The 128,667-nt window shown below is 41.2% G+C and overlaps 1 protein-coding gene and 1 long non-coding RNA gene across 4 annotated transcripts in view; one reads left to right on the forward strand and one right to left on the reverse strand.

Annotated features, from left to right (window-relative positions):
• Positions 1-18,304: 18,304 nt before the first annotated feature.
• Positions 18,305-92,764, forward strand: LOC116481764 (uncharacterized). 2 transcript variants are annotated; one of them, XR_009209682.1, is made up of 4 exons: positions 18,305-18,407; positions 90,743-90,949; positions 91,603-91,688; positions 92,533-92,764. It is a non-coding gene; the product is annotated as an uncharacterized LOC116481764 (long non-coding RNA). The 2 variants fall into 2 exon arrangements; XR_009209681.1 differs by lacking the exon at positions 18,305-18,407 and adding an exon at positions 75,312-75,488.
• Positions 92,765-121,069: 28,305 nt separating this feature from the next.
• Positions 121,070-128,667, reverse strand: part of LOC116482010 (neuronal acetylcholine receptor subunit alpha-7) — a 143,181-nt gene continuing 135,583 nt past the window's right edge. The window contains exon 10 of one of the 2 annotated variants that reach the window (XM_032175132.2): positions 121,070-126,121. In XM_032175132.2, the coding sequence (XP_032031023.1) occupies positions 125,603-126,121 (519 nt within the window). In that variant the 3' untranslated portion in view covers positions 121,070-125,602. The remainder of the gene's footprint in view (positions 126,122-128,667) is intronic. The other variant, XM_032175133.2, reaches the window with a different exon arrangement.

Genomic DNA, 128,667 nt, shown 5'->3' on the forward strand with positions numbered 1-128,667 from the left:
TCCTTCCTTCCTTCCTTCCTTCCTTCCTTCCTTCCTTCCTTCCTTCCTTCCTTCCTTCCTTCAGACAAGGTCTCACTCTGTCATTCAGGCTGGAGTGCAGTAGCATGATCATAGCTCACTGCAGCCTTGAACTCCTGGATTCAAGTGATCTTTCTGCTTCAGCACCCTCCAAGTAGCTGGGACCACAGGCTATATCACCATACCTGACTAATTTTTTAAAATTTTTTTTTTTTTTTTGGAGAGACAGGGGGTCTCCCTATGTTGCCCAAGCTGGTCTCAAACTCTTGGGCTCAAATGAACCTTCCTCCTTGGCCTCCCAAAGTGTTGGATTGCAGGTGTGAGCCACTGTGCCTCGTTCAGTATTTGTCTTTCTGTGCTTAGCTTATTTTGTAAAGAAGTCAATATTAAATATTAAAAGTTATTATAAAGATATATTAGCAAGACAGTATGGTAGGGACATAAATATAAACACACATACCAACAGAACATGACAAAAGAACAAAACCAGCCGCATGCATACTCGATGGAGACAAAGGTAACACTGCAGAATGGTGAAGGAATAACAGTCATTTTAATGACAGTGTTGACTTAATTGAGTATTCATGTTCAAAAAAGAAATTTGAGCCTCATTTTGCATCTCATAGACGCACACTATAACTTCCTTGTGGAATTTAAATCTAAATGCAATAAGTGAGCAATAAAAATATTAGAATGTATTCTAGCAGATTATATTAGTGATCTTGGTGTAGGAACAGATTTTTTAAAACACTGTATAGGAAGCTTTAAACATAAATAAGATTGATAAGTTAGACTACACTAAAATATTGAACATATCTTCAATGAAATACAATGTTTAAATAATGAAAATATAAATCACAGAGTAGGAGAGAATATTTTAAGCATGGCAGCAAAAGTCCTATGCCTAGATGATATAAAGTGCTTCTACAAGTCGGTAAGAAAAAGACTCAATTAAAACATTGGGAAAACATTTGGACAGGCACTTCATAATAAAAGGGTATTCAAATGATCGATGCTCACATTAAAAGTGGTTCAACATAGTTAATCATCAGGAAACTGCAAAATATAGCAACCAAGAGATAACACTGTATACTCATCAAGAGGCCTACATTTTTTATTTTATTTGCTTACATTTTTACTTTAGATTCAGGGGGTACATATACAGATTTGTTACAAGGGTATATTGCATGGCGCTGAGGTTTGGGCTTCTACTGATCCCGTCACCCATGTAGTGAACATACTGCATGATAGGAAGTTTTTAGCCCTTCTCCCCTCCTTTTCCTCTTTGGAGTCCCCAGTGTCTATCGCTCCCATCTTTATGCTCACATATACCCACAATTTAGCTCCCACTTATAAAAGAACATGTGACATTTGGTTTTCTGTTGATGCATTAATTTGCTTAGGATGGTGGCCTCCAACTGCATCCATGTTGCTACAAGGGATTTTATTTCATTCTTTTCTATGGCTGCATAGTATTCCGTGGTCTATAGGTACCACATTTTCTTTATCCAATCCAGAGTTGATGGGCATCTGGATTAATTCCATGTCGTTGCTATTATGAATAGCACTGCAATGAACATATAAGCTCATGTGTCTTTTCGGTAGAATGGCTTATTTTCCTTTGGGCATACACCCAGTGATAAAATTACTGGATCAAAAGGTACCTCAAATCTTAGTTCTTTGAGAAATCTCCAAACTGCTCTCCATAGTAGCTGGAGTAATTTACATTCCCATCAACAATGTATAAAATTTCCCTTTTCTTTACAACCTCACAAACATCTGTTATTTTTTGACTTTTAATATTGGCCATTCTGACTGATGTGAGATGATATCTCATTGTGGTTTTGATTTGCATTTCTCTAATGATTAATGATGAACTTTTTTTTTCATCTGTTTGTTGGCCACTTGTGTGTCTTTGGAGAAGTATCTGTTCACATCATTTCCCCACTTTTTAATGGGGTTGTTTTTTGCTTGTTGATTTGTTTAAGTTGCTTATAGATGCTGCTTTGTTGGATGTACAGTTTGCAAATATTTTCTTTCATTCTGTAGGTTGTCTGTTTACTCTGTTGATGGTTTCTTTTGTTGTGCAAAATCTCTTTAGTTTAATTAAATCCTACTCGCCAATTTTTGTTTCTGTAACAATTGCTTTCAGGGACTTGGCCAAAAATTCTTTGCCAAGGCCATGCTAAAGAAGGGTATTTTCTATGTTTTATTCTAGCATTTTTATAGTTTCAGGTCTTACAATTAAGTCTTTAATCTCCCTGAGTTAAGTTTTGTATATGGGCTAAGTGTCCAGTTTCATTCTTCTGCATATTGTTAGGCAGTTTTCCCTGCACCATTTGTTGAATATGGAGTCTTTTCTCCATTACTTGTTTCTGCTGACTTTGTCAAAGATCAGTTGGTTGTAAGTGTGTGGCCTTATTTCTGGGTTCTCTATTCTGTCTCATTGGTCTTTGTGTCTCTTTTTGTACCAGTACCATGCTGTTTTGGTTACTGTAGCCTTGTGGTATAGTTTAAAGACTTTACCTAAAAACTCCTAGATCTGGTAAATGACTTCAGTAAAGCTTCAGGATACAAAACCAACATACAAAAATCAATAGCATTTCTATATACCAATAGTTTTTAAGCTGAGAGCCAAATCAAGAGTGAAATCCCATTCAAAATAGCACCCCCCCCAAAAAATTAAAATACTTAGGAATACATCTAACCAAGGAGGTGAAAAATCTCTACAAGGAGAACTACAGAACACTACTCAAAGAAATCATAGATGACACAAACCAATGGAAAAACATTCCATGCTGGTGTGTTGAAAGAATAAATATTGTTAAAATGTCCATACTATAGATTCAGCATTATTTCTATCAAATTACCAATGTAATTTTTCACAGAATTAGAAAAACCATTCTAATATTCATATGGAACCCAAAAAGAGCCAAAGTCATCCTAAGCAAAAATAACAAAACCAGAGGCATCACATTACTTAACTTCATGATGGCTAAAATTTAAAGATTGTTAGAAACATATTACTGGTGTAGGTATAAATTATTACCATTAATTTGGAAAACTATTGACAGTATGTCAGTTTTGAACAAAATCATACCCTATGAGCTAGCAACTCCACTTTTGGGTACACACCCAGAACATGATTATCAAAAGGCATCCAATTTTTATTTCATAAGCACCTAAGGATGTGAGTCAAAATGCAAATCTGCTACACAAAATTAGTAGCCAGAGGGTTCTTGGTGAGTCTGGAAGCAAGGCAGAGCATTGTTTTTTATTACTCAGCTGTCATGGCCCAGTTGCCTTTGGAGGGTGAGGGCCAGCTGGCCAGTAGCTCAGATGGAGCAGGTATGAGGGGGTAAGAGCAGTGGTCCATCTGTCACTGGAGAAGCCTAGTCACCTGGGCAGAATATCTTGAACCTAGGATAAGTTCGTCCATGGTAGACCAACTCTGTGATGGAGTTATGAGATGGAGAAAGAGAGTCTGGCACCATGCAACAGGATTTCCCCCAAAGCTCAGCACTCTGAGGAGCACATCAGCATCAGGAATGTCTGCCAGAAGCCAGTGGCTGTGGAGGAGGGGCAGTAGCCACTGAGCCTAGGTTCAGAGCTTCAACCCCCTTCAGTCCTCTTGACTGGCAAGAGAACAGCAGACTCTATTAGAGAGGAATTACAATTCCAAGCAAGAATTTAGGCCACATCTTTTTTTTTTCTTTTTATTGTACTCTAAGTTTTAGAGTACATGTGCACAATGTGCAGGTTTGTTACATATATATACATGTGCCATGTTGGTGTGGTGCACCCATTAACTCATCATTTAACATTAAGTACATCTCCTAATGCTGTCCCTCCCCACTTCCCCCACCCCACAACAGGCCCTGGTGTGTGATGTTCCCCTTCCTGTGTCCAAGTGTTCTCATTGTTCAATTCCCACCTATGAGTGAGAACATGTGGTATTTGGTTTTTTGTCCTTGTGATAGTTTGCAGAGAATGATGGTTTCCAGCTTCATCCATGTCCCTACAAAGGACATGAACTCATCATTTTTTATGGCTGCATAGTATTCCATGGTGTATATGTGCCACATTTTCTTAATCCAGTCTATCATTGTTGGAAATTTGGGTTGGTTCCAAGTCTTTGCTTTGTGAATAGTGCTGCAATAAACATGCGTGTGCACGTGTTTTTATAGCAGCATGATTTATAATCCTTTGGGTATATACCCAGTAATGGGATGGCTGGGTCAAATGGTATTTCTAGTTCTAGATCCCTGAGGAATCGCCACACTGACTTCCACAATGGTTGAACTAGTTTACAGTCCCACCAACAGTGTAAAAGTGTTCCTATTTCTCCACATCCTCTCCAGCACCTGTTGTTTCCTGACTTTTTAATGATCACCATTCTAACTGCTGTGAGATGGTATCTCATTGTAGGCCACATCTTTCAGAATGAGACCACTGAGTTGAGGTCCACTTAGCAGGGACAGTGGCTTCAGGCTGTGGTTGACTGTTTAATCACACCCTGTTGTTCACTCTCTTCACCATTGTATGCAAAGTACAGCATCTCTGACAAGCAAGGAACACTGGCTTGCCCCACAGTGGCTGGCTGGGGTTGATGAAATGAGCAGCGAAGTAGCGGTGTGCCCAGTCCAAGCAGAGATTACCTCTAGCAGGAGCATGGCATTCTCCAAGAAAAGGCATCTCCTTTAGCCTGGACCTTGGAGCAAAAGCAACCCATGGATCAGACCAATAGACAACATGCAGCCCTCATCTAACCCAAGTAGAATATAGCTGTTGGTATAAGCCACCGAGATTTTGAGGTTATCCCCACAGGAAAACAAACTAGCATAACACTGAATTGCTGAGTGAGTGGGTGGTTAATTAATAGCTCTCTTTCCCAACTAGAGCTTCCCTGAAAGTCCAAGGAGGCCTGGAGCATGCAGGGAGAGGGCAAGCAGCCACGGAGAGAAAGAGGGGAGGTACAAGTGACCTGGATGCAACACGGCCTGGCCCAGGAGGAACTGGATACTCTTAAGGGATATTTCACACAAGTCATGTGAATCTGGAAGACTACCCCAGATCCATATAGGTATATAGGACAAGGCCAGACTACTCTCTATCCCCAACATGTCTGTCACCTGGAGAGTACTAATAAATACTACCAATTCTTACTACCCAATTCCTGTTTTAATCAGTTGTCAGATACAATTTAGTATATTGCCGTGGATTTTTATATTGGTAATATTTTCCTAAGGTGGCTTGCCCATTATCCCAGCCCCATTTGTTGAATAGGATGTCCTTTCCCCACTTTGTGTTTTTGTTTGCTTTGTTGAAGATCAGTTGGCTATAAGTATTTGGCTTTATTTCTAGGTTCTCTATTCTGTTCCATTGGTCTATATGCCTGTTTTTATACCAGTACCATGCTGTTTTGGTGACTATGGCCTTAGAGTATATCAGTTGATGCCTCCAGATTTGTTCTTTTTGCTTAGTCTTGCTTTGGCCACGTGGGCTCTTTTTTGGTTCCATATGAATTTTAGGATTGTTTTTTCTAGTTCTGTGAAGAACGATGGTATGTTTTGATGGGAATTGCATTGAATTTGTAGATTGCTTTTGGCAATATGGTCATTTTCACAGTATTGATGCTACCCATCCATGAGCGTGGGATGTGTTTTCATTTGTTTGTGTCATCTATGATTTCTTTCAGCAGTGTTTTGTAGTTTTTCTTGTAGAGGTCTTTTACCTCCTTGGTTAGGTATATTCGTAAGTTTTGTTTTGTTTTCAGCTATTTTAAAAGGGGATGAATTCTTGATTTGATTCTCAGCTTGGTTGCTGTTGGTGTATAGTAGAGCTACCGATTTGTGTACAATAAATTTGTATCCTAAAACTTTGCTCAATTCATTTATCAGTTCTAGGAGCTTTTTGGAGAAGTCTTTAGGGTTTTCTAGGTATATAATCATACCATCAGCAAACAGCAACAGTTTGACTTCCTCTTTAGCGATTTTGATGCCCTTTATTTCCTTCTCTTGTCTGATTACTTTGGCTAGGACTTCCAGTACTATGGTGAATAGAAGTGGTGACAGTGGGCATCCTTGTCTTGTTCCAGTTCCCAGGAGGAATGCTTTCAGCTTGTCCCCCTTCAGTATTATGTCGGCTGTGGGTTTGTTGTAGGTGGCTTTTGTTACCTTATGTCCCTTCTATGCTGATTTTGCTGAGGGTTTTAATCATTAAGGGATGCTTAATGTCAAATGTTTTTTCTGCATCTATCGAGATAATCATGTAATTTTTGTTTTTAATCCTGTTTATGTGGTGTATTGCATTTACTGACTTGCATAGTGTTAGTGGCTCTTTCTGCATACTTGAGAATATCTAGTTTTATGCCTCCTTTGAATCTGGGTAGGTTACTTAACCATGATGACAGTTCATTTCATTATTATATTTTATTTTAAAAATGTATTTTTTAAATTTTAAAATATTTAATTGACAAAGATTGAATATTTTTGGTGTGCAACATGATGATTTGACATATGTATGCATTGTGTAATGATTACCAAAATCAAATTAATTAACACATCCATCACCACCCATGCTGTATATGAGATCCCCAGAACTGATTCATCTTGTAACTGAAAGCTTGTATCCTTTGTCCAGCCTCTCACCCAGTTTCCCGTCTTCCCCACCCTTGGCATCACCATTTTACTCTCTGCTTCTATGAGTCTGACACTTTTATTTATTTATTTTTGAGATGGAGTTTCGCTCTTGTTGCCCAGGCTGGAGTGCAATGGCACAATCTGAGCTCACTGCAATCTCTGCCTCCTGGGTTCAAGTGATTCTCCTGCCTCAACCTCCCGAGTAGCTGGGATTACAGGCATGGCATGCGCCACCACACCCAGCTAATTTTGTAATTTTAGTAGGGATGGGGTTTCACCATGTTGGTCAGGCTCCTTTTGAACTCCTGACCTCAGGTGATCCACCCACCTCGGCCTCCCAAAGTGCTGGGATTACAGGTGTGAGCCACCATGCCCGGCCCAGTTTGACACTTTTAGATTCCACACATAAGTGAGATCATGCAGTATTTGTCTGTGTCTTTCTATGCTTATTTTATGGAACATGTCCTCCAGGTTCATCTGTGTTGTTGCAAATGGCAGGATTTCCTTCTTTTTATGGCTGAGTAATAGTCCACTTTATACTTCAAATTCTTCCTATCTTTCAGAACCAGATCCAATGCCATGTCTTCCACAAAGCCTTCTTTGATCCTGAAGTTTGGCAGAGGAAGTTCTCCCCCGCTGTGAGGTTCAATTATATTGATTTCCTCCTGGCCATAGGACCCTTTGTAATAGGGATTTATGCAGGAGGTAGATAAGGTTTCTCATGCAGCTTGTCAGCTGGTATCATAGAGTGTTTTCTGTAGTTATTATTCTATAACTATTTATTTATGTTTTATAAGTCCTATGAAATAATCACTCTTAAAGGAAAATTCTCTCAGCCTTGTTCCCAAATTCTGTTTGATCACAAAGACACTATTGCTTTCTAGGCCTTGCTTTCATGAAACTGAACCTAAATAGTGTACCTTTTTTAGATATCTCCAGGGTTTATCTTTAACTATTTTTGCTCAAGTAAAAGTGAATAGCAAAAATGGAGTATTTTAAACCTGAAAAAATAAAAAAAAAAGAAAGGAAGTGAGGTGGCTTGACTTCCTCCTAAGTTTATAGTAAGTATATTTTCTCATGGGAAGGAAAAAACACACTGATGATTAGAAACACTTTGCTTTTTGTTCAGCCACAATCTAGCTATTTCCCACAATAATCCACTGTTACCAGAATAGGGAAGCATCTGTATACATGGAGAGAAATGGAACCTAAATATTCCTGGAAACCTCAAGTCACACATTCCACGAGTTGCCTCATATCAAGAAACAGAATTTGTTCAAACATTTCAGTACTTCACCAGATTGAGTTTGCAAACAAAAACATTTTGGAATTGTGGCAAAGGGAGTGGCTGTCATGGCAGAGGTGAGCCCAGGCATGTGGATAGTATTCAGATGATAGTTTCCTCCAGAAATCATTACCACGGGGCACACAACCTTATAGTCGGAAAGGACCTGATGAATCATCCCATAGATTATCCTAAAATTTAAAGATTTTCTCCAGAATGAACCTAGTAGAGAAGACTATTCTAAGAGGCAGCTTATTTCATTCTGAAAACATTTTTGTTGTTTATTTCTTTTTTTTTTTTTTTTTGAGATGGAGTCTTGCTCTGTCCCCCAGGCTGGAGTGCAGTGGCACAATCTCGGCTCACTGCAAGCTCTGCCTCCTGGGTTCCCTCCATTCTCCTGCCTCAGCATCCCGAGTAGCTGGGACTACAGGCGCCCGCCACCACGCCCGGCTAATTTTTTGTATTTTTAGTAGAGACGGGGTTTCACCGTGTTAGCCAGAATGGTCTCGATCTCCTGACCTGGTGATCCACCTGCCTTGGCCTCCCAAAGTGCTGGGATTACAGGTGTCAGCCACCGCGCCCGGCCTGTTTATCTTTATTTCTTATAACTTGTTTTAATCATCCTGTTTGGGACTCGTAGCTCTGACATTTGGTGATATTCAGAACACAGGGATTACTTATTCACAGGCTGTGACTTCACATAGTGGAAAACCTTTATTATTTATGACTCTTGGGATAAATATTCCAGGTTTCTACACATAAGACGGTTTTCATGTTTTCTGCCATCTGTATTATATCCTCTTTGTCAATATCATCCTTAAAATGAGCTGCCCTGCTCCCAGCAAAATGACTCATCTAGCAATGCTTATATGAGATTCCTGAATGCGTTACTATGACAGGGTCACATCTCAATTTCATTTTTCTCTTTATAAAAGGAATTTATAATCTTTCCCAGACTATAAATTGTCAATCAACAGAACTAATAAAAATTATTTTAAAAGTATGTATATAAGTAACTGCTACAAGCATTTTCAACAATGATGAACATGAGAAAAGCTATCCTATTCTCTGGAGTTAAATATTTATTTTGAAATATTAACATATTTCTAATTTTTCAAATCCATTGATAATATATCATTACGTATATTTTGATGGGAAATTTTTCAATAGATATAAATGTATTTAGAATGTAAAAATGAATTCAGAATGGAATAATAATTCTACTTATAGTAATATTCACAGAGAAAGTAGAACTATTGCCACCTTTTAGTTGGGTGGTAGATTTCAATTGTTCTCATTGTTTTGGCAGCCTTGTCACCAGATTCCTTATGTGAGGTTTTATTTGTCTAAATCTCATTCCTTCCTCACATGAGTCATCACCAAACCAGGAATCTTTTGTACCTTGCAAGTGACTTTCTGTAATACGGGCTATCACACTTTTTCCTAATAAATTTTATTTCATTTTTCTGTAGCTCCTCATTCTTATCTGTCAATGTCATTTTACAAGTCTTGAAGCTGTCTTCTACAGCAGAGCTGCAAATCTGTTTCCACTTGAGCTTCTGATAAACATAAAACAATATATGCTGATGACCCAACATTCAGAATCACCTTTCAATTTGACACAGACCTGGTAGTAATACTCTTTAGAGATCTAGTGTAGTATCTCTAAACCCAGGAAATCAACTGGGTTGATCTCTAACCCCAGGCAAATTCTCTTTTATCCAGGAAAGTAACATCTATCAAGATACAGACACAGTGTCAAGTATGTGGCTGAAGTAGAGCTGTATGCCACACTCTGGTCTAAAGGGCAATAACAGTTTTTTTTTTTTTTTTTTTTTTTTTCCCATTAGAACGGACTTACTCCTGGTAAACCTGGAGCTGTAAAGCTGATATGTAGGAATCGTTTAACAAAGTGTACCCATTAGTATTATTGTTATCAGTTTGTATTAATCAATGCACTATCCTCTAAATCCTCCCAAATTCATTGTTTAAAAACTAGATAAGGGGTTGGGTTAAGATAATAAGTTCTTATTTTCTGAAACGAGAAAACTAGTTAAGGTTAACTTCAGTTTGGTCATCTGGTACCACAGAAAAATCTAACACCACAGAGACACTGGGTCATATGCAGAGATTTATTCTTAATATTTCCTAACTGAAAAACAGCTCATTAGCACATCTGGCGACCTTGGAGCTGTCCTAGGTACAAGGGTGGGGTGACAGAGAAAAGCTTAATGTAGACTCTCTACTCTCAAATGACTCATTCTGGTGAATAGACACTAATTAACTATGCAGGTAAAGTTTTCTTCATTCTTGTATCTCAACATCTGACACAGACCCTGGCTTGGTAACAGGAACTCACATGTGTCTGATGAAGGTAAGGAGCACTCAGAAGAGAGCCTGGTGATGCAGAACTAGCAGGTGTGTGGTGCATCCCAATTCCCCTAGTGCTTCAAAGCCCTTACAAAGCAGAACCATGGCCCTGGTGTGAGGCACACAGGCTGGGGACACAATTCCTTTCCAAAGAGAAGCAACCGAATGCTCAGAAGCAGAGTCACTTGTGAAGGGTCACCGAGAAGAATGTGGCAAAGCTGAAATGACTACTCAGATCTGCAGACTGTAAGTCATTTGCAGGGCCAGGCGTGGTGGCTCATGTCTATAATCCCAGTGCTTTGGGAGGCCGAAGCAGGAGGATCTCTTGTGGCCAGGAGTTTGAGACTGGCCTGGGCAACATAGCAAGACCTGTCTCTACAAAAAATATAATAATAGAAAATTCACCAGGCATTGTGCTATGTGCCTATAGTCCTAGCTACTGAGGAAACTCAGGCTGGAGGATTGCTTGAGCCCAGAAGTTTGAGGCTGAACTGAGCTATGATGATGGCACTGCACTCCAGTGTGGGTGACAGAGTGAAATCCCACCTCTAAAAAGAAGAAAAAAAAATGGCTTTTTTTTTTTTCCTGAGTGGGAGTTTTGCTCTGTCGCCCAGGCTGGAGTGCAATGGCGCAATCTTGGCTCACTGAAACTTTTGCCTCCCGGGTTCAAGGAATTCTCCTGCCTCAGCTTTTCAAGTAGCTGAGATTACAGACACCCACCAGCACACCAGGTTAATTTTTTTTTTTTAATAGAGACGGGGTTTCACCTTGTTGTTCAGGCTGGTCTTGAACTCTTGACCTCAGGTCATCCACCTGCCTTGGCCTCCCAAAGTGCTGGGATTACAGGAGTGAGCCACTGCACCTGGCTGGAAAAAATAGTCTTAACTATAGTCCCAGCTACTTGGGAGGCGGAGGTGGTAGGATCGCTTGAGCCCGGAAGGTCGAGGATGAAGTGAGCTGAGATCGCACCACTGCACTCCAGCCTGGGAGGCAAAGTGAAAACCTGTTTTAAAAAAAGTAGATATTTGGTGACTTCAAATCATTCTCTTTCAGCATTACAGTAAGGTAGGAAGTCTGCATATTTTTAGATTCTCATGCTTTTTCTCATGGAAGGGGTGATCATTTCTGATCACTGCCATTGCATCATGACAACAAAGCTGCTTCTGTGTGTCCTAGAACAAAAAATGCAAATGGAATCCAGCCTGGTAAAAATGTGGAAGGACAGCAAGAAGCCCTTTGGTGAGCATAGCCAGGCCACCCACTTAGGTTGTGTTGGTGCACATCCTTGCAGGCACCATGCACATCACAACTTCCACAGACTCGCATGTGCTTTACAACAGTTCTCTAGCAGATGGTAGTAGGAGATCTTATTCTAACAAAACAGTATAATATGACAGCATCCCAAGAGATAGAAGTAACATGTCTTGAGAAAGAAGTGCCTCTTTTCTAATCTTCATGGAGACAGCTCATGGACTGTGATTGCTTTGCATCCAGTCTCTCCAGATGACCTACTGCTCTCAAATATCACTAATGACTGACTACAAGCCAACAAGAGAGAGGGTTGAGTTTCATATATCTTGTGCAGAGTAGGTGCTCAGTTAATATTTCTCAAATTCAGAGTTGTGCTAGGTCTCCCAAGAATTTCATAATGTAATGCTGAAGAGCATAGGCTTTGGGGTCAGGCAAGCTAAGGGTCAAACTTTGACTACTGCTTAGGAGACTAGAATAAGTTCTACATCTTCATTGTCCTCATGGAACGACTCATGGTTCTCATTGGTAAAATGTGATGAATAAAATCTGCAGGATTGGGAGGAGTAAAGGATATAAATAATGTTGCATTCCATGCCTGGTACGTAGTTGGTGCTGTCAACAGTAGCTAGAGAGAGAGAAATGAATGACGGTAAAGAGTGCAGACTACTCTACCTGTACCCATGTTCATCATAGCACTATTCACAACAGCCAGAATATGGAATCAACCTCCGTGTCCATCGACAGGTGAAGAAAATGTGTTATAAATACACGGTTGAATACTATTCAGCCTTAAGAAACAAGGAAATCCTGTCATTTGCAACAACGTAGATGAACCTGGAGGACATTATGCTAAGTGAAATAAGCTGGGTGCCAAAAGACAGCTACTTTATGATCTCATCTAGAGAGCCTAAAAATGTCAAACTCACAGAAGCAGAGAGTGGGATGGTGCTTACCAGAGGCTGGGGCAGGGGAAGGACTGAGAAGAGGTTGGTCAGGGATACACAATTTCAGTTAGGAGGAGAAACTTCAACAAATCTATTGTACAGCATGGTGACCACAGCTAAACACAGTGTCTTGTATTCTTGAGCGCTTCTAAGAGAGGAGTTTTAAGTGTTCTCACCACGAATAACTGGTAAGTAGGTGAGGGAATGCATATGTTACTTAGTTCAATTTAGCCATTGCACAGTGTATGCATACTGTATATCAAAACATCATGTTGTTCTTAGGACAGTCGAGGACAAAAAAAGAAAAAACATTATGTCATACACCATAAATATATACAGCTTGTATCTGTCAATTAAAAAAAATTTCCAGCTGGGTGCAGTGGCTCACACCTGTAATCCCAGCACTTCAGGAGACCGAGGTGGGCAAATCACCTGAGGTTGGGAGTTTGAGACCAGCCTGACCAACATGGAGAAACCCTGTCTCTACTAAAAATACAAAATTAGCTGGGCATGGTGGTGCATGCCTATAATCCCAGCTACTCAGGAGGCTGAAGCATGAGAATCGCTTGAACCTGGGAGGCGGAGGTGCAGTAAGCTGAGATCGCACTATTGCACTCCAGCCTGGGGAACAAGAGTGAGACTCTTTCTCAATAAATAAATAAATAAATAAGTAAGTAAAAATTTACAAACAGAACACAGACTGTGGAGTCCAGCTGCCTGGAGTCAAGGCCAAGCTTGTCTCTACTTGGCTGTGCGGCATTTACACAGGTCCCTGAAGCTCTCCATGCCCCATTTTCTCTTCTGTAAAAGTCTTTTGGGGAGGTAAATGATGGAACACATGTATGGGGGTCATTGCTGCTGGCACCTAATATTTCTGATCCTTCTCCCCTTAGGCACAGCCTGCTCCCCTTCAAATCAGGCTGGGCCTTGGGATTGTGCTTTGGCTTGTGGTATCTGTTTGTTCACTTCTGGCTGGAGCTTCAGGAGACAGTGTGTGATTTGATATTTCTCTTTATCTGCCAGGTAGTGCAAAATAACATACAGCACAGCCTGGCCAGTCCAAAACCAACACATAGTACCATAAAATCTTCTGGGACTTTTTTTTGCTTTAGGTCCCAGAAAATGTTGATGATATTTTATTATTGCAATATAGTCTTCCCCATCTTTTTTTTTTTTTTTTTTTGAGACGGAGTCTCACTCTGCCACCCAGGCTAGAGTGCAGTGGTGCAATCTTGGCTCACTGCAAGCTCCACCTCCTGGGTTCAAGTGATTCTCCTGCTTTAGACTCCCAAGTAGCTGGGATTACAGGAGCACACTGCCACATCTGGCTAATTTTTTTTGTATTTTTAGTAAAGATGGGGTTTCACCATGTTGGCCAGACTGGTCTCGAACTCCTGACCTCAGGCAATCTGCCTGCCTCGGCCTCCCAAAGTGCTGGGATTACAGACGTGAGCCAGCACGCCTGGCCAGCCTCCCCCATTTTAAGGAAAACAGAATCTAAAGTGCCCAAACTCATGTCTGGCCCATAGTTGGTACTCAGCAAATGTTTATTATTGTTATAATAATAATGATTATTCCTGTCATCATTCCTAATGATGTTCATATTTGAACAGCCCCAGCTCTGCCTAGCTATATCTTGGCCATTATTGGACTTAATGATTTTAAGATCTCTCTTCTCTAGAAGAAACAGTTTAGTATTTGGCACAAGAAAAACATAGAAAACTACTGCAAACATTTATTGACTGACTGTGGATGCATCTGAAAGTGATTCATCTCTGAGTCTTTATTTCATTATCTGTACAATGGAGATGAATCCTAATGACTGAGAAGTTTGGTCACAAGCAAACTTCTTTTGGCTGCAGTGCCTGGGACAAGGTCAGCACTAGCCACTCCTGTCCGTGTTATCTCCTTTGCAGCACCAATCCCAGCTCCTCCAGCCTTCACATCCTGGTCTCTCACCAGCTATAAGACTTTTCTTTCTCCTAATTGTTGGCTGTTCCACAGGGAAATGGAGAGGGACTTGCTCACTTGTTAATTTTGCTATTGATAGCTTGAGAAAAAAATTACATCTAGTAGGAGACTGTAATCAGAATATCTGTGGAATTTAGGTAGCTCCATCATTTCTAGTCCACAAATGTAGCTATGAAACATCAGAATCCTTTATGGTTTTAGAACGACCTAATGCATTTGGTGTCTGTGGCTATGCGTAGCTGAACAATATTGTAGCCTGTATTCATACTTAGCTATACCAGGTGATCATTTCCCCACTGTCTTGGCTTTTCTGGGAAGACCTGCTCAATGCTGCTATGGGCACATGCAGGTGGACAGGTCATGACCTAGGAGTCACTGCTCTCAGCCAAATGTCACATGTAATTGTGTTCCAACATCCTCCTGAAAGGAGCCTTTCAAATAACTGAAAAAAACAACTAATTAAATATGTATAGCATGAATCATTTCTGGAGGATAACCAAACCCAAGCAGTTACGCCAGTTGGTCTTCATCATAACTCCTTAATTTAATAGAATCTTCATAGGAAATTGTGGTGTCACGTGAGGTGGATCTGGTAAGCTTTTTCATCCGGTTCCAGATGGGGAACTTAATTGATCTGCTCAAGTTTTCTCACTGAGCTTTAAGGTATGGAACAAGACCCAGAGCCCTGCCTTTCCAGCCAAGTCTCAGGTCCTCACCACTGGGCCACATACCCTTCCCAGGGGCCAGCAGAGGAAATAGACCTCAATTTGTGTTAAAGGTTTACAAACTTGTTAATGCTTTTTGTTCAATATTTCAAAATTTAGAGAACATGGTGCTACACATTTTAAGGAATATTACTTTTCTTCCTTCCCTCCTGCATCCTGTTTTCTCTCGGTGCTATTATGGTTCACATTGGTTGGCAGTACATTGCAGCAAGAAAGGTATTAAAAGCTTGAGGTGGTAAAACCATAAAGTTACCACCTTTCCATGCTAATTTGTGTGAAAACATGATGTGCTCCACATCTTTCATGGTGCAATAACATAGGTGAGTCAACATCAGGCACGTGAGTTTGTTCAAGTGAGTCATTTGAAGTCAGAATGGTAACTTGTGGGGGCAGATCTGTGACGTGCTGGGAAGAAGTAAGGTTTAGTATACCATATTGCAGTTTATTATCCATGAAGCAGATTACCCAAAAGACTTAGCCGTTTTGCAGTATGTATAAAATGTGCCTTTATTCAGCAATTCAGTTTCTAAGAATTCATTCTAAATAAATAAGGATGTGTACAGATATATAGATGTAAAGACGGTTATTGTAATTTCTTTAGGATAATCAAATCATGGTACATCTGAACTGAATCACCCTGCATTCATTAAAACAACAGTGCTGGGATTTCATCATTTATATAAATATGGAAAATTCATTTAAGTACTAAGCAGGTTGTAGAGCAGCAAAGATGTCATTATTTTTATTTTTGAGCAAATGAAGATGGAGAGACAGACCCACAGTCAGAAGTACATATTTCCAGGTATCCGTAATTTTGTAATTTTCGTTTTCCTTTTACCTGTATTTCATAAATTATTCTGTATGTAATGTGGGTTATTTGCATATTCAAAATGCCTTTCAAAATAGTGTGTAAAAACAGTATTAATTGCCTTTTTTTCTTGGACTAACTTTGCTAACATCTGTGACATAAGGTTAAAGATGCACCATTTAACGTCATTTTGCCCCCGACTCACTCTGTGACAACTTTTGGTGCCATGAATTTCCAGAGGGTGGGATGCACGTCTTGCTAACTGCAGCATCACCCCAACAGAGCAGCTCATGGTTATTGGCCTGAAATGGGAATTTTGATTAAGAGCTAAGGAAAGGGCATCTCATTGCCTAGCTGTGAGCTTCTGCACAGTGGGGCTGTGTCTTTTCTCATCTTTGGGCTCCTATTCTCCTTTCCACTGAAACATGGGCCAGTGGCTACCTGGTAGCAGTCACTCAGCAGAAGTGTGATCCAGATCTCATCACAGGTGAGGAGATCGAGGCCTATAAAGATGAACTGGCCTGTCCCCAGGAACATAGCAGCTGCCCCTGCTCCACTCACAGATAGTGGGCATCCTGCGCTAACAGGGGCACCTTCTGGGCAAGAGGATGAGGGGAGCACTGAACACCTCTCTCAAGAGAAATTTTTTTTCTTCTGTCACACATGCATACAAACAACAACCAATGAGCTTGTGGTTTGTCTTCAAGTTTCAGGAAGACTCAACTTTTCCAGCAGAAAGGACAATGATGCCTAAACAGAGCCGGATGACTCTCGATGGCCATGCCACTTAACACAGCATGGCCACCCACATGTTCACCTGCAGCCTGAGGAGAGGAACAGCTGCAACATCTGCCAGGGGCTTAGGGGATGAAGCCCTGGAGGCTGATCAGAAATTCTCCTCTGGAGGTGGAGCCACATGGCTAATGGGCCACCGGATGCAGATGTGTGCAGTTTTGTGTTTGCTGTGGGCTGTGATGCAGATCGCATTTTGTAGTCCCCATCTTTGGAGATGCTCCAGTCAGTCCCTCGGAGAAAGACAGAAATGGATCCCTTTGTTCTTACTGTTCTTTCCTGGCAACCTGCCTCTGAGGGGAAGAGGGCCCAGTCATAGGATGCTGGTAAGCAACTACTGTAATTGTCAACGTAAGGGGCTGGAACTCAGGTTCTATCCTGCACACTTGCACAAGCCCACCAATGGGATCAAAGATGAAGGGTGGCAGCAATTGGAGAAGTCAGGATGAGAAGATTCAAGCAGACAGAAATCTGCAACATGAGATACAGCACACACTCTGGGCTCGTTCCTCCAGGGCTGTGCTGCTGCATAGCTGATGTGGCCTGTGAGCTGGGCCTCAAAGGACGTTGCATTTAAAGCGGAGGAGAGGAGGAAATTTTGGGGAGATAAAATAGGATTTACAGAGACACCAAAAGAGCAACAGAAAATAGTTCCTGATGGTCTGAGCACATAGAGACTCACCGTGGAGGAGACTGGACATTGGTACATATCCTACAATGCCTGCCCCATGGCTCTGGCCTCATGCCATTCCATGCAATGTGGCACCTGGCATCTCAGTCAAGAGATGTCCCAGATCTCAGTCGAGGGCACTTATTACCAAATTATTCTGCCATCTTATATTCAAGTCCTTCCAAAGCCTTTCTTGTTGTGGGAGGGGGAGAATCTCATTTTTTAAATTTTATTTTAATTATTTTATGTATATAAGGTGTACATCATGATGGATTTTTAAAATACATTTAATTGTGTATATTTAAGGTATGCATCATGATGTTAAAATATATATATATATAGTAAAATGGTTAATATAGTGAAGCAAATTAACGTACCCATGTTTTCTGCGTGGGGCTGAAGTATCTACAATCAACTCATTTAGCAAAAATCCTGAATACAAGACACTATTTGTATTGGCGGTCCTCATGTTTTACATTAGATCTTTAGACTTATACACCCTCTTTATCTGCTACTTTGTAACCCTTGACCTACTTCTCCCCAATTCCTTCCTGCCACACTGCCCCTGGTAACCACTGTGTAATTCTCTATTTCTGTATATTTGAATTTGTTTAAAAGATTTTTACATATGAGTGAGATTATGCAATATTTTTCCTTCTGCATCTGACATATTTTCCTTAGCGTAATGTCTTGCAATTCCATCCATGTTGTGGCAAATGGCAGGATATCCTTTTTTGAAGCTGAAGGATATTCCTTTGTACGTGTATATCACAGTTTCTTTACCCTTTGTCTGCCAATGAACATTTACGTTGTTTCTTTTCTTAGATATTGAGAATAATGCTGGAATGGACATGGCAGTGAAGATATCCCTATGAGTGCTGATTTCCTTTCCTTTGGATGCATACCCAGAGGAGGAACTGCTGCATCTTATGGTACTTCTAACTTTAATTTCTTTAGGAACCTCCATTTGCTGGTGTCAGGTGATAACTCACAATGGTTTTGATTTGCATTTCCCTGATGATTAGTGACATTGAGCATCTTTTCATTAACTTGTGGGTCATTTTTATGTCTTCTTTAGAGAAATAACTATTCAGATAATTTGCCCATTTTTTAATTGGGTTATATGTTTTTTGCTATTGAGCTGTGTGAACTTTTTATAAATTTTGGATATTAAACCTTATCAGATATATGTCTTGCAATTATTTTTCCAATCTATAGGTTACTTTATCATTTTGTTGATTGTTTTCTTTGCTGTGCAGAAGCTTTTCAGTTTGACATATTCCCATTTATTTATTTTTGTTTTTGTAGCCTTTTGGTGTTCTCCTATGTTTTCTCCTTGGGGTTTTATGGTTTCAGATTTTACATTTAGGTCTTGTATCTATTTTGAGTTGATTTTTTTGTGTGGTACAAGGGCCCGGTTTTATTCTTTTGCACATGCAAATCCAGTTTCCCCAGCATCATTTATTGAAGAGATTATTCTTTTCCCATTTTGTCTTCTTAGTGCCCTTGTCAAAAATTAGTTTACGGTATATATATATTTTGATTTATTTTGGGGCACTCTCTTTTGTTCCACTGGTCTGTGGTCTGATTTTATGCCAGTATCATAGTGTTTTGATTGTTATAGCTTTGCAATCTAATTTAACTCAGGAAGTGTGATAACTCCAATGTCATTTTCCTTTCTCAAAATTTTATTATTTAGTTTTTTATGGTTCCATACAAATTTCAGGATTTTTTTTATTTCTGTGAAGAATGCCATCGGGATTTTGATAAGGATGCCATTGAATCTGCATATTCCTTTGGGTAATATGGACATTCTAACAACATCAAGTTTCCAGATCCATGAATATGGGTTATCTTTCCATGTATTTGTGTCTTCTTCTATTTATTTTATCAATGTTTTGTAATTTTCAGTGTACATGTCTTTTACTTCCATGGTTAAACTTATTCCTAACTATATTTTTGATGCTTTCATAAATACAATTGTTGCCTTGATTTCTTTTTCACCTAGGTTGTTATTTGTGCACATAAATGCAACTGATTTTGTATCCTTTAACTTTACCAAGTTTGTTTTTTAGTTCTAATTTTTTTTTTTTTTTGGTGGAGTCTTTGGGGTTTACTAAATATGGGATCATGCCATCTATAGAGATAATTTGAGTTTTTTCTTTCTGATTTAAATCTTTTATTTCTTTTTCTTGTCTAATTGCTCTTGCTAGTATTTCCAGTACCACACTGAATAGAAGCAGCAAGAGTGGGCATCCTTGCCTTGTACCAGATCTTACCGGAAAAGCTTTAATTTTTTTCCCATTGACTATGATGTTAACTGTGGCTTTTTCACAGCCTTTTTTATGATGATGAACTTTCCATTTATATCTAAACTATTGAGAGTTTAAATCAAGAAACAATGTTGAACTTTGTTGAATGCTTTATCTGCATCAATTGAGATGATCATGTGATTTTTATCTTTCAGTCTGTTAATGTGTCACATTGATTAATTAGTACGTGTTAAATGAGAGTCCATTTCAGTGATAAATTTCACTTGATCGTGATGTATAATATTGTGACGTGTTTGAATTTGCTAATATTTTATTGTGTATTTTTCATCAATATTTTCAGTGATACTGGCCTGTAGTTTTCTTTTCTTATAGTATCTGTCTAGCTTAGGTATCAGGGTGATCCTCGACTCATAAAATGTGTTAGGAAGTGTTCCCTCTAGGTCTATTTTTTGGAAGAATTTAGGAAATGTTGGTATTAATTTGCCATTGAATGTTGGATGGAATTTAGTTGCAAAGCCATTTGATTCTGGGCTTTTTGTTGTTGTTGTTGTACTTGTTATGAAAATTTTAATCACTACTCTGATCTTTTTATTTGTTATTGGTCTGTGTAGGCTTTTTATTTCTTCCTGATTCAATTTTGGGAGGTTAAATTTTTCTTGGAGTTTGTCTATTTCTCTTAGGTTATCCAATTTGTTGGCATAAAATTGTTCACAATAGTCCCTTATGATCCTTTTTATTTCTGAGTCATCTTTTGTAATGTCCTTACTTTTATTTCTGGTTTTATTTATTTGAGGCTTTTCTCTCTCTCTTTTTTTTTTTTTTTAGTTTACCTCAGGGTCTGTCGATTTTGTTTGTTTGTTTTTAAACTAATTCTTACATTTATTGATTTCTTCTATGGTTTTTTACTCTATTTTGATTTATTTCTGTTCTGATCTTTGTTATTCCCTTCCTTCTTGTAACTTTGGGCTTGCTTTGTTCATTTTTTAGCTCCTTGAGGTGTAATGTTAGGCTATTTATTTGGAGTTGTCTTCTCTTTTAATGTAGGTATTTATTGATCAGTACTCTTAAGAATCTTAACTTTGCTGGTGCATACATGAACTTAACATGGGTGGTAAATTTATCTAGAACCATATGCACCTAAATACATATACAGACACACAGATAAGTATAAGTAACACCGGAGAAATCTGAACAAAATCAGTGAATTGTATCCATGTCAATATTCTGGTGTGATATACTAAAATGGTTATTGTTGGGGGAAGGTGAGTTAAATGTATCTAGGATTTCCCTGTATTATTGTTTATAACTGCATGCAAATCAACAGTTATCTCAATAATAAATTCAATTAAAAAACCAAAATTTTATGCATATATCAATAAGACATGCTTAAGAGAAGACTTGTAAATTTGCCTTTGCAGAAGGAGGGAAAGGTGGCAAGTGATTCCCACTTCTCTTGGAAAGGCCCATAGTTAGCCCATATTCTCTGAGTCCACATGCAGTGTGCATATTCACATCCCAATAATGCCGATTGATAAATGACACACAGTTTTTATACTTTTTACTCAGGACTTTTACAAGGATAAGCTTAGCTGAGTTGTACAATAACATTGTAAATTAAGCTATTTGAACTTTATTTTACAAGAAAGCAAAAGTGTTGCAAAATGCCTTGCTAAATGCCCACAGATGGTGAATGATAGGGAGTTAAACATAGCTGTTTGCTTCAAGTCCAGAGTTCCAAGCTGCTTGTACTGTCTCAGCCCCATTCTTTTTTTTTTTTTTTTTTTTTTTTTTGAGGCAGAGTCTTGCTCTGTCGCCCAGGCTGGAGTGCAGTGGTGCAATCTTGGCTCACTGCAACCTCCATCTCCCGGGTTCAAGCAATTCTCCTGCCTCAGCCTCCTGGGTAGCTGGGATTACAGGCATGTCCACCATGCCTGGCTAATTTTTGTATTTTTAGTAGAGAGGGGGTTTCACCATGTTGGGCAGGCTGGTCTCAAACTCCTGACCTCATGATCTGCCCTCTTTGGCCTCACAAAGTGCTGGGCCACACCCAGCCCAGCCCCATTCTTAACAAGAGATCCTATCACCCAGATTCAAAGGCTCTGTGGGAAACAAGGATACCATTTACAGTACTGGTGAAAATACAGAATGTTTCTCTTTCTTAAGCCTTGTGTAGTCACCACCCCCGCATTCATGCCTGCCACCAGCCTTGGTTGTTGATGATGCCATGAACACTGGGCTCAGGTCATAGAGCTGTGCGGGCTCTAAGCAATGCCCACTTGTGAGATGGGGCTTATCAGCTGCAGAGACCTCCTTGTCCAGGTTTGGAAAATTGCAAGGGTCAGAGTGCAACTGAACTTTTTCTTTTTGCAGTTTGCACCTGTGGGTCCTAGTGCTACCTCTGGAGTTAGCACTTCTTTCCTATGCCAGTTCTCCCAGGGTCTGCTGGCAGCATGCTGGAAGTGGCTGGTGCTGTGGGGCAGCTGAGGGCAGAGGACCAGGGGAGCCACTCCTCCTGGTACACTGGGAGATGGAGGTGACAGCCTGAGCTATATGGGTTCCCTTAGCAGCTGACACATTCTCGTCTCAACCCAACAAGGATGAAAGATCTACCTTTGGGGAAAGGTGATGGAATCATGGAAATGATGTTCCAGGAATCCAGTTTCTTCATATTTGAGAAAATGACTTACATGTGCAAAAATCTCTATGCTGGAAATAATACAGCTTTATACAATATAGCACTCTGATTTGAAGAACGTTGCCCTGCATTCTCTTGTATGAACCTGCCCACAGTCATGTGACACGAGTCAGGCAGCACTCTTGGCATTTAGAACTTGGCAGAGATAAAAATGAGGCTCCACACCTAATGCTTTCCTTCAGTACTGGATTCAGCCCCTTCACTTAATTTCTTCTGCCAAAACACCACTGTATTTTCAGCCTCCCAGGTACGGGGACGAATTTAAGGCTGCCTGCCCAGTAGACAGTTTAGTGTGGGGTAAATAGCACCATTCTAGCTTCATGGCTTCCCTGAGCCCCTCCAGCTCTGCCCCCCAGCTGGCGTTTGTCATTCCAGCCTCGCCGTTTCCCTTCGTCCCCTCTTTAGCACTTGTTCTCTTGGTCCTCATCCTTCTTCCAGGAGGGCATGTCCTGGGTCCCTGTGCCTAGGATCTGCTTCCCTTTCCTGCACTGCCCTTTCTCCTGGCTCTTCTTTTCTGTCGCCCTCCCCCTCCTACCAGCTTGTTCCTTGCCTTGGACACAGACATTGAGGGGTCCAGCGAAGAGCGCCTTTGCTGCAGCCCAGTGTGTCCAGATCTTCCCGCACCTGTGCCGCCTGGCGCTGCTGAGGCAGGGACTCCCGTCTCCCCAGGAGCTACCTGGAGGAGGCTCAGAATCCATCCTAAGGAGTTTGATGACGTATGTGCCAGATCGTGTAGAAGGGTCCAGGTATGCCCCACCATGTGGACCGTAACACAGACACGCGGGATGGATGGACGCGTCCCCCGTTGGAAGTGTCCAGAGAGTGCCGAGGGCAGGCTCTCCATCCTCTCTGGGAGCATAGCCAGCGCCACACACACAGGCCAGGTCTCAGCTCAGCCTGGGAGTGCCCGGTTCTTTTTACTTCTCTGTCTGCCTCCCTTTCAGAGTGTAGCAGTTCGTCTCCTTCCTTCTTCACCTCTTCCAATCTGTCCCAAACACCAGCTTCCCCAGGGATTCACGTCCCAAATCCTTAACCACCACGTGGGACAAGCATCAACCCCGACACTAATCAAGCAGAATCAGTACCAACCAGGACCCCAGAGGTCCCTCCAGGACCTCGGGGAGTAGGGCTGGGTCGGGGGTGTCTTGAGGAAAGCCAGGATGACCCGAGGCCCTGGGGGAATCTCAGTCTTGTAAAAAAGCGGCTTGGCCACAGTTGTGGTTACCACTCAGGTCTCTTATCAGCGCTCTCATCATGCCTCCATACTTTCCTTCTTCGGCGAGTCTCCAGCAAGGGTTTTCTAGGCCCCTTTGCCCATTTCCCATCCACTCGGCCTCAGGACAGTCCGTAGCGGCCACCAGAGGGCGTCCCTCTCCCGCAGCTCCGCATCCCCGCACAGCTGAAGTCCAGCCAAGCCCTGGGCTTGGAAGACCCTTCTGCTTTCTAACCTGACAGAGGGGCGTGGAGGTGGGGGGGCCCTCAGAGCTGCAGAATGGACAAAAACTCAAAAAGGGAGTGAATTTCGCCATGAGGTCCGGGTTCCTGGGGCTTCCCTGTTGTTCTGTTTATTTTACCTGAACCCTCGTATACCATCTCTTCGAGAAAATATTCTCAAATATTGAATCATGTAGGACTTTTTTTTTCTTTTAAAGGATTTGATATGTTCATGGGTTAATTTGGGCAGAGATACCTCCATCTCCAATCCCCTTCTGTCAATAACAGCTCTAGTTACCATGAGAACTTTTGGGCTTTTCTTAAACAGCCCATTCTCCTGTTCAATCTTTTTGGTAATCAAAATAGCCTCCAAAGGGAATTCTTTTAAAATCCCGTCAGATCCTTCGTCACTTTTGTTGTCACCATAGAAATAGTAAACACATAAACAACACTCCAAAGGCACAAGATTTATCAAAAATGAGATATCAGAAATATAAAAATTCAGTGGCTCTTGGTCAGCTGGTGTTGGAAGACCCGTGGCTTACAGAAGTGAGAAGGGACCTCTGAAATTCTGCACAGTTGTTGAAAAGCGAGATGCAAAATCTGTACCTAAGACTGGTGCATGAGAGACTCACGTTCCTCCGTTTCGAATCTGGTTAACTTGCTATGATTGAGAAGCTCGCTCACAAATCCTCACCCTCTCATTCCTATCCTTTCTGGATTGAGTGAAAGATTTTCAGGTTGTGAAGGCTGAAGAAAATGGCTGCTGACTTCACAACCTGTTTCAGCCGAATTGCAAAGCCCCAAAGGGTCAGCAAAATTCTTGCTGGGCTTCATCAGACATTACATTTCACAGGGGGATGGGAGGAGTGTGCTCTTCTGTCTAAAGAAATGTGGACCTCCAGCCTCACTTGCACTGTGATTCTTGAAAAACATTTATTTCCTCACTCACGGTTCAGTGTTCAGCAACCTGGGAAGTTTGCCCTGCTACTATTCTACAAGGTCACAGGTATACTTTGCAAGGTTCTGCCTCTCTTTCTCTCGGAGAGCTTATTCTCTCCTGTGGCCTAAACCTCACCTCTGTCTGCACATGACACTCAAATCAATTTTTTTTCTGCTTTATGCTTGTCTCTCCAGAGCTGTTTCAATGACTGTATTCGGAGTCTCTGCTTGCAGTGTGCTCTGCATGAGAACAGGCGCCAAGCCTGCCTATAATTGGAAGATCTGCCTGAATTTCCATAGTGAACGTCTACACTGCCTCCCAGCCCATTCATTCCCTTCATAATTTCATTCCAGTAGTTTTCTAAAGTGTGGCCACTATGGTGTTGATTATGGCAACCCAGCATCCACACAGGACAACAGGGGGCCCAGGACCAGTCCTGGCTGCTGCTTATATTTTGGCCCCAGGGATCCATCTGATTTTGTCATTGAAGTGCTGGCACATCCGTCCCCACTGATGTTTGTCAGATGATTTCCCAGCTCAGATTGGAATCTCGAAGGTAATTTTCACAAAATTGGAAACAGCTCCTCTGATATGTCCCTGAAAACAGTTTTTGTTGCCCATGTGGAGGGTGTGACAGGACATCACTAGGAAGATGGACGGACCCAGCCTGCAACATCCCCTTTCCACTGCCAAAGCTGTTAGCAATCCAGACAGGCTGTCACCTTGAGGTTCAAAGATCATCTTACCCCCAAACACTCTGACGACCTCTCTCCCTGCGTGCCTTGATGCAGGTGCTGAGTCTTACAGCAGAGCAGCGCCAGGCCCTGTGCTGAAGCCTGCCTGCCAGCAGGATTTGCTCCTTCCAGTAACAGGCAGTGATTGAGTCCTCCCTGTATCGCAGGCATCAGGGGAGGAGTGGCAGTTCCAGCTGTCTATGAGCCAGACACCGTCTCTCTGTCTTCAGCCCAGCTGGATATGGAGAACATTCAACAAATAATTGCACATGTAATTAATAATTACATTTGTGATAAATACCAGCAAGGAGAAGGATGTGTTGTCATAGAATATGCAACAAGATGGTCTCTGGGACTGGATGGGGGTGGGGAATCAAGAAAGGGTATCTTGATGGATGGGCTCAGAGGGGCTTGCAGGAGAGGGACACCAGTGTTCAGGGCCATTTGGCGGCAATGCAGGATTGGCTGGAGCTGCGGTACTTGTGCTCACCTTGCCAGCTACCATTTCACATCCTGCAGAGGAGGCAGGGGGCAGCCGCAGAGATGGTTTTTCACAAGACAGCAAGGAGATTAAGATGGTGGATAGGAGGCAGGACTAGCTTAACGCTCCCACTTGGATGGACAGAGCAGTGTGTGGAGACTCACATTGTGAACTTTTGCTCCAGGAAGTACCACAGGAATCTACCAAGAAAGTCAAGAGAATCCACAGACCCTTTGAAGGAACTGGATCCCTGCTGCAGGCTCCCTGAGATGCCAAAAAACTATGAGTCTGCTTATTTTCTCAGTGGGGAGGCTGGTGGTCTAGGGCAAGTTCTCAGCCCTGGTCACCAGCTGCCTGGAGGTAGACTCAGTGCTGTTGCCAGGGCACAGTGGAAGTGATACTGGCCTTTAGGACTGCCAGCTACATGGCAGCGGGGTGAGGCCTATGATTGCCGGCTTTCCCCCACTTGCCTGGCAACCTGTGTGATGCAGCAGAGACAGCCATAATCTCCCTGGAAATATAACTCCATTGGCCTGGGATCCACACCCCCACAGCAGCCACAGCAAGCCTTGCCCCAGGAAAGTCTGAGCTCAGACATGCCTATCCCTGACTACCCCACCTGGTAGTCTTTCTCTACCTGCCCTGGTAGCTGAAGAAAAAGGCCATAGTCTCTTGGGAGCTCTATGGCCCTGCCTAACACCTGAGAAACCTGAATGCTTAACCAGGTGTCCCTAGGGCAAGTTTGCATCCTCCCTATAGTACCGCACCACATGCACTCTTGAAAGCACCACCTCCTGGCTGGAGGCCAACCAACACAAAACCAGCACAAAGCCAGCACACTAAACAAAAATACAACTAAGGACCCTCACAGAGTCCACTTCACTCCCCTGTTGCCTCCACCAGAGCAGGTGTTGGTATCCACAGCTGAAGACCTGAAGACAGATCACATCATAGGACTCTTTGCAGACACTCTCCAATGCCAGCCTGAGCCTGGTAGCTCTGCTGAGTGGCTACACCCAGAAGAGCAAAAAATAATCACAGCAGTTCGGCTCTCAGGAAGCCCCATCCCTACGGGAAGGAGGAGAAAACCACATAAAGGGAGCACCCTGTGGGAAAAAAGAATCTGAACAGCAGCCCTTGAGTCCCAGATCTTCCCTCTGACATAGTCTACCCAAATGAGAAGGAACCGGAAAAACAATTCTGGTAATATGACAAAACAAGCTTCTCTAACACCCCCAAAAAGTCACACCAGTTTAACAGCAATGGATATAAACCAAGATGAAATCACTGAATTGCCAGATAAAGAATCAGAAAGTTGATTATTAAACTATCAAGGAGACACCAGAGAAAGGTGAAGTCCAACTTAAAGAAATCAAAAACAAGATATAGGACATAAGAGGAAAAATCTCCAGTGAAATAGATAGCATAAATAAAAAACAGTCACAACTTCTGGAAATCAAGGACACACTTAGAGAAATGCAAAATGCACTGGAAAATCTCAGCAATAGAACTGAACAAGTAGAAGAAAGAACTTCAGAGCTCAAAGACGAGGTTTTCGAATTAACCCAATCCATCACAGACAAAGAATAAAGACATTTTTAAAAATGAGCAAAGCTGCCAAGAAGTTTGGGACTATGTTAAGTGTCCAAACCTACGAATAATTGGTGTATCCGAGGAAGAAGAGAAATCTAAAAGTCTGTAAAATATGTTTGAGGGAATAATTGAGAAAAACTTTCATGGCCTTGCTAGAGATCTAGACATCCAAATACAAGAAGCTCAAAGAACACCTGGTCAATTCATCACAGAAATATCATCACCTAGGCACATGGTCATCAGGTTATCAAAAGTCAAGATGAAGGAAAGAATCTCAAGAGCTGTGAGGCAAAAGCATTAGGTAACCTATAAAGGAAAACCTATCAGATTAACAGCAGATTTCTCAGCAAAAACCCTACAAGCTAGAAGGGATAGGAGTCCTATTTTTAGGCTCCTTGAACAAAACAATTATCAGCCAAGAATTTTGTATCCGGCAAAACTAAGCTTCAGAAATGAAGAAAAGATAAAGTCTTTTTCAGACGAACAAATGCTGAGAGAATCTACCACTACCAAGCTGGCACGATAAGAGCTGCTGAAAGGAAAAGGAGCTCTAAATCTTGAAACACATCCTCAAAATACACCAAAATAGAACCCCCTTAAAGCATACATTTCACAGGACCTATATATCAATAGCACAATGAAAAAAACAACGAGGCATTCAGGTTACAAATAGCATGATGAATAGAATACTACCTTTCTTCTCCATACTAACGTTGAATGTAAATGGCCTAAATGCTCCACTTACAAGATACAGAATGGGGCCAAGCGTGGTGGCTCATGCCTGTAATCCCAGCACTACGGAAGGCCGAGGCGGGCAGATCACAAGGTCAGGAGATCGAGACCATCCTGGCTAACACGGTGAAACCCTGCCTCTACTAAAAATACAAAAAAATTAGCTGGGCATGGTGGTGGGTGCCCTCAGCCTGTGGGAGGCTGAGGCAGGAGAATGGTGTGAACCCAAGAGGGAGAGGTTGCAGTGAGCTGAGATCATGCCACTGCATTCCAGCCTGGGCAACAGAGCGAGACTGTGTCTCAAAAAAAAAAAAAAAAAAAGTTATAGAATGGGCCCAGTGCAGTGGCTCACACCTGTAATCCCAGCACTTTGGGAGGCCAAGACAGGTGGGTCACCTGAGGTCAGGAGTTCAAGAACAGCCTGGCCAACATGGTGAAAACCCGTCTCTAATAAAAATACAAAAAAATTAGCCAGACGTGTTGGTGCATGCCTGTAATCTCAGCTACTCGGGAGACTGAGGCAGGAGAATTGCTGGAACCCAGGAGACGGAGGTTGCAGTGAGCCGAGATCACACCACTGCAGCTCAGCCTGGGTGACAGAGTGAGACATCATCTCAAAACAAACAAACAAACAAACAAACAAACAAAAAAGAATGGCAGAATGGATACAAATTTACCAACCAAGTTTCTGCTGTCTTCAGGAGACTCAGCTAACACATAAGCACTCACATAAACTTAAGGTAAAGGGGTGGAAAAACATATTCTGTGCAAATAGAGACCAAAAGTGAGTAGGAGTAACTATTTTTGTATCAGACAAAACAAACATTAAAGCAACAGCAGTTAAAAAAGACAGAAGGCAGTTTGTGGGGAAGAGGAGGCTTCGGGAGTACAGAGCACTGGGCAGACCTGGTGGGGGCAGGAGGGCTGGAGAGTGAGGCTTGGAAGTTTCCTAATTCCATGGGCCAGGCCCTGCCAGTGTTTATCTCTAACTTTCAAAATCTGTACTATCATTGAAGTAAAATGTACATTTACACAAAAACTAAACAAAGAAATGAAAACGAAAGTCTGCCCCATGTCAAACAAACATCTGGGACGCCTGCTCAAAGCCAGCTCTTGTTTCTGTTTCTCCTTCTATTCCTCTGGAGGATCTTCCATCCCTCATTTCTTGATTTAGATACTTTCTATTATTCCTTACCGCTTCTCTCTTTCCACTCCCTCTCAATTTTTCTTAGTTATGGTCTGATTTTTACTTCTTTAGCCTTTAAAACTTTTTTATGAGTTGTGTGAGCATATTTTTCTGGTTGCACCAATTTGACAGTCTCTCGTCTCCCTTTTATCTGAGATGAGGAAATATTTTTCCCTGTGCTTCCCTTCTGCTAGTTTCCGGAGCTGTACCTGACTTTCACATTTATGATGTTTTAACTCTTACACTCCTATTCCTTAATCCCAAGTCTTCTGGGCTTGCTCTAGATGTTGACTGAAAACTAAGAAGCAGCCTTCACAATATTAGGAGGCTTGTCACTGCAAACAGGAGTGTAGTGCGCTTGGCTGCAGATAGAAGGACCTGGGATTCCCAGATTGATACATCTAAGAAGCATATACTAAAATTCAAAGTCAAGTCAAATGAAGTCTCAAACACTTTTGTGTTTTATACCTATCCAAAGGTATAAAGCAGGGATTCGCAAGTATTTTCTGCAAAGGATCAAATAGCAGATATTTAGGCTTTGGGGCCATAGGGTGTCTGTCACAGCCACTACCCTCTGCTGTTGCAGAGTGGAAGCAGCCATAGAAACTGCAGGATAAAATAAGTGCCATGAGTTCCAACAAAACTGATTTACAAAAAGAGTCCACTGCCAAACCCTGGTCTAAAGCAGAGGATCAAAACCCCTGGAGGGCTTGCTGAAGGCAGATTGCTGGGTGCCACAGTTCCTGATTCAGCAGGTCTGGGGTGGCCTGAGGATGTGTATTTCAAACAAGTTTCCAGGAGGTGTCCATGCTGCTAGCCCATGTCATGTGCTTGTTGCTTTGCACTAAAGCATGACTCTCTTGTACATATTTGTGAGTTTCCTAGAATTCCCAACATTTTCCCTTTGTTTTAAACTTGTCCTCTGACTTATCACCAAGATTTACCACCATCGTGATGCTTTTGCTTTCACAAGTCTGCTTTCTTCTTAAATGTTTCTCCCTAGCAACATTTGCACTTGCACTCCCCTGACCTTGCACCGTGGTAGACCAATTGCTGTCTAAGTCTGCTGCTCAGTTGTCATCTGAGATAGTCCTTTATTGTCTTGAGGATGGGGCCATGTCTTCTTTTGTCTAGGATTTATATTGGTTTTACTGCAGAATATCATCAAGGATTTATCTTTTTCACTGAAGATGCACAAAGGGTAAACATTCTGAGGCCTATGATGACTGAAAATGTGTTTATTTTGGCATCAAAACTCAATATAATTTGTTTTTTTACCAGGTGTAGACTTCTAAGTTGAAAATAATTTCCTCTGTGGACTTTGAAGTTACTGCCTCATTGTATTCCAGTGTTACTGATGAGAAATCTGATGCGAGTTTGACTGTGATTTCTTTACAGATGCCCTGTTTTGTTCCTTCTCTTCTAAAACATCACAATGATGCATTTAGGGGTGGGTGATTTTTTTGTATCTCCTGATCAACCGTCAGTGACTTTTTAAGTCGAGATGCATACAGCCCCTCCTCATAGCTCTGGAAAATGTTCTCCTAATAGGCTATTCTTTGATCATTTCCTTTTTATCAGTTTCTATATTTTCTCTTTATGTCACTCTTTGGACCTCCTGGATTTAAATGCTCTTATTAAACTTTTTTCTCATATCTCTCTTCATGTTTTCTCTTTTTATGTACATGCTGAGAGTTGTCCTTCAAGTTTTCTTTCAGACATCATATCTTTATTGTAATGATTATATTTCTAATATTTAAGAATATTTTATTTTCTGATTTCCTCTTTTTCATTGCCATATGCCCTTGTTTAACGGGTGCAATATTGTCCAGCTTCTCTTTAAGATACAAGTTAGAATATTTTAAAAGTGTACTACATTTGATGAATTTTTGCCATCTTTCTCCTGAGTCAATTATTCTGTTTATGCATCTTGGCCTATTATGAATAGAATGTTTGTGTCTCCCCCAAATCCACAGGTTTAAGCCATAATGCCCGGTGTGGCTATATTTGGAGGTGGGGGGGTCTATAAAGAACTAAAGTTGATAAGATCTTAAGGGTGGGGCTCTGATCTGAAGGGATTCGTGTTCTTATAAGAAGATACACCCCAACGCTCTCTCACGGCATCTCTCTGTCTCTTTGCATGCAAGCCCCAAGGAAAGACCATGTGAGGACACTTGGAGAAGGTGGCTGTCTGCAAGCCAGGAAAACAGCCCTCACCAGCAACATGTTGAGAGAAGCAGTCACACACACGTAGTCTTTTGACCTCTGTACAGTTGCATAGGAGTGTGCCTTGGGTTAGGAACATTTTATTACAAAGAGATAAAGAGCTTCCACAGCCTGTGCTGGCCATTATCCTTTGTGGGGAACCTCTTACTCTGTTCTGGACTGGAGGCATACTTCTTCTTTCTACTAAAGCATGTGCATCATACGGCACCTGAATGACCCCACTGCTGGGAACAGGGGTCTTTGTCTATAGCATGAGTGTGCAGGACATCTCCCTGTGCTGGCTGTGGGGTGAGACCCACTGGCCATGAGGGATCAACAGTCGGCACTGAAGCTGCTCTTGCTCTGTCTTCTCTATGTGCATAAAGCATTTTTCCATCCAGTGCCTGCATGAGTCATGCCTGAAAATCATGCGGTGGGTTGACGTCCTGGGATTACTGCTCCTGGAGGCAGGCATTGATATGCTTTCTGTTCTCCACTGCGCAGTGAGACTCTGCTGCTGGAGGTGGTCACAGGTGTCACTTGCTTGACTTAGACTTCCAGCCTCCAGAAACTTAATCTTGAACTTGCATCCTCCGTCACTGTGAGAAAAAATTTCTGTTGTTTGAAGCACTCAATCTATGACAGTTTGTGATGTCAGCCTGAGCAGACTAAGACGTGACCCCTCTTTTGTATGTAATTAGGTTTATTTAATATTGCATGGACTTTGTTGATCCTCAGGTTTATTCCCCTACCCCCGGATGACAGACTGCAGACTGCTGCCCCCATACAAACATGAGGGTAGCTTTATTTGTAAGAGCTGACATCCACATAGGGAGCCCTAACACTCCCTCTGCAGTTCAGTCAGTGACAATTATGTTGACTGTCAGTGAATGTCCAAGTCGGTGTGTGTTCAAGGGGCAGCCAGCTGACATTTAACTGCAATGTGGATGTGGCAGCACATCCTGCCAGTGTGGCAGAGGGGGGACCCTGGCCTCAGCATGGGAATGTTCCCTGGAAGGCTCAGTCCTTTCATCATTCAGGTTATCATGGCGTCATCATTCGTGTAATGTGCTGTGAGGCCATGTGGCCCTCACTCATATATACCTGACAAGTGACACAAATTCACTCTTTGTTTTATTATAGAATTGTTTTCACTTAATACAAAGTGGAAAACTTATAGAAAGCACAAGCATATTTCTGCATGTTCTCAGTGTCTTTGGGCCATAGTTTCTGCAGAATATTTTGGAATTGGTTCACTTGGAGCATGATGCCAGAGCAGCAGTTTCCTAACAGATATCTCAGGATTGGCGAGGCACCTCTCCTATCAGAGAAAGAGCACTGGACACTGTTAGAGGCAGCAAGACAGATTTCACTCAGACTACTGCAGTAGGGCAGAGAGGCTCCAGTATGAATCAGTTTAATTCCAAATAAGACAAAGGTGACTGGGGTTTTCAAAGGGAGACCTGATAGGGCACACAATGAGATTATGGGAAGCAAAAAAAGGGGGACCAGAAAAGAGACTGGGGGCTATAAGTAGGAAGCTACAGAGTGGAGTTGCAGAGGATTACTAAAAATGGTTTGGCCTTGTGGGTTGGGACAATTTACATCTGGCAGTTCAGCAGCATTGCATTTTCTTGAGCAAGGACTCACACAAGGGCTGTGTCACCTTTAGGCACACGGCTAGTGCAGGTAGAAGCCAGGCTGAAGTGTGGCCAAGGCTCTCAGCACTGCATTTGGGCAAGTCCTTTGGGTCATTTGGGAGTTCACAGTTCACACCCCAACCCAAACAAAACATTTGGAAACAAAAACATTTGGAAATCACTCAAGGTCTGTCTTCCCACTTTCCCATCTGTGGACATATAGGAAGTTCTGCATGAAAGAAACTTTGTTTTCAGTCGTGCAACATTTCTCAAACATTCTTGGTATCCTACACGAAATCTATTTATATCCAACATAACTAATGTTCTGAGGAACCCACTTTATGAAACAGGATTTTGTACTGCTATTAGTGGTGAGTCACAATAAGAAGGGAAATATACCCAAGCTCACATTGTGAGAGGTCATACAGAGATGGGTCCAAATAGAATCAGGTGTTGAAAGGCATAGAGATGTCCCTAGAAACTGGAGGAGACCACCCAGTTGTTCTAAAGCCAGGAGAAGAATCTAACATTGGCCTGGAAGCTAAAGCCTACCTATGGGTACAAATTGGACAGAGGATACTTTGCTGGACAGTGAGAAATTCAGCTGTGGAGCACCATGTTGGCAGTGAGCTCTGCCCCCAGGCACGCTGCATAGGCAGCACCAGGACTGAGGACATCTGAGGCTGAGAACGGATGTAAGAACCATCTTGGGTGTTGTGAGATGAATTGCATCCCCGCCAAATTCAGACGTTGAAGTTCTAACCACCCCTTTGGTGCCTCAAAATTCAGAATGTGACTGGATTTGGAGCTAGAGTGTTTAAAAAGGCAATTAAGGTTAAAGGAGGCCATATGCCTGGGTCCTAATTCAATATGACTTCCGTCCTTAAAAGAAGAGGAGATTAGGATGCAGTCCTGCACAAAGGGAAGAGCAGGCAGAGACAAAGGAAGATAGCAGCCATCTACACATCAAAGAGACAGGCCTCAGGAGAAAGCAACTCTGCTGACACCTTGATCTTAGACTTCTAGCCTCTAGACTTGTGAGAAAATAAATTTCTGTCACTTAAACCACTCTATCTGTGGTATTTTGTTATGGCAGCCCTGACAAACTAATACACTAGGGGCACAGAGCAGGTGGGGAAGCCAGATGGGATTAAAAGAAAAAAAAACTAGTAGCCAAAGAAGACAGGTGCAAATAAGCAAGCCATGGTTAGAGTCTACAACAGTCAGCTTAACTCTAAGCCTAACCATAGCTGGCCAAGAGACACAGACCATCATGACAAGGGACTGGGGGACTGGACTTTCCAGGAGGATTGGAAAACAGGACAAAGGAGTGGGCAGGACCCAGCTCCCCTATCAGACAGGGAAGAATCAAAGACTTGTAGCCACCTTCAAAGGGAGCTCTTCAAAATTCATGCTGGAGCTGGAACCAATCTCAAGATATGAATTGAGTTGAGAGACGTGAGATATTTAAGATGCTGATCATAAAGTTATCATGTCCGAGCCTGGAGCATACAGTACTGGTGACATGAAGCAATCCCAATTGTTTTAGATGATTTAAATCTATGACAATTAGCCTTATCTCTATGTTCATCACAACATTTGGACATGACCATGGCGAAGAAATTACTGCCACTTGTACTTCATGGGCTCAAATTCAAGCTTAAGTTTTAAAACATGAAAATAAGAAGATTTTATTAATATATAAATTGTAATGTTTTCAAGGGAGAGCTATCATCACAGTCCTTTTGCAAAATGTTGTCTAGGGAAGCTCAATTTAAATGTTTCTCATTGGGCCAATGGAGACTTAACAGAAAACACATCTTGACAATAGATTTGGTTTGTTGAAATGATGACGTTTGTTGGCCAAGGACTGAGGACTCATGCTGTTCATAGCCAAGTCCTATGCTCTTCTTCAACTCTGCTACTGCCTGCTTTTCATTGTCATCCTTGGTTCTTCTTCCAGAGTACAAAGAAGAAAAGAACATAGGGCAAAAAGTGCTATTTGTGACTTTTTAGCACACATAAAGTAATTATAAGTAGGCATGAAAGCAAGGCATCCCAGAGTTTGGGAAGTTTAATAAACACACTTTAGTTAAAGTGTAGGTAAGTGGGTAAGCATGCAAAGTTAGACTTAAAAAAAAAAGACTGTGCAAAAACAAGACAAAATTGCATTTTAATTGATGATTTTGATCTACCTGAAGAAGTAATGTGTCACTTAGAAGAAAAGAGTCCAGCGTGGATTACAAGAAGACATAATCAAAGACGCACGCAAGTTGAAGGTCATTTAAGAAAACGTGTCAGTGAAGTTCCTTCCAGGCCTGTGCTTGGGGGCCATACACATTCACTAAGTGAACTTACATATAAGGCCTCTAACTAATTCCCATTGCTGTGAATCTATATGCACCATAAAACTTTTGGATTCTCATCTGACTCCCTTAAGTCAGAATAAACTTTCAGTTTTGTGGTAGATACTTTTATTATAAAATAAAGAATTATTTTGCTTCATATATTGGTTTCCTGTCTGCTTGTTATTGTGGATTTTCTTTAGTGATGGCTCTGAGCCTCTACTGAGGCACAAACAAAATCAAGTTTTGCTATGGCAAAGGAGGTGGTGACTGTGAAATGCTCTAGTGCAACTCAGGACTGCTGGGGAGGCACCGGTTTGGAGCAGGCATGCAGGCGTCCCTCTGCTGGCACCCTCTTACCTGACCTGGGCCTGCAATCCAGAACAATGCTTTTGGGAAGAAAAACTGATCTCTGGAACTGATAGGGAACCTGAAGAGTTTATGTGGTTTATTATTGTGTCTGTGCCTTGAACTCTTTTTAGCAAGTAAAATCTAATAGAGTTTAATTGAATCGAACATGAATACATTACATAGATACATTTTCTAAAGCCATAGCTGCCACAGAGAGTGATCGCTTTGATGTATCCAGGCAAAGTAAATAAAAAGCCTTTTGGAAAGGACTCACCATTCTAGACGCCACAAAGAACATGTGTAATTCATGGGAGGAGGTCAAAATATCAACATTAACAGGAGTTTGGAAGAAGTTTATTCCAACCCTAAGGATGATTTTGAGGGGTTCAAGACTTCAGTGGGAGAAGTAACTGCAGTTGTGTGAAAATAGCAAGAGAACTAGAATTAGAAGTGGAGAATTGCTGCAATCTCTTGGTAAACTTGAATGGATGAGGAGTATCTTCTTCTGAGTTACCAAAGAAAGTGATTAGTTAAGATGGAATCTACTCATGGTGAAGATATCATGAACACTGTTGAAATGACTATAAAGGATTTAAAATATTACATAAATTTAGTTAGTAAAGAAGTGGCAGGGTTTGAGAGGATTGACTTCAATTCTGAATGAAGTTCTACAGTGGATAAAATGCTATTAAAGGAAACTTGCTTAAGGAAAGAGCCCAGAGAGGGATAACTTAAGCCAGCATTTGAGTTGAGGAGACAGAATTGGGACAGAGTTGGCTCAGGGGAACCAATGTAACTAGAGTTCACGGGACAGAGTACGAGGGAAGAGACAATGAGAGAGAGAGAGAGAGGAAGAAGAAGAAGAGGCAGAGCAAAAGGAAGAGGAAGAGAAGAGAGGAAAGAAGAGAGAGACATTGAACTCTAGATATCTGCAAAGATGTTACTTGAGTCTCCAGGTTAGTATTGATAAGTGCATGTGTATGAAAATATCCAAGACCAAAGTACAGTCTAATGAAGTAGGCATGATAATTTCCAGGGATCACATGGAACTAGGGATATTTTGTTTCTATCAGCCAGGAAGGTAAACTGTTAAAATGCATGACACATTGGGTACAGTAATTGGAAATATATTGGCTCAGTAACAGAAAAAAAAATAGCCCTTGATTAAAGGTTTGATCCCAGCTAAGAAAGATTAAAAGCAAATCTAGAAAAGATCAGATTTGTTTCTAAATAACTTATCTGCATCCTAGAACAAAACCAGAAATTATTTTTAAATACAATAATGTATTAAAACATATTGAAACTCAATACATACAGAGAAACAAAGATAAGAATAAGAAGTCCAAGTGCAGTGGCTCATACCTATGATCCAAGCACTTGGGGAGGCCAAGGCACGGGATCACTTGTGGCCATGAATTTGAGACCAGTGTGGGCAACACAGCAGAACCCGGTCTTTACAAAAAATATATATATATATATATATATATATATATTTTTCTTTTTGGTAGAGGCAGGGTTTTACTGTGTTTTTTTTTTTGGTGGGGGGGAAGAAAAACTGATGTCTGGAACTGACAGGGAGCCTGAAGAGTTTATGTGGTTTACCATTTTGTCTGTGCCTTGGACTCTTTCGTAAAATCTAATTGAGTTTAATTGTATGTGTTCCCAAATAAAAGGCAGAGATTTTCAGATTGGGCAGAGAAAGTAAAACCAACATTAAAAAATTAACCTTCAGTCCCAGCTACTCCGGAGGCTAATGTGGAAGGATCACTTCAGCCCAGATGGTCAATGTTACAGTGAGCTATAATTGCACCACTGCACTGCAGCTTGGGTGACAGAGCAAGACCTCATCTCTAAAAAAAGAAAAAAGAAAAAGAAATCAGCCAGGCATGGTGGTTCATGCCTGTAATCCCAGCGCTTTGGGAGGCCGAGGCAGGCAGATCACCTGAGGTTGGGAGTTCAAGACCAGCCTGACCAACATGGAGAAACCCCGTCTCTGCTAAAAATACAAAATTAGCCAGGTGTGGTGGTGCATGCCTGTAATCCCAGCTACTTGGGAGGCTGAGGCAGGAGAATCACTTGAACCTGGGAGGCAGAGGTTGTGGTGAGCCGAGATCGCGCCATTGCACTCCCGCCTGGGCAACAAGAGTGAAACTCCATCTCAAAAAAAAAAAAAAAAAGAAAGAAAGAAAAAGAAAAACGACAGTGGAATAGTGGAAACAATAAGCCAGAAGATAGTGGAAAAAAGTCTTTCAAGCACTGAAGGAAAATCTGGCAACCTAGAATTCTGTACCCAACAAAAATAGAAAAACCAGAAATTGACTTTCTCCATAAAAGCAGATAAGAATGTGCATCTACCTAAATGAATGAAGAACACTGGAAATGGAAATGTGTGGGTTAATATTTGGGTGAATACAATGACATTTTTATATTTTGAAATCACTCTGAAAATAGATGATTATTTAAAGCAAAGCAACCATGTATTTTAATTTTAAAACAAATTCAGAAATAAAATGTGACAACAATCATGCAATAATGGGAGAGGAAAATGTAAGTATACAGTTGTAAAGCTCTTATACGAGATTTGAAGTGGTAATATTATTTGAAATCAGACTTTCATAAGTCAAGATGCACATTATAAACTAAAAGCAAATAGCCATCAGTGAAAAAATAACCAAGAAGATAAATTAAAAGTATGAAAGGTGCTCAGTTGACCCAAGTGAAGGCAGAGAAACATAAGAAAGGAGAACAAAGAACAGATGGGAGACTATATTAATATCAAGGTATATTTCAGGACAAGGGATGGTACCAAGAAAAAAGAGGGTCTTTCATAATGATTACAGGAGCAATTCATCAAAAGAATATAATAACCCTAAATGTTATGCTCCTAATAACGCAACTTCAAAATACATGAAGGAAAAAAATCTGAGAATTACAAGAAGAAACAAATTCACATTTATAGTTAGAGATCTCAGCATCCCACTGACAATAATCAGTGAGAAGTAGATAGAAAATCAGTAAAAATATAGCCAACTCAAGCAACATTACCATAATCCTGACCTAATAGACATTTATAGAGTACTCCATCGTACATATTCTTTTCAAGTGAACATACACTGTTTACCAAAATAGACTATATCATAAACCATAGAAAAATTCTCAGTAAAAAAGGACTGAAATCATCCACAATTTTTCTGACAACAACTATATTAAGTTAGAAATGAGTAACACGAAAATCTGAAAAATCTTCAAATATTTGCAAATAATAAACATGACAGCAGAAATCAATGAAATAGAATAACAATACAGAAATAAAACTAAAATCCACTTTTTAAAAAGCAGTAATAAAATTAGTTCATTTATTATCAGGAATTAAAAGGGGACATCACTACAAATCCTACAAATATTAAAAAGATGATTTTTAAAGTATTATTAACACCTTATTATGGTAAGTGTGGTAACTTAGATAAAGTGGACATATTTCTTGGAATATCCAAATTATCGAAGCTCTGAATAGCTCTATATTTTTAAAATTGCATTCGTAGTTAAAATATTTGCACAATAAAAATTTCAGATGTACCTGGCTCCACTGATTATTTCTACATTCAAGGAAGAAACAGTAACAATTCTCAAAGTTTACACGAAGAAAAAGGGTTCAAATCATTAGCTGGGTTTCTACCTCAAGAAACTGAAAAAAGGAGAGCAAAATACATTCAAAGTAAGCAAAAGAAAGGAAGTAATAAAGATAAAAGCAGGAATTTATAACACTAAAAATATAAAAACAATGGAAGAAAACGAATAAATCAAAAGCAGTTTTTTTGAAAAGAAAATAAAAAATGATAAACATCTAGCAAGTTGACAAAGATATAAAAGAGAGAAACATGTCACCAATATGAGGAACGAAACAGGAGTTATTACTGCAGATCATGTAGCCATTAAAAGAATAAGGGAATATTATGAACAACTTCACACTCACAAATTCAACAACTGAGAAGAAATGGATCAATTTCTCAAAAGTCACAAGCTATGAAACTCAGTCAAGAAGAAATAGAAAATCTGATTAGTCCTACAATCATTAAATTAATTGAATACATAATAAAAATCTCCCACAATGAGATGTTCAGGCCCTGATGGTTTTACTAGAGAATTCCATCAAACATTTAGGAGAGAATTAACACAAATTTTATGCAATCACTTGCAGAAAATAGAAGAGAAGGAAACACTACTCATTTATGAAGTTAGTATTACCCTAATACCAAAATTAAACAAAGACTACAAAAAAGCCCACAAACTATGGACCAATATCTCTCATAAACTTGGATGCAAAAACCCTGAAAAGTATTAGCAAATCAAATCCAAATGTATAGAAAGAATTACATGCTTGACCAAGTGGGATGTATTCCAGAGATATATATCTAGTTCAATATCTGAAAATCAATTAATATGATAATTATATCAATAGGCTAAAGAAAAATCATATAATCATATCGATATCCTCAGAAAAATATGACACAATCCAACACTCATTCAAAAGACACGCCTATCACTCAGGAAATTGCAGTTCTGTGCCAGGAACCAGGGACAAAAACCAAATATATTTCGCCTTGTGTATCCATAGGTTCTGCATCTGTGGATCCAACCTATCATGAATCAAAAATATTTTTAAAAAATGGAGTTTGTACTGAACATATGCAGACTTTTATCATTATTGCAAATAATACTGTATAAGTATAATAATTATTTACATAGTGTTTACATGGTACTAGGCAATATAACTAATAATAGAGATGATTTAAAGTATACGGGAGGAGGCGCATAAGTTATATGCTAATACTATGCCATTTTATATCAGGGACTTGAACATCTGGGGATTCTGATATCAGTGGGAGGTTCTGGAACTCTGCCCCATTGATATCGAGGGATAACTGTACATGAAGTTGATGCTTGAACAATGTGAGCATCAGGAGCTCCCCTCCCCCACATATATGTGGATTTTCATGCAGTCAAAAATCCACATATGACTTTTGACTCCCCAAAGCTTAACTACTAATACCCTGTTGAGTGGAAGACCTACCGATCACACAAACAGGTGAGTGAAAAATATCTTTGTACGTTGTATGTATTATGTACTGTATTCTTACAATAAAATAAGCTAGAGAAAAGAAAATGTTATTAGGAAAATCATAAGGAAGATAAAATATATTTGCTATTCATTAAGTGGAAGTGAGTCATCATAAAGGCCTTCATTCTCATTGTCTCCATGTTGAGTGAGCTGAGGAGGAAGAGGAAGGGAAGAGTTTGGTCTTGCTGTCTCGGGGTGGCAGAAGAAAATCCACGTATAAATAGATTTGCACAGTTCAAACCCATGTTGTTCAAGGGTCAATTGTATGCATATTTTATTATATAAACAATAAGGGATATTATGTAGCTACAATAATCAAGACAATGTTGTATTAGCAAATAATAGATACATAGATAGATGGAACAGGATAAAGAACCCAAAAATAAACCCACACAAATAAGCCCAACTGACTAATAAAAGAATTCATTTCAACAGAGATGATAAAGCAATTTAATGGAGGAAGGATCGTCTTTTTAACAAACGACGCTGGAACAATTTGGCATTCATAAGCCAAAAAATGAACATTGTCCTAAACATCACAGCCTACACAAAAGACTAACTCAAAGTGGATCACACACACACATGCAAAACATAAAATTAGAAAACCTTTTAAAAAAGACAAATGAAAATCTTCAGGATATATGGCTAGGCAAAAACTTCTTAGACTTGGCACAGAAATCTTGATCTAGAAAAAGAAAAAGTTGATAATAGGACCTCACCAAAACTTTCGCTCTGTGAAAGCCTATGTGAAAAGAATAAAAACCTGGGAGAAAATATTTATAAACCACATATCTAAAAAATGACTTGTATGTATAATGTATATAGAACACTTAAAACTCAATAGTTAAAAATCAATCCATGAGAAATTAGCAAAATATATTTCACTAAGTAGGATAGACAGATGAACATATGAAAAGATGTCCAATGTCATTAGCCATTAGAGAAATGCAAATTAAAATCCCAGTGAAATATCACTATACATCTATCAAAATGGCTAAAACAAACAGGCAAACAAACAGTGATGACACCAAATCCTGGCAAAAATGCCACATAACTGGATAACTCATAGATTTTTGGTGGAAATATAAAATGGGACAATAGTATGTACAGCCTCCCTGGGAAAGGTTCAGCAGAAACACTTCTTACAAAACACTTACAGTATACTTATTATACAACCCAGGAATTACACTCTTGGGCATTAATCCCAGAGAAATAAAAACTTATGTTCACAAAAAAACAGTATGTAAATGTTCACAGCAGTTTTATTTATAATAATTGAAAACTGGAAACAGCTCAAATGTCCCTCAGTGGGTGAATGGCACAACCGTGGTACCTGCATATGGAACACTCAGAAATAAAAAGGAACAAACTATTAATATGCTTAACAACTTGGTGAACTCCAGGAATTTGTGCCCACCAAAAAAAGAAAAATAAAGCCAATCTTAAGAAGTTACATGTGATATGATTCCATTAATATAGCACTCTCAAAATGACAAAATTATAGAGATGGAAGACAGATTAATGATTGCCAAGGGCTCAAGATACAGGGAGAGGCTGTGACTATGAAGGTTAGTAAAGAATTGTTGATGGGTCTGTTTGTATCTTGACTATGGAGGCGGTCACACTAATCTGTAAGTAAGGTAAAATTGCATAGAAATAAATATCCACATGCAGACAAATGAGTGCATGTAAAGCAGGTGAAATTTGAATAGAGGCAATGGATTGCATCAATGCCAGTCTCCCACTTATGATACTGTACTCTTGTCATGCAATATGTTACCAATGGGTGAAATTGGGGGAAGAGTTTATGGGATGTGATTATTTCTTAGAACTGCATATGAATCTATAATTATTGTAAAATAAAGAGTAAAAAATGTATAAATGCCTCATATACTGGCACTTAGTCTACCACTAAAATTTGGGGATGACTCAGAAGTTGTCTCCAGAACCTGAATTGAGCAGCCTAGCTGGGGTCTCAGGTGAAGGAGCCCTGCTCAAGGGGCTGGATTACCCCCATAAACTCAGGCTTAAGGTACAGCAAAGCAAGCCTTGGTGGAGAAGAGTGGGGTTGAAATATTTTGATAATTGATATTTTAATAGAAGCATTTCGGTAGTCATTATAAGGGGGAAAGAGGAAAATCAGTAAATAAATGTAGAAGGAATGAACAAAATAGAAAAATCACCCTAGTGTAAACTAGTAAGGGATTCAGACAAGGATCATTAAGAGATGCTGAAAAGCAGTAAAGGCAAGGTGATGAGGAACACGATATTCCTGCAGTCTCATAACTTCACCCCATAGAGTGCTTGCGGACTGGAAAGGGTAAACATACCTTAGATAACGGAGCACCGTTACACATTTAGCTATGCAATACAATTAGCATCACTAACAGAAACTTCCTAATATTATGTTCCTCTTGGTGCAACGTGGTATGAAACACACAGAAGCCATATTCTTGCCAAAAATATTTAGTACAAATCTAAACAAGCTTTTAAATCTAATTTATCAGTTGTATGAAATATGGAAAATAGAAGATTCAACCATGTAACTCCAGAATATGAAATATTCCACAAACTCAGTTCCCTCAATAAATCAATACCATGACAATAGAAAAAAGGAGAGGAATTTCTTTATTAAAGAGATGCAATAACAAAATGTAATAAGCGAATGTAGATTGTATTCTTGTTTTAATAAAAGTTATAAAAGTCATTTTTGAGGCACTTGGAGAAAGTTGAATATGGACTGTGGGGATTAGTTTAATTTTCTTAGCTTTGATTATAGGGGTGTCATTTTATAGCAGGATATTTCTATTTTAAGGAGATATATAATGGACTCTTTTTAGTGGTGAAATGTCATATTGACACTACCTTCCTTCTGAAAGAAAAAGTATGGAAGAGACAAAAATTGATCAGAAAGAGCTCCTCCCCAGTGTCTCAGAGATGTTTTCTACCTGGACTGGATGTTGTGTACTGGACGAGCTCCGAATGTGACTTCAAAGGGAACATAGTTGGGTGCTTACTAAGTGCCAGTCTTCTTACACAGCAGGCTTTTAGGGATTATCTCGTTTAGTCCGCACAGCAATCCTCTCAGTTGAAATGCAATAGATTGTCTATTAAGATTATCTGAAATAAGAATCTTCTTGGGGAGATGAATTGGTTCTGAGAGTCAGGAGAGTGCATCAGGAAGTGAGATCATGGAAAAGTGGCTTTCTTTTTTTTTTTTGAGATGGAGTCTTGCTCTGTCGCCCAGGCCGGACTGCAGTGGCACGATCTCAGCTCACTGCAAGCTCTGCCTCCCACGTTCACGCCATTCTCCTGCCTCAGCCTCCCGAGTAGCTGGGACTACAGGCCCCGCCACCACGCCCGGCTAATTTTTTCTATTTTTAGTAGAGACGGGGTTGCACCGTGTTAGCTAGGATGGTCTCGATTTCCTGATCTTGTGATCCAACCGCCTCGGCCTCCCAAAGTGCTGGGATTACAGGTGTGAGCCACCGTGCCTGGCCAGGAAAAGTGGCTTTCTTAAGAAGGGAGTGAAGCTTCAAACATGGATTCACTTTTGGACGTGTAGCGAATTGAAGATTTGGATTCCTTAATACAGAATGCTTTTAAGAAATTGAACTTTCTTCCTGAGGACCAAATAGATTCATTTTGCCTTAATGAGATGTTAATAATTTGTGACTCAAGTGAGTTTATAAGTATTATATGTATTTCTACACAAAATGCAAATTTGAATAATAAAAATTTAGGAAATTTTTCCTCTATTCACTTTACATCCCTTAACTTTACATTCAGTTTTGAATGAGTAACAGTAATGTGTGCAGAGCCTACCTAAGATGCAGAAAGGGAAAGCTCAGAGCAAGCAGAAATAAAAGCTATAACTTCTGAAAAAACTGAATTAATAGGCTGGGTGTGGTGGCTCACGCCTGTAATCCCAGCACTTTGGGAGGCTGAGGCGGGCAGATCACGAGGTCAGGAGATTGAGACCATCCTGGCTAACACGGTGAAACCCCATTTCTATTAAAAGTACAAAAAATTAGCCAGGCGTGGTGGGGGGCACCTGTAGTCCCAGCTATTCGGGAGGCTAAGGCAGGAGAATGGCATGAACCTAGGAGGCAGAGCTTGCAGTGAGCCAAGATGGGGCCATTGCACTCCCACCTGCGGGACAGAGTGAGACTCTGCCTCAAACAAACAAACAAACAAGAACAACAACAACAAAAAACTGAATTAATAGCAAATGTATTTCCTGATGCTGTTGTAGACCCAAAGAATACTAACGAACTACTCCCTAATAGTTAGGCAGAACTTTTAGGCTTATATAGCATCAAGTAGTCTTTTCTAGGTATCTAAACGCTACAACCCCTAAAGACATGAATGGAATAGAGAAGAACCCAGTAGCTCCAGACATTGGACACAATATACATTCTTCTTTGAATCTGTGTGATATTTTGAAGTCTGTGTTGAGCACTTCACACCTTGAATTAAATGAGGAAATTAATTGTATTGATTGTTGAAATAAAGAATAAAATGAAAGATTTCCAAAGGATTATGTGAAATTTTACTTTATTGTTTAAATATTTTATTTTATTTTATTTTATTTTATTTTATTTTATTTTATTTTAATTTTATTTTATTTTATTTTATTTATTTTATTTTATTTTATTTTTTATTTTATTTTATTTTGTTATTTTATTTTATTTTATTTTAGTTGAGACTGAGTCTCTGTCACCCAGGCTGGAGTGCAGTGGCGCGATCTCGCCTCACTGCAACCTCTGCCTCCCAGGTTCAAGCAATTCTCCTGCCTCAGCCTCCCAGGTAGCTGGGACTACAGGCATGCACCACCATGCCTGGCTAATTTTTGTATTTTTAGTAGAGACAGGGTTTCACCATGTTGGCCAGGCTGGTCTCGAACTCCTGACCTCAGGTGATTCGTATGCCTCGGCCTCCCAAAGTGCTGGGATTACAGGTGTGAGCCACTGCGCCGGGCCAGATTATGTGAAATTTTAGATAAACACAGGAGAATTTATGAATGACGATGAACAGGAAATGGAGAAAATTCTAATGTCATGCAGTACTTTGTCAGCCAGAGTCAGTGACGGTTATTAGGCTGATTTGTTGACTGCCATGCCAGTGATGATCAAATCTCTTACCATCCATTGTCTGGAGGTGCCATCACCTGCTGAACTGGCTTTCCAGATCAATGAATTACAGTCAGACACTGTGTAATAATGTTTCAGTCAGTGACAAACCATGTATACGACAGTGATCCCATGCGTATACGCTGAAAAATTCCTATAGCCTCTTGAAGTTGTAGCCATCGTAAGGTAGTGCAATGTATTCCTCCATGTTTGTGGTGATGCTGTGAAAATAAACCTATTGCACTGCCAGTCTTATAAAACGGTAGCATGTAGAATTATGTACAGTATTAATACTTGATAATGGCAATAACTATGTTGCTGGTTTATGTATTTACTATACCATAGGTTTTATTGTTATTTTAGAATGTATGCTTCTACTTATAAAAAAGGTTAACTGTAAAACAGCCTTAGGCAGGTTGTCAGGAGTTATTCCAGAAGAAGGCACTGTTATCTTAGGAAGTGACAGCTCCATGTGTGTTACTGCCCCTGAAGACCTTCCAGTGGGACAAGTTGTGGAGGTGGAAGACAGTGACACTGATGCTCCTGACCCTGGGTAGGCCTCAGCTAATGTGTGGGCTCGTGTTTTAATTTTTAACAAAAAAGTTTAAAAAGTAGAAAGAGTAAAAATTGAATTTAAAAAGCTTATAGGATAAGAATATAAAGAAAGAAAATGTTTTTGTACAGCTGGACAATCTGTGTTTAAACTAAGTATTATTACACAGTAGTCAAAAAGTAAAAAAAAAAAACAAAAAAATACTAAAAGCTCATAGGGTAAAAAAGTTACAATAAGCCAAGTTTAATTTATTACTGAGGAAAAATACATTTTCTTATAAATTTAGTGTTGCCTAAGTGCACAGTATTTATAAAGTCTACGGTAGTGTACCATAATGTCCTAGCCTTCACATTCACTCACCACTCACTCACTGACTCACCCAGCGCCACCTGCAGTCCTGCAAGCTCCATTAGTGGTACCTGCCCTAAAGAGGTGTACCATGTGTGTCTTTTATACTGTATTTTTCACTGCACTCTTTGTATGTTTAGACATGTTTAGATACAAACATACTTACTGTTGTGTTACAGTTGCCTACAGTATTCAGTACAGTTAGATGCTGTGCAGGTTTGTAGCCTAGGAATAGTAGGCTGTACCACAGAGCCCAAGTGTGTAGTAGGTTATGCCATCTAGGTTTGTGTAAGTGCACTTAGTGATGTTCGCACAATGATGAAATTACCTAACAGTGCATTTTTCAGAACATATTCCTATCATTAAGAAACGCATGGTATTTGGCCATGTTGGAATGGATTTAGGGTCTCTAACAGTTGAGGATAGTCTAGTTCATGTAGATTTGAACCTGACAAAAGTGACTTATGAGAAATTGAAAGAATTCTTGGCAGGTTTCTTTTTATGAAGAACTCCTTTTGTGCTCATTTTGTCACCTTTACTTTCTATAACAAAATAAACCACACGTTACATGAAATAATTCTACTAAATTTTGATTTTGAGAGAGAACTTTCACCAGTTAACATGTTGCTGATTTTGTTTTCCTCTTTCTAGGTTTTTAGATTAATATCAGATTAGGCAAATTATATCATTAGTGATGAAACTTAATGTGAATAATTGTTTCTGAGGGGAAAAAACTCGAAACAGTGAGGTTTTTACACTCTCAGTTAAATAATGCAATGCTGATTGATTGAGTTTTAAAAACAGTTTTTATTTTTTAAAGCAGCAGCAGAATTCTCTTAAGTGGAGGGATCGCATAGGTGTCCTGGAGCTCCACCACAGTGAGTGGAGTCACACTTTACAACTTTATTTATCCAGCTTTATTTGTTGACTTACATTTAATAAGAATGATTTTGTCACAATTCTAAAAGGGGAAATGATTTCTATAAAAAATAATATAAATGTATTTACTAATATACCCGTCCTTTGCCAATCTCTTGTCTGCACACGTGTTTAGAAGTAACAAAAACAAGCTGTGTCCTATGGCAAGCTTATGGGAGGCCCTCCCCTGGTTGGGCATTTTGGACTTGATCATACCGAACAAAATTCATCTCAGAGAACAAGAAATCACTGCAGACTTTAGCAGCACCCGAAGTGTTACTCTGTCTGATTGGATCATCGGAATACTGAAGTTTTTAAAAGTGTCACTCATGCCGGGCGCAGTGGCTCACGCCTGTAATCCCAGCACTTTGGGAGGCCAAGGTGGGCAAATCACGAGGTCAGGAGATCGAGACCATCCTGGCTAACACGGTGAAACCCCGTCTCTACTAAAAATACAAAAAAGTAGCTGGGTGTGGTGGCGGGCGCCTGTAGTCCCAGCTACTCGGGAGGCTGAGGCAGGAGAATGGCGTGAATGCGGGAGGCGGAGCTTGCAGTGAGCCGAGATCGCACCACTGCACTCTAGCCTGGGCGATAGAGTGAGACTCCGCCTCAAAAAAAAAAAAAAAAGTGTCACTCACAGAAATAGCTAACAGAAGAAATTGCCTTACAGGAAAAATCACGACTTGAGAAGGAAGTCACTTATCTTTGTAAAAGAATGTGTCATCAGACTGAAGAAGCAGCAGCTCTCCAAGTTACTCGTTGCCATTAACCAAAATTTGGAGGTGTACATTTTCAAGGACCACAGTTATTTCTTAGAACATACAGTGCAATTTTAAAACTGTGTTCTTGAAAGGAATCCTTTACAAAAAGTTACAGCACAGGAGTTTTTCATGAAAATGCAAATGTCACTTCTGCCGAATGGAAGTCTAAAGTGAAAAGGCAAAGAAAGAGACTCAAGACATACGAAGTGGGCCAGCTTGTGGTGGCTCATGCCTGTAATCCCAGCACTTTGGGAGGCTGAAGCAGGTGGATCACCTGAGGTCAGGAGTTTGAGGTTAGCCTGGCCAACATAGTGAAACCCTGTCTCCACCAAAAATACAAAAATTAGTGGGGCGTGATGGTGGGCACCTGTAGTCCCAGCTACTTGGGAGGTGAGGCAAGAGAATCGCCTGAACCTAGGGACAGAGGTTGCAGTGAGCCAAGATTGAGCCACTGCCCTCCAGCCTTGGCAACAGAGCAAGACTCTGTCTTAAAAAAAAAAAAAAAAAGAAAAAAAAAAGTGGACCGTTTCTAGGCATTGGATGGTTGCAGAGGAGATGCCTTCATGCACCTACAGAAGTAGAGGGCACACCCACCAGGTCAGTCCCCATGAGTAGACGTGCAAAGCTCATCACGCCTCCCTGTTGTCACCAAATGTCTCAGACTTCCATGGGCTGCGTGTGGACAAAGCTAGAGAATATTTTATGACAATGCTACAGCAAAAACCTGAAGATTTAAGCAAAATGCCTCTCTGTGATTATGGGGGTTGAAAAGCATAGCCAGGGAGCAGCCACTGTCATCAAACCAGCTGCTGGCATTAAATGCCTCACAGCCACAACTTCCGGATCTCTGAAGTTAAACCAGACTTTAGCTCTGAAGTTGGGCTAAAGTAAAAGACACTTCCTTAACTTAGAACTGTGAAGAATTTAATAGAGAAACAAGGCTGAACACATCTGCATCTTGAAGAGCTATTTATGACTTCATGTCATATATGACAAATTTTATTATCGTTCTCTTTAAAATTGAGCAATTGATTCTCATCATCCAAAGGGTGAACCTGTTTTTAATAAATGAATTAACTATGAGACTGCTCATTAAAATGTAATATTGCAACTATCTATGGAAGAATAAATTATACAATTTTCAGCCAGCTTAAGAAAAACAAAAAGATTTTATTTGAACTATTAAAAAAAGTAATTTTCCTGTCAACTCTGTACTTTTTTATATACATTTATATAACTTTGCTTTAAAAATTTCTTGTGAAACGATTTGCAAATTACACATAGTATAATAGTAAAATAAAATACTTTGGCCAAAAAAAGGATATTTACTAATATGCAATGTAGCCACACTTTAGAAGCTTATACAGACTTTATAATTGTCCTTGAAGGCCAGAAGTTTGTTTTATCAGTCACTCTGCTTCCTTGGGTTCTGCTGGCTTGGAGGGGCTCTCGCCAGCATCTTCCATTGTCCCTGAAAGGGTTGTAGAGGTGTGCATTAGTTTCCTGGGGCTCTCATAACAAAATACTGTATACTGAGTGTGGCTTGACCAACAGAAATGTATGGTCTCACAGTTCAGGAGGCAGGAAGTCCAAAATCAAGGTGGTGGCAGGGCTGGTTCTTCTGAGGGCTGTGAGGGAAAGATCTATTCCTGGCCTCTCTCCTTGGCTTGTAGATGGCTGAGCTATAGTTTTGTTATTTTTTCCCTCCAAATCCCATGTTGAAATGTGATCCCCAACGTTGGAGGTGGGGCCTAGAGGGAGGTGTTTGGGTCATGGGGGTGGACCCCCCATGGAATGGCTTGGTGCCCTCCCTGTGGTGATGAGTGAGTTCTTTCTCTGTGAGTTCATGCAGGAACTGGTTGTTTAAAGGAGCCTGGTTCCTCCTCCCCTCTCTCCCTTACTCTTTCTCTCACCATGTGACATGCCTGCTCCCCCTTCACCTTCCACCATGAGTAAAAGCTTCCTGAGGGCTCACCAAAGGCAGATGCCAGCACTATGTTTCTTGTACAGTATGCAGAACAATGAGCCAAAATAAACCTCTTTTATTTGTAAATTACCTAGTCTCAGGTATTCCTTTATAGCAACACAAAACAGACTAATACAGCTGCCTTCTCCCTCTGTCTCTTCAGATCATCTTCCCTGTACGTATGTGTATCTCTGTGTCCAAATTTCCCCTTTTTATAAGGACACCAGGTCATATTGGATTAAGGCCCACCCTAATGACCTTATTAATCTCCCTTTTTATAAGGACCCCAGTCATTGGGTTAGGGTCCATCCTAATGACCTCACTTGAAATCCTGCCTCCAGATGAAATCTTGCTCTGAGGTATTAGGGATTAGGATTTAACGTGAAAGTGGGGGGATGCAATTCAGCCCATCACAGGGTGGATTCCCCTTCTGGGGCTGTGTTACCCAAACCATCCCAGGAAGGGTAACAGGGCCAGAGGAGCTGAAGAATTGTGAGCCCTTGTTTACCAGGCTTGGGGGATTCTCTCTTGCACTACTACCCTGAAAACCCTACTGGTTGCCAATTGAATTTATCAGGGAACTCCAGTGCCCAGTGACAAAGGCTGGAAATATTTTATCCTAAAGATCATTAAGGGTGCACCTGCCCTCACAGTCCCTCTGGCTTTGAGCTTGTGGCTCTGTCTGTTCCCTATGCCCACATGAATCAGTTCTGCCTCAATCCCTGCTCCTCATTGTGGGGAACCAAGTACCACCCTCAACTTGCTAGGCAGATGCTATGTGACAGTCTAAGTGCTAAGCTCTTTACAGACATGGTCTCATTTATCTCCCTCATAAGCCAAAGAGGTAAAGAATGACATTACTGTTTTATAGATGAGAAGGCCAAATTGTGAAGAAATTAAGTGATTTGCCCAAGGTTTGTGTTGATCATTTCATTAAATGAAGTATCATATCGATCATACTTTTTCATTATTAGAAACAAAATACCAGTCATGGTAAGAACAAAGATGTGGAGGAGCAGTAGAAGAACAGAGAAGTAGGAGTGGATACTATGCAGCCATAAAAAATGATGAGTTCATGTCCTTTGTAGGGACATGGATGAAACTGGAACCATCATTCTCAGTAAACTATCGCAAGGACAAAAAACCAAACACCGCATGTTCTCACTCATAGGTGGGAATTGAACAATGAGAACACATGGACACAGGAAGAGGAACATCACACTCCAGGGACTGTTGTGGAGTGGGGGGAGGGGGGAGGGACAGCATTAGGAGATATACCTAATGCTAAATGACGAGTTAATGGGTGCAGCACACCAACATGGCACATGGATACATATGTAACAAACCTGCACATTGTGCACATGTACCCTGAAACTTAAAGTATAATAATAATAAAAAAATTTTAAAAAAAAGAAATACAGGGGACTCCATGTTCATAGTGGCGTTATTCGCAATAGCCAAAAAGTGAAGTCACCAAAGTGTCCTTGCGTGGATGAATGGATAAGCAAAATGTGGTCCATGTGTATAATGAAACATTACCCAACCTCGAAAAGGAAGGACATCTTGCTATATGCCAGAACATGGATGAACCTTGAGGACATTATGCTGAGTGAAATAAGCCAGGCACAAAAGAACAGACTCTGTGTGATTCCACTTATATGAGGTGTCTGGAGTGCTCAGTCTCATGGAGACAGAAAATAGGATGGTGGTTGCCAGGGGATAAGGAGTTGGGGATAGCATGTTTGTATTTAATAGGTACAAAATTTCATTTTAAGAAGATGAAAGTTTTATAGATGGTTGGTGGTGATAGTTGCACAAAAAGGTGAATGCATTTAATGCCACTGGACTATATACTTAGAAATTACTAAGATGATGAGTTTTTATGTGTATTCACAACTTAAAAATAATTTTTAAAAAAGAAAGGAAAGGCACTGACCCCAACCCACACACTCAACAGTTTTTGAATCCAGATTTTCTGGAAATGATATAAAATGTCTTTTGATCCAATCACTCAGGAAGGTCAAGAGAAAACCCTGAACTTTTATTGGGAAGAATAGCCTCAAAGCAGGAGCATTGTTTAAAACCTGTCTGTGTGCATCTTCAGTAAACACTTGAGTAATAAATCACTGTTGCACTTGAAGGAAAGTCTCCAGGTTCCGGTGGTAGGTATGGGGTTGGCAAGAGTGCAGCTTTAAGGTGTGAGCTCCGGGATTTCTCACTGAGGATAAGTTCATCTTTCTACCAGTTCTGCACAGTTGAGTCTAAGCACAGGTGGTGGTGGGGAGGTAAACATGGAGATGACCAAGGAAACACACTTTGACCCATCCCTGATTGCAAAATGAAAGGGTGTTGGATCCAGAATGTGGTTGGTGCTTGATAGGTGCACTGTCCCTGACCAAAACGGGGCAGAGGAGTGACCTACACACTCCTATTTCTCATCTCCAGTTTGTTCCTTATCAACTACCACTTTCTCTTACTGCCTCTCCTAAGTCTTGAAGAAGTTTTTAAAGTCTGGTCTGGCTTACTCCTCATAGGTATCCAGCATTTAGTTCTGAAACATATCAACCCTTGTACAAATGGCAGTTAGGGTGACTGTTACAAAAAAGGAAATCTAATACACTATTCCTCCACTTGAAATCCTCCATGTCTCCCCATTCCCTGAGGCACATGATTGAAGCCCAAAGAACGCATGCCCCACCTGCTCCCTGCCCACTGGTCCAGCTGCCACCCCGACAAGGTCTGGCACCAGATCCATATTCAGCAGTGCTGGCCCTGCAGCCTCCGCTAACGGTGCTCACCATCCTGCAGCCTCGGCTCCTCCATACTTACCTGCCCACCACTACCAGCTCAGCCTACAACCTTAGCCAACTCCTTAGCCTCCAGGAAGACCTCCAGGTGGTTCCTCAAGTTAGGTGTCTCTTCTAACCTTAATCCTGGAAGTTGACTTGCTGGTTGCATTATGATTCCGAAGCCCCAGCTGTGGAGGGAGAGTCCCTGGAAGATGGTTCAATGTCTTTGCCCCTGAACTTCCATCCTTGGTATAGTGCCAGCTTTTTCATGGCATTCAGTAAGCACTGCATGTGAAATGCATTGTGCCAAGTTCTTTTGCCTCTTGTTTAACTCTTGAAAAGCAGGCTTCTTCTGTGCAGACCAGGCTCAAATCCATGCTTCCAGGTGCCCTGTGAGGTGCCACCACAGTGTATTACACAGACCTGCACGTGCCTACATGGCATTGATTCCAGGCCTTGGTTTCCTCTTTGGGAAGATAAAGTAACTGTACTAAATGCAGAGAGAAATTACTTAACCTTATCACTTGCCTTTAGAATGATTCTTGAAATACAAAGAAAAAATATAAATTTCTGGCTTATTTCGGCTTTTCTTTTCCTAGAGTAACTGAATTTTTAAAAATCAAGCAATGCAAGGAGGAATAAAAACAAATTCAGGTTCACATTTATGAGACTGGCAGCACAATACAACTAACCTCTGCTAGTTGGTGACTAACAGTTAGAAATCCATCCTGGAAGTTCCCAAGCACATTGGTGTTGCAGAGGACCTTGAAAGCACAGTAAATGGGTGAGCACACATTATTAAATTTTTATTAGGTTGTCAGCCTTGTGTATCTCTTTCAAAAACGTAGCTCATAAAAACATTCTTCACTTATCTTCAGCTGATTTGATGCAATTTTCTTCAATGGTGCTTAGTTATATTTAATGCCTGTGCCATACTTATGTCCAAAAAAATGGGAAATAATGCAAAGCAGGCCATATTCTAAAATGAAAAGCGTTAAATTGAGGTTCTAGGTTCCCTCAAAAAGAGCAAAGCAGAGTGGACCTCACCTTATATAGCATCTATCTCTAAACTTTGCATTTTATTTCAAAACTTTGCAAAGCAATAAAAAACTCATTAACTTTTATAGCCAGTCAAAAAGGTAACAGCATCTGTAGCAAGGGAGATGTAATTAGGCTTTTATTTAAATGTGGCAGGGAGTGTGTTCTCATTACAGGAAATAAATGAACAACCACAAATCACCAGTGGATTCATGCTCCCTACAGTGCTGGTGCAAGTGGCCCAGGAACTTGCCCAGTGCTGCTTCCTTATGTGGCAACAGAGCCTGTGAGCCCCAGAGCCAGGGCTGGATGGAAACCAGCTTTCTGCAGGTTGAATAGTCACAGCAATTATATTAATGATTATAATCATGACAGAAAAGATTCTCCGTCCCCATTGTTGTGTTAAAACAGAAAAAGAAAAAAAAATTTTGTAGATCATAAATGCAATTCTTAACTTGGTCATAGAAAAACACCAAATTTGATCGCCCTCTTGTCTCTGCTGTAGCTAAGCTCCTTTCCTGGCCTCCAATTCCTGTTTCCTTCCCAATACAGCAACTTCCTTCTATCCATATTATCTCCTTGCCCAATTAGATAGCCTCAGAAAAACATGGGGAAGAACCAATTTGAAAAGTCTCAGTGGGTTTCATCAGGTTCCTAACAGATAATAAATGCTGAGCTAAGGGCCCTATGTTCTTCCAAAAAATGATGATATTAAAGCTCTACATCCTCTTTTTGAAAGTATGTAAAACTACTTTAGTGGTTTTGATTCATTTTAATCTTATGTCAGCTATATTATTATGTAAGGGAAATTCAAAGATGAGGATAGAAATTTACTCAGAAAAAGCATAAATTGATTTCTTCTTAAAGATGATTTTCCTTAATCTCATCTCTCAAAACCCACAAATATATATGTATTACTGGGTATATATATATGCGCACATGTGCATGTATATTTTTTGTTGTTGATTTGTTTGTGTATATGTATATGAATGTATACACATATGTATATATACACACATATTTATACACTCATGTACATACACACAAATCAACAATAAAAGAGGGCAAAAAATCCAATTTATGTATAACAAGAAAATGGCTACACTCTCAAAACATCTTGACTGGAGCTCGAGAGCAAATAAAAAGTTGATCTCTGCCACCTGAGACCTTGGGCCAGCATAGATGTGCTCTTAAAAGGACAGGTTCCGTGTTCACTTGTATGTTCCAGCCCCAGCTGCTTTCCCTAATGGAAGGGGGCTGGAGGGACACAGTGGGAAAGTGGAGAAGCTGGAAGGGCTTAAGAGTCTAAGTCTGGGGAAGGTGAATGAGTGTCCCCAGGGTGAAGAAAGAGCAGGTTTGTTGGAGGGCACTCAAGAACACACCCACGTGAAAGCCATAGATGGGCTTTCCCTATCCCACATCCCGCCACACTCCCATCCCACCCCTCGGCAGTACTAGCACAGCCAATGGGGATACTGACTGTCCCTTTTCCAAGATGAGTCATATTGAGAAGAACGGCCTGGGCCCATGGAGAACAACTGCCATCAAACAATCAATTGGCAGCATCCATCAAATACCTGATGGAGGGAAAAAAGGAAAGACAGAGGCACATCGGGACAGATATCACGAAAGACAGTTTTCAAGGACACAGAGAGGGATTCTCACCAACAGTTCTTCATTCTGCCCAAAGATTATATGCAGCAGGCAGCATTTTCTGCACCTGAAACGAGAACTATTATGGAAGAGTCAGGATATTCAAGTAAGAGGCTGTGTAACAGTGGGAGAGGATGTGAACAGAGCTGTCAGAGTCCATTAGGACATGGAAAGGAGGAAGAACACTGCAGAAATAAAAAATCATATGAAGCAACAACAAAGGAAAAACAAGACAGATGATATCATCAGGTCTTGACAAATAGACCTGGGAAAATCTCATAAACTACGTATTAAAGAGAACCACAGAACTTAAAAATGCTTTTAACAAAACGATGGCCAGGAGAGGGCAAGATAGACAGGGACAGCACGGCTCTGAGTAGGTGCTTCTAACCCTCTCACTGTCTCCGCCGCGAGCCCTGGGGGAAGAAAACTGTGTTTTTGTTTTTGTTTTTACTACAGATTCTTAATTATTTTAAATTTTGAACCATAGATATATGTTTCCATTTTAGCATTAATCAATAAAATGGCTGTTGGAAACTCAGTGAAGAACAATACAAGAAATGTGATAAACCCCGCAACGTTTGGGTATACGACCATCTTTCATCAATTTTACAACTGCTACTGCTCACCCCTCAGTGCCCGTCAGTCTCTCACAGGAATGCACCAAGAGAAGAGAATCTCCAGCAGGAGGCCCAGAGGTGGAAGAAGCAAGGACGCGAAGAAGCAGAGGAGGCCGGAAGGAACCGGGCGAGAAGTGGGGACAGCGGGAGCGTAAGTGAGAGCCAGTGAGGCCGCTCACACAGGGCACCCAGCCAGGTGAAAACCTTTAGAATTTGCTTCAAAAGTCAGTGAAGTGCTCTAAGCAGCACAGTGTCAAAATCAGATTTAAAGTTGTCAAAGGGCATTCTTAATGCAAAAAGCAACAGACTTGGCAAAAGTGTTTTTAATATGTGGTAACCAAAAAAGAGAGTTAAAAACTAGTGTTTTTTTTCAAAATGTTTCCAGAAATAACGTAAATAAAATTAGTTAGAAAACAAACCAGGCAATTAAAAGAAAAAGAGATACAATTAGTTGATAAATCTATGAAAAGATGGTCACTGTATTGTAAGGCCTGAAATTTCATTTCCCACCTTAACACCTTCGACCCTCACAAGGTCCCAAGGGTCTAATCCTAAGTCCCTATGCTCACACCAGACGTGTATCCCCGCCAGTGGGAAAGGCTACTTGCCTGGCCAGTTCCCCATTAGCTGGACTAGTTTCACTTAACCTGATCCTCACTCTAACGGGCTTCACTTCCCTGCCAGCTCGTGAAATTATTTAAAAAAGCTAGTCACATCCTCACATGGGGCCTGGGGGCACCTCAGCATCTTGTTAGTTGAAAGCCTGCCTCCTTTTCAGTAGAGTCCCTTCAGGCTCTCTCTGTTCCCATGTGCAAGTCCCTTATGGCCCTGTGTAAAATGCAATGTCCTCCTCCCCAAGGCCTTGAGCATATGTAAGCAACAAACCGCTATGAGCTTATCTGTCCAGTCCCACAGGGTGGATGCAAGTGGTCAGAACAGTCACCTCATTTGTAGTCAGAGAGACATCAACTGAAACAGCAAGGATACAGAATATTTTTACCCAATGGATTCATAAAATTATGAACAAGTATTAACTACCTGTGTTGGCAGTGGTTTGCATGGGAATATATATTGGTGGTTTTTCAGGGGATATCTATTAAAATATACAAATCCTGTGACCTCTAATTTACCTTCTAGAAACATTTACTTAGATGCACTGTTGGTAAGAGAGAAAAAATTGGATAGAGCTTAAATAGCCACTAAAAAACAATGGTTAAATGAGTTTTGATATGATAACTGATAGGCAATTTTGTGGACTGGCTCATCATCATCATTTCCAATCTTCTTCCCTTGTGTCTCCCTGGACTGCAGAGACCAGAAAGCCAGAAACTACATTTGCTAAGCTCCCTGGATTACAGGCAGGACTTAGCTCTGCCAATGAGATGTACTTATGTATGATTTGACTTTGGATCTGTTTTAAGTGAGGTAGAAATAGCATAAAGCAGTGTTTTAAAAAATACTTTATTGTTTAGAATGGTGTTAAATTTACAGAAAATTGCGAAGCTACAGAGATCTTCCATATGCCAGCACAACCTTTTCCCCCTATTATTAACATCTTACATTCTTAAAGTTAATGGATCAATAGTGATATATGATTGTTATTAAGTAAATACCACAGTTTATTCAGATTTCCATTTATTTATTTAGAGACAGAGTTTTGCTCTTGTTGCCCAGGCTGGAGTGCAATGGTACAATCTTGGCTCACTGCAACCTCTGCCTCCCAGGTTCAAGAAATTCTCCAGCCTCAGCCTTCTGAGTAGCTGGGATTACAGGCATGCACCACCATGCTGGGCTAATTTTGTATTTTTAGTAGAGACAGAGTTTCTCCCTGTTGGTCAGGCTGGTCTTGAACTCCCAACCTCAGATGATCCGCCCGCCTCGGCCTCCCAAATTGCTGGGATTACAGGCGTGAGCCACCGCACCTGGCCCAGATTTCCTTATTTTTTGTAGAACGTCTTTTTCTGTTCCAGGTTCCCGTTCATAAGTCCACACTGCACTTACCTCTCATGGCTCCTTAGGCTCTCTTGGTGGTGACAGATTCTCAAACTTTTCTTGTTTTTGATGACACTGATAAATTTGAGGAGTAATGGTCATACTTCGTAAGATGTCCCTCAAATGGAATTGATGTGAATTTTTTCTCTGATTGGGCGGGGGCTATGGGTTACTCGGGATGACCACTGAGGTCATGTGCCATTGACATCACATCAAGTCAAGAGTACACGTGCTGCCAGCATGGCCCACCACTGCTGATGTGGACCTTGGTCACCTGGCTCAGGGAGTGTTTGTCAGGCTTCTTCACATAAAGTTGCTCTTTTTTTCCCACTTTCCATACCGTACTCTTTGGAACGAAGCACCTCGTGCTTAATGAGTGGGGATTTAAGCCCACTAGGATAGTTTCAGCACTCAAAAAACTTGTGCTTTCAGAAAGACAAGCATCACATGTTTTCACTTATTTGTGAGACCTAAAAATCAAAACACATGGAGATAGAGAGTAGAAGGATGGTTACCAGAGGCTGGGAAGGGGAGTGGGGTGGGGGGCGGAGGGGAGGTGGTGAAAGTTAATGGGTACGAAAAATAGAATAAATGAATAAGGCCTAGCATCTGATAGCACAACAGGGTGACTATAATCAATAATTCAATTGTACATTTTAAAATAACTAAAATAGTATAACTGGATTGTGTGTAACACAAAGGATAAATTCTTGAGGGGATGGATACCCCATTCCCCATGATGCCATTGTTATTTATTGCGTGCCTGTATCAAAACATCTCATACACCTCATAAATATATATACCTACTATGTACCAACAAAAATAAAAAATAAAAATCCTGTGCTTTACCTGTTTACCCCTACCATCCCCCCCTGGCAACAACTGACTGTTTTTACTGACTCTATAGTTTTGCATTTCTTTGAACCTCATATAGCTGGAATCATATGGTATGTAGCCTTTTCAAATTGGCTTCTTTTACTTAGTAATAGATATTTAAAATTTAACCATGTCTTTTCATGGCTTGATGGCTCATTTCTTTTTATGGCTGAATAACAGTCCCTTGTGTGGATGCTCTCTAGTTTGTTTACCTAGGTTGCTTTCAGTTTTGGAGTTTATGAATGAAGCTGCTAAAACACACTTTCATGCAGCTTTTTGTGAGAATATAAGTTTTCAAATCAATTCTTACTAGGAACTTGATTGCTAGATCACATAGTAAGACTATGTTTAGCTTTGCAAGAAACTGCCAAACTATCTTCCAATGACTGCACCATTTTTCATTCACACCAGCAGCAAAAGAGAGTTCCTCCATACTGAATCCTTTCCCGCATGTGGTGGTGCAATTTTTGCAGATTTTATCTACTCTAACGCATGTCTACTGGTATGTGGTTTCAATTTGCAATTCCCAATTGAGAAATGATTTCAAAAATTATTTTAGGTTGCCATTTGCATATTTTCTTTGCTGAGTTTTCTGTTCAGATCTTTTAACTTCATTTTAATTGAGTTGGTTTGCTTTCTTATTGTTTAACTGTAAAAGTTCTTTGTAAGCTTCAGATGTAAGTTCTTTATCAGACATATGTTTTGCAAATATTTTCTCCAAGTCTGAGGCTTATTTTTTTATTTTTTATTATCTTGCAATGTCTTTGGCAGAGCATAAGCTTTTAATTTTAATAAAGTTTAACTTACCTATTTTTCTTTCATCCATCATGTTTTTGATGTTGTGTTGAAAAACTCATTGCTAAACCCAAGGTTACCTACATTTTCTTCTCTATTTTCCTCTAAAAGTTTCAAAGTGTTGCTATTTACATTTAGGTTTATGATTCATTTTGAGTTACTTTTTTTCTTTCAGCTATATTGAACTATAACTGACAAATAAAAATCATATCTATTCAAGATGTACAATGTGATGTACATATACTATACAGGTTCATTGTGTAATGGTTACCACCATCAAATTAATCAACCTATCCATCACCACAGAGTTACCCTTTGTGTGTGTGTGTGTGTGTGTGTGTGTTGTGATAACACTTGATACTTTTTCTTAGCAAATTTCTAGTAAATAATATAATATTAACTATAATTATCATGTTGTACATTAGATACTCAGCAATTATTTATCTTATAACTGAAAGTGTGTACCCTTAAATCAACATCTCCCCATTTTCCCACCCCTCAGACACTGGCATGCACTGTTCCACTCCTTGCTTCTATGAGTTGCACTTTTTAGATTCATATATAAGACAGCTCATATAGTGTTTGCCTTTCTGTGTCTGGCTTATTCCACATAGCATAATGTCTTCCAGATTCATTTATGTTGTCACAAATGGCAGGATTTTCTTCTTTTATTATGGCTGGATAATATTTCATTGTATATATGTGTGTATATATACGTTATATATATGTGTATATATACACATATGTATGTGTATATAGACAATAGTTTCTTGGTCCACTCATCTGTCGATGGACACAGGTTATTCCATGTCTTCCCTATTGTAAATAATGCTGCAATAAACATGAGGGTGTGGATAGCACTTCAAGATATTTTATTTCCTTTTCATATCCTTTTCCTTTTCTTTGGATATGTATCTAGGTGTAGGATTGTTGGATTATATAGTAGTTCTATTTTTAATAGTTTGCAGAACTAACAATGTTTTCTATATAAATTGACTCTATCCATTTATATACCCACTGACAGTGTACAAGGATTCTCTTTTCTCCACATCCGCACCAACACCTGTTAGTTCTTGTCTTTTGGATAATAGCCATCCTTACAGGTGTGAGGTGATGTCTCAGTCTCACTGTGGTTCCGACTTGCATTTCCCTGATGATTCATGATGTTGAGCAGCTTTTCATACACCTGTTGGACAGTTGTATGTCTTTTTTGAAAAAATGTCTGTTCAGGTCATTTGCCCATTTTCCAATATGTTACTATCATCATCATCATTATTATTAATTTGCTATTAAGTTGTATGTGTATTCAGTATTTTGAATATTAACCCATTATCAGATATATAGTTTGTAAATATGTGCTCCTATTCTGTAGCTTGGCTTTTTGTTTTGTTGATTGTTTTCTTTGCTGTGCACAAGATTTTTAGTGTGATGTATTCCCATTTATTTATTTTTGCTTTCATGCTATGTGCTTTTGGTGTTATATCCAAAAAATATTACCAAGGCTAATGTACAGAAACTTTTTCTCTCTTTTTTCTTCTAGGAATTTTATGGTTTCAGGTCTTACATATAAGTTTTTTGTTTGTTTGTTTTTGTTTTTTTTTGAGATGAAGTTTCCCTCTTGTTGCCCAGGCTGGAGTGCCATCATGTGATCTCGGCTCACCACAACCTCTGCCTCCCAGGTTCAAGTGATTCTCTTGCCTCAGCCTCCTGAGTAGCGGGGCTTACAGGCATTACAGGCATGCACCACCATGCCTAGCTAATTTTGTTGTTTTTTTTTTTCAGTAGAGATGGGGTTTCACCATGTTGGTCAGGCTAGTCTCGAACTTCCGACCTCAGGTGATCCACCCGCCTTGGCCTCCCAAGATGCTGGGATTACAGGCATGAGCCACTGCACCTGGCCCATATAAATTTTTAATCCTATTTCAAGTTAACTTTTGCATTTGATATAAAATAATGGTTCAATTTTATTATTTTGCATGTGGTTGTAGAGTTTTCCCATCATTTATTAAAGAGAGTATCCTTTACCCATCGTGTATTCTTAGGATTCTTCTCAAAGGCATTTAATTTGGGGCTCTCTATTCTGTTCTAAGGGCCTGTTTTTATGCTAGTATCATACTGTTTTTATTAGTGTACCTTGGCAATATAGTTTGAAATCAGGAAGTATAATTCTTAACAGCTTTGTTGCTCATTCTCAAAATTGCTTTGCCTATTCAGAGTCTTCTGTGATTCTGTACAAATTTTAGGATTGTTTCTTCTATTTCTGTGAGAAATGTCATTGGATTTTTGATAGAGATTACATCAAATCTATATATCACTTTGGGTAGTATGGATCTATTTGCGATATTAATTCTTTCAATTAGTGAACATGAGCTATCTTTCCAGTTGTGTGTGTCTCCTTTAATTTCTTTCATCAGTGTTTTACACATTTCAGCATACATATCTAGATATTTCACATGCATGATTAAATGTATTTCTAACTATTTTATCATTTTTGATGCTATTGTAAATGGGATTGTTTTCTTAATTTTTTGGATAGTTGGTTGTTGATGTATAGAAAACCCACTGATTTTTGTATGTTGATTTTGTATCCTGAAACTTTACTGAATTTAGTTATTAGTTCTAGCAGTTTTTTCATGGAGTCTTTGGAGTTTTCAATATTTAAGATCATGTCATCTTCAAACCGAGACAATTTAATGTCTTTCTTTCCAATTTGGGTTCCTTTTACTTACTTTTCTTTCTTAATTGCTGTGGCTAAGACTTCCAGTACTATGTTGAACAGAAGTGGCAAGAGTGGGCATCTTTTTCTTGTACCTGAGTTTAGAAGAAAAGCTTTCAGCTATCATCACTGAGTATGATGTTAGCTGTGGGATGGTCATATAGGGCCTTTCTTGTATTGAGGTACAGTTCTTTTACATGTAATTTGTGAAATTTGTATCATGAAATTATGTTGAATTTTGTAAAATGCTTTTATTGAATCTATGGAGGTGATCATATGATTGTTATCCTTTATTCTGTTAATGTGGTATATCACAATTATTGTTTTGCACATTATGAAACATCCTTGCATCCCAGGATAAATCCTACTTGATTGTTGAATTTGGTTTGCTAGCATTTTGTTGAGGAGTTTTGCATCTATGTTCTTCAGTATTTTGTCCTGTAATGTTCTTTTCTTATAGTGTTCTTAGTTAGCTGTGGTATAAAGATAATGCTGGCCTGATAAAATTAGTTTGGAAGTCCTTCCCACTCTTCAATTTCTTGGAAGATTTTGAGGAGAATTGTCATGAATTCTTCTTTAAATATTTGATAGAATTCACCTTGAAGCCATCTAGTCCTGAGATTTTCTTTTCTTTGAGGTTTTAGATTACAGGTTTAATCTCCTTTCTCATTATTGTTCTGTTCGTATTTTCTGTTTCTTCATGATTAAGTTTTTGCAGGTTGTATGTTTCTAGGAATTTATTCATTTCTTCTAGTTTATTCAATTTGTTGGTGTATAGTTGTTCATAGTGGTCTCTTATAATCCTTTGTATTTCTGTGGTATCAGTGGTAATGCCTCCTCTTTCGTTACATTTTCTTTATTGTGAGCCATCTCTTTTGTTCTTGGTTACTCTAACTACAGTTTTCTCAACTTTGCTTATCTTTTCAAAAACACAACTTTAGTTTTTGTTGATATTTCCTATCGTGTTTCTAGTCTCTATTTTATTTCTTTCTGTTCTAATATATATTTTTTAATTTTCTGACTTTGGACTGAGTTTGTGCTGCTTTTCTGTTTTTTTTGGGCTAAGTAACTTGTATATTTGAGATTATACTTATTTCTTAATGTAGGCATTTCTTGCTATAATATTTGTTCTTAAAACTGCGTTTCCTGCATCCTATACGTTTTGGTATGTTGTGTTTCTATTTTCACTTGTCTCAAGATACTTTTAAATTTCTCTTTTGATTTCTTCTTTGAGCCATTGATTTCAGGAGTATGCTGTTTAATTTGTACATATTTGTGAATTTCCCAAAATCTCTTGTATTATTGATTTCTAATTTCATACAACTGTGGTCAGAAAAGATACTTGATATGATTTCAACACTCTTAAATTTGCTAAGAATTGTCTTATATGCCAGCATACGATCTATCTTAAAGAATGTTCCATGTGTTCTGGAGAAGAGTAAGTATGCTACTGCTGTTAAACAGAAAGTCAAGACCTTCTGTTGGGTCCCTAGGCTAATGGGATTACTTCTGAGATTGCTGTCAAGTGGAGTCAGAGCTGAGTTACAACTGTTGCTGGGCTCACAGTGGGGACCATGTTTAGTGGGCCTCTTCCCAGGTGCTCAAGCTGGCGTGGATTATACCTCCATGACTTTGGTCAGTAGGGCTGGTGATGGGACAAGTGTCTATCTACTCAGGGTCCACAGTTGATTGTTACTAGGTGTGTATACAGGTGAAGATCCTTCTAGGTCCTTGGGATAGCTCCACCTGGGTCACTGGGTAAGTCCCTGGGCAGGCATGACTTGCACAGGTAAGAGTGGCTGGAGAAGAGTTACAGGGCCATTTTGGAATCTACTGTGGTATCAAGGTAAACAAGCCTGCCTCCCTGGGTGTGAAAGATTGAGCATGCCTCCTGGGGGGTCTTTGAGTGGGAAAAACTGCTCTCAGATCACAGATGAGAAGGCCTAGAGCCAAGTTATAAAACTATTACAGGACCTTCTGTGGGTCTGAGATTGGTAGACCTTCTCTGAATGCACAGATAGATGTATCTCCTGGCAAGACTGTGCCTGGGCAAGAATGCTCTCAAAACACAATTGAGAGGGTCTATGGCTGAGTTACAGGACTGCTTCAGAGTCCACTGCCCAGGCTGAGGTCAGCGAGCCCATCACCAGAGGGATCAGTGCCCGTGACTCCACCCCAGTCCTTTGGCAGATGATTGTGGTGGCAGGATCAAGGCCAAACAGGCTTGTAGCCGAGCCCACAAGGAGATGAGGCTGATTCCAGGCCTATTGCCTGCACCAACAGTCAGCAAGCCTGCCACCTAGATGCAGGCCTCCCCTTTCCTCAACCTCCTAGGTTTTAAGCCAGACCAGGGTTTCACAACCTCCCACCTGGATCCCAAAGGCTCTTTTGTCTAAATAAAGTTCTCAATGTATTTAAATCTTCTTTGATTCCTGTCATCAGAGTTTAGGAGTTTCCTGAATATAGATTTTGTACATATTATGTTAGCTTTTTACCTAAGAATGTCATTTTTGGTGCTATTGTAAGTGTTCTTTTGAGTATAATTTTGAATTCCAAATGTCCATAGTTGGTGTATGAAAAACAAATGACTGTTGCATATTGACCTTTTATCCTGTGATCTTGCTATAATCACATCAATACCAGGACTTTGTTTTGACCATTTCTTAGGATTTTATACGTAAATAATCATGTCATCTGTGTATGCAATAGACTGAATAATAATTACCAAAGCTCACCAAGTCCTAATATTTGGAACCAGTGAACATTATGTTACATGGCAAAAGGGATATTGCACATGTGGTTAAAAGATGGGGAGATTATCTTAGATTGTCCAGAGTGCCTGAAATATAATTGCAAGTGTCCTTATAAAAGGGGTGCAGAAGTAGCTTTGATTATGGGTAGGAGAAGGCAATGTGATGAGAGAAATGGGGATTGGAGAAATGTGGCCACACTTCAGGGGATGCAAACAGCCGCCAGAAGCAGAAAGAAGCAAGGAACAGACTCCACTCTGCAAGTGACCAACCCCAATAACACCTTGATTTTAGTCCTATGTCTTAGTCTGTTTTGGGTTGCTATAACAAAATACCATAAACTGAGTAATTTATAAAGAAAAGAAATTATATTTCTCACAGTTCTGGATGCTTGGAAGTACAATATCAAGGTGACAGTGTCTGGTAAGGGCCTTCTGGCTATGTCACCCATGGCAGAAGGCAAAAGGTGAGAGATGGTGAGAGAGCTAAGAGGGAGGCCAAACTCATCATTTCATCAGGAACCCACTCCCACAATAACTAACCCATTCCCACAATAATGGCACTAATTCATTCATAAGAGAAGAGCCCTCATGACCTAATCACCTCCTAAAGTTCCCACCTCTCAGCATTGTTGCATTGGGGAATAAGTTTCCAACACATGAACTTTGGGGTACACATTCAAGTCATGACATCCTATACAACTAATTTTGGACTTTTAGCCTCCAGAAATGTAATAGAATAAGGATGTATCATTTTAAACCATGAACTTTGTGATAATTTGCTACATCAGCAATAAGAAACTAACACAATCAATAAAGACAGATTTGTTTCTTCCCTCTGTACCTACACAATTTTTACTTCCTTTCTTGTCTTATTGTATTAGCTATGACTTATAGTATAATGTTAAATGGGAGTGGAGGGAAAAGATCTCCCTGCCTTGTCTCTGAACTTAGGGGGAAAGCTTCCAGTTTCTTACCACTAAGTAGTATGATGTTAGCTGTAGGTTTTTTGCAGATGTTCCTTGTCAAGTTGAAGATGTTATCCTCTATTCCTATTTGCTGAAAGTTTATATCAAGGATGGGTACTGGACTTTGTCTAGTGCTTTTTCTGCATCAATAGATACTGTATTAGTTCATTCACACACTGCTATAAAGAACTACCTTAGACTGGGTAATTTATGAAGAAAAGAGATTTCGTTGACTCACAGTTCTGCAGGCCTAACAGAAAGCATGGCTGGGAGGCCTCAGGAAACTTAAAAACATGGCAGAAGGAGAAGGGGAAGCAGGCATGTCTTACCATGGCAACCCTATGATCCAATCACTATCAGGCCCCTCCTCCAATTCGACATGAGATTTGGGCAGGGACACAAATCCAAACCCTATTATTCTGCCCCTGGCCCCTCCCAAATCTCATGTCCTTTTCACATTTCAAAATACAATTATCCCTTCTCAACAGTCCCCCAGTATTAATTCATTTCAACATTAACTCAAAAGTCCGAAGTCCAAAGTCTCATCTGAGACAAGGTAAGTCCTTTCCACCTATGAGCCTGTAAAAATAAAATAAAATAATTAGTTACTTCCAAGATACAATGAGGGTACAGGCATTGGGGTAAATTCTCCCATTCCAAATGGGAGATATTGGCCAAAACAAAGGGGCTACAGGCCTTATGCAAGTCCAAAACCCAGCAGGGCAGTCATTAAATCTTGAAACTCCAAAATAATCTCCTTGGACTCCATGTCTCACATCCAGGTTACACTGATGCAAGCGGTGGGCTCCCAAAGCCTTGGGCAGTTCCACCCCTGGGGAGGAGCTGTGCAGGGTACAGCCTCTGTGGCTGCTTTCATGGGCTGGTGTTGAGGGCCTTTGGTTTTCATAGGTGCACAGTGCAAGCTGTTGGTAGAGCTATCATTCTGGGATCTGGAGGATGGTGGCCCTATTCTCACAACTCCACTAGGCAGTGCCCCAGTGGGGACTCTGTGTAAGGGCTCCAACCCCACATTTCCCCTCTGCACTGCCCCAGTGGAGATTCTCCATGAGGGTTCCACCCCTGCAGCAGACTTCTGCCTGCACACCAGGTGTTTCCATACATCCTCTGAAATCGAGGCAGATGTTCTCAAACCTCAATTCTTGTCTTTGGCACACATGCAGGCTCGATACCACATGGAAGCTGCCAAGGCTTGGGGTTTGCACCTTCTGAAGCCACTGCCTGAGTTGTGCCTTGGTCCCTTTTCGCCATGGCTGGAGCTGGAGTGGCTGGGATGCAGGGTTCCATGTCCCAAGGCTGCACAGAGAAGCTAGGCCCTGGGCCTGGCCCACTAAATCATTTTTCCCTTCTAGGCCTCCAGGCCTGTGATGGGAGGGGGTGCTGTAAAGGTCTCTGAAATGCCTTGGAGACATTTTCCCCATTCTTGGCTATTAACATTTGGCTCCTCTTTACATATGCAAATTTCTGCAGCAGGCTTGAATTTCTCCCCAGAAAATGGGTTTTTCTTTTCTATCACATGGTCAGTCTGCAAATTTTACAAACTTTTGTGCTGTTTCCCTTTTAAATGTAAGTTCCAGTTTCAAATAATCTCTTTGTTCATGCATATGACTGCACATGTTTAGAAACAGCCAGGTCACCTCTTGAATGCTTTGCTGCTTAGAAATTTCTTCCACCAGATACCCTAAATCATCTCTCTCAAGTTCAATGTTCCACAGGTCTCTAGAGAAGGGACAAAATACCACTAGTCTCTTTGCTAAAGCATAGCAACAGTGACCTTTACTCCAGTTCCCAATAAGTTCTTCATCTCCATGTGAGATCACCTCCACCTCGACTTCATTGTTCATATCACTATCAGCATTTTGGTCAAAACCATTCAACAAGTCTCTAGGAAGTTCCAAACATTCCCACATCTTCCTTTCTTCTTCTGAGCCCTTCAAACTGTTCCAACCTCTGCTCTTTACCCAGTTCCAAAGCTGCTTCCACATTTTCAGGTATCTTTATAGCAATGCCCCACTCCCAGTACCAATTTTCTGTATTAGTCTGTTCTCACACTGCTATAAAGAACTACCTGAGACTGGGCAATTTATGAAGACAAGAAGTTTAATTGACTCACAGTTCTGCAGGCTTAACAGGAAGCATGGTAAGGAGATCTCAGGAAACTTATAATCATGGCAGAAGGCCAAGGGGAAGAAAGCACGTCTTACCGTGGTGACGGGAGAGACAGAGAGAGAGCAAAGGGGAAAGTGCCACACACCCCTAGACCATCAGATCTCATGAGAACTCACTTTTATCACAAAACAAGCATGGGGGAAATCTGCCCCCATGATCCAATCACCTCCCACCAGGCCCCTCCTCAAATTTGACATGTGATTTGAGTAGGGACACAAATCCAAACCATATCAGTTATGGTCATATAAATGTTATTTTTTCACCTGTTGATGTGGTAGATAGCATTGTTTTCCAGGGTTGAACCAGCTTTGCATATCTGAAATAAATTGGTTGTGGAATACAATTCTTTTATACCTTGTGGGATTCAAGTTACAAATATTTTTTGAGGATTTGCGTATTTGTTCCTGAGAGATATTAGTCTATAGTTTTTGTTACTCTTACTAATAATGATTTGTCTGATTTTAGTATCAGAGAAGTGCTGGCCTCATAGAATGCGTTAGAAAGTGTTCCCTCTGCTTCTATTTTCCAGAAGAGATTGTAGAGAATTATTGTATTTTCTGTCTTAAATGTGTGATACAATGCACCAGTGAAACTATCTGATCCTTCTGCTGACATTCTTGGAAGGTTATTAACTCCTGATTTATTTTTTATACATATTGACCTGTAATGATTATCTATTTCTTCTTCTATGAGTTTGGTAGTTTGCATTTTGCAAGTAATTGGCCCATTTCATATAAGTTATCAAATTTGGGGTCACGGAGTTATTCATCATATTATTTTACTATCTTTTCACATCCAAGGGATTCCTGCTGATGACATATCTTAAATGTCTGATATTAGTAATTTTGGTCTTCTCTGTATTTTTCTTAGTCTGACTAGAAGTTTATCAATTATATTGATCTCTTTAAAGAACTAGCTTCTGATTTTGTTTATTTTCTCTTGTTTTCCAGTTTTTATGTTCATTGACTTCTGCTCTAATTTTGCTTATTTGTTTGCTTTAGGCTTAAGTTTTTTTTTTCTGTTCATAGTTCCCAAATGTGGAAGCTTAGATTATTGATTTTAAATCTTCTTCCTTTGTAATATATGCATTTAATGCTATAAATTTTTCTCTAAGTATTATTTTCACTGCATTCTACATATTTTTTTTTTTTTTTTTTTGAGACGGAGTCTCGCTCTGTCGCCCAGGCTGGAGTGCAGTGGCGCGATCTTGGCTCACTGCAAGCTCCGCCTCCCGGGTTCACGCCATTCTCCTGCCTCAGCCTCTCCGAGTAGCTGGGACTACAAGCGCCCGCCACCATGCCCGGCTAATTTTTTGTATTTTTAGTAGAGACAGGGTTTCACCGTGGTCTGGATCTCCTGACCTTGTGATCTGCCCACCTCGGCCTCCCAAAGTGCTGGGATTACAAGCGTGAGCCACCGCGCCCGGCCCATTCTACATATTTTGATAATTTGAATTCTCATTTTCAGTTAGGTCAAAATATTTTCTAAAAATTTTTCTTGCGGCTCCTCCTTGACCCATGTGTTATTTGAGGTTAATTTACAAGTATTTTAGGGTTTTTGTGGTATATTTCTGTTGTTAATTTCTATTTTAATTCTATTGTCACTTGAGTTTATATTTTATATTTAATTTCTATTTAAACAAATATGTTAAATATAGTAAGGTGTGTTTTATGGCCAAACATGTGGTCTTTGTGAGTGTTTCAATGTGAGCTTGAGAAGAATGTATATTCTTCTCAATTCTGCTGTCATTTAATGAATTATTCTACAAATGTTAATTAGATTCAGTTGATTGATGGTTCAGTTCAGTTCAACTTACATCTTGTTGGAGAATTAGCCTCATCAATCTTTATGTAAGTCTCTGCTTTATCCCTGCTAATTTTTTTCTTCTGAAGCCTGCTTTGTCTTAAGTTAATAGCTGCCCTGAGAGCATCCTGAAAGTTGGAATGGGTATGTGGGGCAAGACTCTGATGAAGCTGGGATCGTTAAGCCCCTACATTCTGATGAATCTTCTTTGTCAGTAGAAACAACTCTCCAGCCCAGTGGGAATGGCCACTCTGAACCTATTTGGGGCAATTAACACTGCATAGCCTGAGGTGACTGCAATGGGCCCCCTGAAGTAGTTGCCATGCAAAACACTGCTGATTTTTTTCAGCACCCACCCGGTAACTACATTCACATCACAACAGGGCTGTAAAGGTGAGGTAGAAAGTGTGACCCATGAAGAGGCGTGACACATTCCAAGGGAATTAGTTGTGTTTTCTTATTTATACAGACAAAAATCCAGGCTATATGTGCAGAAATGGATAGTAAGTGTGTGGGCTAATGAGAGAAAGTTAGATCAGGGTAAGTTTATTAATATGGGCCCACTAAGCAGAGACTGCATTTAATATTGTAGCTTGGGGAGTCAGAAAGGACTCTAACAGTTTGGTTGGTGGACCCAAACAGGGATCAAAATGTGGCCCACAGCAAGGGAGTTATAATATAAATGCCAGATGTGCCTTGGTTTAATGTCAAAGAAGGGATTAAAGGCTTAAAGACATTGGGATGTTAGAGTGGATTTTCCATTCAAGACCTACTTATATGCCCTGGGAGGCTTCAAAAGACATACCTTTCACCAAAATGGTGAGAAATAAATTTTTGAGGAGAGCCTCAGCATCCTTGACGTGTTTGTTCTCTACAGGCAAGATCTTTTAGTGGAAACTAGAGTCACTGAATTGGGAAAACTAAATGTAATGGGAGTAACTGGATCCCGGGGTGGCAGGAGCCAAGTACCAGCCACCAAAATCCAGGTGGGCCTAGCTGACAGAGTGGACAGCAATGTCACAGCAGCCACTAGAATAGTCTCACTCGTGTAGACCTATGGCATTGGCCAGTTGATCTTGGTGCTCCTAGAAGTGAAATAGATAGGAAGCCAACTGAATTCTTACTTGATCTGTATAAGCAGAAAAAGTTGTAGGTCAGGTGAATAAAAGTCTAACTCTAATACTAAAAAACAGAGAATCATGGTCCCTCAATCAATTATCAGGGGCAAAGTAAGGCCTTTATTCTTCCTGTAAGGGATAAAGGCCAAGTCCCCTTGAGGAAGAAGCGCATGACACTGCCAAAAATTTATAATGTTAATCTCTTTCTCAGCCTTCCCCAGAGGAGCTATGGCCTTTTAACAAGATGACTAAGCATTAGGGAAAAGTAAATATTCAGACATTTTGGTGACTGCTGGACACTGGCTCTGAAATGACACTAATTCCTGGTGGCACTGAATACCACTGTGGCTCAACAGTCAGAGTAGGGGTTATGCAGATCAGGTGATCAGTGGAGTTTTAGCTCATCTTACAGTAGATACAGGTAATCTCTGAACCCATCGGGTGGTTATTTCCCAGTTCCAGAGTGCATAATTGGAATGGACATATTCAGCAACTATCAGAATCCCCACATTGGTTCTCTGACCTGTGGAGTGAGGGCCATTATCATAGGAACTGCCTGTACCTAAACAGTGTAAACCAAAACCATACTGCATTCTTGGAGAGATTACAGAGGTTAGTGCTACTGTCAAGGACTTGAAAGATGCAGGGGTGGCAGTTGCTACCATATCCACATTCAATTGTGCTATTTGGACTGTGCAGAAGACAGATGGACCTTAGAGAGTGACAGTGGATTCATGAGCTTAATCAAGTATTAACTTTAATTGTAGCTGCTTTAGCAGATGTGGTTTCATTACTTAAGCAAATTAACACATCCCCTGGTACCTGGTATCTGAGATTGATCTGGCAAATGCCTTTTTTTTTTTCTGTATCTGTTTTGAAAGGCCATTAGAAGCAGTTTGCTTTCAACCTGCAAGGCCAACAATACAAATTGAGTGTCCTGTCCCAGGGGTATATCAGCTCTCCAGCCCTGTGTCATAAATTCAGTTCATACAGAACTTGAGGCCTTTTCCTTCCACCAGATACCATGCTGTTCCATTACCTTAATGACATTATACTGATTTAACCTAGTGAGTGTGAAGTAGCAACCACTCTGAACTTATTGGTAAGACATTTGCATGTCAGAGGGAAGGAAATAAATCCAACTGAAATGCAAGCGCATTCTACCTCAGTGAAGTTTCTAGGGGCCTAGTGCTATGGGGTGTGTCAAAATATCCCTTGTAAGGTGAAAGAGAGTTGCAAACATCCTGTCCCTCCTATAACCAAGAAAGAGGCTCAAGGCCTAGAGGCCTCTTAGTATTTTGGAGGCAACGTATTCCTCATTTGGGTGCTCCAACCCATTTACAAAGTGAACTAAAAAGCTGCGAGTTTTGAGTGGAGCCTAGAAAAGAGAAGGTTCTGCAAAAGGCCTATGTTACTGTGCAGCTGCTGTGCCCCTTGAGCCACATGAGCCATCAGATCCAATGGTACTTGAAGTGTCAGTGGCTGGGAGAAGCACTGTGTGGAGCCTTTGGCAGGCCCTTTTAAGTGAATCGCAGTGCAGACATAGGACTCTGGAGAAAGGCTCTGCCATCCTCTGTGAATAACTACTGTCTTTCTGAGGAACAGCTTTTGGCCTATTGCTGGGCCCTTTTAGAGCCTGAACACTTAATCCTGGTCCATCAAATTACCATGCAAGCTGAGCTGGCCATTATGAACTGGATATTTTCTTACCCACCAACAAGAGTTAGATGTGCACAATAACAATTTATCATCAAATGGACGTAGTATATGTAAGATTGAGCTTGAGCAGGCCCTAATAGCACAGTTAAGTTACATGAAGAAATGACATAAGTGTCCATGCCTTCTGTAGAAGGCCTGAACCTATGGCCTCATGGAGAGTTCCCTATGATCAATTGTAGAGGAAAAGAATCTCAAGCTTGGTTTACAGATAGTTCTGCAGAATACGCAGACACTACCCAAAAGTGGACAGCTGCAGCACTGCAGCCCCTCTCTGGATCATTCCTGAAGAACACTGATAAAGAAAAAAGTCCTCTCCATGGGCAAAACTTCAAGCAGCACACCTGGTTGTTCACTTCATTTACAAGGAGAAATGGCCAGCAATGAGATTCTATACTGATTTATGAGCTGTGGCAAATGGTTTGGCTTAATGATCAGGTCTTGGAAGGAACAATATAGGAGTATTGGTGAAAACGAAGTATGGAGAAGAGTTATGTGAACAGACCTCTTTGAATGGGAGAAAAACATGAAGATATCTGTGTCCCATGTGAATGCTTACGAAGACTTTAGTAATAAAATGGATAGAATGACTCATTCTGTGGATACAGTCAGTTTCTTTCCCCATCAACATTTGTCATAGTCCAATGGGCTCTTTGCCATTTTGGCAAAGATGGGGATTATGCATGGGCTTAGCAACACAGACTTCCACTCACCAAGGTTGACCTGACTGTGACCACTGTTGAATGCTCAATCAGCCAGCAGAAGAAACAGCACTGATTACTTGATACAGGATCATTCTTCAAGATGATCAGTCAGTAACCTGGGGCGGGTTGATTACATTCTATTGCTTCCATTATGGGAAAAGCAGGGTTTTGTTTCTACTAGACGAGGCACTTACCCTGAATATGTATTTTCCTTCCTTGCATGCAATGCTTCTACTAAGACTACAATCTGTGGACTTACAGAACGCATTAGTCACTGTTATGTTATTCCACACAGCATTGTTGCTGATCAAGGAACTCACTTCACAACAAACAAAGTGCAGCAACGGGCTCATGCTCATGGAATTCATTGGCCTTACTATGTTCCCCACCATCCTAAGAAAGCAGGCTTGATAAGATAGTGGAATGGCTCTTTGAAGACTCAGTCACAGTGTCAGCTAGATGGCAATACCTTGCATGGCTGGGACAAAGTTCTCCAGAAGGCTGAATATGCTTTAAATCAGTGTCTAATATATGGTTCTGTTTCTCCCATGGCCAAATTCATAGGTCCAAGAATCAAGGGGTAGATATGGGAGTGACACCACTCACCATTACCCCTAGTGACCACTAGTGGAATGTTTGCTTCCTGTTCCCATGACTTTATACTCTGCTGGCCTAGGGTCTTAGTTCCAAAGGGAGGAACACTTCCACCAGGAAACAAAATGATTCCATTGAACTTGAAGTTAAGAGTGCCACCCAGTCATTTGGGGCTCCTCATGCCTCTGAATTAACTGCCAAAGAAAGTTATCATGCTGGCTGGAATGATTGATACTGGTCTGCCTGGATTATCAAGGAGAAATTAGACTGCTACTCCACAATGGAGGTAAGGAAAAGTATATCTAGAATTCAGAAGATCTCTTAGGGAATCTCTTAGTATTACCATGCCCTGTGATTAAAATCAGAAGAAAACTACAACCCAATCTAATGTTTCAGATGACTCTCCAGGAATGAATGTTTGAGTCATCCTCCCCCAAAAAAGAGCTACAACCAGTTGTGCTTGCTGAAGGCAAAGTAATACAGAATCGGTAGTGGAGGAAGGTAGCTATAAACACCAGCTATGACCACGTGACCAGTTATAGAAACAAGGACTGTAAGGACTGTAATTGTCATGAGTATTTCTTTTCTTTTTCTTTTCTTTTCTTTTTTTTTTTTTGAGACAGAGTCCCACTCTGTAGCTCAGGCTGGAGTGCAGTGGCACAATCTAGGCTCACTGCAACCTCCGCCTCCCAGGTTCAAGCAGTTCTCCTGCCTCAGCCTCCTGAGTAGCCAGGATTACAGGTGTGCGCTGCCATGCCCGGCTAATTTTTGTACTTTTAGTAGAGTTCCACCATGTTGGCCAGGCTGGTCTTGAACTCCTGACATCAGGTGATCCACCCGCCTGGGTCTTCCAAAGTGCTGGGATTACAGGCATAAGCCACCATGCCTGGCTGAGTATTTCTTTCTTAATTTGTTATTTATATGTCTGTGTGTGTCTCTGTGTGTGTGTGTATATCTTTTGTTCTCTCTCTTATTCCCTTATTATGTAACATAACAAGTATTGACTTTTTTTTTTTGAGACGGAGTCTTGCTCTGTCACCCAGGATGGAGTGCAGTGGCGCGATCTCCCTTCACTGCAAGCTCCGCCTCCCGGGTTCACGCCATTCTCCTGCCTCAGCCTCCTGAGTAGCTGGCACTACAGGCACCCACCACCACGCCTGGCTAATTTTTTATATTTTTAGTAGAGATGAGGTTTCACCATGTTAGCCAGGATGGTCTCGATCTCCTGACCTCATGATCCGCCCACCTCAGCCTCCCAAAGTGCTGGGATTACAGGCATGAGCCACCACACCTGGCCAACTTTCTTTCATAGTATTTAAATATTGTAATTTTACAACATGATATTTAAGTTTTGGGATATAAACGAAAAATATAAACATCATCCAATTATTTTGCTTATTTTTCTGGGGAAATATTTAGTGTGTTTTTGGTTGTACACAGGATGTTTGCACCATGTTAGGCCGAAGTATGACCTTGTTATTATCTCTGCAAGATGTACATGGTTGTCAAGTTGATAAGGGATGCTTATGATGATTAATTTTCTATCAACTTAACTGGGCCATAGGGTGCCCAGATAATAATAATTAAACATTATTCTGGGTGTTTCTATGAGGGTGTTTGGAGATGACAGTTAACATTTCAACTGGTAAAGTGTATTGCCCTCCATAATGTAGTTGGGCCTCATCGAATCATTTGAATTCCTGAACAAAAGGCATACCATCCCTTGAGTAACGGATAATTTTCCAAAAGAGTGCTTTTGGGCTTCATCTGTACCATCCATTCTCCTGGATCTTACTTCAGATTTGAACTTTGAACTTGCCAGTTTCCAAAATTGTGCAAGCCAAATCCTTATTACGTATAACATATGTAATATATTGTATATTATACACACACACATATATATGTGTGTGTATTTTATGTGTATTTCTCTCTCTCTCTCTCTCTATATATATATATATGCATAGCAAACAACAACAAACATCAAAAGGCATACAAAGGAGGAAAGTATGGCCTATTCACACACAAAAAAGAAAAAACAGACAGAAACCATCAATGATAAAGCCCTAACATTGGATTCATTAAACAAAGAAATTAAATTAACCATCTAAAATATGCTCAAAGAGCTAAAGTAAATTATGAACAAAGGAAACTGCGAACATGAGAATTACATATGAAAAAATAGAGAATAGCAACAAAGCAATAGATATTATAAAAAATGAATGAAGTAGACATTCTGAGCCTGAAAATCGTGATAACTGAAATAAATAATTAACTTGGAGAGGTTCACTAGTAGATTTGAGCAGGCATGAGAGAATCAGTGAATTTGAAGCTAGGACAATTGAAATTATCCAGTCTGGAGAGCAGAAAGAAAAAATAATAAAGAAAAATTAATAGAACCTAAGGGATAAGAAATTGTGGAGGGCAAAATGCAGTGGGATGACATATCTAAAGAGCTTAAAATAAAATTAAACTGTCAACCAAGAATTCTATGTCCAGCAAGCTATCATTCTCAAAGAAATGAGACATTAATACTTTCCCACATAAACAAAAGCTGAGGAAGTGTATCACTAGGAGGCCTGACCTATAAGAAATGCTGAATAGAATCCTTCAGGCTGAAATAAAAGGAAACTAGGCAGGAATTTGAACACATATGAAGAAATAAGAGCTCTGGTAAAGGTAACTATACAGGTAAATATATAAGCCAGTATTATTAAATTTTTGATGTGTAACTCCTCTTTTTATTTTCTATTTTATTTTAAAAACAAATGCATAAATAGTACTTATTTTTAACATAAATGTGTTAATAATCATGCAATGTTTAAAAATGTTATTTGTGACAACATTAAGGGGGATACTGAACTGTACAAGAACAGAGTTTTTATATGCTCTTGAAGCTAATTTGATATCAATTCACACTAGATTATTTTAAATTTCAGATGTAAATGTAATCCCCATGGTAACCACTAAGAAAATATCTAAAAATATACATAAAAGGAAATGAGGTGGGAATTAAAATGACAAACTAGAAAAAAAATCAATCTAACACAAAAGAAAGCAGTATTGGAGGTTATCAGTGAGCAAAGAGATACAAGACATGCAAGAACTAAATTAAAAAATGGCAGAAGTAAACTTTTTCTCACCAGTAATCACTTTAAAGGCAAACGGATTGAACCCACTAGTTAAAAGACAGAGATTGGCAGAATAGATTTTGTTTAAATGGTCCAGCTACATGCTGTCTAAAAGACTCATTTTAAAGCCAAAGACACAAATATTATAGGTTGAAAATGAAAGGATATAAGAAGACAGTCCATGCAAATAGAGCTAGAGTGGCTACATTAATATTTGATAAAACAGACTTTAATTCAAAAATTGTTGCAAGAGACAAAAAAGGTATTAAATATTGATTTAAAAGATCAATTCACCAAGGAGATATAACAATTGAAAATACATAGGTACCAAACAATAGAGCCCCAAAAGATATGAAACAAATATTGACAGAATTAAGGGAAGAAATAGACAGTTCTACAAAAATAGTTGGAGACTTTGTACTAGTTTTCTAGGGCTGCTATAACAAGCTGTTTTGAATTGAGTGGCTTAAAACAAAATAAATTTATTATCTCTCAGTTCTAAAGACGAGAAGTCTGAAATCAAATTGTTGGCAGGTCCATGCTCCCTCTGAAGTTCCTAGAGAAGATTATTTCTTGCCTTCTCCAATTCCTGATGGTTGAAAGCCATCCTTAACATTCCCTGCTTTGTAGCACCATGACTCCAATCTCTGCCTCCATCTTTACATGGCCTTCTTTCCTGTTTATGTCTTCACATTTCTCTCATCTTATAAGAACAAAAGTTTTTGGATTTAGGGATTTAGGATTTGGATTTTAATACAGTAAAAACTCAGTTTAATTATATCGAGTTATGGCTTCAACATATTTTTGGTGGGACACAATTCAACCAACAACTGTGGTAATAGACATGTAAAATATGGTGAATGCATGATACTGACAAGGTGTGCACACAGCAACAAGGATATCTTAAAAACACTTATCTGAGGGAAAAAGGAAGAAGCAAAATTGCATTTACGTAATTTAAAATGTATGCATACAAAACAGGTCTACACATTTTATGATGTCATCTACAAGGAAAGAATGCATACCAACTATTACATTAAATTAAATTAAAATGAAACCTGTGCTCAGGGGTAGAATGAAGCAGGAGATGGGGACTGATAAGGTTTGGATCTGTGTCTCTGCCCAAACCTCATGTCGAACTGTAATTCCCAATGTTGGAGGTGAGACCTGCGTGAAGGTGATTGGATCATGGGGGTGGTTGCTCATGAATGGTTTAGCACTCTCCCTTTGGTGCTGTTCCTATGACAGTGAGTGAGTATTTGCAAGATCTGGTTGTTGAAAACTGTATGGCACCTCCCCCTTCACTCTCTCTCTCTTCTTCCTGCTCTGGCCATGTGATGTGCCTGCTTCCCCTTCACCACCTGCCATGATTTTAAGTTGCCTTAGGCTTCCCCGGAAGCTGAGCAGATGCTCAGCTATGTACTCAGCACCATGCCTTCTGCACAGCCTACAGAACGGTGAGCCAATTAAACCACTTTTCTTTATAAATTACCCAGCCTCAGGTATTTCTTCATAGCAATGGGAGAACAGAATAATACAGGAACAAAACATATAAAATGAAAGAGAGGCTGTTCTCAAGTTAATGAGGAGCCTTGATCTGAGTGGTGTGCTTGAGTCCTGTGCACCTGAGGTCCAAAAAAGAACTGATAATAAAATAAACACATAGAAATAATAGTCAACACTTATTTAGCACTTACCGTGTGTCAGGTACTGTGCTAGCTCTTACAGACATACAAAGTAGGTACTAGAAATACCTCCAGTTTACAAATGAGGAAACTGAGGCTCAAAATGGGAAGGCAAGTCATCCTAGGCAAGGCTACACAGCTGGTGCAGCCAGGAATTGAATTTAAAACTGGCTCCAGAGCCCTATTCTCAGCCATGCATGAGAAAGTTATCATGCATGCTATATGTCTATATGTTTATATACAGTCCTGCATTATTTAATCATGAGGAGACATTCTGATAAATGCAATGTTAGGCAATTTTGTCATTTTGTGAATGTCATAGAGTGTACTTACACAAACCTAGATGATGTATATGCATATTATTATATGTATTATATATATTTATAATATTATATACTTATAATATATATTTATAATATTATATACTTATTTTATATATATATATTTATTTTCATATGGAAAATCATATGAAAATGGTTTCCCAGCATCATTACTAAATATCATTACTAAATATCAGTCATTTCCCCTACTTGATCTGCAATGCCAATAACAAGTGCCATAAGTTAGGTTTCTATATATGCTCCATTATAATCTTATGGGACCACCATCATATATGTGGTCCATTGTTGGTTGAAATGTTGTTATGTGGTACGTGTCTATATATTCTATCTATCTATCTATCTACCTATCTATCTATCTATCATCTATCTATCTAATTGATGTCTAACTAACACAGTAAAAGTATTCTTAACAACTTTATTTCTTGTTTGAGCTCTTAAATGGTATTTTGAAATGTTGTAATATCAATCAATATAAACTTACAGAAATATTAATCATTGAGATTAAAGCAAACCAAATCTCTAGGCCAAATCCCTAGCAATCTCTTTAAGAAGAATATCTGATGGTGGTTTGTTCTGCATTTGTGATTATCTTAAAGTAGTATGTAATGTAATATAGGAGAGAAAAATCATGAGTATTGAGTTTTCCTTTTGTTTGGAAAATGGCTAAATTGTATCTTATTGAAACCTGATACTATAGCTTGATTCCCTTTTCAAATTCCCTTGGATATGGATTTTGTTTGATCTTGATTCTACATTCTCAATACTTAAAGTTTTCTTTGATGCCAGACATCTGGGGATCACTTAACAAATGAAACAGCAGGGACTCATTTAAGTACCCAAACCTACCTTAGGTCCTAGAGATTGCAGCTGCCCCAGATCTGTATAAATCTGAAGGCACAGAATAAGGACTGCAAGATTATCAACAAAAGAATTAAAGTAGGTATGGATTTTACTCACTGCCACTTGACTTCCTTAGAGAGAGATGGCTTGTAGAAGATGTGGCATTTTCTATCTGTCCCCAGAGACACAGTGGGGACTCTGTTTAGTCCTCGAAGTGCACTGTTGATAATATGAAAATGTGTTTCTAGGAAGATTTCCTGTGGCTACCACTTTTTCAGATGACCTGGTGCCATATTAATAAAATGTTAAACCCACAAACTCCTGATGAGTCAATAAATAATGCAGGCTAAAATCACTAAATATTATGTCTCTGGGGCTTGTTCCATTGAAATGTACTGATTCAACACTTTTCTGAGGAAGTTCTGCCTCATTCAGCATTCTTGATGTGGAGTTTGCCAATCTGAATACCAAGGCCCTGGAAGGCTGCTGTCACCTTTCTCAGCACATAAATGATGGGGATGTAAGGCTGGTGCTCATGGAATTGCAATTGCCTCTTGTCTTTAAAGGCAGTTCATTTATACCAGTTTCTGAGTCTGTGGAAGGAACGCAGACAAGGTCTCTGCTTGACTAGTAGATTTTGCTCTTCCCCACCCTCATCATAAAGTTCAAAGGCACAAACTGAAAAGATTTTGAAAGCTGACTCAAAGCCTTTTTCTTCTGTTAACAAAAAGTTAGAGTATTTTGCTTGGGAGGATCAGTTTCATAATTGTATCAGTGCTCCTATTCTAGAATTTCTAGAGCCAATTCTTCAGTAATGGACATCTCAAGCAAGCACAGGCAAGTTGTATGTTTATTAACAATTTTTTTTTTAAACTGGCAGCGCTTCTCATGTTCCCTTACAGAGGGAGGAAGTCATATCTGGAGAGACTGTGCAAAGAGCAGGAGAAAACATAAACCGATTGCACCCACAGAGCAATTGCTGATGGAACATGAAGGATGCTTTAGGGAAAGCACCCTGATGTTTCACATTCAAATTGCCTCATGATGTGTTTTTAAGGTGCTGCCTGTCTCCAGGCACAGAGGTGCCTGGAACTAAAACCTCAGTGTTTGTCCTCTCTGTATTATCCTTAGCTCCAGAGCAAGGAGAGAGTTCCAGGACAGGTGTGTACAGTGTTTGCAGGTGAATCTGCATGTTGGTCTGTGCACTCATTCCTCCTTTCCACCCCAGCAGTCAGTGGTGATTTATAAGCATCCTTCTGCATGCCCTTGTGATGTGAGGGAAAGAGCAGAAACATTTGGTTTAGAAAATAAATGGAGTCTAAGTAAGACCTTGAGCCTTTAGTGGGTTAGTTGTCAGCTTTTGGGCAGATCCCTTTACCTTCTTACCCTTAGCTTTCTCCCCTATGAAATGGGGCCATGATCTTGTAAAAGGATGAAAATGACATGAGTAATTGCAAATAATTATAAACATCAGGGAAAATTCAATCTACATCTACTACGACTTCCATTCCTTTTCAACTATGTTATATATTTCTTTTAACTTTAGCTATTCTTGGTGCAAGGGATCTTCCAGATCTCTAGGAAGCAAATTCAAAGACTGACATTAGAAAGCTTTATAGAAAAAAAAATTAAAGAGTTGCAGGCATGGGTGTAAAGAGCAACATAGCTGCTAAAGGAAGCTTGAAATCTTTGTCTAGTCCTGGGGACCCAGTTGGAGTTGTCAGGAATCAGCAGAGCAGGTGTTAAGCTGAGGTTTGGAAGAATTCTTAGCCCATTGAAATCCTTTATGGGACGGGCATGGTGGCTCACACCTGTAATCCCAGCACTTTGGGAGGCCAAGGTGGGTGGATCACGAGGTCAGGAGATCAAGACCATCCTGGCTAACACGATGAAACCCTGTTGCTACTAAAAAATACAAAAAGATTAGCTGGGCATGGTGGTGGGCACCTGTAGTCCCAGCTACTCGGAAGGCTGAGGCAGGAGAATGGCATGAACCTGGGAGGCGGAGCTTGCAGTGAGCCGAGATTGCACCACTGCACTCCAGCCTGGGCAACAGAGCGAGACTCCGTCTCAAAAAACAAAACAAAACAAAAAAACTTTATAAAGGCCGGACATGGCGGCTTATGCCTGTAATCCCAGCATTTTGGGAGGCTGAGGTGGGCGGATCACTCGAGGTCAGGAGTTCAAGACCAGCCTGGCCAACATGACAAAACCCTGTCTCTACTAAAAATACAAAAGTTAGCTGGGCGTGGTGGCGGGCACCTGTAATCCCAGCTACTTGGGAAGCTGGGGCAGGAGAATCTGGTGAGCCTGGGAGGCGAAGGTGGCAGCGAGCTGAGATCACACCACTGCCCTCCAGCCTGGGCAATAAAGCGAAACTCTGTCTCAAAAAAAAAAAAACTTCATAAAAATGCTAAAATATTTATCCAGAATGCTAATTTATTTCTAGGATGAGGTTTACGCATTTCATCATGCAAAAAGTTCTGTTCAGGTCAGGACTAGAACAAATATTAATATATATTTACAAATGTTTGCAATGTACAAAAGGCTCTGTTAGTGATCTGCTGTAAAGAAAAAGAAAGGCTTCATCAGCCTTTGAAGTTTTGTTTGCCTTTGAAGCTGGAGGAAGTCATATTGCCTGAGTGCTGCTCTTCACATTAAGAAGGTAGGGCCACTTGAGGGACAGCACCCAACAGGCTGCAATCTAGGAGAGACCTACAGGGTTCAAAAGGCTCAGTGTGCTAATTTCTGAAACAGGATAGAACCACCCATCACCTCAGAGCGATGGGATGACAGGCAGGCCTTGGCGAGCCTCACTTCATCTCCACCCTCTTCATGAAGCCCCTGACTTTTAGTTCTCTGCCTAACAGTGCAGAAGGGACTGGCCATTTCCAGCTAAAGGTCAGGCTATCTTAGGCACAGTTGAAGTAACGGAATCATCCTCATTGCTGGTTGCATATTTCACTTTTATTTCTTTATTTCCTCTTCTCTTGGGGCTTTCAGAGGCACATTTTGGTGAGAGAAAATAAGTCTAAACATTTACAAATTAGAAATATTGGCTTCTGGCATCCTTGTGCTGGTTGTGTGGGAATCTATTTCTTAATAAGATCACAATTTAGGAGCAGGGTTGCAGATTGTGACTGTGTTTACAGGGGCCACTGAACTTGGCCTGGAAATAATGAACAAAGTCATAAAAACTATCCAGAGGATAAAAGGTGCGTCCTACAATGAAGCCCTAAGAGACCCTAGTCCCCAGGCTGGCTGGAGAGCAGCACAGTAGCCATTCTGCTGCAGCGGGAAGGGTTTGAGGAGATGTCACAGAGTCTGAGTGGCAGGGCTAGGGCCAGATCCAGCCCAGGAGGTCACAGGCTGAGGAGTTTCTGAGTTTCGGAGCCACGGGCACAGCCCAACCCCAGGACTGAAAAATGCCAGTTACTCATCCAGTCCCCAAGGAGTTCCTGCCGCTGACCTTTGAGAGAGAAGACCCCAGGGAACAAAGCTTTCACCAGAAGGGGGAAACTGGAGCTTGAGTAGCTGACATTAAATACTCATGTTGTCTTTGGTTATAGATTTAATCTCCCTGACTCTGTTTACTTTTCGTTTTTGTCTTTCGTCACGAGTATGTGGTCCTAAAGCAGTGAATCTCAAACTATGTTTCTAAAGCATCTGAACCTGCTGGGAAATGAAAAGTTATCCACTATTTAATATAAATATACATGCATATACACATACACGTACAAATGCATATACAAATACATATGCAAATACATGCACAAGTGCATATACATGAGCATATATCCATGCATATCATACACATGTACACATACACATACATACATATACACGTATAGACATATGCATATACATAGACAAAAGTATAGCTGTTTTGGCTGAAGCTCTGGCCTCACTCACTCCCTCACACTCACCCTCTCCCTCATCTGGCCTTCATAGTGACACCTAAGCACCCTCACAAAAAACCTAGGCTCTGCCCAACTCCACTTTAAAACCACTGAGCTTTGATTCAGTCAAAAGTATGTCCCCACCAACCAGCTTGCCAGTGAAATCTGAAAATGAGGACCTTTGAGCGAGTCAGTGCTTTCTGACATCAAAATCTCTTGAAGAGGATCGTTCCTCTATTTTAAAGATTGAATTTGGCAAAAAATAAAAAAAAAAAAGAACTTTGTTTAAGGAACAGGACACTTCAGTGAGCTCTCTATGGGAAAATCGCTTAACTTCCATAAGCCTGTTTCCAAAAGCCTCAGTTTTCTATAAGTAAAATGAGAATAAGGATAACCCTTCTCTCACGAGGTCTCAGTGAGGATTAAATGGTGGAAATGATGCATGACAAGTACTTAGTGCAGGGTCTGGAGCCTAGTAAGGACTTATCGTGTGTCCTCATCTTTGCAATTACGGGTAGCAGCCCTTGCAATTGTAGAACTAATGCTAGCAGCAGCAGTAAGAATCACAGTACATAGCAATAAGAATATTTGGGGGAAAAGCAAATATGACTTAGTAACTTATCAACTTTAGTGGGAAAAGGAGAAAGAAGTAAGAATTTCAAACCAGATGGAAAAAATCTTTAGGGCTAAACAAAATCTCATAAAATGAATGGGGAGGAATTAAGCATAAACTATGTGATTTTAATGGGTTAGAGATGTGCAGAAGTTTAGGGAAGATATTATACATGAGCAGAGCATTTAGAGATTGATGGGTTTCTGGATAAGTGGAGGGAAGCAGTGTAGGAGGAAAAAGCCATGGGTAAAATCCAAGTTCCTGATGATCACAGATGTCACAGGATGGGAGGAGTTTGTGCTATAAAGGGGAGAGGGCTTGAAGTTGACATAATGAGAAGACGAGAGAGACTCGTAGGAGCCTCATTATGGAATCTACGGAGGGCTGATAAGGGCGGGGCTGATCGTGTCACTCAGATAGGATGTAGAACGCTATCTCTGAGTGGGACAAGAACTCCGCCAGGCTGGTTCAGGACCGGGTGAGTGACGGTGAGGTCTTGCTCAGCATTTGCAATGAGTGGGCCAATCAGTGGCTCTATGAAAATGGTAGAGATTCCTTCCTTGTTCCCTGTTGGGTAGTCACCTGGTAAAATTGATGCTAATTTCTGACACCTGCTCATGAAATATGCCTGCGTTTTCCCATGCCAAACATTTGCAAACCCTCTATTCGAAAAGTTTAAATGGACATTGTTAACTGAAAAAAAAAAAATCCACAATTTTTAAATTTAGAAACAGAAGGGAGACTTTATTTCTTATAAAGGGTTACATCCTGCAAGGTGGCCATCCTGCAGGCTGGGAAGCATGCCTCTGGCTGAAGCCCGGAGACAGGCACTTTGAAGGAGAAGGGGTTGCGTTGTAAAAGCTTCATTCTGAATAGGTTGACTAAACACATATATTCAACAAGTTACAGGAGGAGCTCTAAATATTCATGAAGGTGGTCCTGACACATGCCTAGTGAACAAACATGCATGTAACATACAACCCATATTCACCTTGGGGTGGAGACTTACCGTTTAAATTTGTTACAGTTAAGCCCTATATGTCAATGGGTTTTATCAGGAGACAAAGGCACTTAAGTGTGCAACCTCTGTAAACCAGCCAGAACCAGTCCATGATTGGTGGGCTCTTATCAGGAGAAAGTTACTGAAATCAGTCTCTTGTCTGATCGAAGCTGTAACTGTGGCTGGTGGAACAGGAGTTTAGTGAGTGTCTGTCTGTGAGCTGGATGGACTGTGATTGTTTTAGTATTGCTTACCTTGAGGCTAGGGCTTGTTTAGCTGCTAGAGAAAAAGAAAAAGCTGTGAGAACATAGTTTATCCTTTCAGTGTAGGGGTGTGTGACTTACCTCTTGCCTGGCATGGTAGGTCCTGTTTATAATTTGGTATCTTATGTTGGTATCTTATGGCCACAAAGAGTCTGTTCTGTCATTCTTATGGTCTCTGTTTTAACATTAATGCTGGCTGTTGTGACTAAACCATAAAAGGGAGGGGGCGTAACAAGGCATGTCTGACGTCCCATCCTGTAACGGCCAGGACTCAGTTTTCAGGTTTCTCTGGGATCTCCTTGGCCGCAAGGGGGTCTGTTCAATAGGTGGGAGATTCTGGATTTTATATTTATTTATTTAGACAGAATCTCTGTCTGTCACCTAGGCTGGAGTGCAGTGGCATGATCTCGGCTCACTGCAACCTTCGTCTCCCCAGTTCAAGTGATCCTCGTGCCTCAGCCTCCCAAGTTGCTGGGACTACAGGTGTGAGCCACAACACCTAGGTTTTTTTTTTTTTTTAAGTATTTTTAGTAGAAATGAGGTTTCCCCATGTTGGTTAGGCTGGTCTCAAACTCCTCAGGTGATCCTCAGGTGATCCACCTGCCTTGGCCTCCCAAAGTGTTGGGATTACGGGTGTGAGCCACGGTGCCCAGCTTGGATTTTATTTTTAGTTTACAACATGCATGCCCACACATGCACATATATGCACACATGTGTGTACACACATATTTATAAGGAAGGAAATATGACTAGCTGCTACAGTCTTCATTTCTGGCCACAGTATCACAGCTAATATTTAACTCAACTAGTTGGGGATCCTTTTTCTGGTCGGGTGACCCAAACCTTAATTCCCGAAGGACCTGAGTCCTTAGCAGTCCTGCCTTTGTGGGGTTGCTATTATTGTCCATATCTATTTCCAAAGGCTGACAAAATAAATTACCACAAACTGGGTAGTGGCTTAAAAAACAAACTGATTTTGTCACAGTTCTAGAGGCTGGAAGTCCAAAATCAAGATGTCAGCAGAATGCATTCCTTCTGGAGGTTCTGAAAGAAAAGCCACCCTAGGCCCCTCTCCTAGCTCTGATGCTGCTGGCATGTCCTGGTCATTTCTTGGCTTGTTGCTTCATCATTCCAGTCTCTGCCTCCATTGTCACATGGCACTCTTTCTGTGTGTGTCTGTGTCTCTTCTCTGTTTCTTTCTTTTTTTTTTTTTTTATTTTAAGACGGAGTCTCGCTGTCTCCCAGGCTGGAGTGCAGTGGTGTGATCTCCGCTCACTGCAAGCTCCACCTCCTGGGTTCATGCCATTCTCCTGCCTCAGCCTCCTGAGTAGCTGGGACCATAGGCGCCTGCCACCACACCTGGATAATTTTTTGTATTTTTAATAGAGAAGGGGTTTTACCGTGTTAGCCAGGATGGTCTTGATCTCCTGACCTCGTGATCCACCCGCCTTGGTCTCCCAAAGTGCTGGGATTACAGGCATGAGCCATCACGCCCGGCCTTCTCTGTTTCTTACAAGGACGATAGTCACATGGACTAGAGCCCACCCTTATCCAGCTCATCTACCCTTGATTACATTTGCAAAGACTGTACTCCCAAATAACATCATGTTCACAGGTATTGGGGGTTAGGACTTCAACATAGCTTTTTCGGGGGACACAATCTAGCCCACAAAATTGTCAACTAACATTTTCTATTATACATGGCAGAGCCAAGAGGCACTCAAGAGCATCCCCTGGGTTTTTAGGGGGACATGGTTCTTCCTACCTCCCTTGTGAGCAGAAACCCAATTTCTGCTTAGGGATCAGCCAGGACAGTTACTCTATTCTTTATAGTGGAATAAGAAGCCTCAAATGACAGAATAAAGCCTCAGTATCCCATTCAATGGATACAGCCTTATTTTCTCCAGCAGAAGCACTTCTCCCTTTGGAACTAGAATCTCCAAACCAGCAAAGCACAAGATTCTGGAGGGAGAAGCAAAAATCCTGCAGAAGGAATATGAGAAGAGCCATTTCCAATTATGCCTCTTTGATTTCCAGACTCCTGTATTCTGTTGATTGATTGCTGCTTCAAAGCATATACCACTTCCAGAATGCTGTCACTTGATCGGCACTGTAACTGAGTATTCTCAGGCCATTGTGCCATTATATCAGGACAAGGCAGAAATTGGTGGAGATCAGTGTTGCAATCTGCTTGCCCTATCATGTGGCTGAGTGGTTCCCCTGGGAAGTTAATGCTGCTGAACCCTTGAGTGGCTTCTACCACCACTTCCTTAGCCACTTTGTACCTGGACCCATTGAGCAAACACCCCGGAGCCTTCCAGCACACCCACTGAATGTGTCATCAGATCCCCCTGATCTCTTGTGTAGCAGATGACCTTCAGGGAACATTCACATGGGACACCGGTATGCCCCACCCTGTGTCCCTTCTGAGAAGTCTGTTTGCACATCTCTTCTTCAGTCTGTCACTAGTTATTCAGTGCCATTCTTTCCCAGTCTCTGACCATCTACTCAAAGCACCGCACATGAATTTGTGTAGATCTGTACTTCTGGCCATCTGTTATGCAGACAAAATGAAAAACTAAATTTTACTGCTTCAAGTTTTGTCCACTGGGAAGCTATCCTTTTCCCTTTGTTCTTCAGTGCTACCCTTGGGTGAGACAGTAGCATTGGCAGCAATCCACGTATGGCTGATGCCAGCATATCAGAACCATCTGCAAACCAGCCGCCATAGGCAACTCCCAATGAGGTCCTAAGTGTACATTATGGGAAGAAAAGATGGAGAAGAAGGAAAAGATGCAATCGGAGTCCTTAGCAGTCACCTGCTCATGAAACCTGTTTCTGGACTTGCCGAATCTTATTCTCCTCCCACCTTATGGCCTAGTGTGTCGGTGTATAGCCAATTCATGATGAACAGTGGTCATGGAGTTCTCATTTTGTCTTGACAAAGCTCAGTAGCATAGCAAGATAAGAGTTGATTCTTAAAATAATAATTATATGCAGAATAGAACATGGCTTTTCTCCAAAGCCCTAGATATTTGCATTGCGATTCTCATTTGGGCTTGCCAGAAGCTCCTGAAAACAGATCTTCAATTATGCTTTTATGTATGTATGTATGTATGTATTTATTTATTTGTTTATTTATTTATTTTGAGATGGAGTCTCACTCTGTTGCCCAAGCTGGAATGCAGTGGTGAGATCTCAGCTCACTGCAACCTCTGCCTCCTGTGTTCAAGCGATTCTCCTGCCTCAGCCTCCCAAGTAGCTGGGACTACTGGCACCCACCATCAGGCCCGATTAATTTTTGTATTTTTAGTAGAGATGGGGTTTCACTATATTGGCCAGGCTGGTCTTGAACTCCTGACCTTGTGATCCACCTGCCTCAGGCTCCCAAAGTGCTGGGATTACAGTTGTGAGCCACCATGCCCTGCCTTCAATTATGCTTTTATGTGTATCCACATGGCCCCAGACGCTTACCTTGGAGCTTTTTTGGTTACTTAGTAAATGGGTTGGGACAGCACTCTCAAATGTGGTATTTGTTGCCTCCAAAGACATTTTCTCAACACCGTGCCCATTTTTTAGTGGTAGGTAATAGATGAAATAACAACTTCTCTTTCACTTTGGAAGAAATGCCCAAACATGCTTCAGACCACAGGGCCAGGAGAAACCTTCCCAAGGCATGGGCCTCAAGATTTCATGGGGTTTATTGTTCACTCTTTGCCACACATGTGTCTCATTAAGACATTTAGGGTTCTTGCTGTGCTCACTCACCAGGTTCAGCCAAGATGGTGTCCTGGGTATGGTGGAAGAGGATGTTCTCTGGGATGCAGAGATTTCCCTGAACAAGTCCATCACAGAGAGCAGGAGAGTCTGGCCTCTTCAGATGTGAGCTATCATTAAGTTCAAATTCACTCCACCATCCACGCAAACTGTGAGAGCTGCTCCATGGTGCCCAGATCAGCACATTCAGCTAGAATCTCTGTAAGTGCTCTCACATGGATGGGGTCAGCCTTATTTAGTGTTGAACTCTGTGCTCTGTGGTGTAATGTTCTTAGGATTCATGCACTACATTTACCCATGTTTCTGGTACTTTGAATTGGTGAGTATTGCCCTTTTTATCATTTTTCTTCCCTCTCTCTTTTTTTTCTCTCTCTCCTATAAGCCATGTCCTTCTGGATTGGACTTTGCCTTTCTTCCTGTGGAACGTACTTGACATTTGTGACCCTAATTATGGGTCTCATGCACTAACGGGTGATGGGAGTGAGCCCTGAGAGTCTTAGATATCACCTTACCAGGGAGCTCAAGCATGTGAAGTTATTGAAAGGTCTTCAAATAAGGGAAGATTCTACAGGCAGGGAGAGGAGGCTGCTTCCTCCAGCAAGGATGGCTCAGAGAGACTTTGGGTGTAAATTTCCCAGCTTTTCTTGAATCCACACAGATAACCCAATTCCAAGTCTTGGAGAGCCCCCTGCTACAATCAAAGCCTAATTTTTACACAAATGTATTGGTGAGTCTGAGGATTGAACTTACACTGTAATTTTGTACCTACTCAATTAAATTCTGCATCTATTTTATACAGCTCTATCTGCCTTGCTGCTTGTAAGTAAAACAAAGATGTTTTGTCTTCGTTTTAGTGTCACTGGAGAAGCTGTCTGATTCTCTGAACATGACGCAAGCCTTGCAGTCACCACCACCATGAAGGTCAGATACAGCACCCAAGGTACTTGCTGCAATAGGCCTTTCTTCCCCTGAAACTGAGGTGATAATTGAATCATAAAACCACTGCACACCTTGGGTTATAGGAATCCCATTTCCCACTCAGCATTGCATGCAAGACAAAGGACATACCAAATCAACCCTAACATCTCACATCAGATGTTCATAAATGGCTCACATTGTCTGTACTTTATGCATATTTTTTTACTCATAAAAGAGTCAAGGGGAAACAGCTTTGAAGAAGGAGCCCAAACGATATTAGAGTTCAGACGTATTTTTAGACTTCAAAAAGATAGGTATCTAAACACTACTTACTGGATAAATGTAGGGGTATATTTTAGCCATTGTAGATTTCCTAACAGTAATTATTAACTATACAACCATACAAACTCATTATTAAGTACTTAGTGTGCTTTTGACATCAGCCCCATCTCGATGTCTTTGAATTGCATGAGCTGTTTTGTAGGACAGTACACATCTGTCCTGGAAGTGTCCCAGAGAGCCAGCAAACCCCTCACCTGCTGGATTGTGGCTGTGTTGGGAACCTGTCTATGTTTAAAACTCCAGTGCTTTTACTGAGTGGTATTGGCTGGATAAAATCTGTGGTCTTTGTGAGCTCTACAAGGGCAAAGCTGGTTAACTTGTTCATTTCAAAGGAGTAATCTTAACATTGTTAATGTGGCTTGTGGCATCAATGTTATTAGAATTTAAGGACTTAATAGATTTCTCCATCTACTACATCAATGGTAATTGCAGAAATTAGCTAAAATGCACTACTGCTTAAATGCAATGGAAAAATATTTTTCTTCCTTTCAAGACCTTAAGAGTTCTGAAATGTTTTTGTCCAGGCCCTTGCACCTCTGCCACCACCGTGAGAAGTACGTATCCTGGCCAGCCTGCTGACTCAGGAGGTTGAGAATCAGGTGCAGCATACCAGAGCACTGCTTCAGTGTCAGGGTAGAGCTGCTCCATGACCCAGAGATTCATAAGAGTAAGTTATTTTTCTCAAGACCAGTGAGTTTGTTAAACAACAGAATTGTGGCCATACCCAACCAAAACACAGCATGAATCTTTTCCATTATGTTACTATACAATTATGCAATTGATCATTCTATATGCATTGTTTTGTTAAACTGCATGTCTTAGGGATCCTCCAAGGTTAGTACCTATAAGCCAAACTTACTCTTTTTAATGGCTGCAGAGTATTCTGCAGTATGGCTATAGCAAAACTTATTTATTCATTCCCCTGTTGATGAATATCTAACTTCCCAATCTCTCCTTAAATCAACAAGGCCGAAATGAACATTTTTATGTATATATGACTTTTCACACTTGGACATCATATTTAAGATAGATTCCTGGTGTAAAGTTTATGAATCAAAATATGTACATATTTAAATTTTGAGAATTACTGCCACTTTTTCTGAAAGGCTACACATTTGGACTCCCAAAAATGATGAATGAGAACATTGATTACCCTGCGTCTTCTAAATTAATCCCAGTCTAATAGATGAGGAAAAAGTCTCATCGTTGTAACATACTATGTCTTGATTTTTGAGTAAGTTTAACACATTTTCATATGCTTACTGACTATGTTTGACTCTTCTGAGAGAGTATGTTCATGGTCTAAATTTTTCTATTAAAATGTTTTTCTTTCTTATCAATTTTAGGATCTCTTTATATATTATTGATATTCATCCATATTGATTAAATATGTTACAAATATTATCTACCAATCTACCACTTGCCTATTAACTTTACAGTGTTTTGTTTTTTCACTAAAGAAGATTTTAGGTTTTTATGAAGACAAATGTTTCATTAGATTTACGTAGGACTTTTGATTTTTGCACATTGCTTAGAAATACTTGTACTTCACTTCAATGTAATGAAACCACTCTGTATATTTTCTTTTACTAAATTTACAATCTTAACTTTTATCTGGCATTTATACCACTGCAATATTATGAAAACACTCTATAATGTTTTCTCCTACTAAGTTTACAATTCTGTTTTATATCTGAACATTTTTTATAATGTAAGAAAAAATTTTTCCTACAGATATCTAATTATCTCCAAATTATTTATTGAATGAGCTATTCATTTACTATTGACTTTAAACACCATTATCTTTCTCATAAGCTACTATCTCATTAACAGAAGAGTATGTTAATTTTTAAAGAGTTTTAAAAATTTTATAGCAAAAACACATAAAAATTTACATCTTAATTGTTTTTAAGTGTACCGTTTAGTAGTATTAAGTACATTCACATTGTTGTGCAATCGTGACCACCATCTATCTCTAGAACTTTTTTAATTTGCAAAACTGAACCATGTACCCATTAAAAAATAACTCATCATTTCACCCTCAAAAGGGTGAAAAGCCTGGAAAGCCTGGAAACTGCCAGTTTACTTTCTGTCTCCATGAGTTTGACTACTCTAGGTATCTCATATAAGTAAAATCATGCAGCATTCTTTTTATGACCAGCTTCTTTCACTTAGCATAGTGGCTTCAAGATTTATCCATGTTGTAGCATGTGACAGGATTTCCTTCCTTTTTTAAGGATGAGTAATAGTAAGGATGTATTTCTAAAACCTTGAGCCTGTTTATCTGCTTTATTTTTCTACTTTGGTACAATACTACAATGTTTTAAATACAACAGATCTATAGTGATAAGAAAAAGCTGGTATAGTTGGATATTTGTCCCCTCCAGATCTCATGCTGAATTTGATCTCCAGTGTTGGAGGTGGGGGCTAGTGGAAGGTGCTTGGGTCACGAGGGCAGATCCCTCGTAAATGGCTTGGTGATATCTGCTTGGCAGTGAGTGAGACCTTTTTCTAATAGTTCATGAGAGAGTTGGTTGATTAAAAGAGCCTGAGACCCCTTTCCCTCTCTCACCCTCTCTCTCGCTCTCTCTCTCACCACAACATAAACCTGCTCCCCTTCACCTTCCACTGGCGGTGGAAGCAGCCTGAAGCCCTCACCAGAAGCAAATGCTGACACCATGCTTCTTGTACAGCCTGCAGAACCATGAGCCAAAGAAACTGCTTTTCTTTATAAATTACCTAGCCCTAGGTATTCCTTTATGGGAACACAAAATGGAATGAAATACAAGTAAATTTGCCATCTTATTGTTCTCTTTGTAAAAATGAATTAGACATTCTGTGGTCTGAATGTATCCCCCAAAATTCATATGTTGGAAACGTAATGCCCAATGCAACAGTGTTGGGACATGGGGCATTTTGAGAGATGTTTAGGTTTCTTCAAATTGATATCATTATAAAAGGGCTTGAAGGAGAAATTCTGGCCCCATTTCACCCTTCCTTCCTGATATGGTTTGGCTGTGTCCCCACCTGAATCTCATCTTGAATTCCCATATATTGTGAGAGGGAACCGGTGGGAGGTAATTGAATCATAGAGGCAGATCTTTTCCGTGCTGTTCTCGTGATAGTGACTAAGTCTCACGAGATCTGATGGTTTTAAAAATGGGAGTCTCCCTGCAAAAGCCTCTTCTCGTCTGCTGCCGTGTGAGACATGCATTTCACCTTCTGCCGTAATTGTGAGGCCTCCCCAGCCATGTGAAACTGTAAGTCGAGTAAACCTCTTTCTTTTGTAAATTGCCCAGTCTCGGATATGCCTTTGTCAGCAGCATGGAAACGGACTAATACACTTTTCTTCTGCCATGTGAGGACACAGCATTTGTCCCTTCTGGAAGATGCAGCATCCAAGGCATCACCTTGGAAGCAGAGAACAGCCGTTACCCGATAGTTAAGCCAGCCAGCACCTCAGTTGGACTTAGGCTGTAGAACAGTCAGAGATAAATTTCTGTTCTGTATTAATTACCTAGTCTCAGATATTCAGTTATAGCAGCACAAAACTGACTAAAACATCTGCCATATGAATTTTGAAAACCTTTTATCAAGTTCATAAAACTTTCAGTTAAATTGAAAATTTTCTTTTTTTGGGGGGGGTTTATTATTTTATTATTTTTATTTTTTTATTATACTTTAAGTTTTAGAGTACATGTGCACAATGTGCAGGTTTGTTACATATGTATCCATGTGCCATGTTGGTGTGCTGCACCCAGTAACTCGTCATTTAATATTAGGTATATCTCCAAATGCTATTCCTTCCCCACTCCCCCTACCCCACAACAGGCCCCGGTGTGTGATGTTCCCTTTCCTGTGTCCATGTGTTCTCATTGTTCAATTCCCACCTATGAGTGAGAACATGTGGTGTTTGGTTTTTTGTCCTTGTGATAGTTTGCTGAGAATGATAGTTTCCACCTTCGTCCATGTCCCTACAAAGGACATGAACTCATCATTTTTTATAGCTGCATAGTATTCCACGGTGTATATGTGCCACATTTTCTTAATCCAGTCTATCATTGTTGGACATTTGGGTTGGTTCCAAGTCTTTGCTTTGTGAATAGTGCCGCAATAAACATACGTGTGCATGTGTCTTTATAGCAGCATGATTTATAGTCCTTTGGGTATATACCCAGTAATGGGATGGCTGGGTCAAATGGTATTTCTAGTTCTACATCCCTGAGGAATCACTACACTGACTTCCACAATGGTTGAACTAGTTTACAGTCCCACCAACAGTGTAAAAGTGTTCCTATTTCTCCACATCCTCTCCAGCACCTGTTGTTTCCTAACTTTTTAATGATCGCCATTCTAACTGGTGTGAGATGGTATCTCATTGTGGTTTTGATTTGCATTTCTCTGATGGCCAGCGATGATGAGCATTTTTTCATGTGTCTTTTGGCTGCATAAATGTCTTTTTTTGAGAAGTGTCTGTTCATATCCTTTGCCCACTTTTTGATGGGATTGTTTGTTTTTTTCTTGTAAATTTGATTGAGTTCATTGTAGATTTTGGATATTAGCCCTTTGTCAGATGAGTAGGTTGAAAACATTTTCTCCCATTCTGTAGGTTGCCTGTTCACTCTGATGGTAGTTTCTTTTGCTGTGCAGAAGCTGTTTAGTTTAATAAATCCCATTTGTCAATTTTGGCTTTTGTTGCCATTGCTTTTGGTGTTTTAGTCATGAAGTCCTTGTCCATGCCTATGTCCTGAATGGTATTGTCTAGGTTTTCTTCTAGGGTTTTTATGGCTTTGGGTCTAACATGTAAGTCTTTAATCCATCTTGAATTAATTTTTGGATAAGGGGTAAGGAAGGGATCCAGTTTTTCCTGAGATGTATAGATTAACCTGGAGATAGTTTACATTTTCCATGACTGTATCTTTCAGTGTAGGTATAGGGTATGTCTCCTCTTACTTATTTTTTTTTAACATTCTTCAACAAAGTTGACAATTTTATTCACATCAGGCTTGTATACTCTTTTTCAGGTTTATGGTAGAATTTGCTGGCAACTCTTCAAAATTTAATCAACCTTTTCTTTGTGCAAGCAGTTAGATTCCCTTCCAGCTTCCCTTGCAATTAGTTGGGGTCATATGACTGAGGTCATAGTTAGTGGAATTTGAGCAGAAGGGATGGATGTCACTTCCAAGCCAGGACCTTAAAACCATCCCACACTTTGTCTAAGCTCTCTTTCCTTCCTGCCTTGGATGACAGCTCCCAGGGTGATCTTGGGAGAAATCTGTGGAAGGTGACAGAACCCCTGCATCCCTGAATGATGCAGTGGAGCAGAGTCCCAACCACCCTCTCTGGACTGCTGCCCTGGGCTGTTAGATGAGTGAAACATGAACTGCTCTTGGATGGAGTTGTTACATGTTTGAGTCTGTTACCACAGCTCATTCTACCCTAATCAGTATCAAACCAGTGATCTTAAGAAGGTGTGATGCCATAGATGGGTCCTGAAATACATGGCCTAATGTAGTGGTTGGGCAATGGGCACTACACTAAAGAAGAGCTGGAAACATGGAGGCCTGCCTTAGTCCAATCAGGCTGCTATCACGAAAATATCACAAACTGAGTGCCTTATCAACAACAGAAATTTGCTTCTCACAGTTCTGTGGGCGAAGTCCAAAATCAATGTGCCCACATATTCAGTGTCTGGTGAGGGCCTGATTGCTGATTCATAGATGGCCTTCTCCCTATAACCTCACATGGTGGAAGCAGGAAGGGGTCTCTGGGCTGTCTTTTTCTAAGGGCAATAATCGTAAAATGAGGGCTCCAGCTTCATGACTTAATCACTTCTCAAAGGCCCCACCTCCTAATACCATCCCAGTTGGGAATTAGGTTTCAACATATTAATTTGGGGTGGACATGAAGATTCAGTCTAGAGAAAGGCCCCAGCCACACAGGGTCAGACATTTGGACAGGCTCTCCATGATAACTTTAGGGTTGGCAAATCTGCCAAATAAAAAAATATAGTACATCTCATTAAATATAAATTTCAGATAAACAATGAATAGGTTTTACAAGTATGTGTACGCTTGTTGGCATGTAAAATTCACTACTAGACAATGGATAAGCATCCTACTAAGTTTTTGAGGAAATCGTATTCCCAAAGAATGCATAAACCTAAGAAAACCTGAAGATGTACAAAAAGCTTTGGGCTCCTAAATTGACAACAGCAGGAAAACCGCTACAAAAACCATATAGCCCTCCCCATGCCTGCCATATTCTCTAATGCTCACTTCAAATAGCATCATGAAGGAAAACGGAGAGAAAACGTCTCCCCAAAGGGAGGATCCAGATGCAACTGAGAAATGTGGGCAAAGCAGATTCTCCTGGAGCTCAGATTCAATGTCTAATCAAAGCCCTTCTTCCAAGATTCTGGCCCAGCTAGCTGGTCCTGGTACCCTATAGGTAGAGACAGGTGATTGCTGTGTGTGTCCTGGTATTTCCTGCTGGACAACTCCTTCTGAATGGGAGGTTTTACCGTGGTTACTCTTATGCCTTCTCCGCCAGGGCAGGTCATTCACAGCAGCTGCATGATGAGGATCCATATCCACCAGGTTGGAGAAGACAGGCCAACACCCAAAGATCCCAGACTTTGAGCCAGTTGAGACTCGGGGTCTATCTCCAGGGGAAGGGCTTGAGTGAGCTCCATAGATGGGAAGGAGGATGCAGACAGTTTTTCATCCCTTGGGGAGATTATGACAGAGATACCTGACTGTTAAAAATCTATTCCCCCTTTGTTTCCAAGCCCCTCTTGCAATTACTTGTGCAAACTGCAACACACAATTTCAATGTTTCCTGTAGTTAGGTGGAGTTGATAATTTACTTGTGGCCATGCGATTGAGGGCTTACCAGTGGAACATGAATGCCACTTCCAGGCCACCCCATAACAACCTTCCATACACACTCTTCCATGCTTTCCTCCTCTCTGGCTAACCAGGATTGCAACTCCACAATGGCCTTGGAAGCAATGTATAAAAGATGCTAGAGTCGCTGCTCACCTGTGCACCCAGAGCCTCCACACCTGCCTGGAACCACCTGGAACCTCTCATTGCCAAGGGAGTTGTTAGATATTGGGGTCTCTGTAATGCTAGAAGAGGTTCCATTTAGATAATAAAAGTTCTTCCTTGGGATGTTGTGTGCATTTAAACAATTGGTAATGGCATTTGTTTCTTTCTATCATGTTTTCTAATTGGTTATTGTTAGTAAGCATTTTTAAATGTTTATATCAGACCACCTTACTAGTTAATATAGTTTATCAGTTAATTCTGTGAAATTTTGGGGTAGATTATCAGATAAAACTTTTTAAATGGCAGTTTTGTCTTTTCTTCATGCTGTCTGTACAGTTTTTCTGTATTTATTGCTAAGATTTCTTATTCACTGTTGCATAAAAGTGGTGCTAGTAGGTGTCCTTTTCTTGGGTATAATTTTAACATGAATATTTATATTTTGCCATTAGCTATGATGTTTGCTCCAGTTTTCTAGATCTCTCTTATACAAAGTTAAGAAAGTTTTCTTTTATTTCTAACTTCACTGTTTTGCTTTGTTTACATTTTTATCAGAAATATAATCAGGATGTTGATTTTAGCAAATGATTTCTTGATATTGATTGAGATGATCTTGTTTTCCTCTTTTAATCTGAAGACATACAGAACTGAATTAATAGATTTTGAAACTGTTGAATCATGTTTGCATATCTAAGTCTTGATTTTACAAGACACACACATTTTAAAAAGTCATTATTCTGTGAAATTTGCTAAGTTTTTTTGGGTTTAATTTCTATACCTCTCTGTGTTAGTGAGATTGGCTGATCTCATTTAGTTTTGTGTCAGTTTTGTCTAGTTGTGGTGTTAGTTTTATACTAGCCTCACAGAATAAGGTGGCAGGCTTCCCATATTGTTTTATGCTACAGCGAAGTCTGTATTGCACAGGGATAATCTAATCTATGAGCTAAAGTTTCATAAAATTTATTAACTCAAGAAAATCCCTGAACTTGGTTTCATTATTATGGATAGATTTTTTCTTTTTATCTTCTTTTAAATTTGGTTTAGATGCTTTTGACTGTTTGAATTTTGTTTCTTATTAAGTTAAAAATGATAATTTATAGTTTTCTCAAAAATTGTCCATTTAATCTAAACATTGAAATACACTAATATATTTTAAATATCTTCTTATATTTTAAATATATTTATATATTTATACCAACTTTCTTTTAAAATTATACTTGTATTTATATTATATTACAAAATATTTTTAAATATCTGCTCTTTTCATTGCAAAGAACTGTCTTTATTTTAGTGATGAAATCTGTGAATTTTAGTTAGCTGCTAAATCATTTTGTTTAAATCTTATTATATTGCTTCTACTTTCTTTAGGTTCTTTTTTCTTTGATTTGATTACATTTTTCAATTATGGAAAATTTTTAGCTGTTAGCTCAAAATACTTCCTTCTCTCCATTCTTTCTCTCCTAGAACTCTTACAGATTGTGCATTCTATCATTAATTCCTCCTAAATGATCATTTACAGTCGCCATTTTTTATATATCTGCTGTAATCTAAGTGATTTCTCAGTGCTAATGTCTACCTCGCTGATTCTCTCTGTTGCTATTTCTATCTAATCTATTGAAAACTGCATCTATTGATAAATTATTTTCTTTTTTGCTATCCTTTCATTATTTTTAGTTTCTTTGTTTTATGGAAGGAAATATGGCTTATATCATTTTTGCTTTTAGGAATGTGCATAGCTTCTCTTTGCAGCCAGACACATAATCTATTTTTGTGCCTATCTGGGTAGGGAGGATTTCAAAAGCACCTGGAGGCAAGAATAGGGAGCATTAACTGCCTTAAAACCAGGATCAGTCCTGGCTCCCCAGGGGCTCAGCTCATTGGCTCCAGACAAGAGTTCTGGTCTGAACATCTGAGTTAAGAAAAAAGACCTCATGTGTCTTCCTGCACCATCCTGCTGGAGCAAGAGCCAGGAGACCTACAGGAGCACTGCTTCCTCCTCCCTTTTATGCACTTGTCTCAAGTCTCTTTTGGAGGCCATTGCGAAGGTGCTGCCTGCCTGCAGGAGCCAGCCCTCTGGGCATGTGGAGGGAAGGGCACACTGACTAAGCTGCCCACAGGAGGGAAGCGGGACCAAGGAAGTGAGAGGAAGCTCACATGGTAACTATGGGGCATAAGGCATTTTGAGAAAAGCAAGACTTTGAGGAGGAATTTTTAGGACTAAAGAATAGCATGAGTGTCTGGAAATCCTAGGGTAGAAGAGCAACTCATAAGGAGAAAAAGAAGGGTGGGAGAGCTCAGAGGCAAAAGTCTATCCTTACCTGTGCCCTGGACTGGCCCTTCCCTACCCCATTTCCTAGACACTGAGATAGAATTTCATGCTGCTCACAGTGTCTGGACTGCAACACACACTTTCTGTGTTTCCTGTAGTTAGGTGGAGTTGATAATTTAACAGACAAAACGAAGATACCCCCTGGCCCGTCTCAGGCAGCAAGCACGGTGTGTGCCCTTTATTATTTTATTTTATTTATTTATGTTTTTTGAGAAGGAGTCTCACTGTGTCACCCAGGCTGGAGTGCAGTGGTGGGATCTCGGATCACTGCAAGCTCTGCCTCCCAGGTTCATGCCACTCTCCTGCCTCAGCCTCCTGAGTAGCTAGGACTACAGGCACCCCCCACCACGCCCAGCTAATTTTTTTTTTTTTTTTAGTAGAGACAGGGTTTCACTGTGTTAGCCAGGATGGCCTCGATCTCCTGACCTCGTGATCCACCCTCCTCAGCCTCTGAAAGTGCTGAGATTACAGGCGTGAGCCACTGTGCCTGGCCGTGTGTGCCTTTATACTAGTAATAGGCACATGTGAATTTTGTCCACGCTTACGCAGAAATAGAGAAAGAAGAGCTGCAGTAAACATATAAGAAACAGCAATCAGAAAGGTTGTGGGCAAAGCTCGATATTCAGATGTGTCCTGGACTCCCCTCCAGGATCATTTTAATTACAAATCATCCATATGGAAACCTGGAGACTGTTTTAACTTTCCTTTTCAGTTTTTAGTTGTATCTTACATCTTATATCATTTTCTAAAATTGAATAACCTGGAGATTAATTTATTTGCTTGTCACTTTTCCATTAGAAGCTTGAATTCATTTCTGTTTTCATTACCAGTACACAGTGGCTTGTCCCAAATTATCTTCACCCAAATCCTACCTGGATGAACTTACAGCATTTTAATAAAAATGGTTATTTGCTCTGGGAGAAAATTGTAATGGGTAAAATAAATCTCCTTATCTTTGAAGTACTTTGAATGTGAGATCACAGTATGTCCTTTCTGTTAATACTTGGCTGCAGGATAATCCATGATTCCTTCTTTAAAAAAATTCAATACTAAAGTTGTTATGCAACATTTTATTAGAAGATAAAGTGCTCCCATTCTTCATATATACTCCATAAACTGCTGAGATGTCAAAGTGCTCCATAAATAATACAAGCTTCTTGCCCGTCATTAACAAAAGATGCTGCTAAGTGGACAGAAAATTCAGTAATTCCCTTTTATGGAGATCATAGTACATAGACTTAGCCCAATTTGCTGACCCCGCCATCAAAAATTACTGTCTGCAGAAACCCTGGCCTGGATTTTTTCACACTGAAAAATGGAGAGCTGGGGATTCTAATGGAAGATGCTGAACACTGGTTAAAATTCTGCCTTCAATTGAGAACTGGTCCACTCAGAAAAAATTGTAACTATTGCTTCCCTTCCATTGAGAACACACTCTTCTAGCGAAGGCATTCTGAGCCAGGAATCTGAGCTCTTTCAAGAAATCAGCTTATAGTAAGGCCAAATGAACTGCTAAGTCAGATCTCAGTGTGATGATACACATATTCTCATTTGTGATATGTCATGAATCGTGGCTCATGCCTCTTGATTGCACTGTGATAAATACGCCACTCAAGCAGGTTCATCGTACATCAGAGCCAGGAAAGGCAGCTTGGGAAATGCACAGGGTAACAGGCAACTTGGAAAGTGTGCAAATCCAGACAAGGCAGGTGCCTGCAGGACAAATCAGCCAAAGCCAACCAGATGTCTGGGCACCTGGTATGGACATGCTCTCCCCTAGCCCAGATTTAGTTTCAATGCATCATGTCTCTGTGTTCCAAGCAGCAAATAACCTCAAGTCTGCACTAACGTCTGTGGTGAGTTTACGGCCTCTGGTTCCTGTCTACTCTCTGATTTAGGATATTCTTCCACAGCAGGTTGATCCTACATTCTGGCAAGTGCAGTTACATGGATGGTAATGTGCAAGTCCCATGACCCCTCAGTCTTACTTTCCAGCTGATGCACAAGTTAGACTCTAGTCCTCTCCAGAGGTTTCATCTCACAATATGAAATCCACCTTTCACTTGTTTCTCTCACACAAATCAGAGCCAGATTACCAAACTTCTTCACCTGACCTAATCGGCCAAAAAACCAGAAAGCAGTATTTGCTGTTTTCCAATGATGTGGTCCACCATGATTAACTTCCATAACACACAAACATGTTCCTCAAAATGAAAGGCCAATGCTACATTCTAGAGAAAATGTATTACCCCTTGATATGGTTTGACTCTGTGTCCCCACCCAAATCTCATCTCGAATTGTAATCCCCACGTGTCGAGGGAGAGAGGTGATTGGATCACTTCCAGTGCTGTTCTTGTGATAGTGAGTGAGTTCTCATGAGATCTGATTTTAAAAGTGGCAGTTTCCCCTGTGCTGTCTCTCTCCTGCTGCCTTGTGAAGAAGGTGCTTACTTCCCCTTTGCTTTCTGCAGAATTTTAAGTTTCCTGAGGCCTCCCCAGCCATGTGGAACTGTGAGTCAATTAAACCCCTTTTGTTTATAAATTACCCAATCTCAGGTAGTATCTTTACAGCAGTGTGAGAAAGAATGAATGCACCCCTCTCACCCTTTCTTTCCTGTTAAATTGTTTCAAATCTAGCTTTGGGGCATGTTAAAAATGTAGATGCGCCAGGCAGGTAACTCACACCTGTAATCCCAGCACTTTGGGAGGGTGAATCACGAGGTCAGGAGATCGAGACCATCCTGGCTAACACAGTGAAACCCCATCTGTATTAAAAATGCAAAAAGTTAGCTGGGCATGGTTGCATGCACCTGTAGTCCCAGCTACTGGGGGGCTGAGGTGGGAGAATCACTTGAACCTAGAGGCGGAGGTTTCAGTGAGCCGAGATTGCACCACTGTACTCCAGCTTGGGTGATGGAGCAAGATTCCATCTCAAAAAAAAAAAAAAAAAAAAAAAAAAAAAATGATGCCTGGGCCTCACTGTAGACCCATTAAATTAAAATTTCTGGGAAGGGGGCTTACAGACTTTTGTTTTTTTATAAGCAGCCAGATAGTTCTGTGCATTGTAGTTTGAGAAATTATTTGGGGTAGGTTTTCTCTGAGATGCCTTTCTGCCCTGATATTGTGTAGTTGTAGAAGCATTCAAAGAAAACTGTCAGTGCACACCCCAAAGGCACACCCATGGGTCTCTTGCAGCACCAGCCACCATTCTCAAACCATTGCAGGACTGTGCAGAGGGAGTGATGGACAGGGCAAAATGGGACAGGGAAGAGCTAAGGGTTGGAAATCACAGGTCTGCTTTAAACTTCAATACCTTTACTTCTGGCTCTGCAGTCTTAGATCAATTACATGACCTCACTAATTTCAGGTTTTCTAATTTCCAAGACCTGCAGTCTTAGATCAATTACATGACCTCAGGTTTTCTACTTTCAAAATAGGAGTAAAAACAGATACTTCCCAGATGGCAGGAGGGTCAAATGAAGCAATAATCGGGCTGTATATAGCAGTGTTTAACTAAAATTTGAATTCTTTAACTCTGTAAATGTTAGTTTTCTTCCCAATTTCCCATTTGTAAATGATCCCTGGTTTGTGGGTTATTCTGAAGATCACCTTAGATGTATATGAGAGAGACTCTCTATGGATGACGTTGTGAAGAGCAGAGACCCTGAATCCCTTTACCTGTCAGGGAAGAGGGACAGACAAGGCCACCAGTTCAATCTGAGAAAAGGGCAGTGTGGTGCACTGAATGGCGGCCCCCCAGGACATCCACCATCTGGTCCCTGGAACCTGTGATATGTTAACTTGGAGGGCAAAAGGGATTCTGCAGATGTGATTAAGTTAAGAACTTTGAGTTGGGGAGATTATCTTGGGCCATCCAGGCGGGCCCTAAATGTAATAACAAATTTTCATATAAGAGAAAGGCACAGGGGACTTGATGCCTGTGGGGAAAGGGCAGTGTGATGACACAGTCGGGGGAAAGGTGGTGTGATGCAAGGAAGGGGCCAGGAGCCACAGAACGCAGGCGGCTCTGGAAGCTGAAAAGGGAAGGAAGTGATTCTCCCTTAGAGCCTCAGGTAGAACCAGCCCTGCCCTGCAGACACCTCGGTTTTGTCCCCATAAGACTCAGTTTAGACTTCTGACCACCACAACTATGAGGGAATAGATTCCCACTGTTTGAAGCCACCGAGTTCGTGGTAACTTTTACAGTAGCCATAGTAAAGGAATGCAGGTATATGTAAAAGCAACACTACTGCTAAGAAAGTAAGGAGCACATTTTCATAATTTACAGATGACAAGTATCTGAAACTTCAAGGGTAGTTTGAACTCACATGTTTCCCCCACCAGCACTTACAGGGCACTCACTCAGTGCCTGGCCTTGTGCAGCTCTGTATCAGTCTGACAACCTAAAGTTTAGGCTGCTGCAGCCACTTTGCCCCACCTGAAGCATCTCGGGGTGGGGGTTTGGGATGCTAAATTCTTCTCCATGCTGCAGGCCCAGGGTGCACTCAAGCTGGCACCGTGTTCCCCAGAGCTGGTCTCAGTATCTCCAGAGTGGGCATCCTGGAATCCTCTCAGCCTGGGAGGTTCTCAGGGTGGCTCAAGTGGCCCTGTCCTCCCAGGGCCTGCCCAGGTCAGGAGACCCATGGAGGGAAGGGTAGGGACTTTCCTCCCAATCCCTAGAAGTCACTCTACCCACTGTCCCAACCTTGCTTCCTTTTGGCCCCATTTGTCCTCTTGTCCTCACTTTGTCTGCCAGAATCATACTTCTGACCTATTGTAAAGAGTGGTTTTGCAGTAAAAATGAAGCTGATACAACCAGTTCAATGCACAGAGGCCCCTGGGCTAAGAATAGGACGAGTGTGTAATTTCTCATCCACACGACGACACTGCTGGACTTGGCAAGCTCCCACCACAGACGGCACAGCCATGAACCACAGGACTCAGGCCAGGGCAGGGAAAATAAGAGGAGGCAGGCCCCTCTGTCAACCTCCATCTTCCCTTATCCACAACGGGTGCTGCAGGCCTGCAGCTGCAGTAGGCTTCCAGGAGAGCCCTTCAGAAGACGCAATGGCTGAGCAGAGTCCTCCAGGTGGAGAAGCAGGACACAGGCCTTTTATTTCCCTTTTCTTCCAGAACACCACCTGGATTAGAGAGAGCCACCTTTCCCAGGCGGGGCATTTGCCTCCATTGACTGGCCCAGACTCATGATTATTCAAGGCTCTTGCCTGTAACTAGATCTTCCTAAGGAATCAGCGACTCTCTAGAACCCATCAGCAGAGGATCTTCTGCCATGTACACTGTTATCCATGTCTCTTTTAGCCATCCATGAAGTTTCTGTTTTCCAAGAGAGATGCCCAAGGCCTCCAAGCCACTTGCAGGGCAGTCAGGAATCACACACTTTGGATCCTATTACAGAGCAAGCCTGCCTTAATGTAGAACACCCTTTCCCCTGCCCAGCTTTTCAGGTTCTTTTGTGATGACCTTCGCACTCTACCTCCTGTCAGGTGGGCAGATAACACTGGATACACAGTGACAATTTTGAATTTCAAATAAGCAACTTAAGTTTTTTAGTTTCTTTCTTTTTTAAAAATACCTATTGCCCTACCTTTTCCCAAGCCCCTCCACCAAATCTGAAGAACATAGTTTCCAGAACCCTATCACAATTTTATCATATCAAAAATACACACTTAAAGGCTTTTTAAATTTATTGGCGTGTGAAGTAGTTAAAGTGGCAATTATATAATTACACAATAATTTGGTGGAGATGATATTTCAAATTATAGGATGCATAAAGGAAAGGTAATAATAGGGTCTTAGGCTAAAGGCCTTCAAATTTGTCATACACAAAGAGCGCAGACCACAACCATGAAGTCCAGGAGGGCCGGATCTTGCACTGGTAGAAAGTGCACAATCAGGCTGGGCGTGGTGGCTCACGCCTTTGGGAGACTGAGGTGGGCGGATCACCTGAGGTCAGGAGTTTGAGACCCGCCTGGCCAACATGGTGAAACCCCATCTGTACTAAAAGTACAAAAAATTTGCTGGGCGTGGTGGTGGGCACCTGAAATCCCAGCTACTCGGGAGGCTGAGGCAGGAGAATCATTTGAACTTGGGAGGCAGAGGTTGCAGTGAGCCGAGATCGTGCCACTATACTCCAGCCTGGGTGACAGAGTGAGACTCTGTCTCAAAAAGAAAGAAAGAAAGTGCATGCTCAGATGATGTCTCCTCCCGGCCTCACACTCTCAGGAAGGAAAAACAGAACAGCTGTGCAGATCCTACAGTCTCTTCCTGAAGCTTCCCTAACTCCAGCACCAGTTCTAGATGGGATAGCCCGTAGGCTGCTCAGGCAGTGTGTGTCAAAGGCTCACCTGATGTGCCAAGGCTTTCTGGCTTGGAAGCCCCTTTCAGTGCCATTTTGTTAAAACTCTGTAACCAGAAATTTAGAGTAAATTTTACCTATTTATTTATTATTTTGTTTTATGCTAATATGCATGTGAAGTTAACAATTTTGGGGCCATTCTATGAACATACCAGTGGTAAATACCCCTTATAATGTCTCTTTTTGTTTTCTGAAAAATGTTCTTTCAATGCAGATAAATAGTCATTGAAAATCAGTAGAGTGTGTGTCTTTTGGTCAAACAGCAGGAGAGCTGGGAAGGGAAGTTGAAAGGCCTGGGTAGTTTTCATTTGTCACTAGTGAAATCATCAGATTAATGAATGAAGAATGCATGATTTCCACCTTCATGCAGTCACTGCTAGTCTTAACCAGACACCACAAAAAACGCAAGGATGTTCTGAGCTGGAAAGTTAAAATCCTGAGTGTTCCAGAATCACAGACTTTAAATCCTAGGGTTTAATCCTGACGTTATGCCATCAGGAGCCTGGTGGCCAGGTAAGGTGGAAAATGTAAACTATTTTACCAATTTCAAAAGAGCTCTGGAAATTAGCACCTGAATCCTATAAGTGAAAATGTCCTCCAGCCAAAGACCTCAGGATCAGGCCTGTAGTTGAACGAGTTGGATTTACTATTTGTTAGAGGGACACCCCAGCAGGAACTGTGGGGTGTCTCAGGCAGAGGGGGTTTGCCAGGACTCATTACAGAACTGGGGCATGTTGGGTGATCTGGGGAGAGCGTTCAGGGAAGTGGGGCTTTGCTCTAGATCTGGTGGTATTTGGAAGAAGGGGATGCTATGCGATGCATGGGTTAATCTTATCTGGAAGAAGATAGACCAGAGCCAGGCAGCAGGCTTTTAACTATAAAGCAGCAGCACTCACTAGCATGAGCTGGGAGAGGGGGATATTAAGTCATTTTTATGGTTTGAACCATGTTCTTGCCTTGTCTGTGTTCAGAGCTAATGACATAGTGGTCTTGTTCTTTTTTTTTTTTTTTTTTTTTTTGAGACAGTCTCACTCTGTCGCCCAGGCTGGAGTGCAGTGGCATGATCTCAGCTCACTGCAAGCTCCGTCTCCCAAGTTCATGCCATTCTCCTGCCTCAGCCTCCCGAGTAGCTGGGACTACAGGCGCCCACCACCACATCCAGCTAATTTTTTTTGTAATTTTAGTGGAGATGGGGTTTCACCGTGTTAGGCAGGATGGTCTCGATCTCCTGACCTTGTGATCCACCCGCCTCGGCCCCCCAAAGTACTGGGATTACAGACGTGAGCCGCCGCACCCAGCCAGTCTTGTTCTTGTCTTAATCCATCACACTCACCAAGTGGCTTCCTTGACCGTTCATGTTCAGTGAACTCTTTATGTTCATCAGGAGAGACCAAGGCCCAGCTGTGGGCCCCGGGCCAGCTCTTGCATATCAGGGGCCACCTTTGTCTTTCTTAAAACAGAGCAATAATAACTGATGAACACCAGGACTAAGTTAGCACTGTGTGTTCTTGTTTACTGTGGGCTTTTACTGAATAATGTTTCATTACATTTCTTTCTCCAGAAATGCTGGGAAGGAATAATTTGGTGGAGACAATATTTCATATTATAGGATGCATAAAGGAAAGGTAATAAAAGGGTCTTGGGCTAAAGGCATTCAAGTCTTGCAGTATTCAAGTGTGCAATGATGTGTTGTAGCCACCGAGCCAAATTCTGGGAGACCACAGGAGGCTGATTGTGTCTGTCCCCATCGGTATCCAGGAAACTCACTTCCCCCAAACACACCTACAGCGAGGTAGTTCCTTAAGTTAGGCAGCCTCTATCCACAAACTGCACCTGTATCTCTCCAGTACCTGAACACTTCCTTCATTCCACAAGCATTTCTAGACAGCCCACCTTCCCCTCACACTGCATCCTTCTCCTCAGGGACACAGAAATCCGCTCTCACTACTGGTCCCAGTTAGATGGGCAGACCCCTCCCTGCTGCTCAAAGCATGACCAGAAACTGGGCTCAGAGGCAACCAGAACTCCGAAAGGTGTTCAGAGGAAGGCGGGCTGGTTTGGGGACCCCAGGGGGAGAAGGAAGGCACAGCAACAGGGTGCTTTATGGCCCCAAGACCAACAGAAGGTGACCCCAGCCTAGCACCCATGGCGGCCAGCTAGGCTTGCTCCCGCTCTGATGGAACAGGGTCCTCTGGCAATACCAGGCCAGCCTGACACCACCTGACGGAGGAGGGACCTGAAGCCCTGTCCGCATAAGTGGCCCCAGGGTGGCTCCCCTCCTTGTGTACTGACAGCCCCTCCTCCCCACCCAGAAATATCTGGTTGGTGGGCACCTGCAGGGGATTCAAGCCTCTTCTTCAGACAGCCTGAGCCTTGGGCCCCACTGGGAGACACTCAGGGCACAGCCTGGGGAAACTCCATCTGCCCCTCAGACTGCATCAGGAGGGATCCTGAGAGCCACAAGGACCCTAGATAAACCAAGCAGGAGAAAACAACACAGCAGCGACTCTGGAAATTAGATGCCAGTAGAACCACAGCCTGCAGGATGGGCCAGGACCCACGTGCCAAACCTAAAGAGGTCACTGCCTTCTAAAGCAAAAGAGTCACAGGGGACCCAGGCCACCTAACATGACAGGCAGAACATCCACCAAACAACTGAAAACTCACTATCCTTCCAAGAGTGCAGAGATCACCACCAGCATGAGAACCATGATCAGCTGCTGCCAAGACCCAAGTATCAGATGTTGGAATTATCTGACAAGGGCTCTAAAGTATCTGCCATTAAAAATGCTTCAGCAATGACAGGTTCTCTTGAAATAAACAATGGAAAATCTCAGCCCTTTCCTCACTGCCCCAGGGCTGGCAGCCACTTGCTATGGTTGCCTGTTACACCTGATAGCCCTCTTTGACTTCTTTTAGGGGCGGGTGCCTTTGCCGGTGTAACCACTGTTCATAGGAAAGTGTCCCCATTCACATGACTCCAGTGGTTTCTGCCACCCGTCTGCACCGACTGAGTGACTGAGGGGCTCTGCAGGGCTAGCAAACATACACCTGGGGTGATAGAGAAGATACTTTAGATCATACTCTCCTGGAAAATGCCTTGAAACCCTCTTTCAACATTTCTTCTTCCTAGTCCTTCTGTCCCAGGCTTTGATCAGGTTATTCCCTCATCAGCCACGTCCTGTCGGCTGCCATTTTCCATCTCATATCTGACCTATAAATCACATCCTACATCTCACCTTAAGACTGGAGGGAGATCCAGCTCCCACTGCCACACCTGGTCAGCCTCCCAGCATATGGGACTCAACAAAGTTTAGGGCAGAAGTGGAAAGAATATGCTGTAGCTCCCAGCTCTTTTTCCAGAATCTAAAGACAACTGAATTATACCACTCTCTGGCCCAGAGCCTTCAGTCGCCCCTCCCGCTCTTAGGGAAAGCACTAGGGAATCCCGAAGACCCCCATCTCCCATCCCAGACAGTGCCATCTCCCACCCTCACTCCTCCTGCCCACCGCCGCCCTGCCCACCCTGGCCCTCTCTGGTGTTCCTCTCACGCATACCTCTCAAGGTGCACCAGGCGGCTGCCTCTGGGTACTTGCCCAGTCCTGTCCCCTCTGCTCCCCTCTCACAGGCCATCCCACCACACTCATCCCACCTGGCTTGCATCAATGTTCCATTACTAGTTCACCAGCTGCCCACGCACCTCCAGCTCCACATCGTGAGTGTTTCTCTCCCTTCTCATCTCATGTCCTAAAAGCATTCAACAAATACTTACTCGGTAAACGGTCTCTGCCGCTTTCCGTGTGTAATGACCCCTCCCTAATGACCTCACCAGATGCCTCCTGGACCCACTGCCAAAGCCCCTGTATTTCTTTCTTTCTATTTATTTATTTATTTATATTATTTTGAGACATAGTCTCGCTCTGTTGCCCAGGCTGGAGTGCAATGGCACAATCTTGGCTCACAGCAACCTCCGCCTCCTGGGTTTAAGTGATTCCCCTGCCTCGGCCTCCCAAGTAGCTGGGATTACAGGGATGCACCATAATGCCTGGCTAATTTTTGTATTTTTAGTAGATATGGGGTTTGTCCGTGTTGTCCAGGCTGGTCTCGAACTCCTGACCTCAGGTGAGCTGCCCACCTCAGCCTCTCAAAGTGTTGGGATTACAGGCGTGAGCCACTGCGCCCGGGCTAGGCCTTGTGTTTCTGAGGTGTGCTTTTTGGTATTTGGGTCCTGGGAAATATCACTTAGGAAGAGAACTGACAATGTCTTTCTAAACTTTCCTTTTTCTCACCAGAGAATGTGTTGCTAGACGTCATTGTCATGGTGGCAGGAGGAATTTGTTAAACTTCAAAGGAATGCCTGTTTGTCATAAAGCCTTTAAAACAAGAAGATGGCATCTCTATGTGGGAGGAGTGAGGTTTGATCCTGTGGAAAATAAACTTAGCTGACATTTTCGAGTGCTTCTTGTGTTCTGGGCTGTCTTTGAGACAGGTAGTACTATAGTCACTCCATGAACGTGGGGACACCCGAGTTTGATTAACGTGAGCAGTGTGCTCGAGGTCAGTCGGCAGGGGGCAGAGTTGGATTTGAAGGTGAGGTCGTGTTTGTGGGGCCACTATTTTTAATCACTGTACTAGAGGCACCACAGAGAGTGTAGAGAAAACAGAACTGCAAGGCCTGAGTGCCTTAAAGAGAGGTTTTCAGAATCAGGACCCAGCACGCTTATCCTTGCTGCAGTGCCTTAACACAGCGGTAAAACATCCCATGGGAAACTGTGACTGCAAGACCCGGGGGATGTTCCTTCTCAGCCCATGCCCTGCCCATGCCCCAAGTAAAAGCAGTTTTAGGGAAGACTAGTGTCCCAGGAATCATGGTATTAAAGAGTTGTTGGGCATGGTGGCTCATGCCTGTAATCCCAGCTGCTCTGGAGGCTGAGGCAGGAGAATCGCTGAACCCAGGAGGCAGAGGTTGCGGTGAGCCGAGATCGTGCCATTGCACTCCAGCCCGGACAACAAGAGCCAAATTCCATCTCAAAAAAAAAAAAAAAGTTAACCTTTCAAAGCAAGATGGTTTTAGCCATAAATTTTCATAGCAACAGAGGACAGCACATACCAGTGACAGAACCGATACTTTGAATCAAGCCAGCCAGAGGGGTCTACACCCCCTTCCACTGCAGACACCAAAACACAGGACGCCATTCTCCATTTCCTGCCATTTCCAAAGAAGAATGGACAAAGTAAGCTTGAGGTTAATGAAAGCAGCCTCAGGACGTTGAGTTCCTAGTCTCAGTTCAAACAGCTATTTGTGTGAGGCTGGGCAAGTCGCTGGGGTGGGCCTCAATCCCCTCATCTGATTTTACCTGAGGTGCCACCAACTCTAGGAAGTCTCCCATGATTGTCCAAAGCTGGGATCCCTCCCTGTGTGGCCCTTACTATCTATTTACCTAATTCCCTTCCTGAGAACGAGCTCCTTCCAGCTAAGAGAAGCTTTCTCATGACTGTGCAGCCTGTGTCTGGCAGAGGGGACAGCACCTGACAGATGCCTGTCTTAGTGGCTGGGGCTGCCACAACAAAGAACCACAGCCTGGGGGGCTTAAACACAGACATGCATTTCCTCACAGTTCTGGAGGCTGGAAGTCCAAGATCAAGGTGGGCAGGGCTGGCTTCTCCTGCGGCCTCTCTCTTTGGCTCGTAGATGGCTGTCTTTTCCCTGTGCCTCAGACAATCACCCCTCTGACTGTGTCTGTAATGTAACTTCATCTTCTTATAAGGACACCAGTCAGAATGGATTAAGGTTCACCCTCATGGCCTCATTTTAACTCAATTACCTCTTTAAAGGCCCTCTCCAAATAAGATCACAGTCTGAGGTATGGTGGTTGGGCTTCAACATATAAATTTGAAGAATCTTAATTTAGACCACAATGGGGTCTCACATGTTTCAGGTGAATGGACTGAATCTCAGCCTGCAGTTCAATGGGGTTACATCGATGTGAAAGATGAATTTCAGCTGTGGGTTGGCCTCAGCTAGTTGGCTTTGGCTCTCCTCTGCCCACTTATTTCCAAGAGTCTGGAAGAATCTCAGGAGAGCTCAGGGAACCTGGAACAAACACCTACTGCTGGCCCCCACTGCTGCCACTCCTGCTCCCTCCTGACGGCAGGGTCCCCGTCTCCCCCAGTCACAGACACGCGGATGAGCCCCCATCTCCCTGGCTGACCCACTGCCTCCTGAGCCCAAGTCTCTTTGGCTGAGGCCCCAGTACATACCAACACCATTTTCAAAATGACTCCTTCACAATTTCTCTTTAAGGCCAGACACCAAAGTCCCCCAGACCTGTCTCTGGAACAAATACTTTTACCTTTTCTACTTGAACTAACCTTTCAAAAAAAAAAAAAAAAAAAAAAAATTTGGAACCTGATGCCATAGACGAGCTCTGAGCTTCTGTATATTTGGAAATTCTGAATCTAATTGAATAGCATGAACTTGTCTTTTCCACAAAGGATTCGAGGCACTGTGTTTTTAAGTGACTAAGCCCACGTCCCTCTCCAGACACCACCCGGGGCTTAGCGGGGGTTTAATATGGTCACACAGGAGCCAGAGAACCAACAAGGTTGACCAGGGCACAGGGGCATGCTGAAGTATGGCTGGGACTACAGAAAATTCTAATTCCAAGTGGATGGTAATTTCTTGAGCATTATGATGTTTGAAAAATACAGCAGAAGTCTATATTGTAATGTATTGCCTTCTTATCCACAGGGATATGTTCCAAGACCCACAGTAGATGCTTGAAACCTTGGGTAGTAGTGAACCCTACATATGTTTTTTCTCTGATATATACATACCTATGATAAAATTTAATTTATAAATTAGGCACAGTAAGAAATTAACAGCAGTTACTAACAAGAAAATAGGATAATCATAACCATATACTGTAATGAAAGTTATGTGAACGTGGTCTCTGTCACAAAACATCTTATTGTCTTCACCTAATTTTCTGACTGTGGTTGACCACAGATAACTGAAGCCACAGAAACGAACACCACAGGACGGGTGCGGTGGCTCACGCCTGTAATCCCAGCACTTTGGGAGGCTGAGCTGGGTGGATCATCTGAGGTCAGGAGTTTGAGACCAGCCTGGCCAACATGGTGAAACCCCAGCTCTACTAAAAATATAAAAATTAGCTGGGCGTGGTGGCGGGCACCTGTAGTCCAAGCTACTTGGGAGGCTGAGGCAGGAGAATGGCGTGAACCCAGGATGCAGAGCTTGCAGTGAGCCGAGATCGCGTGACTGCACTCCAGCCTGGGTGACGGAGCAAGACTGTCTAAAAAAGAGAAAAGAAAAGAAAGTAATGCCACAGATGGGGGTGGCTGTATGGTAATTACCAAAATGTGCAGGAGAAAAGCATTATACTCACTTTAACCCTGACATATTGATTTCACCAAGACTATCTTTATCTTAAATGACAGCTTAAAATAATGGGTTTGAAAAACAACTACACTATTAATACAAAGATACTAAATGGTGAATTCTTGGCCATTTTCATTTACCACAGAAAGAAAAGGGGGCAAATATAGTTGGAAAAAGATTAAACTCTGCAGCTTCATAAGGTCCTTCAATGTAAAGATGAATAGCTTCAACGTGAAGTGAAAAGCATCTGCCACAATCTTCTAAAATCACTGGGAATATAATTTACCAGCAGCCTTGGTGCTGAGACGTAACACACTCTCTCCATTGTTACCCATTGCCCTGAATTTGTGGTCGGTGACTATCAACGCGTTGCGAGTGGAGGAAGGCAGGATCAGAGATGTCGCTGCCCAAAAAAGCAACAATAGCAAACAGCAGCAGCAACACAGAATGATGGAGCCTCCTGCCACACTCTTCAAAGCGCTGCAGCCAGGAGGACACAGAGAAGAAGGTGGTGTGGACCTGCAAAGGACAGACTCTGAATCAGTGCGACCCACCCCGCGTGTCCCTCCAACCCAAATAGCGGATCCCTCTCCCCACCCTACGCTGCCAGTCTCGAGTGAGGCTCATTGAGAAGGGAAGTTTTAAGTTGGAGGGAAAAAGTTTTAAGAGAGCCCATGAGTGCAGAAGCCCCGCCTCTCACCAAGGATCTCAGCAGATGCAGGAAAGCCATGGGCAGGAGGTGTTCAGGTGTCTTCCCTATGGGCAGGAAGGAAAGGGGATGTGACTATAACCAAATTCCTGCTCCCACCAGCCCTCCAACTACCAGCCCTAACAGCCAAATCCATGGACATTTTATCTGTCCTGACTGGAGGTTGAAGGGTATAAGGAGAGAGGTTGGGAAATTTCACCGGGAGTACGTGGCTAACTGAGAAAGCTGAATAAGAGCTCTCTCACCCCGAAGACCCAGAATTTCATGAATTAGAGCAGTAAATAATGATATAGATCTCCTCCCAGGGCAATGCCTAAAATGTAATGGAGCACCAACAGACCAACATCAACAGCAACAAGGTAAAGACAAAAACGCCCAGGCTGTCCATCCTAGGGGCTGGCCTTCCTCTCAGAACCCCAGGCCAGGAAAGCAGGAAGAAGGGGGAGCACGGAGTCTGAAAGTGGCTGAGACCTGCTCTTTCAGAGGAATTTAAATATCCACATGGAGCTGCCCAAATTAAGCAAAAGAGTAAAATAAATGGCAAGGCATTCCTGCAAACACACTGCAGGAGAACAGTGAACACAGGGTGGACCATGGTCTGTAAAGAAAGACAAAGATTTCATTCTGCAGCAAAATATATAACTGAATCCATGCAAGAAAGTTCTCCAAAATGTTGTGTAAGAAGTTAGTAAGAAATTGATTTCAATAAAAAAGAGCTAAAAGATAGAAAAGCAAAATGAAAGCTAAATTGCAGAGTTTTGGAAACAAATTGAACAGCAAAAACTTATTTCAGAACAGGAAAAAAAAAAAAAAAACCCCACCCAAACTGTAAATAGCAGGAATCAGAATAGACAATGCCAAAAATAACAAAGCTACCATCATAGAGGAAGAATTTCAGATCTCCAAAGGGAATAAGAGGAATAAAACACATCATTGCATATTCAAGCCAAAATGAGGAAAAAGAAGGAAAATCCATTTTGCATAAATAAATATACCATGTATGTGATGGCAGGAAATTAATTTCAGAAAGTAAATGTTGTAACTCGTGAATTTGTAAAAATAACAAAGATAATTGCACTATGAAAATTAGGTAAAAAGGAAGATTATCACAAAATGAATAAATTGCCCATCCTATTAAACATCTTTCAATTTTCCCTCAATAGTAGTCAACAGATACTCTTCTGAATTGATAAATATTAAAGCATATCACAGAGTGTTGTATAAGGAACCTGCGGAAAACCTAAAAACAAAAAGATAACTAATAATATATTGGGGTTTGAAGTGAGAAGTGGAGAATTAATAGAAACTGTCAGGTTGATAAATTATGAACTATAGGTTGAATTGTGTAAAAATATATAGGTAACCACTTAAACATATAAAAGCAATAAATCATTTTAACAAAAGGATTGCATGTAATCAGAAGGAAAGGGGAAATAAAATCCAAAAGGGAATGCAAAAGAAATATTAATTACAGATATTGAAAAAATATTAAACCAAATACATCAGCAATATGTATTAAAAATATAAGTGCAGATCCAAGATAAATAAACCTAAAACAAAGTGCCTCAAAAAGGTTAAACATAAAATTGAGTATAAAATAATAAGAAATACATATTGGTCTGTGTCTCCAGTTTCTGACACAGAGCTCCTAATACCCTTGTGATTTCCCGAGTGATGGGGTAGTGGGATCATCTTTTGTTCTAATATTGGTTGGGAGCATCTTTGGGTTCCTGGTACAGAGCTTCCAATCCCTTGGAATTTCCTGGGTCATAGGAGCATCTTTTGTTCTAATGAATGACTCTTGGTGGAATCCTAGATGAGGGCTGGTCACCAGAAAGACCAAGCCATGGTTAGAAGCTTGGAACTTTCAGCCCCACACCCCATCCTCTAGGGAGGAAAGAGGAGTTGGAGATTGAATCAATAATCAATCATGCCTACATGATGAAGCCTCCTTAAAAATTCCTAAGTACAGGTGCGGGAGCTTCAGGGTTGGGGAACACGTGGTGGTGCTCCTGGAGAGGCCATGGCAGCTCCATACCCACCCCCACCATATCTTTTCCTATATTTCTCTCCCATTTGGCTGTATTCTTTATAGTAAGTGGATAAACATAGTAAAGTGTCGCCCTGGGTTCTCTGAGCTGTTCCACCAAATGACTGGACCTAAGAAGGGGGTCGTGGGAACCTCCGATTTATAGCCAAGTTGGACAGAAGCTGTGGGTGACCTGCAGACCCTACACTTACAAATGGCATCTGCAGCAGGGCAGTCCTGGGATCTGAGCCCCTCCCCTGTGGGGCTGGCGCTAACTCCAGTTAGTGTCAGAGTTGAGCTGAACTGTAGGACACCCAGCTGGCGCTGGAGAATGGGTTGGTGTGGGGAAAAAACCCCACACATGTGGAGACGGGAGGTGTTGTGTGAGTGTAAGAACGAACGAGGGAGGCATCTCAGCATAAGAAATCAGTGGGGCTGATTTTAAAAGCAGACAAATGTGAATTCAAGGTAAGTATTGGAAAATAGAATGAAAATCAGGTATTAATCATTAAACATCCTGTGGTAAGTGGAAGGATGATTCAAAGAGGAATGCTGCTGACAGGGAGCGAGGCCCCAGCCAGGCCAGTGAGCAAAGCCACGGGTGGAACTCCCAGACACCCAGCCAGGTCGTTCTCAGAGAGGGACCCATTCACAGGCACTGATCATACAAACCCCTCAGAAACACCTCAGCACATTACAAATATTAGAAATAGAACAAAAGGCATTTTGCTTAAAGCATAAGGTGATGTAACTAGAAATTAATTTTTAAGTTAAAAAATGTGGAAATTTTAAAACACTCAACAAAGCTCAGTTCGGGCTAGTCTGAGTGCAGTGGGGTGTACAAGGAATTGATTACAACAGTTACAGCTTTCTTTGCTCCTTTTCCATTTCCACTGCTGCTTCACTTGACTAGCCTTTATTAAAAAAGTCAGTTTGAAGAAGGTACAACAATTCAACTTATAGAATATCCAGAAAATACAAATGAAAACATTGCATATAAAGATGTATGGACTGCTGTTAAAGCTTTGATCGGAATAAAATGCAGAGCCGAAAATACTTATCTGATTAAATAAAAATAATTGGAAACACATGAATTAGGCATCTACTGAGTAACTTAGAAAAACAACAACAAAATAAAAGTAGAAGAGAACAGGCTGGGCGCGGTGGTGGCTCATGCTGGTAATCCCAGCACTTTGGGAGGCTGAGGCGGGTAGATCAACTGAGGTCAGGAGTTTGAGACCAGCCTGGCCAACACGGTGAAACCTCTACTAAAAATACAAAAAAAAAAAATTAGCCAGGAGTGGTAGCAGGTGCCTGTAATCCCAGCTACTCAGGAGGCTAAGGCAGGAGAATTGCTTGAACTCGGGAGATGGAGGTTGCAGTGAGCCAAGATGACGCCATTGCACTCCAGCCTGGGCAACAGTGCGAGACTTCCTCTCAAAAAAAAAAAAAAAAAAAAGTAAAAGGATCATGGCTGAATCCTGAGGATATCTCATTTCATGTTAAGTGAAATAAGTCAGTCACAAAAGGACAAATACTATATGAATCCACTTGTATCAGGTACCTAGCCAAATTTATAAAGACCAAAAGGAGGCCAGGTGTGGTGGCTCATGCCTGTAATCCCAGCATTTTGGGAGGCGGAGGCAGGCAGATCACTTGAGGCCAGGAGTTTGAGGCCAGCCTGGCCAACATGGTGAAACCCCATCTCTACTAAAAATATAAAAAATTAGCTGGGATTGATGGTGCGCCCTGGTAATCCCAGTGGCTCTGGAGGCCGAGGCACGAGAATCGCTTGAACCCAGGAGGCAGAGGTTGCAGTGAGCAGAGATTGCACCACTGCACTCTAGCCTGGGCGATAGAATGAGACTCTGTCTCAAAAAAAAGAAAAAAAAAAAAGGACCAAAACAAGAATGGTTGATGTTTGATAGAGACAGGGTTTCAATTTGGGAAGATGAAAAGAGTTCTGGGAATATATGGTTGTGAAGATTGTACAACAAAGTGAATGTATTTAATGCCACTGAATGGTACACTTAAAACTGGTTAAAATGATAAATTTTACATTACGTATATTTTACCAAAATTTAAAAATATACAATAATTTTTAAAAAGTAAAATAGAATGAAAATATTAAAAATAAAAGCAGAAAACTAAGAATTACAAAACATACCTGCAGAATTTGTTGATGGGAAGTATTAATCAGAAGGTGAACACACAGAACTCTAACACAGCAGCAGAGGAAATGGTAGGAAGGCCATTGGCAGAAAAAAAGGAAATTTAGAAAGCAGTGCAAAATGTTACATGTGACGGTGGAGAGAAGACAAGAAAGAGCGTAGAACTGCAGCGCTGCAGAAAGGCGGCATTCCCGAAACGGACTGTGTGCAGACACGGGGGGCGTCTCGTCACAAAGAGTTTGAGAAAGATAGAATCTGTGGGCCACATCCCCAGGGGCAATAACTTCGTGACCCCTTCTCCAACTCAGGACAAGCTATGGCATTAGAAGTTCAAACGCATACGAAATAAACAGTAATTAGAAAAGGAGCCATCCATGGTGAGGTCAGAAACACTTCGATGGATGGAAGGTCTAGGGAGGCTGGGAAGGGTTTGTGCCACATAAAAAATGAAGGAATGAGAAAAAGTTAAATTACGTAAGAGTTCCTTCCTGAGGCGTGCACCTCCAGGGGGCTCTGCTTAAATCTTCTGTCAGTCTTTTCTCCAGCTGCTTAAATCTTCTGTCAGTCTTTTCTCCAGCTCACTGGGGTCCCCGTGAGTGCAATGACCAGCTACATCTAACCCACCCGTGCTGCCTTGACTAGTTTGTCCCACAGGCTCCCAGGGCCCAGGGGAAGAAGGGCTGAACAGTGTCTTGGGCCCAGCACTGGCTGGAGAAGCACCTGCGACAACTGTGGCTTGTGCTGTGCTGGCCCACTGCTGTCACCTGGGAGAGCTGGGTCAGCGCAGGGACCCCCAAGACCCTGCAGACAGGTCCTCAGACTGCAAAGTCTAAGGGTCCGATGTCTAAAAATATAAACCAATAAAACTCATGGCAAGCTAAATCAATAGGCACAGGAGAAAGGAGAAATGCACACAATTACAAATGGAAAAAGAAAAAACCACAAATACAGAGGAAAGAAAACACCTGAAGTGCCTATATTACAAAACTACGCAACTATGTTGAAAAGTGGATGGAATTAATTTTATTTTTAAAAATGTCATTAAAATGGACTCTAGAAGGGCTCGAGGACCTAACCTGCCTGATGAGCAAAATCCGGAAATATACCACAGCAGGCCCAGACAGCCCCAGCTAGTTCTTCTACACTTAAGCAGAAAATAATTCAAAACCAATAGATGGTTGTAGAATATAGAGGTTTTTGTTTTATAATATTTCTTTAAGTCAGCATAAAGTTAAATCAAATCTGGACAAAAAAATATATAAAAGCAAGCTGTAGAATGATGAATCTTAATGATAAATATTGATAACCAAAGTCATGATACTAATAAGTAAAGAACATCTCAGGAATACACTAATGATTTGGTCTTAAGTATTCTACTAATATAGTTAAACATACTACTAGAGCAAAGGAAAAGACCTTCTGATAATCCCTCTGGACACTGAGAAGACTTTGACAGAAATCTAACATCTACATTTTCCCCAGAGAGTCTTAATAGTTTGAGAACACACAGATACTTTTTTATTATGGCAAGGAAAATACATGTCTTCATACAAGTTAAACGTTGAGATATTAAAACGTCCCACTGATGTCACGAACAAGATAAGCATGCCACCTGAATCACTGTGACTCAACACTGATCTCAAATCAACTAGATACAAGAAAGAAATAAGAGACACATTGGAAAGGAGAAGTCAAAAGTAAATCTTAGAAACAAGTAGGAATCACAATTTGTGGCTGATTATAACATTCATACATAAAAACCAACTACTTATACAATGGGATAAAATAGAAAATAAAGTGGAATAAATCATTCCATTGAAAATGATACCCAAATGATAAAACATCTAGAAATAAACAACTATAAATTCAAAGCACCTTGGTGAACAAAATCATAAAACACTAAGTTACATAAAATTAGACTTAAACACAAGATTTCATGCTTTTGAATAGGAAGACTCAATCTGTAAATTCATTGTGACTCTAATTGAAAAAAGATTCATATGAGAGAGATTCAGAGTTGAAGGGAGTGTTGACTTGAAAATACTGATATTAGTAGGAATAATGCTTTAGAAATTAAAGGCATTCATAGAGAGATAAATAGAACAGAAATAGAACCAAACACTTAAAGAAATTTAGTTTACAAATAAGGCTGCATTTTGAACAACTGGGGAAAACACTGCGACTGTATTTTCGAAATGCATTATTACATATTTATTGATACCACTGCTCACCATTTCAAGGAAAAAGTATGGATTTTTCCCTCATGTCCTGCAACAAATGAATTCCAGAGAGTCCGAAGATGTGCAGGTAAACCAATAAAACCATAAAGTTTCAGAAGAAAATGCGAGCAAGTTTATTTGTAATCTCAGAATGAGGAAGGCTTTTAAAAACTGGAAACAAATCCCATGATCAACAAAGAAAAATACTCACAAATTGACAACATAAAAATTTAAACTCTATGCCAATAAATAAGGAAATCAACAAGTAACATCGAAAGATAAATGATAAAAATATTTTAAAGATGTAAGACAAAAATGTCCCAAAGTGCATGAGAAAATTAATTAAGAAAAAGCCAAATAACGCAATTAGGAACTGGGTAAAATATATAAATGTATCAAAATTAAAATTACAAAAAAATTTTAAAAGATGTCCCATTTTATACACAAACCAAAATCAGAGTAATATTTGTAAATATCATGTTTCACCAATTATATTGGGAAAAACATTAAGTTTGAAAATACCCAGTGCTATTATAGAAAGCTGAGAAATTGGGCCTTTTATTGTACTCTTGATGGAGTTCATCCTTCAATCAGTTTCTAGAAGATAATCTGGCAATAGCTATCAAAATTTTAAATGTAACCTTAAACCCAGCAATTCCATTTCTAAGTCGGAATTTATACCATTTTAGTCACAAAACTATGTCAAGATGTACAAGTATGCCAATTATAGATTTGTATATAAAAATAAAAACTGGAAATATCCATATGTTCACCAATAAAAGGCTATTCAAATAAATGATAGTCCGCTGAGACAATGGAACGCTAAGCAGCTATGAGGGGGAATGAGGTAGATCTTTATATGTTTTTATGGGACGACCTCTAAGACAAAACACCACGTGAAGAATGCAAGGTGCAGCGCCCTTCACAGAGCGTTAGTGCTGGAAAGGGAACGTCTCTCTCCATAACCCCCGTCCCTCCTTCTTTGGCCTCTTATCTTCTTTTCTTCCTTTCTAGAAATGCCCTTAGAAGCTCATTAGTGGTCCCCTCTGAGAGAGAAAACAGGCAGTATGGGAGGCTGTTGTTTTTAACCACTCATACTTCTCTATGTGCACATCTATTCCTTATTTTTACTTTATTAAAGGACAGAGTAGTTATTTGAGAGTCCAAAATATGCACAACTTCTGTTTGCATTTTATGTGTTCCTGTATAAATACAAAACCAAAAAGGTTTCTTTTTAAAGCAAAAATGTGGGAGGGATCAATTTCGGGATAATGATAAGAAATGAAGCATTCCTTTTATATATCAAAACACTTCTACTCGTTTCTAAAGACACTGTAACAGAAAAAAAAATGAAAATCTTGTGCATGGTTCATCCATAGCATGTGGAAGGAGTGCCTGTTGAGGAATGATCCTGCTCCAAGCTGCCTGAGGCTGGAATGTCCTGATCCACCAACTTTCTCATAAGTGAGGTCTCTTCTCTTGTCACACACAAGGTACCTCACACTTACACACACACACCGAACACACGCAAGCTTCCATCTTCCTCCAGTGCAAACAAAGTCATGTGCATTACCCAGAAATGAGTAAGCCAGATGGCTGGAAAAGCACATACAATTTATTTAACTCTGAAAATCAAATCTTCCCTCATGATGTTCCCATCTCAGGGATTAGAAGCAAATTAAAAATCTCTAGGGGCTCAGAAGACTTCTACAATTTTGAGCTCTGAGCAGTTGTTGGATGACACAATGGAACAGGAGAGGTCCTTCTTAGTGAATTACCCTCTGATCTCATTAAAGAATAAGAATGAGACCATCCTGGCTAACATGATGAAACCCTATCTCTACTAAAAATACAAAAAATTAGCCGGGCATGGTGGCGGGCGCCTGTATTCCCAGCTACTTGGGGGGAGGCTGAGGCAGAAGAATGGTGTGAACCCAGGAGGTGGAGCTTGCAGTGAGCTGAGATCATGCCACTGCACTCCAGCCTGGGCGATAATCTAAGGGAAGAGCTGTATCATCACTTAGGTTTAAAAATTAAAGTTTCTCTTGTTTTAAGTTGCCCATCTCCAGTGAATCCACCCAAGGACTTTGAGCCAGCTTTCGGGGCTGCAGCTGGGGTGGACGGGCTTGGAGCCGGCAGACTCCCAAAGGCCAGAACCCAGAATTGCTGGCTTGTCAGTCACTGAGGGTTGGCCAGCTCCTCCCTGCTGCCTGCCACTGGCCAGGTATCCAGAGAAGGGATGGGCCACACCATCCCCTCCCTGGCGCCTGCCATACTGGGGACCAGAAGAGTTCCCAGCCCCTACTTCCTGGCCCTGACACATGCAGAAAGGGCCTAGCAATATGTTCACTTTATGTTGTGCATTTGTATGGATGCACACATTTCTAAGACTAGTTAACTCCAGTGCATGTGAATCAGCTAACACATTATTTTTTTAAAGCCCGCATAAGTGGCTTCACTTAGCTTTAGCTACTCTTTTGGGCTGTTAATTCTAGTAGAACTCTTATTTGTCCTGTGGGTTCTGCAGAATAGAACAGATTTGCTCAACTCCTCAATGTCTGAGAGCAGCACCTAGGAGTTATCTGGGATCCACCAAAGACACTCCGTGGGGCCTGGCCCTTGTTCAGAATAAACAGAAACCTGTGTCCCTTTGATCTCCTTGACAGGGTAGGTTTGCAGAAGTCAGGCAGGCTGGTAAAAACATCCTTAGTAAGACCAACAGTCTGTCTTTTGTTTTTTTAATGTGGAAACAGCATCAAGCTGCTTCTCTCTACCGTCTTTGATAGAAAAAAATAAAAAGCTGAATTGCAGAAAAGCTAACAGATAGGTTTTTAGTTTTAGTTTTTTGTTTTCCTTCCACTAGTCAATTATTGGAATGGATTTAGTGAGTCTGGTTTATTTTAGCTTCAATCTGGGTTTGTACACAAGCAAAAAGCAAATGTTGAATTTTCAGGTAGACCTTCATGCAGACATGCAAAACCAACTGTCCCGGCGGTGAGGAGCCACTGGGAGCTCTCCGAAGGGCTTTCCAGGCAGTGGGCTAATGGGCAAAATGACTTCTCAGTGGCCCTGCTGACCGACAGTACGGATGTGCCAAGGATATCTATCAGCCCGTCTGAGAGTATGAAACAAAGTGCTGAGATCCTACTACCTAAAGTAACAAAGAAACCGTAAGCAACACGACTGACAGCCAGAAGGGAACACTGGAGTTGTGGCGTTTAATGCTGTCCTGGATTAGCACCCCCAAATCTCGCCAAGCCAAAGGCCTTGCCCATCTGTGAGTTTTCCACATGTACAGAACCAGGCGTGGTTACGCAAAGTCTTTGGACACGGCCTCCACGAAGTTGGGAGCCGACATCAGGATGCCGATGGTGCAGATGATGGTGAAGACGGAGAAGGCCATGAGGCACAGGCGGTCCACCACACAGGCGGCGAACTTCCACTCGCTGCAGACCGCCTCGCTTTCGTCCTGGCAGCGGAAGCGGTTGGCGATGTAGCGGACCTCCTCCAGGATCTTGGCCAGGTCCGGGTCCCCCTCGGGGGGCTGCCCACCGTGCAGGAGGTGCTCGTCGTGCGTGGGGGAGCAGGCCATGCGGCCACACACCACCCCGGAGTCGGGGGTCGGGGCGCAGTGCACGCCATCCAGGCCGCGGAAGCCGATGTACAGCAGGTTCCCGTTGCTGGCGGGCGGCGGCGCCACGGCGCTCATCTCCACGCTGGCCAGGCTGCAGCGCCGCTGCTTGTGCTGGCAGGCCGGGCGCACCTTGTCCTCCCCGGGCCTCTTCATGCGCAGGAACCACGCGCACCAGTTCAGAAGGATGACTCTGGTCTGGGGAGACAACAGAACGTTAAGAGCAGCCCTGAGGCGGGCATCGGCTGATCCCAACAGCAGTGAGATCCTACAATACAAACCCTATTCACTGGTCCTGGGGGTAGCAGGCTCCACTGCCTCCCGGATGATTTTAGCAGGCAAGCGGTGCTTGCATATGACAAGCAGTTGAGTTCAACGTGAGGCGAGACTAAAACTGATGCACCCTGGGAACAAGCTAAATTGTTCTCCTGGGCAGGCACACTGCTATCTCAGGGAAGACAGCTTCGTGGAAGGGGAAGGTTATCTGAGCTGTGTAAAGAGGGAAAGTCAATTTCCCTCTCTGATCCTTCCTCATCTGTAACCCGGGGGACCTTCAGACCTAACTCTGGCTCCCACACTACCTGTTAGGTGCCCTGGAAGGCCACTGCAAATTCGCAAAGAGTGCCTGGGAGGTTGTGCATTTTCAAATGCAATCCCAGGACATCCATGAGACACCAGGTGAACTTGAAGCTTGAAGCAGTTCAGGCTTCCAACATCAGATTACCACATCTCTTGTGATGATGTGACCACTTTGCAAAGCTGTTTTTCAAAGTACCCTGATAAAAAGCAAATACCAAGGAACTTCATGTGAAAGAGAAACTAGGTTAGTGGTCTCCAATCTGATCCCAAGATTTGAGAGGTGGTGCTGTGCCGCATAGGTGTTACATTGTTAAGGCATAAATACGTATTAAAGTGTTTTGATCTATTTAAAAAGAGAGGCTTGGGTATTATTTCTTTTGGCCAGGGGCTCTGTGAAAAATTTCCTGAGATACTAACGTGCTACGAACCATGGAAGTTTCGGAACCTCTAACCTAACTCAGTAGGCTTCAATGAAGACCGAATAAGATGATGTCTGGGAGAGTACTTTGAAAAGTTGAAGGCAGAAGTTGGCAAACTTTCTGTAAAGGGCCAGGCAACTACTCACTTCTGTTGATGTAGCATGCATTGAAGGCGTCAAATGGATGGGCATGTTTTCTAAAATAACTTATTTACAAAAACACTTGGTGGACTGGATTTGGCCACCTAGGTCATAGTTTGCTAACTTCTGGTCTAAAGTGTGTCCTAGAGTGCATGAAAGAAGCTGGAGAAAAATCACCATGGAGTTTATCCTGGTTTTGCCTCTCATGGAAAGAAGAGAGACAACTAAAGCCTCAATCCAGGTAAAGAAGCATTCTTGCAAGTCCATCTATGTAAGTGTGTGAAAAGTGGGCCCTTTCCCTGAAATTATCCAGATCCTGATTTCATTTACATTTTGTTTTATGATTTTTGGGAAATTCCATCAGTAACCTAGCAGGTTTATTTCCTATCTTTAGGAAATATACAGATAGTAAATTGTGCAGTTTGTATCTGCAGAGCTTTCATTCTTGGTCATCTTTTTATAACATCTTATCAAAGATAACTGCAACAAACAGGTCTGGGGACAAGAACAGGGAAGCATAAGACCAGTTTCATTGCAGCTATAAAAATAATCCTTTGTTTCCCATTGTACTTTGCAAGCAGGCGGCACTCTGCATGTCCTGGAAAGGTTGGGTCTGCTGACCTTGGAGGGTTTTTTATGATCAGTAAGGAGCAGGGACATATATGGCCCCCGGTGAAACCTTGGGTGAGCTGGGCCCTCCATACAAGGCTCATGAGACAAGTCATTTCACTTGGGCCTTGCAGGGTCCGGTGAAATGAGTGTAATCCCCCCACTTTACAGACCAACAAACTGAGGTTCAAAGAGGCTAATAAACTGGCCCAAGGACGTACAATGAGTAAGTGGTTATGTCACTTCACATGTTTAGCCTTTCCCAGTATCATCTGTCAAAGGGTCTACAAGATTCTCTTCAAAACTTGCACAACCCCACCCCTCTGGGAAGGCACCAGAAAGCCTGAGCCAGCTCTCCTGGGAAGCTGCAGGGCACTGAGTGTGCCTGCATCCAGTGGCAGCAGTGCACATGGGGAGCGAGCAGCACCAGGCACTTCTCCCTCCATGGCAGGGTCTACACATCCCCCAGTGCACATCTCAAGCTCATACGATACACACTGCCAAGTCCATTTTGAATTCCATGGCCTGAATCATTAACTTTCAAAGCCAAAGCATTTAAAAGATAAAATTATCCTCTTGGCACTTCTCAAACTGTGCTCTTGACCTCCTCTGTTAGGCTACAGTTTTGTTTCTGGCTGTGCAAATGTCACATAATGCCACTGCACCCGGCAGTATCTTCTTCATAGCAACAGATCATAATAAAAGTCCCTCAGAGGCTGTTTGTGTTTCAAATACACATGGAATGAAAGAAAAATGCAGTGTGCTGTATAAAGCGAGAGAAATGCATAAGCTTCATCTTTCATTTGCAGCCAATTGGTTTTGATAAGCTTTTATGCTGAGAGGTGAATAATTAGCATATGTTCTTAATTAAGATTGTTCTAGAGGAATAGAGTGCTCCAGGTCATTAAAAATGGTTTTGTGTCTCAATGTCTTAATTCTCTTATCCTCTCATCAGTCAAAATACTTACAAGAAATGAGAATAGGTGTTTAGATTTTT

The sequence above is a fragment of the Hylobates moloch genome, unplaced genomic scaffold (genome assembly GCF_009828535.3).
Source record: "Hylobates moloch isolate HMO894 unplaced genomic scaffold, HMol_V3 SCAFFOLD_14, whole genome shotgun sequence".
Classification (NCBI taxonomy): Eukaryota; Metazoa; Chordata; class Mammalia; order Primates; family Hylobatidae; genus Hylobates; species Hylobates moloch.